General features: G+C 36.8%; 1 protein-coding gene across 6 annotated transcripts; it reads left to right on the top strand.

The window, feature by feature from the left end:
• The first annotated feature begins 34,149 nt into the window (after positions 1-34,149).
• Positions 34,150-115,435, top strand: LOC129569893 (uncharacterized). 6 transcript variants are annotated; one of them, XM_055449117.1, is made up of 6 exons: positions 34,150-34,300; positions 35,214-35,746; positions 83,651-83,842; positions 109,398-110,327; positions 110,951-112,019; positions 112,217-115,435. In XM_055449117.1, exons 4-6 carry the CDS (start codon positions 109,560-109,562, stop codon positions 112,237-112,239), a joined length of 1,860 nt encoding a protein of 619 aa, XP_055305092.1. In that variant the 5' UTR covers positions 34,150-34,300; positions 35,214-35,746; positions 83,651-83,842; positions 109,398-109,559; the 3' UTR covers positions 112,240-115,435. The 6 variants fall into 6 exon arrangements, with proteins under 6 accessions (XP_055305092.1, XP_055305087.1, XP_055305089.1 ...); XM_055449112.1 differs by lacking the exon at positions 112,217-115,435 and having other exon boundaries at positions 110,951-112,206; XM_055449114.1 differs by lacking the exon at positions 112,217-115,435 and having other exon boundaries at positions 34,150-34,335; positions 110,951-112,206.
• The last annotated feature ends 27,341 nt before the right edge of the window (positions 115,436-142,776 follow it).

Here is a 142,776-nt window from a genome sequence, read left to right as displayed (position 1 = left end):
CTCTCTCTCTCTCTCTCTCTCTCTCTCTCTCTCTCTCTCTCTCTCTCAAGAGATCAAATCAGTCAATCTAAAAAGCTACCATGCAATAGAACTCTTCTCCATATCAAATTCACATTTGAAAGCTTAAGATTATAGCGAATTTCCCATGGCAAAATAGTACAAAGTTTGGACGCATTTGGTTTTCGTACAAGGCTTTTGTTCGGAACTATGAACCACTCTTGAAACTGGTCGTTTTTCTTACTCGTTATTGTCTTGAATTCATCAATAAATTGAAATGCTCTCCATATCATTGTGGTAGAATTTGCAAGTTGTTTCAATAACCCATGTCTATTTCTCCAACCACGGGCATATGAACTTAATTAATAAACATTATATTGCTATTCTCACATATGCTGAGATTCTCACGTAAAATTGCTTTATTGAATTTTTCAAAGAAATCGAACAAACAAATGGAACAAATGTATAAATGCAAAAGTGGACAATAATAAATTATTCCCAATAACACCCGATGGGCGAATGAATTGACGAGTTCTAATTTCGTATCTATGCATCGCTTTTGACAACGATATTTGCATTTTTCATGTTCAAAATTGAGTTCAAGCCATTTTGCGCTTGTCAACTTAGATATTTTCACTTGTTTTATTGATCATAAGAAACGACTCGTAGAACTTTTCAAATTGACGAGCACTGTCATTCAATGTGCTGCAATTAAGTTCTGGTTTGCCAATATCAACATTCAATATTATCAATTTGCTCGTGAATTAACAATTGGATTGTCAGCAAATGTGAGAATTTATAACATGTGTACATGGATCAGAGAAAATTGACCAGTTTATCAAAAATGTATGCGATTGGAAATATAATTTTGTTATCATAATGGCACAACAAATGGGTGTATCGCACCTATAAATTTACAATCAATCCTCGCACAATGAAATTACCACACCATCTTGCTGATGTGCTCAAATTTCCCTTTCATCTATAATTCCGTTTGTGGTGAGCACCAGCACATTCTCAAAGTCGATATTGCCCGTGTTTGATTTCTTGAATGCAAAATCCAAGATAATTACATGGTAAAATTGAGAATTTGGCGGTTCGAACGAGTTCAATTCAGTTTTGAAATCACAGTTTCACCGCTTCATGAATATAATCATGACAACCAGGTTTGGTTTATCAGTTAATAACTTATTCATAGAGTATGATCAGGTATGTGGCTATTAAATAGCCCAAGTCACTTCAAAAGAAAATGTTAGTCGTAATTTTACTTTGAAGGCGCACTGGATGGAGAAGAAGCGAACAATATACATACGTACGGATATAATTTATTTTGAAACATATGCACCATAATCACATGCAGATTGGACAATACGTGATTAAAATCACACTCAAGCCACTATAAGTTTGTGCTAATCTTTGGCCGTTTACTGTACCGATCCAGCGAACGGACGTGGCCAATTTGAATAAAAGTGCAAAAGTCGATACAGAAACGATGCGATAATGATAATATTAATGAAGTTCTCGTCGGTTTGGGCCGGCTGATTAAGATTTATGGACTTTGGTATTATCATGCGGTATTACACATGCAACGCATTCAATATGCATGCTTTCACACATATAAACATTATTAAAAAGATTAATAAAACCATAATAATGACAAATAAACTCACTTATTGCCGTTTAAAGTCTTGCATACATTCTATTATGTTATTTTATCCAAAGCGCTTTTGTTATCCGTACCGAGGACGGAGTCGGAGCCTCTGTTATTCGGCCGTGATTTTTTTAGCCGTTGTTGTTGTCGTTGTTGATATTGGTGTAGCTGCTTTTGTTGATCTTCTTGCCAGAACGATGCGGTCTGGCTGGTAATAAATTTAAGAGCATAAATACGCGTATCGTAGTAAATTATATACATGCACTGTAAAAAGTTCATTTTAGGCCATTATTACAACATGCAAACACATAAGTCAAAAGAACGAAGAGAAAGAGAGAGCGGAAGTTTTGAATTTCTATTCGGTTCTATGTGTCGTCGTACAAGAGCATCAGAGACGACAATTTATTTTCTGTGTTTGTGCAGTAAATCTGGTTAATTAGTGAAAATTTATTGAACGAATATCTCATCATTTAGGTCATGTTCCGTATAAAATCACCAAGTATCGACAGAGAATGTAGGGAATCGAATTCGAGGAAAATCGGCATAGTTATGCAAAGTGAAGTTATAGAAGTGTACATGTACATGGTTTTAATTGACACTTCGTTCGTCTTTAAATTAATGATAATGTTGATCCAATGACAGCATCGAATTGACAAATTAATTATCATTGGATTGCAACTGAGTTTAGCGTTACCATTTCGATTATTGTCTCAAGTCGTTGTAAGTCGTTTACATTGTTTAAGTCGATTTTCTTGTATAAGTCATATGTAAGTCATTTCGGCCTTTTTCGATACCATTTCGATTGAGTCTAAGGATGTATTTTTAGTTTCTGTAAGTCTTTTGGTTTGCCTAGGTCCATTACATTGTGTAAGTCTTAATTGTATACTATTGTATACTAAGTCGATTACATTGAGTAAGTCTTAATTGTATACTATTGTATACTAGGTGCAAATTGTACCAAATTAGTGGGGAATCGGGGAAATTTGGGGTGGATCTAGACGATAGGGGCCGGCCCAGACGACTGTTCCGACTTACCCGTCGACTTCCCCATCGACTTCCCCGCCGACTTCCACCTATACCCAGCCGACTTAGCCAGGGTTGGAACCAGTTTAGGGCGATTCCCCATCAATTTGGTCAGTTTCCTCACAAATTTGGGGCGATTCCCCATGGATTTGGGTGCCCATTTTGCGACTTTCCCGGCTTCCCCGACTTATCACACTTACCCGACTTACCCAACTGGGCACCCCCAGTCCCCACCGTCTTGGCCCAGGGAGGACCTGACTTGGCCCAGGGAAGACCTAACACCCAAACCCACCCAAACTTAGCGGTAATGTACCAAGTCAAGGGGGCCCAACCTACCGAACCCAGCCCAAGGGGTCCGACTTAGAGGACCCACCTGGAACCCACCTAGGACCGACCTGGGACCGACCTAGGACCGACCTGGGACCCACCTAGGACCGACCTAGGACCGACCTGGGACCCACCTAGAATAAATTTGGGATCCAACTAAAATTCGCCTTGAATTCAACTAATTTTAATTCGTAACAAAAAAAAAGATACTGAAATGAAATTATCGTAAGCCATTTAAAAATTGATTTATTTTAATAATTTTGACTGGTACCAAGGCACGGTATGACTGCTTTTAATATCTACGTTCCTTCGAATCGATTAAACCAACTCTAACTCCAAACGATTGAAAGTAAAATATTATAAAACGTTTATTAAAATAACGAAAATTTAATTAAACACCAATATCAGTATCAACTAAAACAACAAAACGTATATTTATGTTGATGTTAATTAGTATTCGTTTAACAGTAACGTTCTTCTCATGCGACAAATTAGATCCCATCATATAATTGAGGCTGTGAGAATGAAAATGGCAATACAGGAATAAACATTATGAAACGCATCAGGAAAAAAAATCGCAAAAATGAATCATGAGTTCTGAATATGCAAAAGTGAAACATGAATTTACATGGGGAGCATAGGAGGTTCATGGTTCACTTTTGCGTATTCAGAACTCATGATTCACTTTTGCGATTTTTAGCACTACATGAAATGTAGAGCTACTAATCTACGTTTTTTTTTTCTAATACTTTTTCGAGCCATGAACAGAATTAGAGTGGTTTTCAATTTTATGCTCATACTTTGTATTCAATTCAAACTAGTGGCAGTAACGACAAACTAGTGCATAGTATCTCGAAACGCTAATCAAATTTTTATTATCAAATGTTGTTTAAAATTTACATTACTTTTTCCTTCTTTTGTATAGTATTCTCCGAGTCTTGAGCATAATGAAAGTTAATTTAGATTCTATGGTCATATTATTTATTTAATTTAAAACAGTGGCAGTATCTTTCAAAAAAGAAATCAAACCAAGATCTTGCAATTCATTTTCGAGATAACTGAGAAAATCTTTTTTCTGTATCAACTTTGTTGCAAATATATATCCTTCGTATTATGTTTTTAATCCATAATATTATTAAAAGGGACGCCTTTTAATGATATATTACTGCAAAATTACTTAGATGAAATACATTTCATGTAGTGCGCAAAAAAAGTAGTTTGTTGTGAAGCAACAAAGTAGAATAAATAACTGAAATCTCAAGAACGCAGAGCGGAGCGAAGCGAAGCTCTGCGGTCTTGTTTTTTCTTGATGCACTTCAGAATGTTTATTCCTGTGTTGCCATTTTCATTCTCACAGCCTCAATTCACATACTTTCTTCGATACACACTTTAAACCTACAAATGAAACACATTTGGCTTAAGTTTACATGTATATTTTTATTACTAAATTGAATAAAACAATGGATTGGAGAAGGAAAATTCTTAACGTCTAAATGAATTTTTTGATTATAATAAAATTCTAATCGCTTTCATAACTATTTTGAATTTCATTTTATACAACATCAATTCATTTCAAAATAGAAAGAAAAAAAGAAAAAAAAACAAAAGAAAAAACTAAAAAACTATTTATGAATTAATTTGAAAAATCAAATCAAGAAAACGCTTTCAACACTTTAGTCTTCAAAAGTTTGTTGAACCAATTCAATAAATCTGGCGGATTGCGTTTCTTATTTTTGCGATTCAACGGCTCTTTCTTCGACAAAATATCAAGGCAATAAACACTTGACCAAATTGCTGACAAATGTCTTTCGCTATCATCACTTCGTGACATTTTATGGTGGAAAACCGACCGGATTGTCGCCGGATAACGCATCTTAATGATATCCTTGAATGTGTTTAACTTTAAACCTTCCATTTGCTCTGAACTCGAATATGTGTCATACACATTAACGATATTTTTACTACATGCGTAATGCAACAAAATATATCCTCCATCCGGTACCTGGACTATTTGCATGTCATCCTCATCATGTTTGCTCAATTGTAGCCATTTATTCACCGTAACTAAACAAGCTATTGGTAGCATATTGGGTGATTTTGCAGACATACCATTGATAATTGCCACAAACATATTCACAATTTCATGTGGTAGATCCGTTTTCAAATCCAAAATCATTGGCTCGGTATAAATGAAATCTCGACTTTCTTCAAATGATGACTTCAAAATATACTCGAAATAAGGTTTCCCATCTTTTAGCTCAAGTCGCAATTCATTTCCAACATCACGATCGATCCAATCGAATAAACGTTTCACCTCGTCAAAGGTTTGTTCACGAGTACTAGCCACTTGCATAGTAACAAGTTTGAATAATATAGCTCGAAGTTCATTGCTATATTGAATGGTGTAGGCGTGAAATTTTCTCAACTTTGCCTGGTATCAAATCGCGATATGGCTGCTTTTGACATTTACGTTTCTCCGGGTCGATGGAACCAGCTCTAGCTCCAAACAACTTCAAATGGGGTATCGCAAGGCTTTCATTGAGGTAGCAAAAATTCGAACCGCCTAATTTTAAACAACGATAATTGAACGAACCACCAATATCAGTATCAACTATAGCAGCAAAACGTAGATTTTGATAAAAATTCGATATCAAACGAAGTGAAACCCGTGTATTAAAACCCGGAGAACCACCAATTTCGATGATAATAGCCTTTTCTCCTTTACCTCGTGCTTTCAACTCATCACGAATAGCTGACAGGTAATAGCTCATTATATTCTGAGCGTATATATTATATTAAGTATTTCTGGGCCACTGTGCAGGGAATGGGTGTTAGGCCATCCTTTCACAGTTACCGGATAGGGGTTCTAATCCTATCAGACCATCTTACGCGATTCTCCCGTCTTCTGGCGAAGTTGTCAATGTCCCATGGTTTTCATTGGCAGACGACTGCGTGGGAGTCTCTCCACAAAGATCCGTTCGATCTGGTCTAAGTCTTGACAGCAAGCTGTCTTAAATAATAATACAAAACAAAAGGTCTGTGTCTCAGAAGTCGCGGAGAACTTAGTTCATAAAAGATAAGAAAATTTTCATTTTGCAAAAAAAGAATTTGAGTCTCGCGACTTTAGTTCATAATGCCGAATGAATTAAGGTCGTGGAACAAAATGAAGGAAAGTCGCTAGAAATTTGTATGGGAGACTTAAATTCAAACGACCTTAGTTCGGGGCCCCTATTCTCGAATTCAACAATAACAACAATAACGACTTCATCTGCAACTTTCAAACAATCCGAATCCAATATAAAACTTTTCAACTGTTGGTTTTGGCCTTCATCATAATCCAAATATATTTGATCACAAGTACCAACTAAGACTAAGACTAAGACACGCCACATTTGATTTGATCTCCAGATGACAGTTACACACTGACATATCTCATGACATTTCAAAAGGAATATGAAAAACATTTTTTTCATGGGAAGAATTGAAAATGTATGCACAAATAGAAAACCAATCCATTTGGTTTGAAGAAATTTATTTGATTCTTGAATATAAAATAGTTTTCTAAATAAATGGGTTATAATTTGAATTTTCCGTTAATTCAGCCGTTGAAAATACACCTATTCAAAATCTTCATTGGGACCAAAATTAGAAGAAAATATAAAACATAAAACACATTAAAATCACACAAGATCAATAAAAAATGTTACACAATCAAATTATAACAGTTAATCGAAATATAGTAAATCAAGGAAGAATACAAACTTTTGTAATTCCAAACATTGAACTTGATAATGTCTGCACGTGTTTGACGTTTCTCCATTCTCCTACGTTAGCGCATAGAATGATAATCGAATCATTGGTCTGAAGTCTCTCTTTCTCTTTAACATATTCAATGTTATCATCAAAAAATTGGACTCGAATTGTTTCTCCATTTGTATCTATGAGAGATACATCCCAACGATATCCGCCATTAGTCAAAGTTGATAGTCCATGGTCTTGGTCAACAATGCCTTTGAAATCTGTAAATACAAAGAAAAACATTTATTTCGTACACTAAATCAATCCTCAGAAATGATTCCATATCCGTTCAATTTTCGACGAGCAATCAATTGAAAACGGATTATGAATTCTAAAATTATTCAAAAACCTACCGATTTTTTGTCCTCTTTTCATTCGCATTACTTCTCGAATAGTTTTCATATGAGATGATTGATTTTTCAGGAAATTATTACCAATAATTTGGAGGTCAGCACAATCCCTGTCTGCTATCGGCATTATTTCAACATCGTCTTCTTGGTTTGCTCTTAATAAATACAGATGTGAACTGGTGTTGAATTCAGTTTTTTTGACAATTCGACCCCCTTGAATGAAATACGAACGCCCAACCTCTATTTGACCAAATAAATCATCACACTTCATGTCATACGTTGTAATGCATATATCACCACTAGAGTCAGCTAATGAAAACGAAAAAACACGTCCAGTTTTCTGACCTACATGATTCCTTGTTGACATTTTGCCACTTTTTGCCAGTACAGTACCTTGAAGAAATGTGAATAAAAATCGACGAGATATTATCTCAAACAAATGACAGGAATGGGCTATAAGACAACATTATTGAGGAAAAGAAAATTTACCTCTGATTCTGAAACGTGTTCCATTATGGTGTAGATTCAAATTTTGAATTTTCACCAAACTGGATCTGTCTTCGATCTCAGCATTGGCGCTTCTAAAATCAAAGTCAAATTCAGAATCAGTCTGAAATATAAGAGCAGCTGCTGCTATATCTCTATGTAAATCATATTCAACTGCAGTAGGAGCACTTGGAGCGTTTGGAGCAGCAGGCGCAGCAGCAGGAGCCTCTTCCATATGGCTCCCCAAATCATTGTCAAAGTCAACATCAACAATATCAGTATCAGAGGAAAAGGGAGCGGCAGCAATAACAATATTTATATCGTCTATGAATTGATATGCCATTTCATGAAAGGTAAAGGGTGTCCCAATAGGGACGCAAAAAGTTTTTCAATAGGGATTTCATGATGGATGCCCCGATCTGTCAAACTGGAATGTCAGTTTGAAGCGTCCATCTATACCATTTATAACCATGTCAAGATTAAGTAAAGATCAACGCGTTCAAGTCGTTAAATCCCATTACGAAAATGGGTCTATTTTGCAAAATACGTTTCGTGCAATTCGTGAATTTTTTGGCCGAAATAAGCGACCAAATGTGTCCACCATCAGTCGCCTGGTGCAGAAATTTGAGCGTACTGGCTCTGTGTTAGACGATCAACCATCAACCCGTATGCGAACGGCCCGCTCGCACGAAAATATTGCTGCTGTGAGTGAAAGTGTGGAGGACGAGCCAAGAACCTCGGTTCGTCGACGTTCTCAACAAGTTGGCCTCTCTAGGATGACCACATGGCGTATTCTCACCAAAGACTTGGGTCTACACGCTTATAAGATTGTCCTCACTCAAGAACTTGAACCGATGGACCACGGAAAACGAAGAGATTTCGTCGAATGGGTCAAAGGAAAAGAGGCCGCGGATGCCGATTTTTTGAAGAAAGTGATCTTTTCGGATGAGGCTCATTTTCACTTGAATGGGTATGTGAATCGCCAAAATTGTCGATTCTGGGGAAGCGAAAATCCAAGAGAAACTGAAGAAGTGTCAGCTCATCCAGCTCGTTGCACTGTTTGGTGCGGTTTATGGGCCGGCGGCATCATCGGGCCGTATTTCTTCGAAAATGATGATGGTTGAGCCGTTTCCATCAATGGCGAGCGATATCGTGAGATGTTGCAGTATTTTTTTTGGTCGGAAATTGAAGGCATGGACTTATCCGACATGTGGTTTCAACAAGACGGCGCCAGACCACACACAACACCTGAAATATTAGCGGTAATCGAAGAACGTTTTCCAAATCGCATTATTTCTCAAAAGGCCGAAGTGGAATGGCCGCCTCGTTCGTGCGATTTAACGCCATTGGACTATTTTCTTTGGGGCTACGTCAAGGATAAAGTCTATGCCAACAAACTAAGCACCATTGCCGAGCTGAAAATTGAAATCAGACGTGTCATAGCCACCGTAAATGTGCCATTACTCGAATCTGTAATTGAAAATTTGGGCAAGCGGCTGAAGGTCTGTGAAAAGAGCCGTGGTGGACATTTGCACGATATTCTTTTTCATACATAAATGGTAAAGACCAAACTACAACATACAATAAAGATTTGGAAAATTGGAAACTATTTTCATTGTTTTTTTTATAAATACTTTTTTGCGTTTCTATTGGGACACCCTTTAGTGCAAGCTGCATTAGCAGGATCTAGCCGCTGCTTTTCGATAGCAAGTTTATTTTTGATATCCGTGAAAAGTAACTTTATTGACATATATTTTTCGATATTATTGCTGCAGTCCTTGCAAACATCGAACATTCGTTGGAAACGCAATACCGTAAAATTCAATTTAGCAAATATCGGCTTCTTTTTCAAACAAGCTTGGCAATTATCTCCTTCTTTTTCAGGATACTGTACGCTCAATCCTTTCGCCTGCATCATCGTTTCATAGACATTTGCTTTTGTTATTTTTTGACAGAATGAATCTTTCCACAGTTCAATCGACTCCGAAAATATTTTGCTGTCCAACAACCTTTGAGCATTTGTTAAATGTTCTTTAACGGCACGCTCTGCATACCGATGCTCTAGATCGGCAAGTTGAAATATTGGAAACCATACCCACGCTATTTGTTTGCGCCGATCATTAAGGATTGCTACAACTGTATCTCCTGTGTCGTCTGTATGGCCTGTTTCCTATCTGACCTGTGTCGCCTATGTCGTTTGGTAATACCTGTAAAAACAATAAAACATATTATAAAAACAAATTCAGGACTAATTCTAACTGGAAGGCGCTTAAGATTTTACGTGGAAATTATCCAATAACATGTGGCATTCGGTATCGTGATGAACCAATTCGCTCGTGCTGGCATCAACATTAATTTCATCGTCATCCATTCGACCGGGTTGCACGAAATTAAGTTTAATTGACATATCATTACCGCCGCCGCCGCCGCCGCCGTCGTCGTCGTCGTCGTCATCATCGTCGCTGAGAACGATCACTTCAGATTCTACTGACTCGTGACGAGCATTTGACCGAATGAAACCGAAATACTTTAGTAGATCTCCTACAATCGGATGAGCATCGGTGAAATTGTCTGGATACACTGGGATTAACGTATTTTTGGAGTTTGAGTACATGTAGAATGGTCTAACACAAGGTTTCATGAAAAGTTCAGAGTCTCTGATGGTTTTCCGTTTGGATGGGCCTTGAATGAAAACACAGTATATGTTGCAAGGCTCACACATCCAGCCGTGTTTACTTATGGTTTTAAGTAAACAATGATCATTCACGAAAAACCTTTCTTCACCATCAAAATGAATGAGAAAACCATAATTATTCGTATATGGTTTCCCAGTTTGAGCACATTTAACTAATTCGGCCAAATAACAAAGCCGCACTCGATGCATCTGATGCTGTGCACAGTTGTGCGGAGTCTTCGTTTCCACTGCGCCGAGAAATGTGAATGTCTGTTTTGTATCGATGATGGCTTAAATTTCCGCCTCAGTTTTTTGTCCAAGAATGGCGAACAACATTGCCGCATCAACATCAATGAAGCATGAGCACTCTTTCATCTTGGCTTCAGCCGTTTTTCGACTACGGCATCGAAATTCGATTCCTCGATTCCTTGATGCTTTCAAACACGTCAAAAAATTTGCAATGCTCGTTATGCGCCTACGAATGAATATAGTTTACAAAATCGATATGTTAATAATAAAAATAAATTCCTAATAACACTGAAAAATAGGAAAAAATAAGGCATGGAAACGCTACAGACGGTTCGATGGAAATACATTTTAGCGTCTCGCGAATTTGACCAACTCAACACGAAACTATACAACGCCTACCTGGACAAAATGAAAACCTCGCTCAAGCATGATGCATCGAGATTTTGGCAATATGTAAATTCGAAGAAGAGTACTGACAACAAACCAAAAGTCATGCAATTTGGTGATGTGCGCACAGCAAACGAAACTGAACAGGCCAACCTATTCGCTAATTTCTTCAGTAGCAACTACGATGACTCAACGATGCAAGACGCTCAGCGATCGTCTACCGAAGAGTCACAGCAATCTGAAAAATTTCAGCTCGACATCAATTTTGTGCTCGAAGAGCTACAAGCCGTGAACACCAAGAAAGGTACGGGTCCCGATGGTATGCACCCGTTGATACTGAAAAACTGTGCGAGTCATTTGGCGGCCGAGATTTTCAACGACGTTCAAACGCTCAAAACATTGTATTACGCATTGGTTCAGTCTCATCTTGAGTACTGCAACGTTGTATGGCTACCAACTTATGCCATACATATCGACCAAATTGAGAGAGTTTTGAGAAAGTTCACACAGTTCGCCCGGAGAGAGTATCGGTTAGTGGCCAACGGATACAACATCACCGAATACAACAAGTCTATGCCATAAATAAATAAAAAAAAGGCTTGGTGGCGGAAAAGAAACGATATTAACAAATATCTTCGAAACGTGTGTCCAAGTGCATGAAAATTGATCCCTGATTTAACCAAATCCAGTGTCCCCACGCAATGTGCAAATTTTTTTTGTCTGTAATAGTCTTTAACCAATTTGGCGATATATTTTGTAATGCTACAGCCATTTTTCAGTGCCAATTTTCTTTTTTTCGGGCATCTAGGTGTTATTCGATATTAACACCACATATATTCAAAAGTTCCTGTATAAAATCAAAAGAATCAAGAAGCATACAAATGTTAACCATTTGAGGAGAAGCAAAAATAAAATACATGCACACATATATTGCAGTGATCATCTACCTTTTATTCGTAATCACACTTTCTCTGTACGTATATAATTGAATTGAACTTTATGTTCAAGTAAAACTGATTTTTGTAACAAGAAATCAGCGTCAATTGGTTTATGTTTTTATACGTTTTTATTCGTGCTTCTGTTCTCTTTCACTGCTAACAATGGAGTGAAGTGTATCTTAGCGCTAACGTTGAATACCGGTATGACATTTCTCTGGTGTCGTTCACAAGTGTGAACGACACACTGCTATTGGGAGCATAAGGCTCGTTTCTATTCTAATACAATACGTAACCTATTACAGCTCGACCGGTTTTTTTTATTGATATTGAAGAATTTTGCATCCGCTGAAACTTCATCACATCCGACAACTGCTTTTTGGCGCTCGAAATCGGCATAAAAAATAGCTGATAATGTTTCGGCATGTTAATGTTGCATCCAATGAATTTGCAATTTTGGTCGCACACTGCACAGTTTTGAGCATTGTTGAAACGGCAATCCGTACACAATATATGGCCACAATTGGTAAAATACTGATGTGCAAGGACCTGTCCATTCGTAACATCGGCATTTGTCAACGGTTCAAATATTTCAAGTGTTTTGAAGCACACATTACATCTAAATTGCGCCAATGAAGCAGACATCGCGAAATTCCACTCATGCTCACCCGAATTTAGCGGTGATATACCAGGTCAACAAAACAAGTCACCCCACCATTTCAGAGCCCATTTTGGAGACTTACGACTTATCCGACTTACCATATTTCCCCACCAATTTACCCAATTTCTCCACTTTTCCCCCATCCAATTCATCTACCATGCTCATCGCCGATACACATCGCCGATCGCAATTATGATTCAAGAAAATTGAGGGTCCAACTTTAACCAAGTAATTGACTTGCAAAAAACCAAATTACAAATTAGTGTGTTCACTTTTATGTGATTCTATCAATGTGTCCAAAACGCATAAATACGGCATCGCATAAGGCAGTTATCGCATAAATATCGCGCGATAATTTTCTGCTTGCGTTGCCGCAGTATACGGTATTTCAATGGCCGTCATCTTGCGACGCTCGCTTGCGTTCGCTTCGTTATATGTGTAAAGCAATTCGAACGTGCGTCGTAAGACGGCTATTGAAATATCGTATACTGCGGCAACGCAAGCAGAAAATTATCGCGCGATATTTATGCGATAACTGCCTTATGCGATGCCGTATTCATGCGTTTTGGACACATTGGATTCTATAAATTTAATGATAATGATTGTCATCGATTCTCCATCAAATGTATAATGAAATTTGAAGCAATTTGTTGTGCAAGTCGAAGGAACTTCGATGCGCGCAATCGTGTCAATATTCGTTGTCCATACCGTCAAATACATTGTAAATTTCAATGGCGCTGTTATCAAACTCCATACATTGCACAATTTTCGTTACTCAATAAATCGACCGAAACTCAATTACTATGTATATTCATACCGTCGCGCAATGTAAACAAAACCGAATTTTCAAATGCGCGGAGTATTGTTTTTCTTTCATCGCGGGTAAAATCATAACTTAAGCATAAGCTTGCTATCGGTTGGATGTGATGGAGCAACGAAGCAAAATAATAAATAATTTATGATATTTTGAGCATAAACTAAATTTATCCATAACAATGGATCAATTCAGCAGCACGATAAAATCGCGAGAGTTGTTTTTTTTCTTTAGTTTTTCCTTCGCTGCGTTTTCATCGTTACCGCTTCAACGCATAATTCCATAAACATAAGCAAGGATAAAAATCGATGATGATAACAAACAACTTATTTCACATTCCAAATCAACATCCGGTTTTTACCATTATACTTAGTAGTCGAATTTATTTTGCCATTTTCCCAACAATGTTGTGACTGGAGTGAGTTCTTAATTTCAAGAAATGGTAGAAAACTGTACGAAAAAACTTTTTATGTAAAACGTACAATAAAGTATAAACAACGTGTATTTACTATGTGTTGAAATACATGTTTTTAGTACAGGAAACAGTTACAATGGAATTTAATTTATAGCAAATGGTGTATTTTTATCATTCATAACTGATGATTCATCAATCTGAGCAGAAGACAAAAATTGGGTAATTGATTCACATTCTTCCATACATTTTCCTCATAAATGGCAATAAACTATCGATGCATCTTTACAACAGCTTTTTTGCAACACAACCCAAATATGAAATGATTCAAACTTATATTACTTGAATTACTGATCTTTGCAACCAGAACGTGCAATTACCTTCAGTTTTATTTACTGATTTGAGCGCACTCTTTACGAAACTGTTACCCAAAAGTGAGCGCTAATTTGAATATATTGTCAATGCGTGCACGTATGCAATTGGGCAGCTATAACTCAGACTTATACTGCTTCGATTTGAAAGTGTTTCGAAACAATTCATTAGAAGGGATTTTGTTTATATACCATGACTAAAAACCAATTTAAAAATTTGGAATGCAGTTCACATTCAAATTGAAATTAAAATGCATTAATACCAAAGCGGCCCGTTCTCCCCACAAAATACAGTGGCAATTGGTTAGTATCCTGTGGAGCGTCATCAAGCAAATAGCGGAGGGTGTTCGAATGTTGATTTGTTTTCGTTGTGCCCATTAAGAGCAAAATGAAATTTCATTTTTAAAACAAAAAGGTAGAAAAAGTGCACATGCGTCGTCCTGCTTCCAACCGAATCAATGAACTCGAAAGAAAAAAACGGAAAAAAGTTAATTATAGAAATGCGAAGTGCAGTTGAGTTGCATTCATGACTGCACCAACAGTGAAAACAAAGAGCATTCCCTCGTATTCCAAAATGAAATTTAGTTCGCAAAAGGTGAGTGTTGGTTGAGAATCATGTCGAATGATGTGCATCAGTGGGTGGTGCTATTTCACAAAACTTGCTCAAAATTAAAAATCGAAGAAAAAAACACGGAAAAAATGTCTATTCATTCGGCGCACAATATGTAATGACAAAAACATTTCTTTCCATAAAAGGAAGCGCTTGCCAACCTTCTCTCAACCAACCAACCAACCAACAAAGAAAATAGATAACAAAAAAAATTGCATCAGCAATGAATGCATTGGACGTGTTTCGCAGTCTAATCACGAAATCGAATTACGATTTCAATTCGTAAATGCCAAAATCAAAAATGATTTTTCTCTCGTTATCGCAAAATCTAGGTGATACCGGAAAAAACGGTGCATGGGCTCATTTCTCAAGAATACATTCGATTTAGATTTGCTATTAGTTTTAGTGCAATTATATTATGGTTAAATTTTCGTTGCTCTTTCCACATTCATTCTCATATGCTATATACGTATTAACCGAGGGATAACGAAAAACTATTTTCACAACAAATGGGAAAATGGAATAAGCTGGAGATGAAAACATATAACGTTTCATTTGATGCGGTGAGTCGACTGCAATTCCTTCGCATCCACGTACAACGGTCACAAGCATGACCATGTAGCCGAACGCTTTATAGATAGCCAGAGAGACAGAGAGGTTACATTGAAAAACAGAAAATCTCCAAAGCAGCCTTTATACGAACCCCGGAAAAAATTGTAATCGCATAGTTGCACATCGACTCAGTCGGGCAGCAAAGAAAGAAAAAACAGTGCTCGGATAATCGGAAAGGGGAAGAGAGATAACCATGATATCCTTACAAATTGATGCACGTTCAGTTGCAATAATCTTGGTCAGTGGAACAAGTGAAGCAAGTCCATAGGCGAAACAACAACGAAATCCATTCTTTGTAACGTTATCAGAAAATACGATCAGAAATAAGGAATCGCTTCGCATTTGTTTCATTCACTGCACAATCCCGCAATATTTGCGCCTGGATTTGCTGTAATGACTTGCCGGTTTTTTCTCTCCCTGTAATCAGATATTTGAAAACGGTGCAATGGTAATTTGGGTCACACGGTCACCCCAGAAATCACATTCTGATAAGAAATGGTTGAATCATCAGGAAAAATTGTATGCTTAGCATATTTAATTGAGTTGTTGCATGCGATCATGGAGACGAATCCGATGTCAATGTAAACATTTAAGAAGCACTACGATGCGATTGCGATGCCAGCAAACATCCAATCGGTTGAACAAATCGCTTATCCAAACAGTTTGTGATTTCATCCAAATGAATTGATGGTACTGATAAGCAATGAGGACTCTTCAAATAGCGCCAACAAAATCGGGTTGTAAAACCAGACCAACAACAATCAAATGAATCTATACATTTTTTTTAGCATCAGCGAACTGTGCTGAATAGACAACAAGCTACTTGTTTTGAATTCAGAATTGAAACTTTAAAAAAATAATGGAATTTTGTGTAGCATTTGTTTCCAGCATTTTAATTGCACTTCGATTCAAACTCTCGAGATGGCCCATTAAGATTATGCAATTTTTCAATTTGAAACTTTCATCTTTTAATGCTTGAAAATGCTGCATTGAATTGAACGCATTGAAGTAAAATTTTCATCATTTTGTTCGCTCTAACCTATGCTTTTGGCCGGTGCAAGATAGCGGTGGCGCCTAAATAAGATGTATTAGCAATTTGCGGCATTTTTAAGAACTATCAATACTTTTTGTTGTTGTCACGAATTTCGCAACAACAAGAAGTATTGATAGTTCCTAAAGTTGCCGCAGATTCTATTTAGACGCCACCGCTATTCACTGTCACGTCAAATACATTGGTTCTTATGGCAGAGAAGCACACGTTGGTTCGCTCATGAAAACCAAACAACGTCTGAACGGGTTTGAAATTTCGTTTTCCAAATACGGTCCAGCGACTTCAAACGAGCTCATCAAATGCTCATTGCCAAGAAGAATATACTTAACGCAGAGGCTTTTGTGATGTCAACATTTCTCCGATGAGATTGTCTGTCATCGTGAAACAGTTCGTGATGACTGTATTTCTCTCTTTTTTTCGGATACTTTGTTGTGTCTGTGTATACCTACAATGGGAATAAAGTTCCGACATTATCCCAGTTAAAATGCATGCGGGCGCTCATTTCAAATGGGATTTTCATCCATAATGGATGAAGTACAATTTGACTTTGATCTTTAATCTAAAGACAGCGAGCCAATTTTCAAAGCGTCTCAAAAAATAATCAACGAATTAAAATAATGCAAGCAATCGTGAGTATCATCGCAGCACGTTTGTTTTCGGTTCATTGACTCTCACAGAGAGAAATATAGCTTTATTATTACAATCATAACAATTACTGCCAAATAGACAAGACAAACAACACAATGAATGAGTTTAAAATACATCACGACCGTCATCATGATTCTTTTCGCTTTTTATTTTCTGTTTCTGCATTTTGCATCGGCTGGTTTTACTGTCGGTCAAAAGTATTGTCGTTGTTTCAATTCCGAGTATTGTTGCTATAACAATTTCAAATTGCAGTTAATTTTGTCTATGGGGTATTGACATTACTTTCGGTTTTTGATTTCATTTTTCAAAGACACTGATCAAAATGGAAAACATTTCGAGGCCGATCCAAATGGTTTGCTACATAAAATAAACCCATTTGTTAGATGTTATTCCTTTATTCAAATCGATAGCTCATTTTTGGTCTCTCTCAATAAATACCTTTCGTTCATTCTAGCTGAGTTCACTGGAATTCTTAGTTGTAAATTGATGCAGTCGCTGCATAGAAGACTCACCGTACAAATGTATGTTTTTGATGCGATTCAAATGTTTCCAGCTTCTTTTGATGTTTGTTACTCTATAATTTACCGTTTATGTCATTTGCATTGTTGGCACTTATCATAAAATTGCAAGAGCTGAAGTCAACCTCACATTAAGTGAGGTCAAAGCGTCAACCACAGAAAAGCGAGAATATGCTGAAAATGGAAATTTGGTCGACAATTTGAATGGCATATTCGCAAAGGAAAATAGTGTACGCAAATATACAATAACTAAGTAATTACGATTGCGCACCGAAGAATTGCAAAGGTCAATTTCCTTCTTTCACATTTTATTCTTCCGCTTGCGGTTCAATTTGATACTTGACATTTCATAAAGTTTTCATTTGTTGTTGCACGTTTTTCAATTTTTTGTCTCCGTCTCTTGGAAAAAAAGTAATTTTTCACTCTATTAAAAGTTGTAGCAACTTTTGCGAGTGGTAGAGGGCAAAGTTTGGCGTTGTTTCATAAATACACAACATGAAACGACATTGAATATAAGCGAAAGAGGCGCAGATGCAGAGAGAATCACGTTGAGATGTTGCGGTATCTCTTTTTCGTACAAATGCCAATCGTTTCGCGTGTTTCGCTGTCGTGATCGACTCAAAAACTCAGATTGTATTTGAACTTTTCCCAAAAAGTGTGCAAAAATAATTCATTTTCTGTGCTCTTCCTCTCTTACTATCCATCTGTGCTATCCTTTCTCTTTGCACTTTTGCATATAAATATCCAACTCACCAAATGATGTTGGCTAAAAGCGAAATAAGCGAATAATTAAAAAAATGTTTATTAAAAACAAAAGCAGAACGTCAAAATGCTCTAAAGAGAAGGAATAAAGAAACAGGCAGAACGAAGAGAAAAAAAAGTTTGCAGAAAAAACCAAAAATAATTGAAAAATAGGGGTAATATGACGATGTTGAATTTTCCTACTTTGTGATGGGATTGTGCGAGCACGGCGCACTCGTCTCTCTTTTGTGTATTCACTGCTCGTGGTGTCTGATTTCGACGATGTGCATGCTGCACTGGCATAACGCTATGTGTGCCATTGTCATGAACATTATGGTTTATTTGCACGGTGATGTGAGCACGTTTTTCGGCATTGTTTCAACGTGCGCTATTGTTCTCTCACAGCACACACTCAACTCACTTACAATCGTTCGCACAGCTTCAGCAATTTCTATAGAGTTCAACTCAGTTACTGGTTCACATTATTATTTTTCATTATTTTCTTCACATCGGCAGCATCGGCACTCTGCATCGTGAATAGTGCTCGAAGAAGGAATAAAAATAAAACAAACACGAGAAACTTCGTCAAGCAAAACAACGTAGACTGCAATACATATATAGAGAAAAAGAAGCAATGATAAACTACTAAAACATATCAAATCAGCACAGTGCAAACAAAGGTCCCAACGAATATTTATTGTCTAATGAAAAGAGGCGGATAAACGTAACGAAAATCCAGCGAAAAAAAAACGCTGCACAAAAATGGTACCAAACAAATTTTACAGTAAAAAAATAACTAAAACGGGCACACAATTCCAAGCCAATCAATCAAGTTCATCCTTTTGGCATTGTGCAGCCAGCTCTTGGCTCATTGCTTTCCCAGCAAAAACTCAAGCGCACATACATCTATGATAACGATGGCCACTCGTTTTGTCATGCCACATGCAGATTGTAAACTTGCTTAGAGATAGACAAAAAAAGAGATTTTAAACTTTTAAAAAATGAACGTAACATACGTTTGGGCTATTGCCAACGAGCAATTTGTTTAATTCGCGTATCATTTAACTAGAACGGGATGCATTGAGAATTCATTGCCTACAATCACCATGAAATAATTGCTGGTGCACAACAAAATGCATCACATTAATTTCGCTCATCGATGAGATAATGAAAGTCGATATCAGGTCGGTCTAACTGGATACGGGGGCTATATTCAAATGAGTGTTGTTTCATCGATGTTTCTATGCAGCGACATCATCAACAGCAGCAGCAGCATTAGCGACAACGACATTGAGTATGCGATCAATTTGAATTCTAATTGATGTTTAACTGTCAGTTAAAACTGTATTTATTTACCATGGCTTTGAGCCGGCTGCTAGATCTCGTCAAGATATGGATGGTACACCAAAATAATTCACAGGAAAACTATCTACCTTCTTCTTGTTGCCATTGTTTTTTCTCGCATGATAATTGCTTAGAACATACCAAATATGTACACAACAAAATACAAAAATCGATTGTTTTGGCAAAGTGAAAAACCAATATCGATTGCCGTCGCTTCCTCGGAGCAACAAAAATGCAATCAATTGAAATTACGCTAAGACGATGATGGTGGAAAAAAGTGAATACGCTTCCAACTGAAGGAACCTCTACGTTGCACCGGATGGCATACGATAAGAGAAAAAGAAGAAAATCAGCACAAAATGTAAATACTTGTAATTGCATTATTCAATTTCAATTTATTATACACAATTGTTCTCGCGAACTTCTTCGCGGTACCCGCCGATGAAAACCGCGATTTTTCTTATATTTATCTTTGTAAGCGCTCTAGCTTGTTGACCGTTCGTTTTTCAACACTGCTCTGTTCATTCTGGAACACTTGTCGTCCTTCTCTGTCTGCCTTCAACAACGAATTACAAAATATCTGTAGCACCGGGTAGCTTATTGGCATATTGTTCCCTTTCGTTTCGATCCATAAATTTGTCGCCGAAAACAATCAAATTTCAATATGCAAAACATACTCACTCACCATCGACGGCGACGACGAAGACGACATAGCGGAATTGAGCGACGAAAAGAAACAAAACTATTCATCGAACATAAATTTGCGCAAGACGCGACTTTTTATTTTGCTTCTTGCTTCAACAGGAAGGAAAAAACTCTTGGGATATTATTTAAAATTCACGGCAGCGCAAGGTTCAAGTGAAAAGAAAAGAATGAACGTAAGACACAATGTATAAAATGCACTCAACGGAAGAAAAAATGAACGAGGCAACGAGCGTAAATACTGTAGTTTCCATAGAATGCTAAAATCGTATCCGAGCGAAATGGCTGATGTGCTCGCAAGATTTGCAAACCTCAAAGAAAACGAATGGATGATGCAGCACATAACTTTGGCCTTCACTACGGATCCCCATAATGACGAATCAACAAACGAGTGTTTGCGTGCAGCACAAATCAATCTACGGTTGGATCACTTTTTACACCGCCATTGCTCGCATTCAAAATCAAACTTCGGTTTTCCAATGCGTATTCATCCTATTTCAACTCTGCGGCTATTGTTTCTTGTCTATTTCTAACGCCAAAATAACATTTTGAACAGTTATAACTCGGAGAAAAGTGTTTAAATACTGAATTTGGATCAACATTAGATCCAACTGATCGGTACTCATGATTCGAAGAAATGAAGCACATTCACATGATGCAAGCCGATGCAGAAATCATATCACTTCAATCCACCACATAATTCTTTTTATTCTTCTTTGGTCTTCACCATTGCTGCAACCAATTTGCATACAACAGAACGTTTATAGTTACATCGATTTATATCGCCGCATTAACGGAATGCAGCATATGCGCTGAGGTCCAGAAAACATACTTTGCATAAATTCAATTCAACCGCAATTTAATAACGAACATTCTGGATTTTCGTGCCATTTAACTTTTTTTCAGTAAGAATTGATACGTTGTATTTTTGAGAGAGAGGGAGATTGTGAAGGCGAGAAAAAACGTTTAATTTTCAATCAACAAGCCGTTATGAGTAAATGATCGTAAGAGCTTGCACATTGCAAGTGAACAGACAGTCGAAAATGAGCTTACAAAAATGGAAATCGGACAGCGCCCGGTAGAAGAATTGGATGGAATCGAAAGATGTTTTAGTGTAAATTTAATTAAAAAATCACATGATGAGCATGAACATGAATATGTGCAAGTGTTATGAAGCATGCTGCATGCAATTTTTGTCGTTTGTCCGAAATTAATCTTTGCATGATGCGTGTGTTTGTGCGTGTGCGTGTGCGTGTGCGTGTGTTATTTATTTATCATTTAATGGTTCTTTTTCAATGTTCGCGCCGACCTTTTCACTCGATGTCCTTTTTTGCGTTCTGAGTGTTAATAAGATTTGCTTCTTCTTTCATCCGTTCCTTCATTCGTTCGATCGGAGAGCATTCACTTTTCGAAACGATGTTTTTTCTCTCTTCTCTTATATGTACTTGCGCAGCGAAAACCAGTCAAATGCGGAGGCTGTTGCCATTCCCACTTCATTCAGTGTTTGGCGAATATGTGCACAGAATGCCAAAGTGAAATGTGCAAGAGATTAGCATTTCTTGTTTTTATCCATCGTTTTCGTTGGCCGTTTTATCGTAATCTTTTTCATATGTTCATCATTCTTCATGCGTTAATGCGTTTCACATTTTCGGTTAGTTTGACGTGGCATTAAAGCAAACATGTTTGAAGCGTTGATGAGCCACACACACAAGAGAGAGGGAGAGAAAGAGAAAAAATGTATGCCCAGAATACAATGAACCAACCACTCAAGAATAAGACAACGACAAAAAATAACACTTAAACAGCTTATCAGTCATTTTTATAGTATTTTGCACATTTTTGCCATATTTCGTTGTGGCAGCCAAAAGAGATTTGCCATCACCAACGCCAAACGTTACTTTGTATTTGCATCGAAATGTCCATCGTATAAATTGCCGTCCATTTTTCGCTTCTCGTCATCGTCATAAACCCAATGCAATAAATAACAGCCCAGCGAAATGCAATCTTAATCAAATCGACAAGTGGAATAGTCAAATGCCAATCGCACTGAAGCTGCATTAAATATGCATATTCATCTGCTAATGGAGAAATGCAATCAAATTTTCAACTTTACTGTTTGGTGCATATATCCCATATACGTATGTACTCACTGTTCAGCACTGCGTTCATCCTTCCGCTGACACTTACTCGATTAGCTCTGGTTTCGGTTTGTGGTTGCGATGCATTTCAGTTTTGTTGGAAATTTCAATTTGAAATGAAATTCACGTATCTCTAAAACTTATCGGGACTTCAATATCAATCCCCCGAAAAATTATAATGAAACGAGGAACACGGAAAACCAACAATGTCTCCTCTCAACTGCATTTCAGCTATTGTCCACATTTTTTTTCTCGCTTCTTTCACAAATGTGAATATGCATTATGAAATCATAATTGTGATGGGATTCAAGTTTCGAACGAAAGAGCGACGATAAGAATTGAATTACATTCCTGTCATAACGCGACAGCGATCTGAAGATAACAAAATTAAAAAATTCAACTTGATTGCAGACATTAAATGAAAATGACAAGCCATAAGCTGGTTAATAAATGCATAAGTGATTCGCATGTATATTGTCGATTTAATGGGCATTTGGTTTCTGCTTATCTCAAAGCCATAAATCAAAATTCGCAGTTGAAAAAAAATGAAAACATTCAACCTTTTCCCTTAAAAAAATTATATCGCCGCTAAAATTTTTTTTCTCTCCTTCTGAAGTACGTTTGAAGTACATTTTGCATGACTACTGATTGTGTTGGCATTTGCAGGTCGAGTACCGGATTCGGTCCGCACGAAGGACGCGCGCGAGTGCGCTGCATATGTGAGAGGTCGCATTCGAATGTTTCTTTCACTATGTTCCAATGATTAATTCAATATCCATTTGGCTGGGATCAACGTTGAGTAAACTAAAGCAAATATAAAAGTAAATTCAAGTGTATTAAAGCAGTCAGCACTCAACGTTCACATGTTAATTGAAGTCAAATGGTTGAGGCTTTTAGCGTGCACCGTCAATTTCCCATTTCCAGCGTTGCTTATCATAATGATTGCCCATTAGAAAATGTGTTGAGACATTCAAATATGCAAACTGAGCATTACAAATGGCAACAAAAGAACCTCACCGAGTCACTGAGGAGTAAAAAAAAACGAAATGGAACGGAACGGAACGGAATTGTATTTGTTTATTTTTGATTTTCTCGTTAAATGTCGTTTGCCGTTCATTTCATTTCATTCCATTCCATTTGATTCATATTTATGAAACTATTTCTAATCTCATTAATGGAAAAATTATGCAAATTACTGGCGCTTTTTTTCGCTCTTTCTGATTGCCGTTTCGTTTCTCTCTCATTAATGCTAACGAACTATAAACACACACGGGATGGTTTGCCAACACGAAGTTAAAAGTGGCAGCCAAACGTGCAAATGGAACCGAGAAAGAAAAAAACAAGAAAAAAAATTCACATGTAAAAACTGACGGGTGGCACAAAGCATCGCATTCGTTTGCTCTATTAATGTCATTAGTGAAAGCCTGACATAATCGAGAATTGATAACTGAAGAATTATGTTGCATGTGTGAATCGAATTCCGTAGGCCAAATTAGTTAATTCTCTTTCGAGCGAGTGATGCAATCGGTTTTGAATAACAAAAATTATCGAATGAATTTCATCTGCCATTAAGTGAGTCACCGTCTCCCATTGAATAGCGACCCACCGGATATAAAAGAGAGCAAATCAAACGGCAAAAGTTTCCGTGCCAAAAGAACGAAAGACACTTAAAAAGTTGAATAAAACAATTAAAAATTCGAGCAAAAGTTGTTCAAGGGCTAAAAGGTGGATAAAGCTAACAAGGAACAATTCAAAATAGCGACAATTCCAATCGAGGTGTTTCATTCGGGTAATTGTTGGAATTAATTTAGAGGCGTTAGACAGTTAGCTCAATGTTATTGCTGTTATTATGTGTGTTGCTTAAACGATTTAGTTGCTTTTTAGCTTCATCCACTTTCATTATGTGGAATTGCAGCCATTAGTCCCAGGCTTCTGATGGCAATTGTGTTTTGTGTGTGCTCCGTGCTCTACGCTTTACGGCAAATTAAAGAAAGTGATTCTATTTCAACTACTTCATTCAGTAGTTCGTCTGCGCCGGCTTCAGTTTTACACAACTTTTTTTTTCCTTCTTATGCATAAATTTTATTTCAGTTGACTACTTCAATAACAATAATAATGAAAATGAAAATGAAAAAGTAAATCAGGAAAATTTAAACGTTTACAATGGAAACTCTGCCACGGGCATACACATTGTATACAATTTTTCCTCGTCGGTTTTTTTTCTCTCTATTTACTTATTTCGAGTGAGAGTTTAGTTTGGAGAGTGAGAGAAAGAGTGTGAGCGGCTCTCCGTCACTACAGTTTTCGGATGAATAAAGTGTTTTAGTTGAAATGAAATGGTTGGCGGGGTTTGCAAGCACCACATATATGAACTTTTATGATTGAACTCAATCACGCGAAAGAACTATTTTCCCCATTTACTCTCTCCAGCTCGCCCGATCGCTAGCTCATTCACACTCTCTCACTCACTCATTTGCTTACTCGAAACTCGTTCGCTGGCATAATAACGCGCTGGTGAGCAAAGCAGAAAAGTAAATACACTTTTGCTTCGCAATTGCGAAGTGGTTCATTATTTACAAACTCGAATCCATTTTTTTTTCGTTCCATTGGCAAATGAGAAATTCCATCGAAAGGTTTGATAAAATTTTAAAATACAACTTATTTTATGCTGCTCGTTTTCTCGCCGCGTCCAAATAAGAAACTCCGCTGCACAATTTTCAATGGCCAAAGTGAAATATTCAACTGGACAAAATATTTACCTCGCTGAAAGATTACACACCGGGAAGGAATATTGCCCATTACAGCACAACGATCCTAGTTACAGTATTCCATTAGCATTAACATAAATACCAGTTTTGTGCAACTTGTTTATTTTCCAGAAATTTTTGAATGAAAACACCGCGAGAAACAGCGAGCGGTGATACATTAAATGTCAAAATCATCGGAAATAGGGCACATTTTTAAATGTCTCACCGTCGACAAAAGCAAAACAAAATTTGAAAAAGAAAGAAAAAACATAGTCCGCCACTAAATTCGTGTTGAGCAGAATAATTGTATATTTTTATCAAGCCCACATATTACACGCGGGCCAAAGATTTTAAAAGGCGGTGCACGCAACGCATGTTCAACTAAATGAAAAACAACACAAAAAAACTAGAATTATGCAATCACAGTTGACCGCAATTTTCGATAAAAATCTTTAAAGCATAAATCACAATATTTTGCTCATCGCATTTTGAGCTCAAGTTCCGACCAACAAAAATTATTGTGCTAGAAAAAAATTCATAATCTCCAACTTTGTTGAATGAAAAATAAAACAGTTTCATTGCATTGTACTCCAGTGACTCAGCGACGTACAAAATGTGCTCGAAATACGCTCTCGAGAAGCGAGAACGATGGAAGGAGAGAAAGAAAAAACGCATACACACCGAATGAGAAACATGCAGAATCATTCGTTGTAAATATGCAATGGCTTGGAATATGCGTGCGTACTGCGCATTCTTTTCGTTTCGTTTCATGTGCGACCCTTTCATTCTGAAAATAAAAAAAAACACATGATTCCATAAATATTGCATAACATCGCCACTCATTGTGCTATGAACAACATCAGATCCCCGACAACAATATGCTTAATAATAAATTCAGTATCCAGTCATTCTACCGAACGGAACTGGTGCTGCTCTGAGAAATACGGGCAAATTTATATGCATTTTAATAGGAAGCAAATTAAATATAGATTATTGAGCGCCGATGAAATGGGGCGTTCGATTACAAAGTCACTTAGTCTTGGTCTTAAATATAATATCACATCGATTCATTATGATATTCATATTTAATGCCCCCCGAATGCAATGAATATACATTGAAAGCGGCATAGAAGCGATGCAAAACCACTTGGAATGCACTTGACAGCGAAACATTCGGTGGAACGAATGTAAAAGGGACGACTGAAAATGACGTGATTTTGCAAATCATTCGATATGCTGAAAATTTGGTGGAAATACAATTGCAACTGCCTCCTTTTGTCAGTTTCCCTTTTACATTTTGCATACAATTCGTTCTCACGAAGAGTATTCATTATGTCAAATTGAACGAACGGCATGAGTTCATTGAAATCGTGAAACTGCTAATTAAACTGTATTCTTCACATAGTTGTTTTCGATTCCACCGAATTCAATAACTGGCTGGTTGGTTGTCAGTCTATTATGCAACTTCATTCGCATTTTCATACCATTTTATATGTCTGGTAAATGATAGTTGTGTGTATTTTTATGATAGACAACAGAGCCGCACACTCACTACTGACACATTTTGTCTGTATTGATCCGCACCGAATCGAATGAGAATGGGAATGTGAATTTCCACGCTATTGCCTAGAGAGAGAATAGAAATACCAATAATAAAAATTGATGACTCGAACAAAAATTTGTTCCCATTTTTTGCAATCTCTTTCTCTGTCTCTCTTTCGCTCTCTGTATGTCTGTGTGTATTCATATTTTTTTTATTGATTCCCGATGTTATTGCCAGCCCACCCTCACAAGCTTTGGCATTTTACATCCGATCGAATGCGGTGCTCCAATTTTCTCTCTCTTTTCTTTCGTTTATTTGTGTACGCGGAAAATGAACAATTTTGCTGAATTATGGATAAAAAAGAATGCAAAAAATGAATATTTGGTGCATGATGATTCGGAGTTTTTGCTCCTTTCCTATCTTATCTCGCAGCAAAACATCAAATGGTGTATCGATACAATGTCATGGAAAAAATGTCAAAATAATGCTGAGTTCATATTTGTTTCATGATGATGAACGAAAACTAGACAAAGAGAGATTGGAGTGTCATGGTAAAACAGAGACGGGAACCATTTGGGATAAAAGGAATATGATTTTTTTTCCTGACGAAATCGATTGAAAAATGCGAGTATTTTCATTGCCGTATTTGTGTGAATACTTTTGAATCAATGGAGAATATCGAATAGTTGAACCGTAATAACTGTCGGCTTTAGATTCTGAACGAGAGAGACAGAGAGGAAAAAAACCGAAAACGCTCCGATCTGTGTTTATCGATCTGAATGTTTCAATGAGAACGAGACACTTTATTATTAAATGAAACACAAAAAGGAAACAGCGAGAAAATATTTATGTGGCGACAGAGGCAATGTACAACTGTGTGTAATATGCAAAATGCTCGTCTATTTTTCCATTTTATTCTTCTTTGTTTCGCATTTTTCATTCTAAACCCCATTTTCACTATGCCATTGCATTGGTTTGAATATATAAGAGCTTGACACTACCAGCGTTCATTTGTATGTCTGGCTGGCTGGCTAGCTCGCTAGCTGGCGTGTGTGTACCGTTCGTTTTTTTTTCGTTCGTTCGTTCATTTCTATTTGTCTCATTGCATATGCAATTCTAATCCTTTTAGAACAGGTTCGAATGAGTATGTTTGGCCACTTGATAATGTACACAAATAAAATGGGTTTTGTACTCCCGTAAGTCGCACTACGGCAATAGGTCATTGAATGTTATCGGCTGACATCATATTTAAATGCATGCGGAGTGTGGATGCGGACGCAGTGCAAACACTTACACTGTTTCAACGCTGTTCGAGAACGCGCCAATAGAAAAATCAATATGAAACCATTCACTCCTATCAGTTAATTTATTGAGTCAATATAAATGATTACATTTCGCCCGTTCGGTGAATAAAACTTTTAGCCAGACATGAGTGGCTCTCCACCTTACAATGATATAAAAATAAACTCATTAAATGGTTAAATGATGCAGAGACGTTTTCAATCCAACGAATGCAAATACGACTCACATCATCGACACATGCAACGAGTGGACTACTTTTATCTTCATGAAAATTGATCGATTGCCAAATTCGGAACATCGTAATTTTGTCCAGTGGAGTAGCTATTTCAACAGCATAGCCAAACACAGACAAACATGTATATTGAAATTAATCCACATTGAGATTGATTTTGGTTTTGGTTCTAATTCGAATCGACAACTTTTGCCATCCTGAAACTATTGAAATGGATGCAGATGCTTCGCAAACCTTCGACTGATATACGCGATTCGATGGTTCAATCGGTGAATTATAATTGCCGGTTCTTCTCCGATAAGCGCTAAAGGTTTTCTATTTTTTTTTCTCTATCGTTCCCCAACTTTTATTTGCGGTTGGAGTTTGACCATTTTCCACCCAGTGTAATGTCATATCACTGAAGTTCGTTAAAGCATCCAAGTAAATCTGACAATGAAAAATTGCTGCTAAAAACATAAAATGAAAATCAAATTTGTGGCTATTACTTTCATGTCACAAAATAAATATGGTTATTTTCCATTTTCGTTGCGGTTTTTTTTTATTGAACCACAGAGAGAAAAAAACCATCACATGAAACCGAACCATAATGGAAAAGTGTAAAAAATACCACTTGCTATCTATTTACCACCATTTTTGCAAACTATACGCTTGAATCTATGCATGGAAAAAAAAGTATGTGTGAGTTTTTTTGTCCCATTCGATTGCTTTTTCAACAAAAATAATTTTTATAACATTAAATTAACTCCATAATGAGTCCATTATACATTGATGATAATTTACAAGCGCGGTAGTGGCGCCCATTTGATTGAGTTTCGTATTAAAAGTTGCGCGCTCAACACTCGCCACAACGTAGAGACCTTACAGTTGTCTGCAACAAATACAACGCTTACATTTAATTATACACCATCGAACCGAGAGCAATGCAACGAAACATAGAACGGAGAATTATTAACGTGCGGAGAGAGGAAAAACATCGCGTCCAACGAATTAGCCGATGACCCAGCCAAGAGAGAAAGAGCGCGCCAACGATGGAAGCCGCAATAATTTCGTACTATAAATACCGATGATAATAGCAAAACCATAAATATTTATTTTATTTTAATTTATACTCGGCAGTCCATTTTTTCCGAGATTCTATTTGCCATACGACCATTCCGTAATGGTGCAATTAACAAATAATGATTTCGATACATATGTTTGTGTGTTTGTGAGTGTGTAACATACCATCGCCAATGGAATGATTTCCTTGCAGCAAAATACTGTAACGATTGCCAGCTTACGAGCGGAGACCATTAGGATTTGATTGTATCTTCATATCAATTACAAGCTATGAATCAGCTGCTCAGGAATGTAAAACATGGCAGGTACAGATAGAAATAATGTGATGCATTATCTTTACTAAATTGCACTCGGCCACATAAAATTTTATTGGGATTCTTTTCTATAATTTGTTTATTGTTTTCTCGGTTCCTTTGTGCGTTGCCACCGTGTTGCAGGTCATACTAAATCAATTTAAACAAAAAATATTAGATTTTCAATTGTAAATTGTAATGGCCGCAAAATTCATGCTATTACTCTTCACGTTTCTAATGGAATAAATGGCGTTGTCAAATATGGACAGTTCAAATTCGAACATCCAGTTCAGAACTACTTAACATTGTCACATTGTCAACGATTCCACACAAAACCAGTTTCGCATTTTAAATTTAACGATCCAAAAAAATAAGAAAACAAAAGAAAAACCGCCTACGGCCAATGCATCATTTAGCGCTGTTTGAATGGAAGAAAATAAGAGAACAACACACTACCAGCGCATTCGCAGATGGGAGTTGCGGAGAAAAAGAAAATAAAAATATCTTGCCCGAAGTTGCGCGCTAATACACGCAGTCAGTCACACTAAATTGAAATCAAACGATTACAATGAAATTGTAAATTAAATTAAGAAGCGGGCTGACCGGCCAATTCGTAAAAATGCATGTGAAACGAGATGAGGCGAATCAAAACGACAGTTGTGATTATTGCCGTGCATTTCTTTTGCAGTTTAAATCGCTTATATTTATCCTCGGGAGAATGACTAAACAGATTATTTAAACGCACCAATGTTGAAGAACGAGAAAAAGGAAACCGATTCAAGCGCAATTGCTATCAATTTACAAGATTCGTTAAATTAAATCAAGGGAAACAAACACAGTACAATCGCTACGGCTCACTGAGACCAACAGCAGCAGCAACACGATATGAATAATTGCATCGAGACTGCTGAATTGATGGAGCGATGGCGCTCGCTTAAATTCAATCAAGTACATGTGTTTTCTCTCTCTCTCACACACGCACTCTTTTTTCGAATTTTATGAAATATAATTATAGTTAAACTGCAACACGGCTTGATGTGCATGCAATTTGTTGGTTTGGTGTATGCTTGAAATTGAAACGGTTTGCCTGCTTCCACCCAGAATTCCACACACCATTCTTTTGTTCGTGTGTTTGTTTCGGTTTCTTTTTCTTCGTTTTCCATTGCTGTTGGTGTTGGCCTTTTGCATTGTCATTTCTGTTAATTTGTTGTGTTAACAGTATCACTTTTTAGACTATAATTATCATTTTTTATTTGTTGACTTTTATTTGTGTGCATTTTCCATTCTCGTTCCCATTCTATTCGGGATTCGATGAGTTTTTTTTTATTGTTTCCAGTTCTTCGAATGCGGTAGCAAGCTGTGAGCAAACATGGTGCGTTCGATGCGCAAATATCAGCCCATATAATTCAGTACAATGTCATTTTAAGAATGTTTTTATCATTAACAATTCGATAGCCATCAGTTGAAGTGGCGTGTGTGTGTGGTCTTCTTTCATCGAATGCGTGATATTTTCGACCATTTCAATGATGTGCGTTGCATGCGTGTACATTATGGTATTTCTGTGCAGAAATTCTGTATGAGAGCAACATGCAGCGGATAGATGAAAAGGCTGATGTTATAACGTCAAACAAAAACAAGTGGGACAACAGTAAATGTTCCGTAATAAGAATCAATTACATGGAAAATTATCTTCTCAAGGCGTCGTTGTCGTCTTGTTTGGGGTTGAAACAATGTCATCTGAAACAGAGATAGAGCATGAGACATGAGAGCTAAAGAAATTTATCGATACAATTGTCAAAAGACTCCATTCATTTTTGGTCTTTTAGCAGAGAATATAGGAATACAAACAAGACATACTTATACATGCTAATGCTAACTCTATTGTTCGGCGCTGAATGAGTCATACAGTCGAAAGCCTGTGTCACATTATGATTGTCTTTCTGCAGTGAATACTCTCTCAATCTTGGAGTAAAATTGTGCCGATTTCATTTGCTCGGCAAACGAAACTAGTATATTTATCATGTGAGGTCTTTCTATCGCCAACACTGTGTTTGCATCATGTGGTTTTTCTCTTTCATCCATTTCCTTTCGTTCCAGCCGAATTATCGACTATGCCGTGTAAAGATGTTCACCAATCAGGGTTGTCTTTTGGCAAATATTTTTAGTTGTAAAAACCTGACGTCAGTGGTGACTCGGTGAGTGTCAAAACAAAGTTTAAAAGAAAAATTAATTGACGCGAACGAAACAGCATGACGCACAGTGTCTGTGATAAAATAAAGGTAGGTCAAAATAACTTTTGGGCCAATAAATATAGATCCAGCTAAATGTAACGTAGGTGTTCTGAGAGCGCTCTTTATATTACACCGACGAAGCATTCACAACAGGTAAATTTAAACTGAATATAAAATACGTTGTTAATTGATTGGGAACTTAGACTATTGAGAATCGACCTGTGGCACATCGGTCGTTCAGACCCTTTTCCGTCAGTTTCCGAGTCTGCGTAGCCAAAAATACACTTCGTCCTTTCCCCCGTTAAAATTCCATTAGTTTTGAATGATGCTGCTTGTAGCTGTTATAGCCGTGCAAACATGATGATTTTTCGACAACAGCATCGGACGAACTGGCTGTTACGAGGAAATCTTGAATTACCTTACCTATGAAAGGAATAATTAAAGGAATCATCGACAAAAAAAACTCTATAATTACTCATCTTTTTAATAGTGCAGAAATCGAGTGAGAGCAAAAAAGTCCAGAATTAGGTTGTTGTTATTAGGAGGATCATGTATCGGCAACGTGCTTCCCATCCGCTGTCGACATAATGCAATATTGAAATAATCAAGCAGAGCAAGTGATATTATGTAAAACAATCAATTAAGGAAGCGAGCATTCAACATCTAACATTTTCCATGCAGCGTTAAGGGAAGAAAGTAATTTTTCTAACGGTGTCAATTATCAACACAAACTTTTACTGATTTAATGCCATTTGGTGCTCATCTCCGCACCTAGTATTCAATCTTAACGTTCATCACTCACCCCTTTTGCGCGCGTAGCAGAGTTTTTGTTGTTTTGCAGATATATTCTTCTCGAAATTTTATGAATCCGGCGTTATACGAAGATGAACGAAACGTGCACGCATTGGCGCTCGAGTGTTCATGAAATGGCGTGCAAACCGAGTGAGAGCGGTTACAAGTACATCATGTACGGTATCTTCATCAGTTGAATCAATTGAATCTCGACTGCCTTATGCATCAGTACGTGCTACATTTAAAAAGGATTCTCACTCACTTCCAGGCTTCAACATTAACCTGAATATTTTATCAACTTCATAATTAATTTTCTTGCTGTTCGTTCGTTCGTTCGTTCGATGGTGTTACGCTGGAAAAAGGCATGCGACGAAGACGTTTCAATGGAAATCTTAATTTTTAATCTTGAGTTAAGATTAACCAATTTTTTCTATCCTTTTCAATTTGCCACTGGTGCAGTGGAACACATGTAACGGGATCATTTTCTACGTTAACAATCTTTTGAAATCTGTTAAAATTTGGTTATTAAAAAAAACTCACCTGGGAAATCGAGATACCGACTCATTAAAAGAAGAACAAATTAAATACGGCGACACGTTACATACTGGCTTCATGTCATAGAGGTTTTTTTTTCACACAAGGAATTCTTTCATGAAAGAAAAATCCCATACAGTTGGTGTCCATTGCATTGAACAAAACAGAACTCAAATGGTCAGCGAGTTTGTCCATCGGATGAACAGAGGAGAAATGAACAAAGGAGAATAGTGAACAAAGCTTCTACTCATGTTTATAATCTAGTACGATAAAATCATCGTATCAAAAGAGAAGCAGACGATTGATTTTATCGCTACTCCGGCAACTGAAATCGCATCTACCGAATTTGGGAGAACAAATCGAGTTTTAGCTCTATCGACGACGACTGCGATGCTAGCACAAGACAATAACAATGACTTCGTTTCGTTTGCAGTGGCTATGCATGGAGGAGAAACCAAATCCATGCCATTCAAGCATGAATGGTGAGCGAGCCGCTGCAAGCCGCACGAACAAGAATCGAATACAAACACCAAATTTTGTCGCGTGACTTGCGGAACCACCGACAACACAGCTGAAACCATCCGCATTATCAATGTGTGGGTTCGCGTTGCGCGTTCACATCGACTTGTTGGTCCGCGCTCGCGTTCGCTATGGCATGACTTGTGTTCGCCTGTAAATGCCGAAAATGTATAAAACGCGCGCGGTGTATGTGGAATCGGATACGGTGGAATGAATTCCATGTGAATGCAATACAAACACATCGCTACTACACAGATATAGACGCGTATAGAGAAAATCACGCAAGCAAGCACCCAACGTGCGAAGCGTAATCGACGAAAATACAGCGTGAGGCACACAAATACAAAAGTTACTATTTTCTAAATTAGACTCAGTTTTGGCTAAACATCCGACGAAGAAGGGAACACTTTCATCGTCGTCGTCATCGTCGCTCGAACGCTGGTTTCTATTATCATTCCTCTTTATTCACGTATTACCACGTAGCGATATTCTCGTTGTTAAAGTCTGGTTTTATCTTCGGTGCTTGTTCGTAGCTGGTGCAGCTGTGTGGTGTGTAATTTCTTCGCTTCGGAACAGTTTTATTCGTGTGTTGATTTATTCTTCATTTCGTTGTGGTATTTTTTCCCGTCTCTTTAGTTCTCTTTAGTTTCATGTGTTTACATCGCGTTCGTTCGTTCGTTCGTCTTTCTTCACTCTTCTTTGCATTCGAATGGCAAAACAAAGAGAATAAAATCAGAGGGAGAAAAAAAGTGTTAAGCTACCTTTTGTGTATATGAACCTCTCGCGGTTGAATATATTCTTGGTGCATTTTTTTAATACGTATATACTTATATATTCGAAATAATCACACACGGGATTTTTGCCGATTTTTTTTTTTCATTTTTTGCATTCGGGATTCTGAAGTGCTCACTACGGTTTTATCATAAAAGAAATCATTGCACAGCGTATTGTTTTGCGTATGTGTCGAAGTTGAAGAAGCGTTGAGGCCGGTTTTTTTTTCATTCGCTTTTGGTTGTCTTTGTTATCGCGGCTCGGTCAAAATCTATCATTTGCTCTCCGTATCTTTTAAATCGAAGCAAAAAATATTCTTTCTCTTTTTTTTATAATAATCTGTGTGGCATTTTCAACGTGCATCGGCTTTTGTGCCCTACTCATTAAAATGTCGACAATGCATTCCGAAATCAAAAATGATGAAAAATGAAATTAATTAACTTAAACCTGAATTTAATTGGCATTTAAATCGAAAAATCAAATAAAATTGAAGGTTTCATTAAACATAACAAATTATTTTATTATTTGAGAAAAAAATCGCTGGCTTTGTTTCGCTTTTGTTTTTGGAATTTTGTAACACGAGTGAATTTTATTGGAATATCAATGGCGGTTCAATTTTGTGATTTTGTCGAAATTTTATGTGAGCACCAAAAAGATTGGATTTAAAAGTCTACGATTTTTTTCTCCGCAGGTTTCAATGTTATTTCAACGTTCTTGAATATCAGAAAAAAATACTATCGATAACTATAAAACGATTTGTAAAAAATGCCGATTGACGTTTTATGTGAAATCAGAGAAACAAGTGTCCCCATATAGTTGAAGGTACATTGTGTCATAGCCATCAAAGCAAAGAGAAAAAACGCGAAAAAAAATCGAAATCACTTTTTGAGTTGAAGGAAAAAAAATAGAAAAAGTACGATATAGCAGTACGCGTGCATCAGAGAAGTTGAATAAAAGTCACGTTTGCAGTCGACAGAAAAAAAAAACAGAATTTTCTATGAACATTGATCACATTCGAGCAGACACACAATAATAAATGTACTAAAGAATGCGAAGAGCGCAACAAAGGCACAACAATAACAACGTTTAATGTAAATCGTGTATGCATTTTGTGCACCAAACAAGAACTTGCAGAAACAAAGTGGTGTGTTGTGAAGAGAAAAAAAAGGACAAACACGGTTCGACAAAGCCTAAGAGTGAACGGCGCAAGAACATGGCACATGGGTAAGTGATTTGCTTTTTGAACACAAAGAAAATGTGAATAAAAATCGCAAAACGGGTCTATCGATAAAGAACAGCACATACGCATGCCATGAGGCGAATTAAAAAAAGGAAAGAAAGAAGAAGATGAAACACACACACACACACACACACATGGCTCAAAATGCGAACGAAGCAGAAGAAGAACAACAAGAAATGCATCATGCTTAAATGTTTCATCACGATATTCATATACCTGCACGGTCTAGCTGTATCAACGTGCATCTTATGCACAACGTACATTTGGATGAATGCTTTTATCATAAAATACATTTTAAAAATCAGTGTTGTTCGTCCCGTCTGTTTTTCAAACATTTCTCGTTCAGCGTCGTGCTCCAGTGTTCTTTCTATCGCGTTGTCAGTCGAGATGATGTCATGGTGCATTTAATAATGCTTTCAGCCAATATTTCCGATATGAATATTTGTTTCATAAACTATGCTATTTACATCGGCACCACATGATAATGATGACGAAAGTGTAAAGCGATGCTTGACAATTGATTCCTCTTTTTTCACATTCACATGTAATTTGATTTGGAAATTCAATATCGATGCTAAAATTGAAAGCGACCCAAACGGCAATTTTGATAGTTTTAGTCACATCGAGTGGAACAAGATTGCGGGAACGAAGTGAGTCAACCGCTCTTTTTTTGCAGAACTTCAGCCGAAACTTTTGATCATTTCGTTCAAAGTAAATGGTTATAAAATTTCATTTTTATTGCGATTTACAAATTGAAAACATTCCCAAATTCTATTCTCTTTGGGAGATTGTTTAAAACCAGAGATTAGGCTATGATTTTACTATCATTTTATTTCAACTAGAAATTGGATATTGATGTCAATGATTTGGACTGTAACTGTATCAGAACCATTAAAAACCGTTTTGAAGCTGACGCGAATTTTTGATGTTGTTGTTTTCATTACTATTTTGGTGTAGTCTATTGGATAGACGGTTTGGCGTATCAAATTACATATAATCAATATTTAATTTTATTTCCATGTCCAGACGAAAAACCAAAAAAAAAACACATTCACACACACCGATATTCCGTTGTTCATTTCATGGGCTTTTTTCTCTGTACAAAATCGTTTTTATGTTGTGGTTATTTGTTCGACGAAATGGCTGCATTGGTTAGTGAACGAAAATCGACAATGACAAAAATAAATGAAATTTAATAAAAGGCGATAGGCAGCAGCGAACGCCCCATAGCACCAGAAATCATAACATTCGAAGGGAAAATGTTGTTATTATTATTATTTTTAAGCGGAAAAAATGTGAGATACGTGAGCATGACATGCTCTTACTCAATTATGCATCCAAATGGATGTCATCGAACGCACTGTGGCGATGCTCTTGCGTTGGAACATGTTGAATAAATATTTATTTTTCAACAAACAAAACAAACGGAGCAACGCAATCGAATACACAATGCCGCGTGCATACAGAATAAGAACCAATAACCAAACTTCGTTAAAAGAAAAACAATAAATAATTCGAAATTTCCTCTCGTTCTCTCTCTCTCCCTCTCCCTTTCGCCCGCTCGCTCGCTGGTTGCGAGGCACAGCATTATCATGCGATATTTACAAATTAATAAATTGTTAATGTTTTGATTTGAGCACTTTTTCGTATTTTCCTCTTCAATTTGTCTATATACTTCTCCGGAAAGTCCGTTGTGCGGCTTGTTTACATTGTCGAATGAATTGTCTTTTTGCATTCGCGTGTGCTGCTTGGAATGGCGCTCAATATCATCATACGCTTTATAGCCACGTTTTTCATAATCACGAGCCAAATCGAAATTTATTCGTTACTTGTGTAAATTCACTCGATAAATTGCGCTTCGTTACTCGGCGGCAACATCGTCTAAATCATGTTGAGATGGAAACACAAGATACCGAATGGAAAATCAAAAAAAAAACAAGAAATATGACAGACGTTGGTGCAAATAGACGAAACATTGTTCGACAGAGGAGGAAAAAGAACAACAACAACGCAGATTGATAAAAACGTGGGTGGACATCCAAAATGACGATAATTTACGTTATTATATTCCTATAAATTTCCCCCACCATTGGATCCCATTTAAAAATCGCTCAAAATGTGTTATTTATCATGTTTTGTCTATCCATTTGGTATAATTTTGATCTCTTATGCTCTTGGCACTGGTTTAAGGCACCGATTTCTCGACACACGGGGCGTTGGATTCGATTTTTTTTTATCGATTTTTAATGTTTACACTCACAACATCGGCTATCAAAAACGAGACATACGGCCACGATGAATTGGTTTCAATTTAATCATTTTCATTTATAAATTTATAATATAATATTTTGAGCGGAGAATTCTCCAACAGCAAGCCCAACAGCAAGAAGTCATTTCAAATCAATTACATATTTTCGGAACCAGTGACTAAGCCATTCGCCTCTCGGCTTTGAAATAGAACGGTGGTTGAAATATTTAAAATTCTCAGTATTTGTATCATTTGAACGCCGAAAAATATGTTGGAAACCAATTTGGGAAGCGCCTCCAGGCCATTTCATTGATTTTCCATTGGTGTTGTTCGCACAAAGAGTCAAAAATATAACGTGTTTTTTATAGCACACTTTTTCTGGTTTCAAACAAAAAAGCCACAGCTTTCCATGGAGTGTGTGTATGTGTGTGAAGTACCCTAACATGAAATTTCGGTCGAACAGCATTTTCTTTATTCTTTTTTTATGTCAATGCTTTTGGCGAGCGCAAAAAAGCCTCGAAAATTATTATTGCGAACCATAACAGAGATAATAATATTTTATTTATTTCACTCTATTTCTGTTCTGTTATTGAACTAAAAAAGCGAAAAGTGAACGTGGCGATTTTTATTCTCGTTTGCGGCTGATGTTCATTGTTGTTGCCGTTTAAAGGCGGACAATGAGCTTCAATTACGTGCAAAAAAGACGATTTGTTTGGTGTTTAGCTGAGTAAAAAAAACGAGAGCATCATCAATGGTTTCGCTGTACAATGTTGTTATCCATATCGAAATCTATCCAGCATCATCAGCGAAATTCCGCATTATCTTTTGGCTTTATTGAAATGTAAATTTCCCCACACAATACGTCACTAAATAATAATAACAATATCAATAATGGCCCCCACAACCAAAACGACGAAAGCACGACAGAGAAATAGAGAGGAACAGAAACGCGGAGCAAAGAAAGGAGCTCATTGCTCAAATATGCATTTTGTCTTGCGAAATTTCGGGTCGGTTGTCTCAATTTTTTGGATGATGTTGTCGAATGATGATGACAAACACAATACAGCAACAAACGTCGCAATACAAGAGAAATTTTCTATGGAAAATAATAGAATCGAAAAGGACAGAATTGGGAAGTCAATGCAGCGCAAGTGTGCTCGATAACGGACGATGAAAGTCATCGACGAAGAAGGAAGAAAAAAAAATTGTACAATATTAACAAACAACAACAATCTGACGTAAGAAATTGGCAAAAGATGTTGAATTTCAATGAGAGAGTCGCATTGAAGCGAAAAACAACTTTCCAGGCGAGAAGATCCGAAAGAAGTGGAACAAACGCGCCCTATTACAATAAATATTATATGAATAATTTACCATATTTGTTTTCGTCTTGCTGCGGCAGTGGAGCGTTCGACAGTTCTTCGGCACCAGTAGCAAAGAATATTTTATAAAAAAAATGAAAGTGAGAGCTTGACACACACACATACACAAACAAGAAAAAATGTCGAAAGGAAAATTATGAATAAAAATAAAAATCCGGAAGAGGAGAAGAGAGTATTGCACTCACACATAGGCTGATGGTGCCCGGTGACGTTTTTTTCTCTTCTATGTGGTTCCCATTTTATTTTGTCATGTCTGCTATCGCTTCCCATTGTTTGCTCCTCTCATGCTGTTTTGAATCCGCTCTCCACCGTGTTTCGACTTAAGGCGAAATGAGACTAGGCAAGCAACGATAAGATGTACACCGATAAATAATAAATATACGCCTTGATGGCAAGTGTTTCTCGCCCTTTATTGAATAACAATAAAAATCTTATTTAAAATGGATTTTATTATGGATACCAATCGATGTGTTTTTTATGGGTTCATTCATTTGCATGCAGATCGAATAAGGCTTCACGAGTGTGCTACCTCGTTTTTGTCGTCGTCGGTATCATCATCATCATCTGAAAGGAAAATCAAAATGATGTGCCGTTACCGAAACGGATTCTCTCTTTCTCCCGATTCGGTATCCAATTTGATTTGGATTACATATTCGGGCTTAAAATGTATTTTTGCATAATTTCTCTCTGTCGATTGAGTTCGTATGTTGAAAACAAAAATCCAGATTTGTATCACTTTACACACAATTCGGTGTATTGCCGTCGCCGTCGCCACCGCCATCAAATAGTCGTAGTTTTCGTACGCAGATGTTGAATTCCGAATGGAAAAAACATTGAAACTTTTTGTTTCACATCACTTTTACGTCTCGGACACTTGCTCATCACATCAGTTGCGCATGAATTGGAAATTCAGAGGGGTGAAAATGATACGAGCAGCAGACAAATTTTACCACAGCGATGACATCAATTGCAATATTAAAACGAAATAAAATAAATAATCGAGATAAATACATGTGCGCGCTCGTGTTTATTTTCCTCCGAATGGAGGATGCATACGAAAACACCCTCCAATCATATTATACCGTCTATAGCAGATGAAAGACAATGGAGAGAGGATAGCGCATGAGAATGAGGTACGAAATGGCGAATCTTCCCAGAAGTTACCAAGTGCACATATACACGCACACATTTGGTATGCTAACAAATATCAAAACCATATTTCTTCGACTCGCTTTTCTGTTGGTGAAGGCAAATTTTTGGTACAATTTATCAAAATCGCCACATTCGTATAATTATTTTTAACAATTTGCGCTCGTCTTCGTTCTGGTTTGCACTGAACCGTACACAATGATTCGTTCCGAGCCAGAAAGTCGATACAGATTACTGTGTGCAGTCTATACGAAGGGCGGACCATCAATTCCAATGTGTTTGCTTAGCAAAAACAGACAACCGATGAACGCATCCATGCTCGGAATTGTATTTATTGCTTTTTATTTCATTTCGTTTTCTCCTCTTTATGCCTCGTAATTTAATAAACAAAACAAAGTGAGGCAGGAGTACTTTTGTACTGTGTCTCCAGAAACGTGCCACTCGAATTGATAAAATATGGTTTTGTTATTTTTATTTATATTGTGGGCATTTTTTTTCTCGCCGGCGTGAATATTCAAACTTAACGAAACTAGACTGGAAGATATTTCGAACGAATGGCATCCATACGTTTCACAAATCGTGCAGTTTGTGCTTTAGAATGATGTTTTTGATTGAATGACAAGTTCCTGATGGCGATGCTGCTCTGGAATAGACGCATTTGTAAACAAAAAGACAATCAGTCATTACGAGCAGCACTTTTTTGCCATTGATGAATAATGCTTCAGCGAGAAATTCTGTGCATGAATTGCATTGTAAAAAAAAGACGATGAAACAGAGATGCATTAGTTGAATGTTACAAGCGCACACAATCCTCCATATCCTAATTGATTAATGTTCTGTTGTGCGTGTTGAACATCGCAACAATTGATAGTTGCGATTCATTCGCGAATCAACATGAAATATGTTTGTTTTGGCTGTTGAAAATCGACGGGTAAAAGGCGATTTATCTGTAGTTTTTCACTCCCATAGTCAAATGAGAGAAAGAGAGAAGCTCAAGAGGGAACAATATAAATGGATTTTTGAGAAGTCATGAAAAAAAAAACGAAAACACAACTCAGCGAGCAAATGTTTGGCATATACTACAAAAGGATCGTTTTATATGCGCAGAATAAATAATAAAATGGCAAACACCTGCCTTTGTCAGTATGTGCTCAAAATGCGTCAAAGTTTGCAACTTCTTCTTGGCAAGCGATGAAGCGTCATCAAGTGCGAGGCAAAACCTATAACTAAATTTGTGATTGCTTTTTTTCTCCTGCCGTGTTTTCACTCTGGCAAGTGGAGAAGTTTTTGATGCGGTTTTGCGTTTTAGCGTGTATCTCTGTGTTTATTTATGTATTTATTTATTGCAATGTAAGCACCAATCAATTTACCAGATAACAATTTATTCTGCCACAACCAAAAGCCGGAGAAAATCGCACATCGCACATATGTAGCACACACATCTTTCTTCTTTTTTTTTAAATTCTGTGTGTGCAATGTGCCGCAGGAATCGCTCTTCTATTCCATAAATTGATGTAGCGCACAAAAGCACAGCCAAAGACACATAAAATGAACAAACAAATCACCATCGTTTTGTGTGAAACCGGATCGTTGTTTGGTGATGACACACACTTAGGCATCACCACTAGTCGGCAACAAAAATGGTTTGGTAGTTGTACCATTGGGTGTTTTAGCCGTTGTTGTTGTCGTTGTTGTTGTTGTTGCGTCTTTCGCTGGAGAAACAAATGAAAAGCTTTAAACATAATTTATAATCCTTCGATGCACACACGATTGTGTTCGGTTATACTGTGTGCAATCCACCTCGGCAACACAACCATGCTCGAGTGAGCACAGTAATTCGGTTTCACAGCTTGCGATGCTCTCGGCTCCTAGCATCATGCACACATACTTACACACTCACACACTCATTCGGCAAAATCGAATCGAGCGTACACAAATTGCAATTCATGATCAATCGAGGAAGAATCTCCTCGAATGCTATCGTCACATGAACGGGCACGAGCAACCAAGCAACCAACCAACCAACCAACGAACATACGATGAAGAGGTTTTTGAGTGTCGAAAGATAACAGAATAAAAATGAAATAAAAACAATGAAGCGACAGCAGCACATCGAAAATTGGACAGCTGAAAAGAGGGAAACATCAATATTCTGCTGCAATATGTAATCTTAAAGAGGTGCAATAAAATGCGGCACTCAGATTCTCCTCTCTTCTCTTCTCTTTTTTTTTTGCTAACTATTCAAAATGGAAAAAATCGCAAACACAATCCAATCAATATCGGTTTGTTAGGGAATCGTGCGATAGTGATTCGTTTATTTCTATGGTCGTTTTTCGGGCGCAAAAAGACCCTTCATTGTTCGTGGCATGTGTGATTGGGCGTTTTACTTGAAGAGTCATAATGTCTTTTGCTATCAATGTGTCGATTTCATGCACTTTCTTAAAATGAAAAAACCTAGTGCAATTTCGAGGCGTGTGGAAATGTGTGCGCTGGCTGCACTGGCTCCGGGAGGAAATTTGATTTGGAATATTAGCCGGTGCTTAGTCGCTGTGTTCGGGTCGGCAAATACTTGAATTTGTGTATACTCGATTTCCCCGGCATTCGATAATACTACATAGGGAAAACGTAAAATGTTAAGTACTCTCTATTTGCTCTGGGATCTTGCCTCTGACATTCGTTTCGCTGCAAACACACCCACACTCGCATATATATATACACACAAAGAGAGAGAATTCTTTTCTGTCGCGTGAAAATCATATTGTCTCTATTTGCTTATCTATTTAGTACATTTTCCGTTCTCCCCTCATTTTATCGGTTTGTTCTTTTTGCATCCTGATCAAAATATTAAATTGCCCGCATCTTGGAAACCAAACAAAAAAAATCTGCCGACGGTTTCGAAAAGTTTTGGCCGTATGAGCATTGAGCAGACGTTATCTGGCCTTTGTGTGTCGGAATATTTTGATATGGTTTAATACCCATTCTAATGCATTTTAAGACGATGGCGACAACAACAACACCAAAAACAATATTTTGTCCTATCAAGCGCCCGACTGATAAAACAGCTCGATTCTCTTACCAACATTACTTTTGCTTGAATGTCTTCGAGCCCGTAAGCCGTCTAAAGAAAGATATCACACGGAAAAGTAACAGTCATTGTGTATGTATGCCCGTCACCGCCACCGTTCTCAGGTCACGTCGATCTGTACAAGGAAAAACCATTTTCGGTGTGCCTGCACATTGCAAAATTCAAACGTTGAATCGCTTCATTACCGAATAAAATCGAAACTCTCTGATGAGGGTACATGAACGTGCCGCCGGCAAAACTAACACTTAAAACGGATTATTTGCCATGTGTTTGCGTACATGCTCCTAATTCCACCGTTTTCGTCAACGTCATCGGGAGCAGCGACACAGGAAAGAAAACCAATTTCCGTGGACTTTGTCATCACAAAACAGCGAAATAGCATCGGCATCGACAACAGCAACGCCAATAACAATAACAACAACAAGAACAGACAAAATGACACCGCCAAAGATGACGTCTTTGTTTTCGACACCAAGCGACCGACCGAACACAATGTAAATTATAATGATATTATTCCGTTGAACATAATTCTCTGGTGCATTCAACCATATTTTGTATATTTGATTTATTTTCGTCCCCTTTTTCGTGTTGAATTTTGTTGAATGTGTCACAGAGCGAACGCCTCGCACCATCCGCACCAGAATCAACACTACAACGACGAAATGACGAATTTACACACTTTAAATTGTACTTCTTTGCATTAAATTGTTTAATCTGTTTCTCGCTGTCACCAAGAGACAATGACACTGTGTTTAAATGCATTTAATGAAATGTACAAATCCCTCACATTCCGTTTTCCTCGTGTTCGATCTCTGTGGGCATGGGCATACACACAAAATGCGGAAAAAGAAACACCGTACAAGATATTATAATAAAATGAAGTGGCTTTGGCTCTGGTGTCGGGCCCACATTCATTCCGCATTTGAAAAATAAAGCGGAATAAATACTACGCTGAAATTTAAATATAATATATAATAACGATTTAATCAGATGGAATTTTAAGTTGGATTCAATTGGAAATAAATGGTTCTCCATTCGCCGCAACGAAATGTTTACTCGAATGCCGTATCAAACCTTGGGAGCAAATCGAGAAAAACGTAAATTAATAAATGGAAGAAATGACAAAGACATGTGTCAATCAGCGATGCTTAAGTCTGTAAGAGGTACACAGCCGAGGAATGTCAGTGTCTTGTTTCTTCATTGTAACGTCTTATCCTCTGTTTGTGTTTCAATCTTCCCGGTTATCCCTTGACCACTGACTATTATTTTCATGTGATTTCAAACTAAATGTTCCTCTCTCCCTTTTTCTGCCGGTCGGTCGTGTAGACCGCTGATATTGATAAACGTTGCTTCCATCAAATCAATATTTGTAAACGAATCGAACGAACATTTAATTGGAATGAATAAGAACGTTTTACAATCAAAGTTCAATGATTCCCCTAACGCACTGCGATGCATGCAGATTGTGGCAACCGCTTCGTTTATTGAACGCTTCAATGAATAATTTAAAATCATCAAAGGCTTTCAATAAAGCTAATTGCAAACTGGTGTTCTCGAGAATTGGATATGTCAAATGACATCTTCAGTTCAAGTTAAAAATAAACTAGAAAAAAAACTTGAGTTTGCCTGGCTGCATCTTCGTCATTTTCATTTTTTATTCGAATGTCTCGTTGCAATTCCGTTGCATGGGTTAAATGAAATAAACATGCCGAAAGCGAATAAAATATGGAATAAATTAAAGTGGTGATTGTTTTGAATTCATTTGTTTTCGCTTTGCATACAATTGATTGTTTCATTTTAATCAATAATAATTGCATGAAATGACACACTTGGTATGTGTCACAGCTTCATATTTTAGTATTTTGTCTGTTCTGTTTCCAATGCTGAATTCAATTAGTGCAGTTGCTTATAACAAATCTTACCAAGCATCGCATCCAACGTGAAAGTGTGCACAACATAACGAAAATACATTTGAATTAGGGTGGGTATGTTGCGTAAAGAAATCGTGGTTATTTGTTAAAATCAATGCAAATGTTATGTATCCAGAACTTGACTGTGGTCTCCCAAATGGAAAATATTCAATTGCGAATATTGGACGCACCATTCATGCTAAAGTTTAGCAGCTAAATCGATCCATCCTAATGTTCATCTTGGCCGCTTTCGCATTTATTCAAATATTTAATTTTGTATGTATTTATTTATTGAAAATAACCATATTTATCACAAATTGATTGCGATTGCATGCATAAGCAACATTCTTTAATGGGACAATGAATGCAACATGTACACGATGTATATAAACGTGGCAACATGTATAAAATGAAATAACGTGCGCCACGGAGATGAAAACCATTTTATAAATTTGTTTCGTTCCATTGGCTCTTTTTTCTCTTATTCTTGTCACTTTTTTTTACATTCAATTGACAACCAAATCGTTGACAATTGTCATATTCAAGAGAGTTTTGTAATGAATCACAACCAAGATAGGTTTTCATGCAGGTTTCGCTCGTGCTATTCGCTTTATCGTTAAAACAGAATGCTCATCCGTCAACAGATTGTGTCGCAACATATCTACAGAACATTTTTTTCCCATCTGATTGATGTGTTACTTATTACTGAATAATACATGCTTTACGTACAGGTTGTACTGTTGGGCAATTTTAGCTTCATGTTCATTTCTGTTTGATTTTATTTTTAAATTTAGATAGATCGGCATTCGAACAATTCGATGTTCGTACATACTTCATTTTAAATGATTGAACTTACAATTGATTATTCAGACAACAATTTGTCATCGAATACGAGCATTAATTGTTAATTAAATCAGTCTTTGATTTTTTTGAAATTCGTGTCTACTAATCATAATTCCCCAAAATTTTCCAAATGACGACTTTCAATTCCAATAAATGAATAAATCAATATGAAATTCCAGCGCATAGTGAACCATTTGAAAATATACAATATAATTCAGGGGCCTGTTGCACAGTACTGTTACAATTTTCGTAAATTGTAATTGTAATTGTAAATACAATTCGTTGTAAAATTGTTTTTCAATAATGAATGTGACAGTCAAAAAGAAAAAGCGATTGATATCAAAATTATATTCACAATTTATATGTTTTGTATTTATTTTTTACTAAAAAATATTTTATTTCTAACCGCTTCTAAACTTCCATATCATCGACAAACTCAGATTGTGGATTTACAACTAACGATTTGTCACAAACACAGAAATCAATCGAACCATTTAATTTTTTCAAATATGAATTATAATGCTGAAAAGTCTTTTAGACTGAAACTCGTCGATTGAAATTGTTAATCTCAATGAATGGATGAAAATATTTGGAAAAATTAAATGGTTCGATTGATGAGATTGATTTTACTTTTCCGCAAACTTTGTTTGTTAAGGAAAAGTATTGGTTTTACTAGCTCCTCTTTCGGACCACTATAACGTCGCGCCAAACTTTAAAAGCACATATCTGTACACTAGGCAATGTAGATGGGATCAAATCCTATCGATCAAGACCTATCTGCTTCCAAAAATACTTTGTTCACTATGAAAAATGTGTGAAATTGCGATGTGCGTATGACGTCGTCCGCGTTCGCGTTTTTTGTCCGCCGGATATCTCAAAAAGTTGACAAGATAATTGAGATCTGTAAAAACCAGAGGTTTTGGCGTGTCAAGACAAAGCTTCGGATTGATTTTGAGCCCATTCTGATTTACCAATTTCGTACCATAAGCCTCCGACTGAGGACCTGAAAATCCTTGTAAAATGATACTTTTGTATGGAAAGTACTCGAAAAAAGCATTATGCAGGGTTTTGGTCAAAGTAAACTTATGTTTTTTTGAAAAAATAATGGGAGTCTCTGAACAACCGAACACCTGATCCCTCATCAATTTGGTCTGAATTCGACATTTTTTTGAAATTTTTGAAATTTTGTTAATTATCGACACTTTTTTATGAGAAATCACCCAAAAAGCCATTTTTATGGTTTCGGTCAAGGCAAACTGATATTATTTTGCAAAAATATTGGTTTGCAAACAATTTAACACCCACTTGCCCATAAATTTGGTCCAAAATTGATTATTTCTTGAAATTTTTGAAATTCTGTTCGAAAATGACACTTTTATATGGAAAATGGTCGAAATAGTTATTATTTAAGGTTAAAAGTGTATGAAAAAAGTTTTCATTGAAATTTTGGGTTTAACATTAAAAGAAGGTAAACTCAATTGCTGCGGAGCGGAAAAGTTTGGATTACGTATGTTATTCGTTTTATTTGTGTTTGTGACAAATCGTTAGTTGTAAATCCTTAATCTGAGTTTGCCGATGGCATAGAAGTTTAGAAGCGGTTAGAAATAAAATAGTTTTCAGTAAAAATAAATACAAAACATATAAATTGTGAATATAATTTTGATATCAATCGCTTTTTCTTTTTGACTGTCACATTCATTATTGAAAAACTATTTTACAACGAATTGTATTTACAATTACAATTACAATTACAATTTTCAAAAATTGTAACAGCACTGTGCAACAGGCCCCAGGAAAGTATACACAAAATGATTTCAGACGAACAAGGAGGAAAAGAGAGAACACTTTATTATTATTATTGATAAATCAATTTCAATTCGAATTATGTTCATGTTTTATTCCATTTTTTTTCATTGAGTTTGAAGCACTCCAATTGTGTTTCTCATTATGTAATGCAATCGAAATGGAGGGAATGTATTCGACACAACATTAACAACAACTAAAAACAACAAATCCAGCTTTGTTCTAGACGCTCGTATTATTTTAATGTGTCGCGAGCTCCACAATAATCCATTTTCGAGTTGAATAAACTTGGATTTAGCTCATTCGATTAAGCCCATTCGATTCGACATTCTCAGTGACAATTAATGAAGTATTGAAATGGTGCTCAACACGGGGAGCGTAATTTGGTTATTTGTCTACTCAAACACTCCGCATAGAGAGGCATATATTTTTTTATTGCTCTGTTCGTGGCTAGCTGAAATTTCATTTATGATTTCGTTCATTTTTGTTATGAAACTATGAACAAACCAGGCAAACATGCAGAAAAACCAAAGTGGGATAAACAAACAAAACCCAGTAAATTCGATTGGGACGGGTGCGTGTTTGGGCCTTATTGTACGCACAACTGCACAAAAATTACCTGAACGCTGTTTCATTTCAATTAGGCACGCTCATACGCTTCGACTCGCACCTTTTGGTTTCCTTGTTCTCGTCGCCATTCAGCGAAAACACTGGAAAACTTTGTTTCGCTCCGAAAGTGTTAATTATGTAAATGTCCTAATTTGTAATTATGTTTAGGTTTCGAACGTTTATTATATTATTATTCTATTGTGTCAACCAGACGACATTTTTATATATTTTCGTTCCTTTTTTTGCTGTTACTTACGAACGCTTCGGTCGCTGTGCGACTTTATTAATGATATTGTGAATTGGTGCTACATTTTCGCCCCGAAAGGTGTTTTTTCTCACGTTCGAATCGTCTATCTAAATCAAAATCATTTCGTGCATGTCAAGTCAAGTTTGCCCGTTTGGTTGACAATAGAGCCGAAGAGTGCGCTTATTAAATGAGGCACGCAAAATTAAATTGCCTCAAACGGTATATACGCGACGCGGTATCGAGCCAATTCAAAAATGATGCGTTATTAAATCAGACCGAACACCGAATTAATAACCGTTTGTTTTTGCCACATCAATTCAACTATGTATTATATATGTGAGTATAATGTGTGAGTCCTATCCGCATTTAAAATTCATCTCGTCCCTGAAAGGACCAACCAATAACAATTTTTTGTTGCCTCTCACGACTTCACGAAAAAAATTCGCCACGAGGCGCAAAATCGTGATCTATCTACAACAATGGCGATGGGAACAATGGTCGCGCGCGCCAGTATCAGTTGACGGCATCGGCAACAATGACTGATGAATAAATAAATAAACACACATGCCAAAACACCTTTCATTCCCTCTTCGCTATATGGTGTACAGTGTACGGTGTACGGTATGGGTCGGGCTCTGGCAGAGACATAATCTACGCTCACGAACGCATTTTTTTCTCTTTCGGCTTCTATCCAAGTCCATGCGTTTCTTCCACCTCTTCACCATTTAGAACGAAAGCACACTCATTTACACATCGATTTTGTTAATGCTTTATTTATTTATTTCCTCTAGTTGTGTTGGCGTTGGCTGTCGTTATCATTCATTCAAGCGCACATAACGCGGATTCTAAATCGATTTTTTTTCCTTATTTCGTTCCTTCCCATTCATGCGATCCAATCGACGATAAGACTCGTACTATTATCATTGTATTTGCGACGAAAGGAAATTGTATCACGTTCACGTTGATTGCCAATTATCTATTTTGGTGGAGTGTATTGGTTTGTTTTTGTTTTCCGATACGAATCATTTATAATTCGATTGTCGACACATCGAAGAAAAAATGCCAACTATTTCCTTTTCACTTGCTCCCGGTCCGACAAGTACACAACTAGACATTTCCATCAGTTTCCATTCAATTATGGGATTTCCATGGCAAACCGTCTGTTGAAAATCATATTTTCGGATTTATTCTATTCAGCTCAAAATGCGATATTTATATTCGTTTCGTTGGAAATGTGCATGGGGAACGTGTGCCACTTTTTTGGTCTGTGTTTTATTCTTTTCGCTTAAATGCATTTTAATTTAGCTCGCATTTGCATTTCACCCGTTTCATTTTCACCGTCTGTTCACACAATTTTAATATATTCTAAATCGCTGTGATCATCATTGCCACATCATAATCATTTTGAATGTCCCTTGCTCCAACTCTCTGCCGTCGAACGACTTTTTTTTAATTAAATATGATGTGCGGTGTGTGAGTGTGAGAGAAAGATAGAGTTAGCGGAGCGCGTACAAGTGAATATAAATTTGAATGGAACATCAACGCTGCGAGCGTATATGTTCGAAGTGGGCTTTTGCATTTGTTCAAAATGAACGAAACAATGCCAGAGATGTGATAATGTGATGGCAACGCCGATGGCATTGGTACTTCAACGCGCGTCGAAACGCGCTCGCACGATGTGACCGAATTGAACAAAGCCTCGTGAGCGAGCATTTTCGTAAGTGAAATATGAATTCAGTGCAACAGCAATGGAATATTAATCGCAATAATGCCGCTTCACCGAGTGAAGACGAATTTTCGCCTAGTGAAGGCGAGTAGTAAATATTGTGTTCAAACACACATACACACAGATATATATATATATCTTTGGCGGGTGGATGAATTTCAGGCGAAATGTGTTTGTTTTGGGATGTGCTTGTTTGCATCGTAATGCAAAAAGCTGACGTTTTCGCCAGCAAAAGCTGACTTGCACGGAATATAAAGTGGAATTTTCGCTGAATGAAAATATAAATTAAATAGATGGAAAAATGGTGGAAAAGCTGTGTGTGTGCAGAGTGAACCAACTTGAAAAGTGCATTGACACACACATACACCCACACAGCAGGGATGAGAACATCGCAAATGGGTTATTGTTATTGAAAAATGTGTGTCCAATAAGTTCACACGTCAGCACGCAATCTGCTCTCTTTTTTTGCAATGAAACCGCCTTTTACGCTCCTGCACTATCAATTCTTACCAATATGAATGAGCGAATTCAACCAATAAAATAGAATAGAGAAGAAGTGAAATTCAGTTTGGCTTTTGGCTTTGTAACAGCACAGTCGCCGATCTTGGTGACGATAACGGTTTGGTTTCACCATAACAACCAAGAGCAAGCTAACCCGATTCGTATGCTTGCATCCACATAATCACGGATCAAACAACAAATCTATTTGCTAAGTATAAATTTTTCATTTTCGCATTTCACTTCAAATTATAATCTTCATTTGTTATGGTAACGCAATTCATTCTGCCCGTTGATCCCATTTAAATCATGCCCCTGTCTGAAACAAAACTGGTCATTATCGTTGCTACAGATTTACCGGCATTAAAAATGTAGTAGGTAGTAGCATTACGTTAACAAAAATTTCCTGTAATGTTATTACAATTGTAATAGCTATTACCGGTTATGCCAAATGACTGGCATTACAATTGTAACACATTATCGGTAATGCAAATTTTGGCATGACAATTTTAATAGCTATTACTTGACCCGTCCGTTACAATATTAACATGTTACCTAACATTAACGGTAATAAAATTCTGGAAGTGGGTTTTGGTGGATCCTCAGGATTGTTCAAAACCGCTCCTGGTTCTGGAATTGGATCCTCAGGATGGACCAGGGCATTGTCAAACCCAGTCTGATGATTTATTCTTGGTCCTAAAAATGTACATATATGGACTGGTTAATTATTTATATACCATAACATGTAATGATGAAAGAAAGAAATCTTTATATTGTTCCGTGTATAGTGTGGTCATAAATTGTAAAGTCATTTAAATTAGTAAATCTCAATCATTGTACAACTAGATGTAAGCATGAAGAAACCAAATAAATAATAATAATAATAATTCATCCTGAAGATCCACCAAAACCCACTTCCAGAATTTTATTACCGTTAATACAGGACGGGTCAAGTAATAGCTATTACGATTGTAACACATTACCGGTAATGCTAAATTTTGGCATTACAATTGTAATAGCATTACTTTGGCTCTTCGTTACAATATTAATGTGTTACGGCAAAATGTACAACTGCTATGGAGGTATTCCGAAACTTTCATTGAGATAAAATGAACATAGAAAAAACACGCACAGCCTCTCTCTCTCTCTCTCTATATCTCCAAAAAGGCTTCATGGTTCGAAATGGGAAATAATTGCGATGGAGTTTTGGATTATGTAGGCGAAAATCAAAAGCGGATCCATCTCTTGTTCTTTTCACAAATGAAAATTCGTATCTCGCATTTCTAGCAACTAATCCCATTGAATTTATTACTCTTGTCGTGCTAAACAATGGGAATTTCAAATCGATTTGCTAAATCAAATCGATAAAGTCACTAAAATTTCAACTGACGAATGCCACATACCATATTCGGCTTTTATCCGTGAATAGAATCAATGAATCAGTGAGTCGCCATAAAATCCGTTGCATCAAATGCGAGCGAATAGCGAACAACGACATGCCGAAACAATGAAAACATGTGGAATTTTTTTTCTTGATAAACGAAAACTGCCTGTGTATAGGTTGAACAAGGAACATTCTAAAAAGGGATTAGTACAGATTAATGCCGCTGATTCATGTGCCTTCGTTCATAAAATGATGTCACAGAACATGACTTAGCATCAAGAGCATCTCCGGTTTGCAAATTGGAACGGAATTGCGTGTGAGTCGTCCGGATTAAACGGGAATAATTTGGGATTTCATTGATAAAATACGAAATTCACAATTGAAAAACGCACAGAAAGCGGAACACGACTTCTGATCAAGATTCCCCATTCTACACAATTTACAATACAGTTTTGAGTTCTTTTGTTTCCGACAAGATATGCGAAAGGTTTTGTGTGTGTGTTTGCGTATTAGTTTTTGAGGCGGATAAAGAATTTTCACTTGGAAAATCGTCAACATTCCATGTATATTCGTTGGCAAGGCAATGCTACAAGAAAGGACAACCAAAATAAGATTGAGTTTCGCTCTTCAGCATACTCTCCATTCCCTTTGTTAAAAGTTTTCAACGGAACTTTAATACGACACAAGATATGTTCAAGTCTATATTTAAAGTGGGATACCATGCACGTTCTGGTGACGACGGCGGCGGTGGTCATCACGAATTAGAATATTTTTGGTTATTAAAAATGACCCCATACTCGACACAAATCGTCGTTAAAGTCTATAACGACCACGATGAAAGCGACAAAGAGACGACACTAGACTAGTGTCACCGATGATAATATTCGAGAGAAGAATTTTCAAATAGGAACAACGGAAAGAGAGAAGAGCTGAAATTATTATAGCGATAAGTTAAGAACGATGGAATTAGAGGTCCCATTCTGAATAGCATCATATGGTCACGTCGTACTGGAATACATGAATAAATCAAAATGAATGCATAATTGTCGTGTCAGCGTTTTTTTTCTCCTTCTTCAGTTGGGCACGCATTTGTGTGAGCCTACGTGTGGCTTCGTGCACGCAGTGGAATCGATTTCTATCGATTAACTTGGACATTTCCCTGCGATAGATGCCCATTTATCGATAAAACACCACATGAACTCACTCAAATGACAGAATCTAGCGCCAGAAATTCGAATATCGAATGAAAATATGAGCGTGCATCGCTTATCTTAAATATTATCTATTCTTTTTCCCTTGAAAATTCCACATTTATTCTTTTTTCATGAACTCTAATCTGATTTAACACACAGAGAGAGAGAGAGATGCACAAACTTACACACCATTCGGGTATTATATGCAAAGAAAGTGAGCCTTCGATGTTGACCACATTCATTTCCGAAGCCATCTCTTCCGAGACAAAAATGACACAGGCGATATGTTCATCTCAAATCAATGTTGCATTGGGAATGTCTGCCACAAACACACCGTTTTACGATGCATGGAAATGCGTGCAACGAACTTTTCCATTGTGTCCGAGCACAGAGTAGAAAACCAAAAAATCATTCAACGTGAACTGGAGAGAACACACGGATTGTGAACCAAATGAATTTGAATTTTTATGGCTCTTTAATTTGTTGAATACGTCTATAGATATGTGTTGTACAATTAATTTTCGTTTAAGCGAAAAAGAAAAGCGTTTTATTTCGTTTCAAATCGTTCGCTTATTAAATACGAATATTTCCAGTTTGATTATTATTACTTTTCTTCTGCATTAGATTTTTTTTCGGTTTTCTGTTCAATTTGAGATTCGGTTTTCTCTCTTGCCTTCCCATGTTCGTCTCCTATTCTGCTTTCGTTCCTCGGAAGTTGTCGTCGAGACGAATGAAACAATATGCTTGGTTTGAATTTGTTCTAGGCTGCCGTACCTCTTGATTGAAATTTTATTCAAATGAATCGATACGCATTTATAACGTTTCAACTTTTAAATGAATCGTTAACGATCCATGTAGATCTCGGTCCGTCGACCACATCAGTGGATTGAAAAAAAAAACACATTTCGAAAGGAGTAACTCGTCCGGTTCATTTGAATCTTTTGGTTCCGCAAATGAGGCAAAAATTAGCTCGCAACGAACATAATCAATCAAATGCTGTAATTTCCTGTCGTCAATGGAAAGCCATCAAAAGTTGACAGTTTGAAGAAGAAAAAAAGGTTGACCTCTTAGAAATGAGGGTACAAAACAACTTCAATCCAATTCACTGGCTAATTGCTTTAAATAGCAATAACGATTTCGTTTTCACGCCAGCAGTTCTAATTCATAAAACATTTTTGAATTAAACACACTTTTCGATGTGTTGCGGTTTGAATGAAATTGGATCAAATGTTCATTTTTTCCATCCTCTTCAAGTAAATTTAAGTGTTTTTCTAATTTCATTTGTTGATGATCAAATACCATTTTAATGGGATTAAAACGCTGGCACGGATTTTTCGTCATTTTCTTAATTCAATTTAATCCACTTTCCATCACTTATTTTCAAATGGCGAGCATTATTTGGATAATGACTAAGGCAACACTTGTGCAGTGAGCTTCGCTTCGGGAGGCAAAAGCAGCAGCAACGGCTACCGTTATATGATAATGGATTTGGCTGATTAATTCAATATCATTAGGCAATGAATGTGTAACCCTTGCATCGAAACCATTTAAAGCGACCATCATCCATTTAACAAACATCCAACCATCTGCTGAGACACCGACTGAATTACAGCACCGGCAACAACAACAATATAGGTTAAAATGAACCAAAAACAAAAAAAGTCTACTTCTGATGAGTTTTTTGAATGAGGAGAAAAAAAAACAGGAAAAAAAGATGGGAAAGTAAAATAAAAAGTCGCGACTGAATATAGATGCGACGATGACAAAAAGTGAACACTTTCTCCTAGCACTCGGTTCGGCCCCGGTGTAACGCAGTAGATTAATGTGGCTGCTGTTTCCTTTCATTTCATTTCATAATTTAATTTTCTAATCTTCCCGTCGACTTTGAGCCGTACGCTCCACGACCATTCTATGGCTATGACTTGACAAAAATGTTGAAAAACCGGGTTTGTGTACCTCATCCGTGTCTTGTCTTGTCTGCTCGACGGGTTTTGTTTTCATACAAATCACCGGCAGAAAGCACCGATAAACATGATAGATGCGATTGGATTTCCTTGTAATTCCATTCGCTTTTGTCTCTAAATCTTTAAAAATGGCTATGTGCAGATTAGCTCTGTTAGCAAAATTACCCATTTTAAGGAGACATGAAGGGAAAAAACACACACTTTCACCTTCGAACCGAAGCGCATTGCAACGAACAAAAGCCAGAGATTGATTGTGATTTCAAAGGGGTAATTTTGTACTTATGTCATGTGCTTTTTGTTTAATGTGCGAATGAATCATTATTCTTTTCCGACGCTCGAGTTCTTTGAACGTGTGTGCAAAGGTTTTTGAGGCAAAAAAAATGGTTTCGCTTGCTGTCAAAATGTTTGAAGCGAAAATCTATGTCGTTTGCAATCAAGCAGCAAAGGCGGCTAATGGATGTACTTGAACTTCTGCACACATATTCCTGACGTTGACAACACTTTTGCATGCATTATTCTCATTTCAACGCGAGACGGGTTTTCACTCCTTTCTCTCGCACTCGCCGTTGTTTGAACAGTTGAAAAGGTCTGAAAAACACAAAACACTCAATGGTGATCAAAGTGGCGCGCATGCATACAGCTCTCTTGCTCGCTCAATGCGTTTCCGTTTTTTGAATTGAAATCGAAGAGCCCGTAGCACAAAACAACAGCTCGGTGGTCTGAGTAAACTACATTGTGAGACGAAATATGGGAAACACGCTCACAACAAGATCAATCAGAAATGCCGCACTGTGTGTGTCTATTCCGTAGAGCTCATTCATTAACCGTATCATTCTCATTAGGTATCGATAGAGTTTTCGTGCCCATGTTGTTCAGTGCCTGTATTTATGGACGTTACTTATGTGTTTTTATTCCATCCATCCACAATTTCAAACATGACTGCATTGTTTCCGATCTCTCAAGCTATGAATTTTTTTTCCTTTGAAATTTACCACAAGAAAGTGAAATATGAAAAAAACGTCATCAAAAAGTAGCTGTAATGGCAATGGCCATTTGACTTCGGTTTCGGGTGTAAGATGAACAAGAACAAGGGGAGCTAATAATCCATGGCAAAATGCAGAGATAATCGAGCGCTACATGTGTTTCGATCAATAGATTACCATTGTTTTAACGCGTCCGCGCTTCTTTCGGTGCTCCGAAATTGATTTTCAATGAGCTGCGCGCCGCCACACAGTAAAAGGAAACAAATTAACTGAAAAGCAATTGTAAGTCTAAGCGTCATTCGAGTATTACGTTATATGGAAAAAAAGGTGCTAAAGATTTATCACTCCACCGCCGCGGCAAGCAAGTACAAATCGAACTGAAGTTTCCATTACGCGACGCACATCCATTAAGAGATTAATTGCACCCAAGTGAGTATTCGCAGCCTAGCAAATCATTCGAAAGATAAAAAAATGCGAGGAAAATAAAATACTTGATCTTTTTTCCCCGTTTTTTTCCTTCTCTTTTGTTCGAACCGTAATTTCCACACTTTATTGGCAAAACGCTCTAATTGATGGTAATGATATTCCGAATAGCTTCTCAATATTCATAATCGATATGCAAATTCATCTCCGAAAAAAAGAAGCTAATCACAAGATATGAGGAAGTCGAAGACGAATATTTACACTCCGTGTTTCGCTCGAACTGCTTTTTGGTTCAAGTCACCAAATATTACACCGGTTATAATTTTCGTTGCGTTTTAATTAACTTCATTTCTGTGTGTTGATGTGTGTGTGTTGATGTGTGTGTGTTGACTGCATGCCTAATGCTCACTCAGTCGCGCGCAATCGTGAGAACGGCTCACAGTGGTCGATCATTTCCCAACAATAACATTTAATACTTTATTCATTGCGGCCGTTTGTTTGGAGTATAAAGATTATAAATTATGACGAATAAGCGCTTCAGTTCACTTATTATCTGCTTAAATTCAATTAATTAAAAATATTCACGGAGAATCACCAAATGAAATTGAAACTACTAACCGAAATAGATGTGCGATGAAATGAACAAAGCATTTCTCGGCGGCATTCTTTCATCTATTCTATTTTTCACACAATGCGTAAAATGTGCATTCGGCCCCGTTGTTTGCTGTAAAGCGGCTTTTGTTTCTGTTTTGGTTTTTCATCATCAGAAGAATGGATCCTAGTTTATTTTATTATTGTTATTAAAACCGATTCAAGTTTATTAAAATTACAGTAAACACGCATTGAAAATATTGACTAATGACAAGGTGTGGATGTGGAGTACTTCAAATGAATGCACAATCAAAGCTGAAATTTACTATCACAGATGGATTATCAAACATAAGCGATGAAAATGCTCGATGACCGTATAAATAATAGATGATTTTCGTTGGCGCAAAGTGAATTTGATTGAAGACACCAATACACACAAAAAGTGAATAAAATCAATTTCAACACGCCACCACAAACAGTCTGTCGGGGGATAAAGAGAAAATGAAAAGATTACACGAAAAATGGTGTATTTCTACAGCACTAAATTGAATAAAAAAAGAAATGTCAAGAGAATCATCATTATTCCTGCCATAGCCGAACAATGATTCCGATAATTGTCGACCGTCGTTCGGCTCAAACGACTTTTGGATGGATTGGATGTATGAGTGCGTTAAACTTTATTTATAATTTATTGTTTATTATTACGTTGGTTGAGGCTATTATTTATTGGTTGTTGTTGTTATGTCTGTTTTTCCTTTTGTTCGGCGTTTCGCTTAAATCATCATCCTTCAAGTATTATGTGATATTTAGTTCTAAACCTTGTTCGGGTTTCACATAATTTTGGTGTTTAGGGTTATTTCTTATTTCTAATTTCAATTTTCGTTTGCGATTTGACACAATAAAAGGGACGAAAGGAAAGACATAAAGAAATGGAAAGACAAAATACGACGTTCGTTCACACAAACAAACACCTGTTATTAATTATAGAAAGAAAGAAAAACTGGCAGCACTTCAACAAGCTGACTCGATCTCACTAACGAATATAAACTCGGGCACCAACACAACAATAATAACAGTCATAATGAATAGGAATAAAATTCCGAACGAAACGGAACGGAGAAAAAGGAAACAATGTGATGTTCGAGACAGAGAGGGAGAGAAAAAAGACGGCTATAAGCATTTATGTACTTCGAGCGCATGGCTATGTGAATTAAATTGACTATTTGTACAATATTCAATTTACTATTGGTTTTAGTAACGTCTCATCATAAAAACACCAAAAGTGTGTAGTCATACTGTTCTTATGCTATGCAGATAAAGAGCGAAACTACGCGATGCAGATGAAGATCAACTGTGTAGAATGAGTTAATTGTAGGCGTTACAAATCGGATCCCATCGATCATATAATTAAAAATACCATCTGCACAGCTCAGGGCGCTTCTTCTTCTTCTTCTTCGATCTTCTCTATCTTTCTCACATCTTTCCATTGTATTGTATTGCGCTGAGTGTGTACTTCCAGTGCGTTTTCCGTACACTACATGAAATGCTCCAACAGCTATTTTTTCTGCTTCTAAACTTCAAATCTTCAACACTTCAGTGTATTCCCTTGCTCTTTCCCTTTCTTTGCAGTTCACTTTATTTCAAATCATTTGAACTGATGAATTTAACATGAATGACTGATGCACTTAACAGTTTTTAAATATGTTTTTAATGCAAACTTACATTTCAGCCAACAATCATAACCCATTCCGTAATGTTTAAGTTGTATTAAATTAATGACGAAACGATGTTTTTACGATGCATTCCAAGAGTGATGAATGCGCTGGGTTAAGCAGTGTTACGTATGTTAAAATTTATTTTTAAAATAGACACAAGACCTTTATTTTATTAAACTGAAACGTTCTGACGAAAATTTTCCAAAACAATAAGAAAACCAAGCTGTTCGACTGTCATTTGACTGAACACTGCGAGAGAATGTTAAATTGGACAATTTTTTCTTGGAATCAATGTAGACATTTTTAGGCAATGCATTAAAATGAAATATATCAAAATGTAATAATGCCCATACACACGGCGACGTTGAATTTTTTTCCATGAATCCGGTTGCGATTTTTGTGCTACATGCTGGTTTTTGTGGGGGGCGCGCGCATCCGAGTTCATTTGGGAATTTGAATATGATTTATAACAGCAAATTCATTTATCACCGTTGCCAAAATATATTGCCCCGATTGACCACAATCGGAACAAGGGGATCAGTCAAAAATATCAAAAATCATTAATTAATCACTTGACTTTTTTTCTCTGCTAACCAAAGGAAAAATATATACTTTCGAAAATCAAAACGAAATAAATTAAGCAAATAAATGATTATAATGAATGTTTTCCAACAATATTACAACTGGTAAAGGAGAGTGCCAAAACATTTTGACATATTCCAAGGTGTTGTACGGCTGCATTTTATTACGTTGATTTCTGGTTTGGTATTTGTATTGTCATTGTTCCAAATCGTCCAACCGTCTGCGTTTACATACATTTTTTGGCTACGTTCCGATCGAACACACACACACAAATTACCGTTAAAGAAGGGAACTCAGACACGCCGTTATTGATATTATAGTGCATTCATCAGATCCACCCATTACAAATGATACCTTAGTTGTGCGGAGAAAAGAAACCACAATCAAGAAAGAAAGAAATCATTTATTATTATTTTTTGGATCGATGCAGGCATTTTCCAGTATTTTAACATTCACAAATCAGAAAACAACAAAAATAACCGAAAACGTGAGGCATGCACCAAAATCAAGCTGCCTGCCTCATTGAGGGCTCCTCGACTCATTAAATATTGAGAGTACTATGTTTTTTTTGTTCCTTTTGATTTGCTGCCAAAAATCCTGTTTATGGTTTGGAAATATGGTTTGAGGGTCAAGCATATGCATTGAGACGGCATATTTCTCTTTAGTCCAATTTCACAAATGAAAAAATATGAATATATTGAACATTAATTTACGTGCACATATCATGATTAACAAAAAAATGACCGACAGTGTATGCATGGCATATGTTTGCCTTTGGGTTTAGTCGAAGCACAGCAAATACACTGCTGTGCGCAAAGAACCACACACAGAAAAACGCCACGTCCATCGCACGAAAATGAAAATTGATTTAAATTACAGTGATTTTCGAGGTGAATTTCATCGGAAACGATAAAAATCGCTTGGTTGGAACTGACGCCATCACACTGATGATGTGGTTTTTCTTCACACGCAGCAAATGGGCAACACTAGTCTAAACGTAAAAATATATATAAAGTGAGCCACTGAATGGCGCAGACCAGACAGGCAAAATATTGATTTTTTTCGGTGTTGCTATTCCTTTTGTAGAGTGTTATCTTTTCTTTGCTCTTGCCCTTGCAACAGCTGTGCTTCAATTTCGGGAAATTCTGATGTAATGATCGTGTTTTGCTCCTTTTTTCATTCGTCGGTATTTGCTCGTTATTAACCATTCTTTCGGTCATTGCCGATGCCGATTAAACGTTTCGTGTTTGAGATGCAATGAAAATCACATGAGCAAAAATGCAAAATCGTTTTCTATCGCTCCTAGCTGTTCATGAATCATGCCATAAACGTACAAGTGCCAAACAACAAACAACAACACTGGGCAGAACGTGTACTGAAAGACTTTTTTATACCACTTTGGCCATCTCTGTCGCACTCGTTCTCCCCGCTCGATGGTTGAATAAATTTAATGAGCATATCGAGTCAATGAAATTGCGGTGCGTTCTGTACGGTTGCTGGTGCGCGAGGCATTTTGTACGCGTAAATTGTGCTGTCATACACTGTGCATTTCGGTTGACGCTCAAACAAGCAAGCAGTGTCCCAGGAGTGTTGTAAAACATTTAATAAGTATCTCCGGCATGTTGAACTGCACTAACACCATACAACACAAAGTCGACCCACAAATTCATTGCAATCTTCACGCTTTCGAATCCGGCATGAATATTGCGGCTCAGCCGTTTTTATGAGAAAGAGAGAGAAAAAAATCTCTGACATTTTTTTCCGTTGTAGTTATATGACATGAGGCTGATCTTTGCATTAAGCCATGTCGTAAGGCAATTAGCTGCATCGGATACACACGATGGTCGAACCAAATTGAAAATGCCACATTCATTTTCACACTCGTTCGGTTGTGCACACACACACATACACACACCAGGCGAACGTGTAAGCAGAACAAAAAATAACCGTATAACATGTGATAAGTATTTTATGAAAATGTTATGTCGTCGATAACTTTTAATGTGGCGAAACCAGATGAAAAAATTTCGACGTGAAAACGAAAAGAACAACAAAAAATATGTGCAATTTTGAGATTTGGCTTAATGCATAATATCATTATAGCGGACGCTTTTTTTGCGTCGTTGCTGATTTCCCTTGAATATTTCCCATATATCTTTCGACATTTGGTCACAGTACATGGATGAAGAAAAATAAAAATATTGTCGATTATATGGTATGGACATGAGTAAGGATCGTTTGTTGTAAAATAGACATATGTTTGCAATAAAATTTTAAGTAGCTGTGATGAGGCTGTAGAAGCACGTTTTCAACTGATGTAATAACGACCGAAACGCAATGATGTTGATGTTGATGATGATGATAACAATCGATGAAAACGTGTGTGCATGGCCCATCCCGCATCTTGATGAACTACATCAGCTATAAATAATGAAACATCGGCAGTTTCATATGAATTTTTGGAGATGAATACCGATATTGAAATAACTTCACGCAACTTATTTTTCCACAAAATGGACGCTCTTGTTGGGATTTTCTATGGCTGGTTATTCAATGAAACTTATTTAATTTAATTCGTGAGCCGTTAAATTGCATTCAATCTCTGTGTGTCCCGCGCGCGCTTGTGTGTGTTCGACTTCACCCAAGCAAACAACCCAAACAAAAGATGAATCGATGATCAAGCGAACCGTTGCGAATCGAACAAATGTCATGTACATGAATGCTCATTCAAAGGAATGGAAGACAAATGTTTTTAACATTTGGCCAAATTGGTTATTTTTTCGAATGGTTTCGACAATGTGAAAATTCAATTTTATCGACTTTATTTATCTTCGGCCCATTCTCTTTCGCTCTGTTTCGGCACGAAACATACGAAAAGACAATTGATAAGGAACCAATTACAAGCGGCCAATAATATGGTGTGTTTTTTTTTGCTGCTTTGCTCTTGTTAAAAATGAGTGTATCGCTTCCTTGCGCTTGTTTTGTTACAAATAATCCCCGACCGAGATAATAAGTAGTTAAATCGAGTAAAATATATTTCCAATCATTAGCGTTGGCCTTTTAAACTCCTCCAATATAATTTTCAATGAACGATGTGAAAAAAAAACGAGAATAAAGAGTGTTTTTCATTATTTGTGGGCACGGATGGAACAGTTGGTCGACTGCTACAACGGATGGTTTGGTGCGAGTAATCTGTATAAGGGCCGTCCAACAAAATATATTGTAAATTGACCAATAAGCCATTCTGTGACTCTGTGGTCATTCAATTCATGTTATGTAGGGCAACGCGTATGTTCTTGTCGGCAGATACGGTGTAAGTGGACAGGTGCTTTTGGGATTCTCATTGTAGCGTATGCGTTTGGTTGCTTGCTTGCTTGTTTTTTTCTCATTTAACAGGTCTAAGTTATGACTTCAGCACCCATCATCGTTACCGCTCACCAAATTTTAATACACAAAATTCGGTATGCGTAACACATCATTCTCAACAGCTCAACGAAGAGGTCATCGACAGATGACCAAAAGTCAGATAAACCAAAATTGCAGGAAGCAAATGTGTCTACTTCAATAAACTTTATCAAATGGCACGCACTTGTGTGCACCTCCCGTTCCTTCAACAAATCTCACTTGAAACGGGAGCGGCTTTATCAACTAAATAGGACCGTTTTTATGGAACAGTCTGTATTCTTACAATTAGAAGAGTAGCGTAGCGAATGGCGGCGATCAAAAACCAAATAAACATGGAATTTAATGCTATCGAAAAGGAAACAGTTTATCGGAGTGTATGTAATGTGGTAATGGCACTCCGAGGAAATAACTCGCCGAAAAAGAGAAATTTTTGACAATCTACTGTAGTTTTGTACTATTACGCAAAGTGTGTTTTCGAGCCTAAGGACACGTCACGTCACATATGTGATGCCGATTTAATATTTCATAAATATATGTTTTCTATTTGGTGATCCCTTTGGCATTCGGTTTTTCCGCTGACGAAAAGCAGCAAAAAAATGGAACAGACTGAAAGCCCCCCAAACCACAGTGCCAGTGGAACGAAGATAAAGTTTGACAGAGATGAAGCGACCAGCAACATTGACAGCCTACATAAAAGTGGAAGCGATAAGGAGCGCGTGCAAGCCCGAATGAAACGCTTTCGGGCATTTCAATGAATTACATTTTGATATGCGGTCAATGTCATTTTAATTCATTTTTATTTTTTCTCCTTTTTTTGCTGTTGTTGTTGTTGTTGTTGTTGGCGGCAGTGGCAGTGGTGGTGGTGGTGGTGGCGTGTTTGTGATGCTGATGTGTGAGCTGTTTGGCTGCCGTTGGGTTTTTCTTTCTCTTGTTGGTCATTTTGATGATTTATTGAATGTGTTGGCACCCTCTATTAATAAAAATAATCATCCATCTTCTTAATACCCTCAGAGCAGCTTACGGTTGAATGCATACATATCTCGCTCACTCGTCTGTCCATCCGTCCGTTCGCTCATTCGTACATCCACCCATGCGTTTTTTTTGGGTTTCCAGAATCGTACGCACAATTTTGATGGTTTCTATGTTTACATTTTGTTTGTTTCACTGTGAAAACTTCATTCCGTTTGTTGTTTTATAGCAGCAGGTTCGGCTATCATCGCTCTCCGGCCATATTTTCATTTGGACGAAGTAAGAGAGAAAAAGAAATGCCCGGAGTTTTCCTTTTTCATTCAATGGTCGTTGAGTGAACATTGACTTGTCTTCTTTAGAAGGTTCAAGTACCAAAATGTGATGAAGTTGCGGTTGAGTGAAAAAAAATCTCAAAAAGATAAAGAGAAGTAATACTTCACCACAAATGAGAGACTAAGCTCAAAATAAGCAAAAATATGGTTCGTCAAGAAGAACTTACTGCGAATTACATCAACCGAATTAATCGGTTCAATGGTTGATATTTTTTGATTCAGTTCAAGCTAAACCTGCTTCGCTTCGTTCGACATGCATTCCTTTCCATACACTCGTGGTCTCTGTGTCGAATTTTTTTCCCTGGTCATTTCGATCCAGTTTAACAGTGGATATTTGAAGATTATGCTGCCAGACTGAATTTCAATGGGCGTTTTGTTTTCATTTTTGATCCATCGTTCATTCCGGCGAAGCTGCTCATCGAGTGACAGATCTTCTGATATCGGATACAAATGTTCAATGATGCGCAACTTGGACAACGAGCGTAAGCGAAAATCGATCGGCAATGTTTGCATAACTAAGCGACTATTCCAAACAGTGTACAAACACAATCGCATAAAACATAAAATATTACGATAATATTTATTGGAATTCGTTATGCATTTGCGCATTTCAACTGCCATTTATTTTGCAAAACGGATTCCGATATACGGCGATAAATAGGCGAACATTTGTTCTTTGATATGTGCCTTTTTTATGCCTTTATGTCGTACCATCGGCGGTGAATTAAAATTCGAGGCGAATGCGATGGTGCATTGGAGCCAGGCGGCTGGCTCGTGTGAGTGTGCTTGTATGTGTATGTGTGTGATCACACATTACATGAATTTTCAATGTCCATTGTCCAGTGACATCGTATGGCCATAAAAAATGACGGTAAAATTCGATCAAACCTCTGATATGCATGTTCTATGTGGTCTTTGTGCCAATGGACGAAAAAAAAACTCCAATCCATCATTTGCCTGTATTATCGGCCATAAATTTTTTTCTATTCTTTTTTTTCGGAACGAAATCATTGGAATGTGTCGCTACAGCTCTTCGAAGCAGATCTAATGACTCATTATATCAAACTTGGTATAAATTGGGTATTTTCTTTGATTTTTTTTCCATTCGCTTTTACTCGTATAGAAATGGATTGGAGCTCTGATGCGAGAGGGAAAAAAATCTGATACTCAAACATTTTTCATCCTTTCTGGGTGGTTCGAGCTTGTGTGAATAAAAACGATTCCATTCGATTCTTCTGCCAAACGACATTTCAATGGCACATGGAAAATCGAATAAAGGAACAACACATATGAGTGCAGGAAAATTACAAAGATTGATGGAATGTTCGGCCGCAATCACATTTACTTTTTTCCAGGTCTTTGCATTGTAAAACGCGCATATTGTTAGACAAAAGCAAGTGACATTCATTGTTCTAGGCACAAGAAGCACCCTCTCTACATCGATTTCAATCATTTGTGTCCGGCTTTTTCCAGCTCATAGCTGTGTAAGCTTTATACAATATTTAACGATAAGTCCACTGAGTGGTCGGTAGTTTTAATTTTTTTTTTCTCTTTCTCTCTCTCTCTCTCTCTGTGTGTGTGTGTCGCTCTGGTTTTCGCTTTTTTTGCCAAACCATTCCGGAATGTTGTTATCGGCACACAGAAAATTTTCATTTGTCGTTGTTCCATTCCTCACATTTGTGAGCTGCTTCAATGGTTTTTGGTTAAATCAAATTCGCTTTAATTTATTCAATGTCGCATGTGCGCGTCGCCATTCGAAATGTGAAAAGGTTGAATGGACTGAAAATAGGGAAATGTTCGGGGGAAAAAATAGCATTTAAACGGTAGACAATTAACAAAATAATAAAGAAGGATCTACGGAAGGCACACAACAAACAACAATCCGGCATACCTTTTGCCAATACAAACCGCTTCGGCACCACACACATAAACACATACACACACTCATTTTATTTGTATAGTATGGTGCACGAGTCCGAATAACAATGAGGTAACATTGTAAACACAAAATGGAAAATGACGGTTTTAACGTTTCACTTGTCAAGGTAGATTATTGTGCTGTGGAATTTTAATTTGTTTTGGATTTAAAAATGGTCGTTTTGCGCCACCATCCACTTGGCTACGGCCTGAGCACAGCATATTGGGCAACATTAGTCACACTAAATTCACTCACAATGGCTACACGGCTACCGTTTGAAACGGCGACACAAATAGCATTAGGAAGCAAATATTATGGCTTTTTAGCTGAGCCACATCGCATCCACCAAATGAATTCTAATTTCCTTTCGAGGATTTGTTTTAACACATTTTTATGTTAGTTGGGTTCCGAAAAGCCTACACAAACCGCTTGAAAATAGTATAATATATAATGCATTTTCTAGGAAATGGTCGAAAATAGTCTAATTTTGAATAATTCATTTTGAATCCATCTGAGGCAGCGTGGAAACCTTTTAATCTACTCGCCCAAATCCCGCAAAAACAAGCTATTTTTATTTTGTGGGTTGTTTACAGAAGCCTCAATATGCCGTAGTGAATGACCGAATGAAGTTGTTGAGCGATGCTTTGTGCAGCGATAAAAAACACACACACAGCCATGTAATCAAGTATTTGAATTTTTAATAGCGGATTTGCACTTAGATTAAGTTGCCATGTTTGTTCACATTCAAACGGTGTAGGAAAACAAATGAAAACGTTAAGTTTTTTTACACATGTGCTTAATAAAGTATATATCTATGCTTTTAGTCCAACCGAGAATACAGTAAAGCGTCAACCGCAAGAATTTACAACAACAACAAAAATGAATCATAAAACAAAGGTTCATAAACAATGCAGAGTCATACATTTTCATTATTAAGAGCTATCCAGAGAATACTAGTGATTTTGCGAAGAATAGCGCATGATGAGAGAAAGCAAACATTGTATGGTCACAGCACTGATAACGATTTTGCCATAGAAAAATGAAAATTTTCCCTTTATTGGCGTTAAGCTTGTTTTCTTTATGTGTTTCTTAATTTAGCTATTTTTCTGGATTTAATTTTTTTTTCTCCATTCGCCATTCGTGGTCGCCACCGCTGCTCATGTTCTCCGTTTGGTCACATTTTTATGAAATTGAAATTTATGAAAGAACAATGCGAAGCTAATGCTCTTTTATGGATAGCGAAGACAACGAACGGCGCATAAGGAGCAAACGAAGTATAACAATTGCCACCGCAACCAGCAAATAATGCGATTGAACAATAATGATTATGATGATGACGATGGTGATGCGCACAGAACAATAACGAACAACACCAAAATGAAACGCAGCAACAATGATCACAAAACATGCTTCCAGATTGTGTTATCCGCTTCGGACGGCATTAGATGTTCGTGTAATCATCAGTGTCTTGGTCTCTTATCTCGTTGAGCCAATCTCTCTTTGGGTGCATCTCGATTTTGTACAAGCTAGCGCACATGAAATGCGATTATTACTCGACACACTAAATCACTGCTTGTGTACCGTTGTTCCTGCACTTTGTGCACTGTGCACTGTGCATTGCATTCCGTTTACGTATGCGTTCACTTTACGGTGTTTGTGATATTGTGTTGACCTGTTTGTGTCTATCGAATTCTGTTGCCTTCTGAACACTGGATTGTGCATTTACAGGACTTATAAGTTCATCCATAAATCTAAATAAACATGTACTTGCATGAGAGCGTCAAGCCCAAAATTTATTCGCCAAACAATAGGAAAAAGGAATTAAAATTTGTCTACTGTTCTACTCGAACGTTGAAAGTCTCATTCCTTTCTGGCACGATCAATAGCAGTGCACTACACACTGTCTACTATCTCAACATTCGAAGCCTAACGTGAAAATAGCTCGTAGATTGTTTATTAGAATGAGTAGTTTATCGTGTAAACGTTGTCTACAAAATATAATATCTTCATGCAAGTGATTTACACGGATAGAGATAGAGTGATTGTGTGCCATTGCAGAAACGAGTCAAAATAAAGGAAAACACGTTCATTGGAAAATCACCATCAATGCTGACCGCCTGCAAAGTACTTTGAATGCTGCTGTGATTCATTTTACCATATTACTTCGTAAATTGAATTTTTCATACTGGAATATCTTCTTCTTTCTGTCCTCAGCTTAGTTGCATTTCCATCAGACAATGGACGCTGTTCGTTGCGCGTATCTTCTTGTTACATTCTGTGCAGACGTTGTCCATCCATTCCAGAAAGATGGATATTTTAATTACATGATTTTTCGAAAATTCCGGAAATGTCCAGACGAATTGCGATTAATGAGTAAATTAGAAGCAGTTTTCCCATCGGCACTTGCCGTTTCAATCAAGAACCGTATTCCATGACACGGGCTTATTTATTTGTGATTGTCACAAATTCGCTTTTCACAACGCACTCCGCATATGATCCGTTTGTCATGGTTTTTTATTGGTCCTGAAGCGAATGTTTCCTTAATGAATTTTTTTGCCCAGCGGTAAGCTTTCAGCTCTGGTGAATCATTGCCGTCTGTTTATACAATGATTCAATTTCATTGTATAATTAATATTTATTCTTTTCTTCGGTTCATTTTGGTGGTACATATTCAAATAAAGGTAAAATAACAAAGTCACCAACCAACAAAAAAAAAGAATGAAAAGGAAGTCAACAAATGAAAAATGAGGACCACAAAAAAGCAAACGTAATACCGCAAAATCGAAGCATAATAAAAAAAAGTGGAATGAAGCAAAAAAAGTAAATAAATAAGTAAAAAAACGGTTTGTAATGATGATCAAATGACTTCGTTTTTCGTTGAATTCGTAAGTGTGTCGCCGTTCGTCCTGTGCACGTGGCTTATCGCTTTTCATTTTTCGAATTCGTATGAATTCATCAAATAATGGAATATTCAAAAAAAGACCCTCCGAGAATTACGAGAAATGGTTAGGCAGTAGTAACAGTGACAGCATAAAAAAAATTCATAGAATATTAAAAGGCATTTCATTTTTGCCCTCAACGGCAAGAAAAGTGTGTGTGCGTGCGTCCGTCCAACCCAAAGGTATTCGTCCTTCGAAAAGAGCCCAATTTAATACAAAATATTTGCATTGTTGCTTTTCACCTTCGTTTGGTTGCTTTGTTTACGCCGCTCGAAAAGCTGAGAATTTTCTTTTAATGTTGAATATCCTCTATAGGCGATTCTCGAGATTGGCGCTCCGATAAAACGTATACAAAAAGCACGCCAAAGTGCCTGCTCCCCATCCCTCGGAGCGGCAAAAACGGAAGAAATATATATTATAAATATTAGTTTCCATTCTGATGAAAAGGAGAGCGAGCAAGACACACACACACACACACACACGGGGAGAGAGAGAGAGAGAGGAAGCGAGTGGTCATAAGGAAAAAATGAAAAATTAATATGGCCCATTTGGCCATGGGTCGGAGTTGATGGATTTACAATAATTGCATGTATTTTTGCTTCATCATAATGATATTAATTAGGTTCCGGGTGCTGTTTTTAGCTAGAATCGCACCCCTGTATTTTGCACTAGTACATTTGGATGGGAACTATGCGTTCAGGTTTGGTGCCTGCAGCGACGAAACACCGGAAGAATCCCGAGGAAAATGTCCATAGAAATGGTATGAAGGAAACGCATTTGAAGTAAATACAGACAACAGAATAATGGCCACTTTATTATTTAAAACGCACATTTAATGCAAATGTCTGACGACGATGATGACGACAACAACAACATGATTTTCATGAACACATAAAAATTCATGCAGTTTCGACGACATCTCTTCAAAGCCATGCAAAATAGCTGCTCTTTTCCGCAACTATAGAACAGTGAAAAAGTTGTCATTTCATTAAAAATACATGTGTTCATTTGACCGAATCAATGTGCCGCGTGCAACATCGACTGACAAAAATATGTCTAATTCCCATGTTCCACGGATTGCGATTTATGTGATGGTATCGCACACATAGAATAATGTACTATTCGCTTCGCATTTACGATAACAACGCACACACACACACAAACACACAAATGGGAAAGAAAAAAAACGATTGTATACAATGCAACACTACGGCGCGATACTAAATATGGAATTAGTAGTCGTCAGTGTCATTAGCGTGTGCAAAATCAAACAGCAACAGCAGCAACAACAACAGACCAAATGAACACGAGTATATTACGGTGTGTTGCAATTGTATGTTAATGGCGATCGTGTTACGATCCATCGGCGAAGAGCAGAAGAGAGAAAAAAAATGCCCATTCGAAATGTACACGAACAACAATGTGTCGTCGCATTATGTAAACGACCACCCTTATTGTGAACTGTCTATTATTTCATAACATTCCTCTATGACTGGCGACAATATGTTTTGTGCCATTGGTCGGTGGTATGCGCGATTCCAACTGAATTTACTAGCTCATTTCCACACTAGTTTATACTCAATACTCTATACACTTTGACTATATTTGGGTAGTTAATTGTAATTGTAAATGCAATTATGTGAGTTATTGTAATTTCTATGGTGTAGATCGATCTCTTTCTCTCCCTCTCCCGCCATCAGTATTCGTTCGTACGTTCGGTCTGTATATAAATACCACACAATTAAGCGTCCGAAGCGCACGGCAAAAACCAAATGCATTTCATTTCGAATGTGGTACCATTTTGACTAAAACCAATTTCGTTGTGTCTATTTATGTGTTAACATTGTTAGAGTCGTGTGAGTGAGTGGGCAAAAAGAAATCAAATCGTAATTATAACTAATAAACAATTTTGAGGTGCGGTTTTTTGGTTGAATTAGTAGATTTTACCCAACAGATACATTGTATATACGGCAGTCGGGTTTTGTTTCGTTTGCTTTTGCTCTTTGGCGTTGCCGTTTTGGTTTGCAAAATGGAAAATGGGGAATGTGATGACGGTTCTATGAATAGAAGCACTAGTCTGAGTATGAATTCATTGCGAATGCAGATAGAAGAGAAGAACTGCACCGTTGCTTCCTGCAAATGAACCATCAATTATAATTATTGTAAATAATTTATGTGAAATTGCCAGATATATGCTTTATAAATGCGTCCCTTTGCCCGTGGACGTCTGACTGCTGCACCGAAAATTTATTCATGTCGCAAACACCGGCACGATTCATTTAAAATGAATCCCACTTTCGGAATCACATTCACAGCACGGCTTTAATGTGTGACAAGAATACAAGCGTGCAAATAAATCGCATATGCGGGTCCTCTCTTCTTAATAATCACCTCCACCACCGCCGCTCAAAAACCAAAAAGTGTTAAAGTTCACAGTTACATGTGTATTTTATGCGAAAATTAGTCTTGTGAAAGTTTGACAATAATACGAGTGCATCGATCAAGCGCACTCTTCAAAAGCATATGTCATTCCAAAATATGAGGGATGAACGAAACCTGAAGGGGAAAACAGTACACGTGTGCGATGGAAAAAAAATGATAAAACCACATTGCAACCGCTAGCATCTAGTTGGTTTTACTACAGTAGAGAACTAGTCATGTCATCGAGAACACTTCCAAATAAATATCGAAGGTGATTGATGGTATATTTTTGTTAAGCTGGCACAAAGTTGCAAGCAATCAACATTTAATTTCCTTTTTATAACCAGAACATTCCAATCAAGATTTTACTACTCATCGAATTTTGTGTTGCGGATAGCGGGCGAGCGAGCGAGCATATGAAATAAAATGAGCATCAATGAATTATCCATGAGTCTGCTGTGGCATGCTAGAGCGACAGCGAACGAGAGAGAAAGAATGAAAAAAGAAATGAAATTGATAACGTGTATGTGATAGATATGACAGGTTATGAGCGTATTAAAATTTTATTTCAACGCATAAATTACGGAGACTTTTCGTAGTCATTTGCTTTTCGAGCATTTTGTGCTGAATTTTCAATTTTTCCTCTCGTGTCTCTCATTCCTTTCCACTTCTCGGGACGTTGTAATTCGAAACCTGTTACCATTTGCCGATATACTATATATGTGTTTTGATGGATGTAACGGTGAAGCATAACTTTGCCATTTCGGATGCGAAATTCATAGAAAATGCTCGTTTGCGACTCATCAATATGAATATGATGAAAGCGGATCCCCAATTTTGGTACATATAATTCTCTGTCTTTCTCTCTCTCTCTCTCGTCTGGACTGCTGAGCCAATATAACCGAGTCACCGTTTGCGTAACGTGCTCGAGAGTAACATTCTGGTACCGGGAACAATAATGCGTAATCGCAAAAACGTACGTGCATTAAGCGTACTGCCGACCTTAACAAAATAGAAAGAAAAGGCGAAATAAAATAAATAATGCAAAAGTCAAATGATAAATAATAAAAGATGTCGCACATGTAATAATAATACGGAGATGATGTGCGCTTTTGTTAGCTACTTGTGTCCGGGTGCCAGCGTCTTTGTGTGTAGTATCAAAACGGTATGCACGCAGCACATTTCATAAACGACAAGTGGTGACGAGTGTATGTTATTGCATTAGCCAAACTAAAACTTCATAAAAACGAACGCATGAACATTGAACAACACACACAGAGACACAACAGCAAATTTTCAAACGGAATTCTTATTCCCGTTTGAAAAGAATGTTATAAACGGTGGGAGGAGGTGGAAAAACCGTTCAGTCAGCGCGCCGCATATGATGAACGAGAAAATGTATCAAAAGATGTGTCGAAAAAACGGAAATTCGTGTACAGTAGCAGGATAATGAAGGATTAAATGAAAACGGCATTATTCACGGCATTGAATTTTCGCTCTTTTATTCACTCTGATCCGAATCAGCACAAAAACACACGCACTCACACTCGTTGGTCGTGCTACAAAGTAACTTTTCCTATTGACTGCTCGTTCGTCTTTTGTAAACTTCGCTACTACTTACTCTCCACTCGGTTTTCACACCGAATAATTTATAATTCCATTTTTGTTCGTTTTCGGCATGTCTAACGTTTCTCCGGAAATAATTGAATGTGTGGATGATGAATGATACATTAGATTTGCCGCACCATTCGCCATTTCCAATTTTCATTCATATTTTTAATAGATGAGTTCATTGTTACTTCCATGCAATTGCCTTAGCACAAAATACAAAAGAATCTCCATGAAGCAGTCTATTCTGTAGTGACAGAGCGGGAGGGTGGGGGTGAGAGGAAAAATCAAGAAAATCTCATCATGTCCCGTTTGGCAGGTCTGTTGTAAAGAAGTTTAATCAAAGATCAAAGGATATTCGATTGTAGGCTGAAGTAACAAAAAAACTCCCTCATGAATTACCGAAACAAAGTTCATATCAAACATGAATCATCCGAAATTCGGTGTCCTTGATTGATATTTGTTTCATCCATCCACACTCGATTCTTCGAATCGCTTCATTTATTAGTTTTTAAGTTTTTATCAAAGGAAATGGCAACGAGAAAAGTTCATGGTCTGTTCATGTGCGGCCAAAAATCATGAATCAATCGGTCTGAGCGAGAAAACTTTGCTTGTGCCCAGACAAACGAAGAAATATGGAAAAGTATGGATTCATAAAACCCAAGCATGAAACACAATAGACACGAAATTAGGTAATATAACAACCAGCACGCAAGAGTACCGTTCACCGACTGTGAATGAAATAGGAAATACCACTGGGGATTTAATGGAAATACTCGAAATTGAAGTCCATGCCTTTATCACTCCTGTATGTGGTACGAATACGGTTTCCATTCTATTTCTATCGCATGGTCATTCCATTCTAACCACAGAATTCTCTCATCGCCACTTCATCATTCACATTTAACACACTGTTCGTGTATAAATTGATTAAACTTGTGAAAAAGTGGTATCTTACTTCCACTCTCCTCGGAACTCGAATATAAAAAAAATCTGGCAGCACGTCTAACGAAGCAATATTGTACGCTGCATCGAATAGGTGGAATATGAAGTTCGGGTAATGAATTTGTTTGTTGACTACGATTACATCTATTAACATATAAATCGACGATTGATTTTCCCTGGAAATTTGAGGAGAGGAGAAGAGAAAAAAAAACTTTCACCTTTTGCAATTTAAAATGGAATCTGTGTAAAAGTTCACCGTTCATTTGGTCGGTCACAACGAAAGTCAGTTCCATCAAAAATGTTTTTTTTAACTGTCAAAACTTTAATATTGACGACATTTATTGGTGTTCTGCTTTTTGAAACGCGCTCATTTTTAGATAAATTCCTCCATTTTATTGCACATTGGGCAATCGCCAATAAATTTAGATGGGTTTCAAATAGCTACGTTTTGTATGGCATCGCCGCTGCTAATAGAAGTACGACTTATAAAACTAGTTTGAAAACTGGTTGAGAAAGATGGTAATTTCAGAAACATGCATTTAAATATCTTCTTAATCGATTGAACAGGTCCATGATCGCCTTAAATTGCATGTTCATAGGGTATTTCGTTTCAATTAGAGGTTCTTCTCTGTTATCTTTCAATCGTTTCGGTCATTTCTTCGAAGCTATAATCATAAATTAATAAGCGTTCGATCGTATCGTATGGTATCGTTGATGAATTATGCCATTCAATGAGTCAGAGATGCGTGTTGTCACAAAAAGGCATACGTGCGAACGATTTTTTTTACAGTTGACCTTCAGTGCAAACCGTTACGAAAAATAAATTATTCGTTTTTTCTTACTTTCGTAAACATCAGCCACGGCGCCTTATAAGTAATAGCCAATTTACTTGCATTTCGGATGCTTGAATATCACCATTTCCATGTTCTGTTAAGAATGCAATAGCATTCTGAGAATTAATTAGTCTTTGTTCGGGCAACAGCCAAATGGAATCACAGCACTAAATCTGTCATCTCGTGAATAAATCATACTTCGCTGCCGATAGTTGCAGCTAAACCAGCACATGTGCTTAAATGATGACCGGAGATGCTAAAAGATCTTTTATATGCACTTCATAAACAATTAGGCCAATAAATTGAAATAAATAAACAAGAAACCAGACATACCATGTAAAACCAAAAGATTTATGTAATTATTCAGCAGTGAGGTTGACCGTTGAAAGCACAACAAAGACGGTTTCTCATTCAAAACTGAATTAATTTTCGATAAAATGAAAAGTGTAATCAGCAAACGTTCGCGCTTCAATAAAAAATAACATAACGCCGTGAATTTAGAACCCAAGTCGCACATTCTCGCTCTTGTGAATAGCGGAAGAAAGTTACATCAATGCTAATTTAAATTTTAAACGGCTATATTGGGAAATTATTGTGATTTCATTGTTAAAATCAACGACCTTTTACAATTTGCATTGTATTTTCGGGTATTAAAACTTCTGAGTATGTTCGTATTTTCATTTCACAAAGTCTCGAAAAATACGTCCCTAATATACATAATTTATACATAATTTGTCTGACAAACAAAAAGAGAGAAAAAAGAACTTGGCATGTTTTTCGTCTTCTGGTGCCGTCGTTGAAATTTGAGCATTTCTTCAAAATCTGCGTTCGGCAGCTACAGAACTCTTGTTATGCGAACTACAAGTGCCACACTATTATTACATATTTTGATTGTTTGTGCCGCTGAGGAAGAGAAAAAAGAACCAGCATACGTACACTCAAAGTAATATTACATTAAATTATTCAAAAATCATAAATATTAAAAATGTGTATATGTTAAAGTGCTTATTTATTTATGAGTAAAATATCCATCATGGGTTCAAGGATGGCAGAGAGTCAGAGCGTTCGGGAAATTGAATAATATTGCCCATAACATGCATATTTTGTGTGACGGGTTCATATCGCAGTTTATTACCTCGTTCGGCTGATGTTGAAAATTGCATGCGAAAACCTCATGGGGACGAAGAATGCCTTGTATGCCGTCATCAATTTTAAACGAATTGCATTCGCCGTTGCCGCTTTGCAACCTCTTTACAAGAACATGTAAAGCCAACCACTCAAAAAAGCCAAACGAATATTTCTAGAGAGAGAGAGAGAGAGAGAGAGAGAGAAAAACGTGCACTCACAATATTTTTGCCGTTTCTATTGAAAAATTTATTGAGACATCAGAATTAGTTGAAACTGTTTCAAAGAACCGAACGGGGCATAATTAGTTTATCGTTGGTTCATTGTTCTTTTCATCTCTTGTTATTTAATAAACATTTCGCGTGCTCATAAATTGTTTGACTCGCACCACCAGATCGGTGTGCATAAAATGCGTTTTCCGAAACGAGGTAAAAATCATAAAACCCACGCAACAACTTTTAAAATATTGCTCCGAAATGCAGATAATAAATGAATGGCCCAGGCGAAACACCATGCATTTGAATTGTAATCGTAGCGTACATAGCGATTCGCTATCGCTCGGATTTTTCTTTTTTGAGTTATTTGTGAGTGATATTCATTTTACGATTATGATTATATGACAGTGCTGCTCAGAGCCGGCTCTATGGTACCGGTTTTTGTTTATCAACAACAGTCACATGATGTGTGTACCATTGGACAAGCAAATGTGGGCACCAAATGCGGATATCATTTATTGATTTGGTCTTCATTTAAAGAGAATAATTTCAAATAAATATATTTTTAATGATCTAAGAAATGTCTGTTGCTTTGCTATTATTTGGAAAGACGCTATGGTATTTTTTGCACATTTGTGTCACATTGTCAACGATAAATGTGATTAATGCACTTAATATCTGTCCGTTTTTGGGTGGAGAGCAAGAGCAAGAGCAAGATATTTTGTTTCAGCATGTGCTTCAAATGCGAAAGGAAATCATTAAATAATGCAAAGCTTTTCAGCACACACACACACACAATTCCAGTTGGTGGAACGTTTCGGTAGTTCAGAAATAGGGAAACGACGATTTATGCACAACCGCAACAACGGAAATCATATGCGCGACATTCTAATGATTCCACCAGCAGAATTGTGCTCTCTGCTTGAAATTATTATCTCTCACATACTCATTTGGCGAATGAAATGGAAAACAATCTTTTTTATTGCAAAGAATGCTGAAAACAACCCACGACAAACGACACTCGTTTCAATAACTTCCATCATTCCTGAATATGAATCGTGTGCGAATCGTGCTGTACTTTTTTATGCTTTTTCCATTTTTAATGAAATTTATCATCAGCAAGCAGAAAGCAACTCGCTTGTGTGTGTGCGTGCGCTTTCGCTTGTTTCTGCTCCACATCCTGAATGCTTTCCACTTTTCTATGTGCTTCTTTAGAGAGAGCTCTTTTTGCGTCGGATGGTTGTTTTATTGTTATTGTCATTTGCTCTTCGCGCTTCACTTCATGCTCTCGCTGTGTTATTTGTTCATTCAACTCTCTTAATTTCTGAGTACAATGACTGATTTTAACACGCATCCAATAGTAGTTGGTGCTACACACACAAACAGTCATAAACATTTGTTCGTTCACGCGCGCATTCGCTTCGCATTTATTATTTATTTTATTCGTGTTGTGAATATTTGCATCGTTTTGATTTAATTTATGTAAACGCCAAGTGATATATTGAAAATTATTAATTTGTATCGTTGTTAATGCGCCATTGTTTGACTGTTTTCGATGCAAAAAGTTACTCGTGGACGGTATTCCATACATAAATGCGTGGCTCTTGTGACTGAAGACGTACAAACACGCATCTTGTACTTTTTTTTGTTCGGCATTTCACTAAGCATGCATTCTTTTTTTTACGCATGTTTATCTATATTTCGATATTTTTTTTCGGGATTTTTGAATTTCCGTGCTGATACGTTTCTCTTTCTTGTTCATTTCGTTTCGTTCATTTTGGCTGTGCGCCCCAGATTTCTGATTCGATCGAATACCACGTACCATTGTGTGTCATGCCAAAATCGAAAAACCATTTTCTTTTTCCAAAGTACAGAACATTTTTTGAACAAACGAGAGTGGATCACGACATTGTGATGTTCTGATGATGAAGGCCTTCGCCGTTCGGATTTTCGAGTGCCTCGCCTCTTTCTTGTGCTGCGATATCACAGTTTTATCGACATCAAATAAATATCATTCTTGCTTGCGCTCGAAAAAAAAAAATCTTTAGTCAGTGAGATCGTATTTTAATATGCTAGCACATTAATAAAATCGGTGCCAATGTTCGTTTGGTGTCATGCAATGTGTCTCTCATGCGAAATATTCGTTTGGCACGAAAAACCATTGTACCGAAAGATGCAAAACGATAAATAATCTTCACCGTTTTTCTCTCCGTCTCCGTCTATTTCTTCTTCGTTTTTTTTTGTTTTGTTTTCATTCAATGTTTTTCTTGGACAAATATTGCAAGTGCACCTGCTAAACGGTATTATTTTGTTCCGTATGTCAGCAGCAAAATAACAACAAAACATCCAAAATAGCACGATTACGACGACAGGGACCGTGACAAACTATTGAAAACACAAATATTATATGGTTTGTTCTGGTTCATGTTCGTGGCCGTGCCGATTTTCAATTAAAGAGCATTTTTACAAAAAAAAATTTCTTTTTTGCAATGTCATCAGAACGGGTTGCGAAACAAATTAACAAGCGCACGAGTTGATTTAAGTCAAGCAAAGTAATCCTATTTTGATACAAACGGATACAAACATAGCAATCAGAAAATAATGATATAGCAACTGTTTACATTGTACATACGTTGTGCAATTTTACACGGTAAAAATCATCCGTGTATTGGATTTTTGAATCAATTCATTGAAAATCAGATCGATGTTGCAAAGTCGCTGCAAATAGAGCCATGTAAATAGCTTGGTCACCGTTCAATCTTTTATTAGTTTTCAAATTTGATTTACTGCAGTTTCTAAATCTACTCTTGACATACGACCAATTCGACTGTGAATCACAGTTTATAACATGTTTCGTATACTTTTTGAATATATTGTTTGTGTATGATTACGTAATTGACTAAAATCCAAATGTCTTTATTTAGGACTCTTCATGACCGTTGCCTAATTGACTTCCATTGAAAGAAAGTGCATTGTACCATTGGTGCAATCGAATAATAAAATTGTATTCAATTGAAATACAATCTTTCCTATATTCCATTTTTGGTTTATAATAGTTATTACACATTGTTTCGTTGTCAAACAAAACTTAACACAATAAGTGATGAAATATCAATCATTTTGCTTTTTTCTCGTTGAATTCATTGTTATTCACCTAATAAAGTTCTTGAGCAGACTGTTTTCTTAATGATTTTGGAAAATTAACATTGCCGATTGTAAATTGTCGATAGGTGTTCTTTATGTTGTTGAAAAAAAAACTCATCAACTAATTTTGCTCAATTATTCCGAAGATGGAATGAAACAATAACAGTTACTGCCAAGGAATGATGATATTCAAGCGAAATTACCGAAGTTTCAATTGAAAAACTACAACACGAAAAATATTCATTGTTGTTCTTATGCACACACATAGACTGTATGCATTGCGAATCGTTTCGTTATTGCCACTAAACAATCTACATGTCTGAACATTGTTTTCTTTATTTCACTCAATATATATTAAACTAGCGCACCACAAGCTGTGACAGTCAATACTTGTGTCGTGTATATATTCGTAATATTGCCTCGCTGCAAATACTGGGATTAACCAAACCCAATGTCTAAGCATATTCGACTGTATTCTATTTTTATCGAAATTCCCTATGAATAGAATTACACAACTGTGGATCATGTACTTGGAAAACACACTCTGCCATTTCGTGAAGTGGCGGAGCCAACAAAAGAAGAATGATATTTAGAAAGAGCGAACGAAGAATCATCAGCAGGGTTCTAATCTCATCTCGAAATTGTCACGCTTATGTTGTCACCGTAGAAATGAACTCAAAAATCTATTGAAATGTCAGCATGCAATATTCTAAAGTCTGTTGTAATTTCATTTTATATTCTTCAGCGTTTATATTTTTTTTTGCTGCATCCATCGGCTGTAGCGCAGTTCTATCTTTGTTCGTTCGATTTCTCACATTTCATATATTTTTATTGGCAAACGTTGAGCAGAGACCGAAGTGGTAGAAAAACTAGCGTTCGTTTTATTTAAGAGTTTATGGCAACCGAGATAAGCAAATATGGCAACATGAAGAGAGAAGGAAAAAAATTGCATGAAGAATGAGAGGAAAATAGCCACAAACCGCTTGAAATCGATACCGACATTTCACGAATGACGGCAAACATGAGAGAGCCGAAAAAAAGTTACTTAAGAGTTGTAACATGAGCGAAAATTCACTGAACTGAAAAATGAAATAAATTCGAAGCGAAAGAGCATTTTCAGTGGTTCGCTCGCGCATACCCATTCGCTTTGATGGTCAATCGATTCGCGATCCAAATCAACTTTTCTACCGATAAACTACGTTGATGCTCGCGAAAAAGAAACACACAAACACATACACACTCATAAAAACCGAAGGAAATAACACACGTGTACGTTTATGGCGGAGGAAAAATGCGAATAAAGTAGCATTAGATTCACATGCATGATATTAGACTTCGATTTTGAACTTGACCGAAAAAGAAGCAGATAAAAGCCGAAAAACTCGTACGGCTTATGATTCAAAACAGCATGGAATGCGTTTTTTGTTGGTTTTATTCAAAATGAAAAACGACAACAAAGTATAATTTCGCACTTAATCTGCTCGAATGTGTCGTTGCCTCATTTTCTTCACATTCATTCCAGTTTAATGTTAGAAAAACGAAATCTGTGTGAGAGAGAGAGAGAGAAAAAAAACCAGATAAACGAATCAAAAGAGCATTCGATTTGCTCCGTAATGATTAACTTCAGCTGCGAAAAGTGAAATGCAACGCATGAAAAGGAACGACCAAAACAAAATTGAAAACATTTCACATCTTCTCAGACTCTCCTCAGAGTCCTTTGATTGTTTTGCATATGAAATGAACTTATTTAACCGATTATCAGATTTTCTCTTTCTCCCCGATACCTTCAGTGTTTGGCTTGTCGCTTTTGGTCATTGTCAATATTTATACTCGCATTTTGTGTCACGAAAACAGAAAAGAAAGAACGAACGAACGAACGAAAGACAGACAGACTGTTGGAAACGAATACAATGGGATCGTGAATGTGTTTGCTATATAATACCAAATTATGCGATAAAAATAACAGTTCGGTCTTATTCAGATTCACCAAAATGGCTTAAATATATTACGAAAGTTTATTGGGAAAAACACAGGAGGCGTGCATAGAGAAAAAAAAGCAGATCAACTTCAGAAAATAATGGCCATTCAGACGAAGCAACACATGGTTGCGTGCGTTCGGTATTATTACATTCTTTAAATATTAAATGAGCAATGGTTGCAATGTGACAATACTGTCAACAAAGTCCTATTGAGACGTTCTTATTATTGTCGCTTCCTTTTAATCCCGTCCGATGCGAACGATTTTCAAGCAAACCGAGACCTGTTTACTATTATTATCATCGTTATTATTATTGTTGCACACCTTCCCATTGATGGCTTACATTCTCATCGTCAACTACAAAATCTATAACAATTTAACTATCCATGATTGGATTTCGAACATTGAAATTGTGTTGAAATATGATTGCATTGTTGTGAACAAAGTGTTTGATATGCATTTTTCAAAATGAAATTTCTTTTCGAAATTCAAATCGTTAAACCAAATGACACATTGAAATAAATCCTCGTTGTTTCGACAGTAATTTCATCGCACGCTGTAACCATGCTGTTATTCATTTCATCGCATTTTTATTTGGGATTGAAGCACCGCCGATTTTATTGGATTTTTACAAGCTGCAAAGTGTCCGTCAGAGCGTAAATAGAAACGAACGCAACACTTAAAGGACTTGATTAAACAGTATGTAGCTGTGAAACTGGCGTTTCTGTTTTTGTCATTTTATCGACAAAATGAATAATAAAAGAAATGAGATGGTAAAAAATGTCAATTGCTACCGGCTTTTTTGTACCATCGGAACGTTTTTTTTTATTATTATTTTGCTTTGCCCAACTCAAAAGTGTACGGTCTCTTTGTCGGCCGAATGTTTTGTTATATTTCGTTTTTATTCACAAAACTCTCTCTCTCTCTCTCAAAATAGAGCAAAATATGCGTGAAATAGAATCAGATGCTGTTTTTGTCATCAGGTTAGGTAAAATGATGAAGATCATTTCAATATACATTCGGATGCTCTCATTTCAAATGTTTACTTATTCAAATTAAGAAGTCTTTCATTTATTGTGCACATCGCTCGTCTTTCGTTTTTTTTTCTTTTCCCATCATTCAGGCCGCTTTCATTCTTCTCTCAAGATTTTTTTTGCCCTTCCCTTTCATTCAAATCGATTGATTCTATCGGTTGCGTCCTTTCAACTCCAGTTACTACTATATATTCTACCGCTCCTTTACATTCCGTTCTTCGTTTATTCATTCCATTTTATTATCTTTACAATTCGTAAAATGAAAAAAAAAAATGTTGTGTGAGTTTCGTGTAACAACCGAGTTCGCTCAAGATAAAACAGGTCGGCATGTTTGTCATTGGCATACAGTTTCAGTCGGCAAGGAAACGACTGATTCTGCCAATATCATTGAAAAATGCACTCGTTTTTTTTTACCTTAACATTTACCAATGTTATATTTATGTTTTATGATATCTATGGTTTTGTGATCGCTTCCTGATGAACGGAAATACAATTTCTACAGCATTGATAGCGTAATTGAAATGGATAGGTGTCGATCACACAAAACGTCTAATCGAATATCATGTTTTGAATACATGGAATACAATCGTGTGTGCTGTTTGAATCGAAAAATCATATTTAGAATTTAGACAAATGTTTTCTGGATCCTTCAGTTTCTAATAAATGTTTTTCCTTATTTCTTCTCAGGTGTTTTTCCTCTACAAACGGAACTCATTCCAGTGGATTATTTTTGAATGAATGAATCGATTTTCGGACATTATTTGACCAAAACAGATCAAATCAAGACTACTGAAACCTCTTTTCAAAATAAAAATAAACAATAATTATCAACAAAAACATCTTGTGTGAATCAAATCTTGGATTTTGAAGCAAAAAGAGGTAAATATTGTTCATGAATAAAAACACAGAATGAAATAGAAAAAAAAGAACATTCTTGATGATATCAAAGTCGAAATTTCTACGATGAATGTGTCAAAAGTGTTGTCTGACAAATACACAAATTCCGCTCATTTTGCTGCATCATTCCGTAACTACTGCTTAAACGAAACATATGTTGAATTGAATGTTGTGAACCTGCTAAAATCCTCTGATTTTTTCTTCAATGTGTTCGGCGAGAATTGATCCAAATGTAATAAATCCAAATGTGCTTTAATATACTCCATACACGCCTTAACAATGGTAGCCTGTATTATTGATTTTATATTGTACACCTGTGTGTATTTTAGCTGCTAAACGGCGTTCAAGCTTAACAACTCCGCTTATGTCGAGTGTGGAGTAGTCAATCAGTTTCGATTTTGAATAGGTATTTTATTGGCATTTCGGTTAATATGAAAATTGATTTTGCCTTTCGCAACAACTCACACACGTCGATTTTATTGAACTTCAAACGATATTCGATCGAAAGGCGTACATTACACACTTACAATGTGATAAAATTCAGAGCCGATTATGGCTGGCATGAAGAATGGATCCATTGCATCAATATTGAAAATCGCTACCGAATCCAATTCAAACGTGTGCAACTAAATTCAGTTGAGATTTTCCCATATTCACGGGCCAATGAATTTCAAACCGTTCGCGATTTTTTTTTTGTTCGTCGGCAAATCTTGAGCATTCAATGCCTAACGTGAGCCAGCCTAATTCCATCAAGGAGCTGAAGAATTTTCTGCTTCAAACACACATCAAATGGATTTTCAGCTTTTCCATCATTTTCAAGGTGCTTTCACATCGGATTTTCGAAGCACTTGACTAAAAGCATTCCAAATAGATTCTTCCGAATTTAATGTAGCTTCGAATTTCATATGGAGATAATATATTTCGATAACAACATGATGTAAGCAAATAGCGACTGTGCCATTGTTGAAAATTGTGCTATGTACGCCGTTACAAAATCGTACAACATTAATTGAATCTGTTTAATTGCAAAAGACAGACTCGTCTCTGTATTCGAAAGTCAAAAGAGTCGTCTTTCGTGTAGGAATAAATCATTTGATGGAACAACAATCTCATGAGTATTCATCGGGATGGTATGGCGAGCATACAAGGTCGTTCTAAATAATAGAACAAAAATAAAATAGCAAGGTCCTGCTGGTCAACCATTTTTTTTTTATTATATTCCGTATTTTCATTTTGTTTACAAATAACAAAACGTTTTTAAAAAAGAAGTACAAAAACATTGAACAAAATGTGCAGGATAATTGTAAAAGTTCCTCTTGGCATGCTGGAATATTCTTTGTTAATTTTTGCCCGATGCTTCATTCGTGATAAGTTTGCGCCAAATTAATTTTTCTGCTAACGCATTTTATGACTCAAAATTGAGTAGAGCTCACTGTTACTCTGGTTTCAGTTCGACATTAATTCAAATAATTGTTAGAATCTTCTCCCCGGCGAATTTCCCAAGCGAACTCGTAAAGAACTTCGTGTACACAGCACAATGAAAAAAAGGCAATGGAACCAAAGTCAATGTAATATATGGCAAGGATATAAGAATATATCCTTTGGAAAAAAGAATTCTGTTTGAAACAAGAAAAAACAGAAACTATTTGCACATTGATAAAAAGTTTTCCATTTGCATATCCGCTTCAGTTTTCATTTTTCTGCGGATAACGTTGAAACTTCGGAAAATAAAACAAAGAAACAACGGGAAAGAATGGGGAAAAATAAAAATCAAAAGAAAAATTCTGTGAAATGAAGAACCGTTATCGCGCGCGCGAATGTAAATTATCTTCTGAAATGTGAATGAAAGAAAAGAAAAAGACGAATGAACAGATAGCCAACCCATACCATCGAATCGGGCGAATGCGGTCCGCTATCGAACAAAAGAGCGAGCGTCTTGATAACAAACAAAGTTATTTATTTTTAATGTTCGAGTGCACGACGTTACATTGTCATATTGAGTTGGAACGGTGCTCAAGCAATTACGAGGCTTGGCATTGCAATCAATTTCAAAAACAGGAAGTTCAGTGGTTTTTATCGGTTTGCAAGTCATAGTGGCAACGGAACTTGACAATTTGTATGCGAGAATGCCGCTGTCGCCGCCACCGGGCGGCGAAAGAGAGAGAGAGAGAGAGAGAGAGAGAGGAAGAAATGTGATAGAAACACGTAACGCGCAAAAACAATATGTTAATCATTTTATTGCTATTTCCAATTTGAAAAGTTTTGCATTTTAATCGTGAATGGTGGTGAGACAGGGACAGCGGCACAAACACACACACACACACACTTTTGTGCCAAACGCCTCAGCTCGACGCTTTAAAGAATTACATTCAAGCCCGTTCGATTCGCCGTGTCGTCCCGCCGTTAATGGTTTGGTTCGACTTTAATTTAGTTGAAATTTATTTGTCTGGAAATTGAATGGCTGCCACTGTTGAATGGAATGGTGGTGCGGATTCCTGGCTTCCAAGCTGTTGACAGACACAAAAACTTCAAGTTGTGCTCACGCTCTTCGTTTTTCATTCGTTTTGCCTACTGCAAATTTGTATGTTTACTTTATTGTCTACCACACTCGTTCGATGCGCGAAGCACTGTAGCAGAAACGATGTAGCAGCCATATCCGTCTAATTTACCTGTAAACAAAACACACGGTCTCAATAATGCGGCGCTTGTGTTTCATTTCCATTTCCATGTGTTAGTCGTGCATTGGCAAATGTGTTGCGATGGAAGTTGAAAGACATCGACTGAATCTAGCTAAAACCAAACAGAACGAGAAAAAAAAATTCGAACAAATTTAACCGGAAAACATGAAATATCGGAAACAGACGCACACGTTCATTTCACTGTTGTTCAAAGACGATAGACGAAAAATTGTAACAACGCGTCAACACAACATTGGAGGAAAAAAAAAGTAAGCGAAGGCAATAACGAGCAACGACACCCAAACAAATGAATCTCTAATGGATTTATTAATGTAGATCCGGTTCAAATTTGCCAAAGCCGGAGCGACGGGCACAAAGAAAAAAAACCGATACACGAAATTGAAAACGATTTTCAGCTGTCAAATTGTTTGTAGAAAAACGCGTTGTTCATGACAGTATTTTTGTATTTCCTACCCGCGTTAGCGCAAACATGTTACAAGTTTGCCAAAAACACAGCAGCATTTCGCAATAGACAGCAATAGAATGCGAATAAAACAACACACACACACATACAATGGATTAATTTCTGGCAAGCATTTCTGCAGGATATTCGATGCTTTCGTTTGTTTTTCTGACATCGTTTGACATGCTCATAAAAATGCACATAAAATACTTATCATCGGTAGACTTTTTTGCTCGTTCATTTTCTGTCTGACATAGCGTACATCATCGTTATGTTACATCGAATGCTGTTTTTCGTGTTTCTTTCGATCCACTCTTCGACGAAGTACCGGAAATTTTATTTTCAGACACGAAAAAAACACCCCCAAACCATCAGTCAGCATCAGGAGGCAATATAGCATCGCGACGTGCTATCATAAATTGCGCTTCAAAGTATTTTCACGAATTAAATGTGATATCGATGCCAAAACACACAAAGAAAATAAAGCAGAAAAGAAGAGAACGAGATAATGCTAACGATGTGGGAGAGGCCCCGAGAGTTGTTCACTGTGTAATACGGCTTTTTATTTAGATTGCGGCAAACGAGAGAACATGCATAATTTTTCAATATTTTTTAATTTTCCATAATGTAATATCACCCTTTCTTGTCTCAGCGCGTTCACTCTATAATCTCTGGATCGGTTTGCCATGCCTTTTTCATTCATGCATAACAATCGCTATCACAGTTTTCCCCGATATCAGAAAAATGATTCTGATACTTCTTACTTCCAAACTCTATCTATACTTAATCATTTCTCTCTGGTGCTCGCTATTGGGAACTGTGTGCGGAAAATTCGGCAAGACGATGCCAGTTTTTGCATAGTTGAACACGCAGAAATTTGGAGCCAGAATCCATAATGCGGCGAATTCAACGATAAAAATCCACTCGAATATCAATAGCAAAGCAAACACTTGGACGGAAAAGTGCAGCAAAATGGAGAAACTGAATAAACATTGGGGGTAGTCTGATCCAAACGAAACAGCACACACACACACGCACACAACAGCAAACAAAAAATGGGAAGAAATGTTATTAGAGATATGAAATGAACTAAAGTTATCAATAAATAAATTGATCCGGAATTCACTTAAGCGTGAATTTGAGCAGATAGGTTCGGGCATGGTAAATATTCGGCATTTGGTTTATTGTGTGTGCGCGTGTGTTTTGCCATTCCGGCTTCACTTTCATCCGAACCCATTACTGGCTCCGGCCTTGAATATATATGATTGCAAAATTCGCATGTTTTTCCCCATGTTTCCATTTCTCAAATAAAACATAGACATTGACATGGCTTAGTATTTAATAAGCCAAAAAATGTTCCTGTGAGCCAAATTGTGCATCCGCCCGAATGGGGTTACATGGTTTACGTTTGTGAACCATGTGAACGGTCTCAATATGAATTCAGAGGCGAGTTTCTTTCTCAACATAATCCAAAACGATCAATTAGTTTTGATTATGCGAATTTGTCGTTGAGCATAGAAGTCGATTTTAAACAGTTTCTGTTGTGTATTTTTTTTTATGGTACGGTCGGAGTTTATAATGTCGCTGTTGGAGCGCCTCGGGCCATTTGGTAGTTGGGTTTCCTGTTTGCATATACTTCATATAACAATGTTCATGTTTTGTAATGGTTTCGCCATTTCTCCCATGCATACACGTTCTCCGTTTTCAATTCAAATTATTAATCCACCAAATGCTAAGTAACAAGCGGCGCTGCAGTCCAGACTCATGTACTCTCGATTCGCTAGCGTTGTTCGTATGCTTGTGCGCGCCCCGAACAGAGGGTGGATTTATTGTATACATCTATTAAATGATTTAATAGAATGAGTTGGTTGAATGCAGATGCATGTGCGGTTTTTGCCAGAGAGCGAAATAATGTTTTGATATGAAATTGATAAACATAAGTAGCGAATCCACAAAAACCCATAAACTTAGATCATTATCTGGAAACGTTTTCTGTTTTTGTATCGAGTTGAATAGACATGAAACCAAACCAAAAACAAAACAACAGCAACAGCAGGAAAACCCTATGAAAACATAGCCCTCTATGTATTGTATGCGTATATCTTCCGAACAAACGAGAAAAAAAAACGAATTTATTGGATGAAGCTCCCCTTTTGGAATTGGAGGAGCAACCGAGTTTCTCTTTTCTGGCTGGAGTCATATTCTTTCGACAGCATAATTCAGATGCGAAAGAGAAGCACACTGAATGTTGTCTCATTATTGTTCACGTTTGGAAAAAATCGCCCTTCCATTCGTTGCATTGAACGCATTGCACATTGATGTAAATTCATTAACTACATGGAAGCGATTTCATATCATGTTTTTAAAATAAACTCCACGCATTATTTCGTATCGTTGGGATTTTTTTTAATGGATTGTTCCTTCCCTTCCCTTCCATTAATGGAATACAGAAAAAAAAACTGACTGCTGAGCTCATAGTTTTCGGTGGTTTCGTATCGAGAGTGGGAGAGAGAGAATCCCATGTATTTTTTCCATAAAATTTGATTCGGCGCGTATAAGCCAAACACAAACAATATGTACTGCATAAAAGTGTCGGTCTCTCGTGGCCTCGCCGATCACCGATGTTGTAGTAAACGTATAGTGCTCAGTTGTGTAAGCGGGAGCGGTGTGGAAGCCACGGTGCGCCCTCGCTTCAGAAGCCGATTTTAACCACTGTTTCACATTTTAATGGTATTTTATCTGAATTGCATTAGTCATCATCAGTTTTGGCTTCATCGAAATAGCCTTTGGCGGTTGCACTCATGAGAATGAACACATACTGTCGTAATAAACGTACTCGGCTCTCCATCCGCACACAGATTCCAATCGAACGCACAGAAGCGTAATAACAATGAAAAAAAGCAACAATTTATTTAAATTAAAATGCAATGCTTAACCAAAACTCCGCTTTTTTTTCCACTCGACGCCCACTATTTTCCAATGTGTTCGAACGGAAAAAAAGAGACAGGAATGTAATTTGCATCAGTAGAACGGAATTTATGATTATCAGTTGCGGATTACGACGAAAATTTATGGTCGAAAATCGTTGTGAATGTACCCATCCGATGAATGCATTCATGTATGCATATACACTATTCGTTTGGCTGCCACTTGCGCGCCCGTGTTTTTTCCCTACAGTTTTTTTTTCTCAATTGGTTTTTATTGACATGATGTAAAGAAAATAATCAATGGTTTATTTGTGCGAGCACCGCGTGAGGAAGTACGACCTATGCCAAATGTTCGGTTCAATGAAAAATAGATTTTTGTCGGCTTGTCTAATGCGCTTGGATTGTTGGTCTTGGAAAAATAAAAGCGATGAATAAATGGGCTTATATGCGTGGTCGTATGCAAACTGTGTTCCAGCGCTAAAATAGTTTATTCTGTTTTTTTTATCTCTTTCTCTAGATTAGTTGATTCTTTTGATGTACTACGTTCTCTGTTGTGTGCAGCACGCCGCAGGCTAATTTCGTCTTTGTACACCCATTTCCTTTTCGAAGATGCGTTGCGTTGTGCATAGTCGAATAGTTTCTAAATTGGCACATTGCAATGATTGCATAAAGAAAGGAATTACTCGGCATTTATGCGCTTCAATTCTTCGTTTCGATTCTCGCAGTGTCCCGAATGACTTCAATCAGTGAAATGAACAAATTCAATAGAGGTCGAATGATGATCTGCTTTGTCCTCGTTTTTTATTCTCTTCCTCTATCTTTTGATAATGCTCATTCAGAACATATGATGAGACGATTACGTACGATTTTCAACTTCATTTCAATTACGTCATTTTGGGTGATTTTCCGTTTGCGATAGCATTTTGTTGCTGTGCAATGGGCGGCAACGACCCTAATTTCATTGCGACTTTCACTCACTTTAATCATATGTAATGCATTATGTGCTGACGGTAATGCCTGTCTTTCACTCAAGCAAATGGTCCCAATGTTTGTTTAGCGACGTATTCGAGTACCTCTGTGCTCACTCAGTAACATTTTCCGACGCGTCTAACTTATTGAAATGTGCGTCCGAAATTATCGAATTTTTTTTTTCTTTATTCGAGATGGCATTACACACAAAAGCCAAAATAACCGACGTCATTTCGGGGCTTAAGTGTATTTAGTGAATTGAACTGTATATAAAGCGGCCAAATCACAAGAAAACCATGAGCACTTAATCAATAGCGGTAAAAAGGGGCAAAAATTGAATGAATGCAAAAAGTAGCGGCATTACTCAGTTTGATTATTTTGACGTTCCGGGTGTAATGTTTGATCATCTCCGCATTTAATACTGTCGTCATTCTGCCTAATTAATTTAAAGGCCTATTTATCGAATTGAGCACGTAATTAATATGGCCCAATTTTAATTTCACAATTTGGTGTGGCATAATGAACTTCGCTCCCCAAAAGAGGAATCGAACTACAAACATGCTTGCTGAACAATTTCCAGCCTGAAAATATTTAAACAAGTAAAACTCTTCTTTGAGGCGCTTTTTCGCAAATCAATTTAAATAACGACATCACTCCATTGTTGCAAAGCCTTATTTATTACTTACATTTTCCAATGATTTTTGAATCTCGCTCTTTCTTCGTCAGCTAGCTAATGTAGGCTTTGCGCATATGACTCTTAACTCTTGCACTTCACGACTTTTAAAGTCACACAAAGGTATAACGAGCTAATCTTCACCACAACGAGTTATGCATCATAGACTTATCGATGCAAGTCCGCATTATTTTATGTCAGCTTATCGTGACACACATTGTACTTAATTGCGTCCTGTGGTTTAGCTCAAAGTAAAATACATTACACTTTTTTTCTTTACTTGCCGGTCGGTACTGCCGTTGGTTTGCCTTGCATTGCGTTTGTTCTAGTCATATATTCATTATTTAATAGAACTTACCGTCAATCTTCGCGTTATGTGATTCGCGATTAAAATCGCTGTTTTTCCTCGCTCCATTCGTGGTGCTGGATGAAGCTTCCTGCGCTTGCGTTTTATTTCATTTTTTGCCAGCAGTTTTCATTGTTGTTCATTCATGTTCACATTTCAACCAACAATCCTGTCGCTCTCACCCGTACAATTTTCCTTTACATGCATTCATCGTCACACGTATTGTTCGCATTTTCGAGAAAAAAAAATCGACTACATTCAAGCGTCGCGAAAAAAAATATGCAGAACAATTTCATGGTGTGTTCACAGTGTGAATATATGTATAAATGCGACGCACAGAGTTGACAACGACCACTGAGTTGAAAGAACTCTGTATATTTTGACGCTAAAATATATACCCAAACGGCTGCATAATGAGTGACTGAAAGAAAAGAAACACAAAACCCCCAAAGAAAGAAGAGAGAAAAAACTTATAGAACGAACTACGCACACATTTACACACATACATATACTATAAATGAGTCGGGAAGTGCAATGTGCAATATTCATATTAATATACTTGTTTGTCGAGTACAGAGTTGCATTAGCTAATTAAAAGGATTTGCATTTAACGACGATGGCATAATGGCAATTCACCATACAGTTTTGAATACAAACGTCAATAGAAGAAACGCGAAAAACCATTAAAAAAATAGCGCAAACACAATAATGTGGGGGCAAAGAAAAACAGAGAAATTTTTTGTGTATGTGAAATATATGGAGAAACTGCAAAGAATGTTAATAGTTAATGCATTGAGAGGAGAGTAAAAAAAAGTCGACAATTAGAAAGAAAACAAGAATGAACGCACAGTGAGTCAGTGAAAGAGAAAGAGTAAAATGGTGGAAATTACGTAGTCGATACGGAACACAAACAGTCTCATAAATGTGGGAGAAATATTGATCGCATACAACTCGACATTCAACTCAATTCTCATACCGTACGCGGTTGTGCGGTTGAACACGACACGATTGACTTTGTAAAAGCGATAAAGTTGGAGAGAGCAAAAAAAAGTGTACTAATAATCGCAGACAACGAACGACTTTCTTGGTAATTATATTACGATTATTGATCAGCTCAAGTGTAAGTTGGTAAATAAGTATCTTTGTGTGTTCGGTTTTTATTAAGTTGACACCAATTGTTTAAATTGCATTAGACTGATGTCACTATTGAATTAAAATCAGAACGTTTCCCCTGTTGTAAATTGCGAGCATTCGAGTGGCAGTGCGCTATAATCAATTCATACTCTCGTTTCGGGCACCGTTGCCATGGATAATGATAAATTGAAATCGCAATGTAATGCCAATGAGCAAACGTTTGATCTCACCAGGGATTCCATTCACATTTGAAATATCAATTTCACATTCGTTTGTCGAACAGACAGTTGGAGCACATCGTTCACTACAAATACATACCTCAACATGTCCATACGTAAATGCCTCAAACTGATTTCCAAGCTAAAAATCAATTGCAATGATTGAAAATTCATATTTTATGAATTATGAGTTATGCAGAAATTCCGATACTAGGGGTCAGCGAGAATTTGTTTTTACTGGTTTTAAAAACGGCCCTAGTGGTTATTGTAGAGCTCGTCGAGGTAAAAAAAAATTGTGCCGGGACTTTGGCCATAGCACACCCTCTGTGACGCCGAACTCGATTTGAAGCTAAAAATGAACCAATAGAAAAAAATACATTTTTTAGGCAAATCACGACTTTAATGTGTTGAGACAATATGTGCGCGGCGTTGAACTGAACAATTTTGTCCAAGGTACCAACCATAAGTTTTCATTCTCATGGGTCGAAATAACTGTTTGATTGAAAATGAGTTCATTTTAAAAACGTAGTATGTGAAAATCTTTTATATTGGGTTAATATCGGATATTTGGTGTGTGGCAGAGACTGAAATAACCGGATCTTCTGCCGGTTTTCGGATCTTCTGAACGGAAAAATGCTGCTCTAGTTTTAAATTACGGATCCTAAGAAATTTCAAATGAAACAAAATTTATGCCCAAAGCACGCATACAAAATACTCTTTGATAGAAAATATTACAATAAATTAGGGAAAAATTGAATTTCATTGCACATCATATGGAAATATTAGGCTCGCTTCGCTCGTCATACAAACATTAAAATTGTTGGTCAAGATATGGGAAGTATCAAATTCGTTATCGCAAAAACTGTTCACTTTTTCGAATTTTTTGTGTATACCTGCATTCTGAAGTTCGTCAGCTTTTCAATAAATTTGAAAAAATTTAATCGTTACTTGAAACAGTTCTGCGTTCACATAATAAATTCTCATTTGGAAGACTTCGGTTGGAAATCGAAGTTGAATGATTGAATATCCTAAAACACCGATTGTGAAGAAATCGTGGCGCTAGCATGCACTAATGTGCTGAGACGGCATTCATATTGAAAAAATAATTCCCAAGATCGGCAATAAAATTGTGGATGAATCAATGGGGAATATCAAACATTTCATTTTGTTTTTTTTTCGTAAAACAAATTGAATCTTTCAAATACAATGAAACTCATCTATAATTCAGAGTTTCGTTTTGTTTTTTAGATTGTAATCGGAATTTCGGATCTTCTGAAAAAAATTTATTTCAGTCTCTGGTGTGTGGCTAAAGTTAAAGGTGTCAAACGGACGGACTGTCCGTCTTTTTTCCCCGTCCGTCCGTAAAAAAGTAATTTTAAAATTACCTTGAACCTAAAATTTTATGCGTTCACATATTGGGGCGTAACTTTTTTGAATTCTGTTGGATTGACTTGCACAAGCCTTTAAATTTTTTGTAAGGAACACAGCTATCGACTTACCACCAGAATAAATCGAAAACAGTCGTCCTACACGTCAATATATGCCCAAACGACGTGAAAATGTGCAGTCTGAGCGATATGTCTTGACCACATTGACAGTTGTTGGCAATCCTGCGCCTTGTAACATATAGTCATGCTACTCACTCTACAATGCTGTAAAGAGACATGCAATGACATTTCGAACGAATGACAAGCAACCGACTTGCGATTGCAAGGAGCGAGCTGTGCGTTTGTATGTATTGGTTGGCATTTGAATCTGAAAGATGTTGTGTGTTCGTCTCACTTTCTCATTTATAATCATTTGGATGGCGCATTGAAATGGAATATAAACATAAACACACCAACTGCGTTCATTCTCGTCACTCATTTCATTGCATCACTGAATTTATAAAATGAACAGCGCCATAAATTTAAATATTGGTGAATATGCTGAAAAAAAATTCGCACTCATTTAATGAGTGTATTGCATGTGGATGAGATGAAGCAAAGCGAAAGAGAAGCGCGCGACGACTTTATGCGCAAATAGGTTTATCTCACTCCCGTTACATAAAATCGTTGTGTTTTTGTTGCGTACATTGTTTGGTTGGCACAACCGTTCTTGTTTTTCAGCATTATTTCTAAATGTCAATGCGGTCAAGACATATCGCGCAGACTGTGCATTTTTCGAGTAAATTTTTGAGATTTTTTCAATTTTTGAAAGCCAACAAGAGGAAATATCGGAATTTTGACTTCAGCAAAGTTGTTTGGCTCGAAGAGTGCTACGCTTTAGCCACACACCAAATATCCGATATTAACCCAATATACATAAAAGATTTTCACTTACTACGTTTTTAAAATGAACTCATTTTCAATGAAACCGTTATTTCGACCCATGGGAATGAAAACTTATGGTTGGTACCTTGAGCAAAGTTGTTCAGTTCAACGCCGCGCACATATTGTCACAACACACTAAAGTCGTGATTTGCCTAAAAAATGTATTTTTTTCTATTGGTTCATTTTTAGCTTCAAATCGAGTTCGGCGTCACAGAGGGTGTGCTATGGCCAATGTCCCGGCACAATTTTTTTTATCTTGATGAGCTCCACAATAAAAACCAGTAAAAACAAATTCTCGCTGACCCCTAATATACATATATACATTGGACAACAGTTTCATACACTCTTTAATCGAATCCAATTTTCAATTCATTCAAAATTGCTATGCAAACTACATGCGCTCGAAGACAATCACTTGTGTCGATGAAAATTTCAAGCATTTGACATACTTCAAAATGTCCACATAACATCATAAATGGTTTTAAGTGAAGCATATTTCTCTATTAAAACTATCAGTTTTAAACTATCAATTCATATTTTTGACGTATCGCCAATTTGAGGTGAGATTAAATTTTAATCATTCGTTTTTTTGCATATCAATCCTGCAAAACCGTAACAGTTGGGAAAGAAAACACAGATTCCGGTGTTTTAGATGCGACAGAAAACGGTGTAGTTGCAATAATTGACCTTATGAAATGTTGATGCATAAATTGTTGTTCGTATCATTTGAATATCCCGCAATTGGGCTTCTGGCTTCAATGCTAGTTTGTCGTTATAATTTGATGGAGATGGAGCATTCAGCGAATGAAACAGGGATGAATGGCCTAATATACATGTATTCATTTTAATCGTACAACATTTGAACTAAATAGATTGTGTGGCATTTGAATGTACATCATAATTTGTGTCGACAGAATAGTTTGCAATATGACTAATTAATCTGGTGCGTTGCAGCGATTGGATGTTGTCGCTTTGACGTTGTAGAAGAAAACTTTTTGTTCGGGTGCAACAGTGTTTTTATTCTTTTTACTAGTTTTTCAGACATCGGTCCAATATAACGACCACCTCAAGATATTCGAACCACAGATAGCTGAGTAATGTGTCCCCTGGCGATGTGTTTCTTGACCTGAGCACTGAAACAAAGTCTGCAAAGTTTTGAATATTATTAATAGTCTAGAAAGTCGTAAAGCATAGTTTGTGATGACTCTTTTTTTACCGTTATTTACTCATTTCACGATGTAAGCAAAATAAGCTGAGCATTTAGGGCACACATGCTCAGATTCCTGCTTGAGCAGAAGTTAATCAAATAATTTCTATCGCAAGCAATGAAAAACCATTTAACATGAATTTTTTATCCATTATTTTCAAACGTATGCATACGTGTGTAGTAGTAGATATAGCCAGTCAGCTGGTTGAAACGACAAAATATCGACAAAATATTACCCATTTACATTGTTCCGTTGGAATTTTAGTCTTGTGCCATTTATATGGTGCCATTTTCCTTGCCAAATCCATTGATGATAACACATGACAAAACACAACAAAGAGATAAAATTGCAGTAAAAATTAATGATCTAAAACAAAGAGCATGCACAACCGAACGACATAAGGGAGCATACAAACAAACAACCGAAAAAAATGCGAACCGAACGATGTGGATATGCTTTGAAGTGCAGAGAAAGAGCAGCCAGCACACATATCGCGACACAAACACGCATGGAATTCGCAGCACATATCGCTCAATCCACATAAAAATTTAAGAGTATTGATGTTTTATGGCGTTTTATTGTTTCAGTGTTGACAACCAACGACAACACCCATGATTACAATGGCGGCAATACCAATAAACTGAAGAATTTTCAGAACAGTGAAAACCTATCGAACGGATGTTGGTATGTCGATTTAATGGCACTACATTTCGATCGAGTCGTATGCGATGCATTCAAAGAACAAAATTTCAATCGTTATTACCAGTCTAAACTTGGATAAGAGCTTCATGTATTTGCCATTCATTTTGTTAGTTACAACACACTAAACACCTCAAAATGGCCACACATGCAATTAAATTAATGTATGGTGTGTTTTGAGGTATCCGGAAAGATGGAAGCAGGGAAAAGCACAAACAAATTTTTATTGCGTCTATGGCCTTAGTTTGCATGTATCATGCAGACAAATCAATGATTTCTCTTTCCTCAGCCAATTGTAAATTCAAGTTATTGACCAAAGAAGAAGTCTTCTTCACTTGCGAGTCTGGTGAGTTTTCAGAGTTGATAAAATTCGCAAAATTCATAGATTCAGCCCTTGGATTTTGGACTTTCAATAGAACGGCCCCATTCATATTTATAAATTCATATTAGTTAGTACTAAATGAATGTTGCTTGGTCATTTCAAGAGGTTATTTGTAAATAGAAATATAAGGTCTAAACAAGATACAAAAGTAAAACAGAAATGAACTCGATAAAATATTGAAATAAAAGGTGGTTATGCGCACACATGCATATGTATATTCTAAAAATACTCCCATTATAACATTCATTTGTCAAACTCTGCTGTTCCGAAAATCTAGACAATGTTTAGCAAATGAATCTTCCATTTTCCATTTATTACAGAACTTTTCCTTGGACAAATTGCACTTGAGTCTATTTGAATCGGACGAAGCAAAGATTCCCTATTGTTTGTTTCGGAAGTTTTGCGGTACCCATGGTCTTCTAATCAAAGTTGTTGTATCTGAAATACACGTGTTTCTGAGCAAATCTATGCAACAATAGTGATGGAACAAGATTCATACTAGATGTACACAAAGATATATATAGTATGCATGAGAGTAAAATAATAGATGATTTCCTTCATAAATAAAATTCCATATTACATCCTCGCATCATTGCAATTCCGTTTCATTAAACTTGATTTGAAAATGTTTTGGATTAGAATATTGCGCATGAGTTTGTCTACTTTATCAGAAATTGTTCATGTGTTACGTGTGCCATGTGCACAAATTCATCGAGTATAAACTTGTTTGATAAGTTCTTTTGGAAGATTGCATGAAGAGGGATCGACTTTAATCCTACGTACCGATTATGAAAAAGGATAAAACTTAATATCTTATGGATTTTTTTTTTACCAATTTATTTCTGGCATAATCACTTTAGATTGAATTCCTGTGCTTTGCTTTGTTTGCGTTGCCATTTTATAAGTTATGTGCGGAGTTTTACTTAGCCAACTGCCAATATTGTTTTCAACTTCAGTTTAAGTTAATTTCACTTTTATTATTTCGTTCTAAGCACTTCATCTTTAGAGTGGAAATTTAATCTATGAAAAAGGGGAAGAACGTGAAATTTTGCTTGCCAAAAAATAAGCAGATTGAAACTACCCTAAAGAAAAAAGGGACCAAATAACCAGTCACGTTTAAAAACATATGGGAGATAAGATGCTGAAAAAGAATAAGAAATTATGTATAATTGATTTTCAAACGATTTTTTACATTTATTATTTATCTTCTGCCCTCATACCATGAAAATCTCGAAAGTTTATTTCATCCCCTCCAAAACAAAATATTCTTTGGAACAGTTCACATCTGGGTATGGTTCTCTTTGTGAACTGATTTTATTATTCAAATCGTAATAAAATTTGGAAATCCGAATGCGAATGCTTGCAATAATTGGTCAGACATTTTGTGAATTCGTGCAATAACATTATATTGCAGTTCATGTGTTTTTTTATTCTCTGATTTGGTTTCCTCTCGCAAATACCATCGAAATCGTTATCTGATTGAACATTGTGTTTTCCGTTCGTTTGCAAAAACTGTTTGCAATCCAATCGAAAAAGTTTTGTATGTGCATTTAATTAAGTTGAAACGGAAGAATTCTGTGTGCATCGTTAAATGGCCAGAGTAACAAAAATGTGCCGAATAAGGAGATGAGATCCAATAAAAACTGTATACCAAAAGCAGATAGACCATGTTTCGAATGAAAGAGAATACAAGTCCGGTTCAGTCGGTGGGACATCTTCTTTCGACTCATACACCTTTTTTTTCAGTCAAATGTATAATTTATTTAGAGAATCAAAGCAAATGTGTTTTGGTTTTTTTTCCTGCAACATTTTCACCGACATCGTGAGTGTTAATTTGGGATAGGTTCATATGTCGTGAAAATAAATTTTAATGCGATATCGATTTACACAGATGCTTATATTTTGTGTTGTTGCCAGTACAGTTTACGCGCGAATTAACTGTGTCGTCATTCGCCGACTCAAATAACAAACATAGCACAAGCACAGCCACAGCACTCGAGTGCTTCGCACTTAATTTAAATATGCGACAACATGGTTGAGTTAAGAAAAGGCGTTGAATACATTTCCTTATGGAAGATATTGGTGAAATTATGTTATCAGTTTTTGAAATCTACATGAGTCGTTTCTCTTAATTTCACACCAAACCGCTTAGTCTGTACTACGTTTTCTTTTCTTTCTTTCTATCTCTCTCTCTCCCTCTCACTCGTTCTTTCTCCTTTTTTCATTGACTTTTGCCATTTTAATTCAAAATCTCTGGCTGCTACGCGCAGATAACCGTTTTGAACAAACAACGACCGTTGTGGAATGCTCTTTCAAATCGGGAAATCGAATAAATTATTCCACATACGGCATCATGTAGACTTTGTTCCAGTGATTTTAGCCATTTCCATCCCGTTAATACGTCGCTGTTCTTCTGCAGATGATTCAGGCCTATCAACACACTGTACGTGTGTGTGTTTGTGTGTACAATGATTTACTTTGCAAGTGACGAATTTACACAATGTTAGAAGAGCGACCTCCTGTGATTTTTCAAATGCAAACCGAAACGACAAATATGGAATTCTCCGGCCAAAAAACTCCCGAATAAAAACCATGTAGTCAATGGAGACACACTCAGACGCACGTGCTTAGCTTCGGTGTAACGATTTTTTTCTCTCTCTCACATTTCGTCCCCGTTTGACGATGACAATTACACAATGGCGTCGTCTCCAATTAAATAGAGAAATTGCGTCAATTTTGTGCACGTATTTGTGGAGCGCACGCAAATTGTTGTTTCAATCTCTAGTGGATGGAAGCAGGGAGCCGAGCACATTCACACAGTATGCAATCATTTATCATTTTTGAGATAATTATCGTTTCGTGCCAAAAGTGGATTTCATTCAAGCATTCTCTCCCTGTCTCTGTTCCGCTCCCCCGTTCACCTTCTATATATTTTAGATTGGCGTTGCTAATTCAATCCCTTTGTTTGAATCTAGGCGATTCGATTCAGTGTGTCAGCTCCGCCTCCCAACGACGAAAATCATTGTTCTCTGCGCTTTGCAATGACTAAGCATCGATCATTAATTATGTTGTGGGTCTGTGTGATAAACAAAACACTAGAAAAACATTCACAAAACATAACCAAATACATGAGTCCGTACACGGGAAAATGAGCCGAAGCCAAGCGATGGAAATTGTAGATCGCACGCACGTGTCACTCAAATTCACAATCGCATCATAATCAACCATTTGTATAAATTGCGTTGCCTATGTACGGGTTGTTTTTTCTGCCATTTGTTTGCATTCCGCGTGCTTTCTTTGTCATTTCTGAAGTTTCAGCCCGAAATCAGAAAATTACCTCAAACTTTTTATAGGTAATGTTTTAATCAGCAAGCGATTGCAACAGAACGGCTTCTTTTCGATTTCGCTGTTGGTACTGTGGATGCTGTTGTTGTTGTTGTTTGCACTCTCTTTGCCGCATGACTCATCGTCTCGACAATTAATTAGCTCGATAGAAAATTCGTGCGCCAAAATGGATTTATTTTTAGAATTTGTCAACATTTTAATTTATTCGAAATCCTGTTCAAAGTTCGGTTGATGAAATGGGAATGATAAATCCGCGGAGCAGAAATTCCGTTTAAGTGCCATTATGTGATTGTCTGAGCGAAAGAATGATATATGCATGCGAAGGCGACAGAACTTTTTCCGAGCAATTGTCTCAATAACATCGAATAAATTCTCGCTCAAACGAGACGCCGTCGCCGCGACAAAGAAGAAAAGTCCGGCACACTGATTTGGTACTTAATGCTCATACTGCAAAATCGCACAGGAAATGAAAATGAGGAGAGAGAGGAAGAGAGCGAGAGAATGAAAAGAGACAAAGAAAAATAACAAACAACTAGCTGAGACAGCGCCAACGCACTAGAAGAAGTTGAGCGGAAATGGCTTTTTAAAAGAAATTAATCTCTTTATAAGCATGAGTTTATTGCGTTTCTTTAATTATGTTTGTGTGTGAGCATGAGGTTTTGCCGTCACCAAGCGAAGTTTTGTGTTCCTCGGCAGCGCATGAAAAATGTTCCGGGTTTTATTTTGTTTTTGTCCCGTTTATCGTCCAAAACGATGGGAATCGAACGAGATTGCAGAAAGTGGTAGACTCCATCACATTTATATATATAGAATGGCCCTTCGTCTCGTCGCTATCATCATAAAACATCACATTTTATACGTGTTTTTTATTTTTTTTTCTTCTATTCTTTATAAAAACAAAAAGACAAAACTTTGACAATAAATAATGTTATCACTTATCAGTTTGACTACAAAAATGGTTTTGTTCGCCTCTTTTGACCAACACGCGCGCACCATCGCAACCAAAACGTACAAAAGTAATCTATTTTATTTTTATATTTTGGCTTTTGCCATTTTCCTCATCCGCGTGCACCAAATGCACACACACTCTTACTCATACACATTGGAATTTTTCCGTGGATAAAAATCTTAGGAGTGTTTTAAGTGAAAGTTGCGGTACATAGAGCACAGTACAAGGATATTTGATATTAGATGATACATTTCCATTATCTTCGGCCAATTCTATGCGCAAAATGAAAGAAAATGAAGAACAACAAAGTTCCACAATGAAATCATAGAAAATAATGGTGTCGCGGCATCACGTCACCATTTTATTGCGTTCATTCCGCTCATTTTACACGCTTATCGAAAAATGCTTCAGACCGGTGACGCAAGTCTTTGACCGTTTTATTATATCTAACGATTGTTCTTATCACGTTCGGTCATTGAATTGTGTTTATTGTCGCTCTCTTTTCTTTTTCCATGTGATGTCACAAAAATTACGCCAACTTTATGATAAATGCACTTGAAATGCTCTCGGGCTTGGAAAAGGTCTCTTTTATTCCAATATGTCGTGGAGGTTTTCTACCGAACACAAAGATACCTGATTGTGTAGTAATAAATTTCAACTGAAAATGTATAATTTTCGTGGTATTCATTAAAATAATTGAATGATTTCAGAACAGACATCGAAATGGATTAAAACTAATTCTTGCTTTAAAAATGCAAATGAGTAACTTCTCATCATTCCCATCGATTTCGTTCCCAATTAGAGCGAATGTTTAAGTTAACTTTGTTTTCTTCTGAAAACAGAAGGACTGAACAACATATTGTTAATGACTGTTGTCTCTCAAAGCAGAGCATTTATCTCTAATCACCATTCACCAATAGCGTTTCCCAACTTACAAAATGCTTTCACAGATTGCACAACAAAACTGGGACGCAAGAGAGAGAGAGATCTGATGAAGATTTTTCTATTTTGGTTGTGTTATTTTTGTTGTTGGTCAATATGAAAATTGAAAAGATTTCTTCTTGGGTTGAATCGGAGCATTTTGTGTAAGTTTCGTGAAACCACAATCTTGTTGTGACCCAATTTATGTGGTGGCTAACCGCATGTTCAACGATTACACCTTCGGTTGCTTGGGAATGAATGCAAGAACCGAAACTAGCCTTCAATATTCTAATTCAGTGAAACAACAACGATTAGATCAAATGCCGTTACTTCGTTTCTTTTCTATTACTCTTTCAACACGTTCAAATGGTGGCACTGCACACGACTACGACAGATACCATTTCTGTATATGCTCTGTGACCCATGGCCTATGTTTACTTAGCGCAGCCGGCGTGGTATATGATCGATCCTATTTTTGTATAGGTAGATTCTAGTAATTGTTGATTGTGGTAATTTGTTCATTGATTCTATCTCAATGAAAAACCACAACCGTCGAACTAAAGTGGTCCGTAGAACGACGTCCATGTGGTAGCAACCTAGAAACTATCATAAAAATGCAGTTTCCCGCTTTAAATGCCACTGCAACTGGCGATAACAAAAAAAAAAACGGTATATTTTCATGGATCTTTTGTTATTCAATTTAGCTGCGGTTCGCATTTTTGTGTGCCACCGTTTGGTTTGTTGTGTGCTGTCGTCGTCGTCGTGGTTTGGTCGTACTTGCACTCGATCGATACACTGGGTGAAAGAGAGAACCATTAGAACAAAGCCAACATGGTTTTTTTTCGCCTTTTATCTGAATATTTTCGGTTTATTTTGGAACAAAGGTGTTCTAAGTGTATTCAATGGCGCTTTGTACTCTAGTTCGCTATGGAAATGAATGGGTGCATAGTCAATATTTACACACACTTTCCATTTGGTTACTATGACATTAACTGTTGTTGTCCTGGTTTTTTATGATGATCATTTGTTTAATTGCTGCATATGTTTTGTCGGTTGATAGACCATTTTCTATTCCATTTATTCTCTCGCCTCTGTTTTGTGGCTGATTTCAAGCATGAGAAATAGATACGTGTTACGGGGACAAAGTCAATATGGTGTCGCTTGTTTTCTTGTTCTGCCTCACAGCTCAAACGGACGAATTAGTCTTTTTTCGAGTAGATTCTTTGAAATTCGTCTCGGGAAATAATTCTTGCATCAATTTGGTAGTGCAGCACTCGGCTTGATTACTTTTTTCCTTCTCTCTTTTCGAGCAAATCATTTGAATAATCGAGTTAAGCAACCGCGTCTTTGTATCAATCGATGTGAATAAAAGGGACTTGCAACGAGAAAAAAAAACCTACACACATATACTATTGTTACCTTTGTTCATTATACCGTGGATGCACTGTGTGCACGAATCAAATAAAGTACACATTTTGAATTCGGCTTTTTGAGCGCAACAAATTTGAATATATGTAAAATTTGTTACGATTTTCATACCGTTAGCGCTATGTGCATTTCACTTGAATTCAAGGCAACTCACCGCATTTATCGCGGTATACTGTGTCTTTCAGCGAAATTGCAAGCGACGGATGTTTTCAACAAGCCCATATGCGCTTTCTCACATTTTCGATTGAGAAAAAATGGGAGTAAGACAGAGAGAAAAGGAGCGAGAAAAAGAAATCGTGAACAGCTCCATTCGGTGTTTATGCATTTCCCATGAAACTGCTTTCAAAGAAATATTTAGTAGCTGGATGTTTTTTTTTCTCGTTGCCACGTGGCAATTCAGCGGTTGTACAATAAATTTTATACGTACGTTGTTTACCGTTAGAGTTTATTTCTACAGCGAGGAAAAGTGAGCGAGCAAGAGAGAGAGACGTGGAAGAACGTGTGATTTTTCTCTGCATCGTGAAAATCGGCTTGTGGCCAAAATAACAAGTTACTGCATCTATTTGGAAAAATGGTAAAAGAAGCAGCAGCATCTCTATATATGCAGCTTAGTTGTGGAAAGTGGATAAACCACGACAAAAAGAGACGCAAAACGACATTGGAGAGGAATAAATAGAGACAGAGCGAAAGCGAAAAAGCGTCGAGTCCCAAAAATACGGTAGTTAAATGAAAGCGCTGTATTTACGGTTCGTTAGATGTATCCACAATTTACTCAAAATTGCACACACCCGCCCAACAAAAGTGTGTGTGTGCGCGCGAGCGGCAAATGTGGGGGACCTTTCGGAAGCGGGAGTCATTCTTGTGACTATGGATTTCCTTCGCGTATGAATTCGAATAGAGAATTTTCCGACGACATGTGCATTTTGGCCCAGAAATTATGGTTGCAGTTCACGTTCTGCTTTTTGCTGCTTGAGAAAACTTTCTTCGTTGTGAATTCGTTTTTTTTCTTCTGTCACTTTGTGCCTGCCTGTAACCGCATCAGTCCTTCAACGGAAAAAGAATCTATTTGATGCAAACACACGAATTGGAGAATTGTTTCCGCATGTTTAACTTCTAAATTATAGCTAGTGCAGAGTTCGCATATTAGTCGTGTCATTGATGAAGAGCAAACACAGAAATTGAAACGCGAACTGCACTCAAACCAAAGTGACACAAATACAAATTACGCAGTACGAGTGTGTGCCAAGCAAAAATAAGAAACACGATGAAACGCTACTGTTTGCACTATGATTTTCGCATGATTTCTTATTTCGATTGTCATTTTTTTTTGCAAAATAGCAAAATGTCATGGTCGCCCAACAATTTGCCAGCCTAGTATCGTGAATTGATTACAGAGCCGTATTGTTTGCGGTGTCTGTCTGTTTCTTAAAATCCGAATTTTGTTGTGATGACTAAGCATTGGCCATAAATGATGCCGTCAGACGAAAGAAAAAAAGTGCAGTAAATACGATAATGCAGTGTAATAAAACCAACCGCAGTAATGCCTTATTTGTGAAATGAATGAAAAACGAATGCCAGACACTGATGATTAACGCTAAATACGAAATAAGTATGAAATATTTAAGAACTTCAGCTTAAGAATTGGATACAAATGCTTATCGCTGCCGTAATTTGACGTTGATTTGTGTTTTTCGGATCAGTTTCTTATTTGAATGCATTTGCATATCATTGAGGCACTTATTGCACAATAAATATTTTAATTGCCGTCATATTTTTAATGCACTCATTTCCATTCCATCTGATCTTCGTCAATTAATCACATATCGCAAGCAAAATCGGTTCTTCGTCGAGATCTTCGGCCATTCGCATCGCTTCTCTTCCTTCCCATCTTTTTCATTCGTAAATGCGTTCACATTGCGGTTGGTTTCAAGTCCCGAATTCATGTCTAACATCATGCAACGATAGTGCAGTGTCATCGTGCATTGACAGATTTTTATGTGCAGTTTTATTTTTATTCCAAGTTTTATTATTCATTCTCTCAAATCGTTTGCCGGTTGTATCCATTCTCACACACAACTCCTTCACTCAGTCAGTCACTCAGTCACATGCGCTTCTTTTATTCGTTCTTTTTTTTCACATAAAATGGGCCTAATGTAATTCTTATATATAAAATATCCATTTAACTTTCCATTAAGGTGAATATTTTTATTATTTGGATGTTCGTTTTATTCCTTTCATCACTTTAATCCATTTCCATTTGAATCATCAGAAACGAAGTCTTTCAACTTTGTCAGTGTGTTTGAAATGCCGTCGCTTTCGTTTGCTTCGGTTAGCTTCGGTTTGTTTTGCTTTTGTGAAATTGATTTGACTTTTTTTCAACTTCGTATTTCGCATTCTGAATGTGAATTTGAATTATGATTCTCCAACATCAGAGGCCATTAGTTCACACTTTGTGATGTTATTAAAAAACACAACGAGAAATACCGAAACTGTGATTTGATGCTGCAATCTATTTTTATTTTCACTCATGAATTCACTACTCTTCCGCAACGAAGGAATGCTGTTGGAAATACGTCTCCTATCAGGCACATTCACACATTCTGAATCAAACCCAAACATTCACAATCCAGCCAAATGAATGAAAAAATGTCAAAAATTCACGTCGCAAATGGTTTCATTAAAGTCGAGAATCATTTTTATGTTTCAGTCGTGTTTGAAATACGCGTGGAATGCGAACGCCATAACGCTAAACGTAGGTGATTAATGTCAATTTACAGATCGTTTTAATTTTAATGTTCGTTCTTTTTTTGTTCCGATGCGCATCGATTTTCCAAACTCATGAGAATGATGACAATGACTACTCTTCGCGATCACCCTTTATTTCTTCAGCGCCAAAATTTACGAGCATGAAACATTCTAAATCGAGACTCGTCCATCGCACAAAGTGTTTTTCTCATAACAGTTCTTCGTGATAATATTGAGGAAAAAATGCTCTAAACATACGAGAGCATTAAATTGACCGAGAAAAAAACATATTTAGATAAAATTTCGATTTTTCTTACATGTTACGTGTTTGGAGCTCTATACACACATGAGTTCACTGAATCAAACGATAAATCGAAATCATTGACGGCAACAACAACAACAACCTCGATAAATGCCCGAAGAAAATACTAATGGAGCGATTGTAATGAAAAATTCAATAAAACTTATAGCAACAAAATTATGTCTCACATTCAAATCAACTTGAGTCAGTCGACGATTCAGGTCTAATTTGAGTTGATTCTACCGTGAATTCAGATTGATGACGACAGTTCTTCATGCATGCACATTCATATTTTTTCCGCTTATTTTCTCATTTGTCTATTATATTTATATCTCGTGTATGAGCTCACGCAATCGGAAAACGACGTCGAAGTTGAACACATGAAAATTAAGATAAAATTTCTAAAAATATTTAGTCTGAGCATAAATCTTCACGCATTGCAAATGCATCGGGCTCCATGTAGCTTGCTGTGCGAGTATATCGTATGCGCATTGCATCGCATCGCATCGCATCGTCATTCGTTTAGTGTCAGTAAAACTGAATTTACAGTTTGTCATAAATAGTAAATTGGTTGAAAAGATGCAACCGTTTGCAATCAACAAGAAAGAGAGAGAAATGTGCATTTGAAAATGTCACATTTGCGCCACTGTTTTCATCTACTTGAAATTCAATTTGAGTTTATTTTTCCTCTATTCCATCTGTTGTCATTTCCAATTCTCAGTCTCGCCCTTCGTTCGATCGTACATTCACCAGTTCTGCTATTTTCCATTCATTTAGTTTTATTCAATTTAATTTAATGCCATAGCACGTTATAGTGTTGCAGTTTTCCATCGCTCTTTGTGCTGCTTGTCTCGCTCGTTTTTTCGGAATTAATGGCAATTTCGACCGGCATTTATGCACAATACAAATTCAAGTGCCATGGTAGGAATAAAGGTTTTTTTTTCAATCTCTCGCATCGAAATCGGATTACCCATACTAATCAGTAGAACTTTTTTTCTAGTTTTTTTGTCGATTCGCCGACAGATTTTCAAGTGGCGCACAATTAGACAGAAATTATTTGCAAAGAGCATGAAAACGGCCGAATCATATAAAACCCATTCAGGTTGTGAATGGAATAAATCTTCCAGATTTGCTGGAAGAGAAGTAAAAATGATAGCAGTCAATGATAAATCCATCGATTTCGTTGTAATTGTTTAGCTTCATACAGTTGCTGCGTTCAGCAAAGACAACATCAACTGGGAACCATTAAAATTTGATTTCATTTATAAAATATATCGTAGTTGAAGTAAAATTGAATGCTTCAGTCTCATTTCTTCAGTTTACCACTTTTTTCTGCAACGGTTGACTAACGGATTTATCTGTTATCGTGCGCATCATTTTGTTGGCTTGAATGTTTTCTTCATCGATGGGTATCTGACTTGGTTCACTTTAGAAAAGCAGGAGAATAAGAATTTACGGCAAAAACATCCTCAATTTATTATGCATGCTTCAAATAATTTCATAAGAAATGAAAGAAAATTCAATAAAAATAAAAAAAAGCTGTGGCATCGCGGCAAATTCTTTGTCAATAGCTCGCAAAAGAGATGGTTCAAATGGACCTCAATATTCATTGTATCGGCATTCATTGAAATCATTTCTCATTTAAATTAAATGGATTCAATGTTTGATCGATTTGCGGAGATAAAATTCATTTCTATTTTCTCTCCCCTTTTTCTCTCGTTCTCTCTCTTTCTCTCTCTCTCTCTCGTTTCACATAATAAATAAATGGAACGCAATTTTCTTTTAATCGATGAACATTTTTTCTAACATTTTTCTTCTTTCCTTTTCTTTTCCTTTCAGAATCAGTTTATGTTGATGTTTTGAGACAAGAAAAAAAAGAAACTACATTAAAAGCCATTAAATGAAGAAAACCGAAGAATTTTGCTCGGGTAGCGAGAATTAAACGACGAGGTGTGAATGGGACTTAATTGAATTGAAATTGCCGCTCTCGAATGTTTTAATATGTTGCGAAAAATTCCCAATTATGAGTACCGCGATAATAACAAAAATACCAGTGACAGTAGCAGCGGCTGCGAGGACGATTTCGACGCCGACGACAGTTATGTAAATGATGGTGATGAGCATTCGAATGAAATGGAGCCAACAGCAGCCACCGCATTGAATCTTTCGCCGATGCCACATTTTCCTCCGCCACCCGACTATCCACCGCCAGCCGCACGAACAACACAAACCCCACAGCGAAGTCGTTATTACTATTACGAAAACGGTAAAACCGATATGAATGGCAGTCGGCGCCGCGTTGGAAGTTTAGATAGAGATTGCGGTTACACAACTGATGGAAATGAAATTTGTAGCCAATACCTACACAACGGCTCGAACCCGACGAGCAGCAGTCACAGTGCGAATAATAGCTTCAGCAGCACGAGTAGTTCTAGTAATAGCTCTGTAGTCATGCATAAAATGAAAATGCCACCGTCTCAAATGCGATATCCGCCGCCAACAAATACAAATACAAACACAAACGATTTTGATAGCATTGAAATCTTTTCGACGGAACAGGAGAAACGTTTCCCAAATAAAACGCTCTCGTCATTATCGAAAAGTAGCAAAAATAAAATACACCAGGACGGCATTCGTGCGACGGGTACGAACAGCAACCAAAATATTAACGTTGTCGAGCTGTTCGAACAGAATCTGATTCCGTTCGGTGGTAGTGCAGCCAGTTTTGCACGTGAGTCTAAAATCCATACCAACAACGCTGAACCACAGGTGAGTTTTATGAAGTTTTTGAGTGCATGCATAATGATTTCGGAGAACATAAATCTTTCCACAGTTTGAAATTAGAATCGGGTTTTTTTTCCCGATTTATTTTTGTCTTTGGGACTTTGGCGCGTTTTTACACGAAAAAGATCATCTGAAGTTCGTTCGCATTGCGTTTGCATTTCATTTGCACAATTTTCATAGAACAAAAAACCCATCTCTCAGCGGATGAATTGCACATTTTCATTAATCTTTCAGTTTGCTCTAATTTGAATCAGTTGCTCTTGCATAAAATCTTCTGCACATTTTCGAATGAGAGACAGATTTCATTGAAATGTTTTTCTTGTTGTTAAAACGATTATGAACTCAATGCTAGATCCGCATTCGTACGATGGATACCAAATGATAAGCTCTGTAAATGAAACAATGATTAACGATCTGGTAAAGTTTTTTTTTTGTTTTTTTTCCTGCTATTAACACCGAACTGAAACTTTCTACTCAATTCGTAGAATTTTCGGTGTGTTTGAACAAGAAGTAATTTTTCGCTAGAAAAACTATCGTTTTTCCGCCATTGTTAGACGGAGGATTCATTAAACGTAATTAATTTGGATTGTAAATTTTGTTTCCATTAGGTGAAATGGGTTCGAACGAATATTTCAGCAACAATGGAGCGATTCCATCCGAGTCCATCGACATCAAAACACACCAACACAGCTGCCGAACATCTGTACCAGCAGATCGATGAGTCACCCCGATCTCTGCGATCTCGGTACGATTTTGAAAGAAATCTATCATTGGTATCGGCCGGACCATCGAAACCACCACCGCCGAATTCAATGCGCGCATTGATGATGACCGCGAATCGAAATGCTCACAAAATGTCACCAACAATGCGTCACATGTACACGACACGTTATGGAACACAAGAGAATATTTACGAGGAAATCACAAGTGAAGAACGGTTGCGACTATTGTCCGGTGGTCATTCAATGATGTCGCTGCACCAAACCAGTTCAGTCGAAGAGGAGTTTCGACGCGTACAGAATCGACATCGTCGAATTTTAGGTGAATTAAATTTATCGGTGGAGGCAATGCTGATGCCTTCGACACCGCCAAGTGAAAGTCCCATCGCGCAGACTGAAGCACAGGAAACAGAAACGACGACGGCCTCGACAACACGTCTCAATGAATTACTGAATGTAGTTGGTCCGACCGATGAACTTTTGTCGCCGGTCAGCATCAATGCGGCCAACAATAATAACACGGGTGATATCGATAGTGGCTTTAGCGGTAGCTCCAGCAGCGGAGGTGCAAGTTATTTGGGTAGTTTACGTTATAAAAATGGTTTGCCAATACGATCGTCAACGCCAAACGGACATAGCAGTGCAAGCAGTTGTCGTTCGTCGCAAAGATCAAACGAAGACCCAGGCATTTTAATGATTTCGACACGTTCGTCGCCACTTTATGGAAACGGCATTATGAATGGCAGTACACACGGTACACACACACTAGCGAAGGCCAATCGATTTCGGTCGGCCGAGGATCCTGGACCGAATGCCACATACAAAGATGGAAAAGTGGTTGTGAATGGCGTGACTTCGACAAATCGAAGCGGCAGCGGATTTTGGAGTAGAAAGAGCTGGCGAAAGTTGCCGGGTTTTTCAAGCAACACTAGCGTTAATAAAGCCGGATTGAACAACGGTAAGTGTAATCAGTTGTTCTTATTTGAGGAAACATAAACTAAACTAGGCTACACAACAATAACAACAAAAACTTAGGTCGTTCGCTGTTTCGCATTTGCATTTCCTACACGCAAAAACACGAAAAATGTATTAAACTAAAACTTTTTCATTTTCCCCCGTTTCTTTCATTTCAATCCCCCCCTTTATCCAATTTAGATCGGAAAAATAATTATAGCTGAACATGCGAAAGTTCTAATGAATAAAATGTCGGTTGGCAGAGAACGAGCAAAAATGGCAACATGTCATTTATTTATTGGCGCTGAGTAATTATGATACATACGCATTATGAGTGTGATTAACGTGATGATAGATTTTAAAATCTATGGCCTATTCGTATATTTCGTATAAATAAGTTATCGAAGTTCGCTAGCCGAAGCACTCGCCCTGGCGAATTGATGTATGTACGTGCGTGCATGTGTCTAAAATGCATATTTTAGCAGCCTAAAGGCGCAAAAATTCGACAAATTAAATGAAAAAAGAATTCAAATTAAACATTAACATTAGATTTAAGTAGATACTGATATTCAAATATAAAATTTACAGAAAAACGAATGAAAATCAAACTAATGCCAGTGTGCAAATGCAGTTCTTCATTTTTAATCGATCTGAATGTAAATAAAAAAAAAGAATGCATACAATTGTAACATTTTAACGATTCAAATGACAAACTCTGAAGTTCAATACACTGAATGTGAAATGAGGTGATGGATGGGAAGCGAGAGAAAATACTTCCCCGTCATCGTTGCAGAGGTAACACTCTGCCGAAGCATTTTTCCATCATTTTATTTCATACTAAAATAGTTTACAATAACAAAAGTTTATAGATGAATATTCAAATCTTGGCAAATTTGCCGAAATGTCTTCGGGTAGGGCGATTTCAATTGTAGATTTTATGTAGTTTAATGTAGTGTATTTACTTTTTTTATGTAGGAACAATTTTTTTGAGTAATCGGCTATCGAAAAACCGCTCCAAAATGGCGATACTCAAATCTTGGTCAAAAAACGAATTTTCCATGAATCAAATGTTTTACTTTTCCGCAAACTTTGTTTGTATGGAAAAGAATTGGTTTTACTAGCGAAAATTTCATGACATCTCCTCTTTCGGACCACTATAACGTCACGCTAAACTTCAAAAAGCACATATTTGTACACTAGGCAATGTAGATGGGATGAAATCCTATCGATCAAGACCTATCTGCCTCCAAAAACATGTTGTTTACTATGAAAAATGTGCAAAATTGCGATGTTCGCCGTAACTACAATTAAATTCCGACCACTACAATAACCGTAGGTGGTTCCACAATTATTTTTAGGTCACTACAATTAATTCTGGGTTACTACAATTAATAAAACAGTTTGGACCATTTTTGGAGCATTTTTTCTCCCTACAAAAACAAAACACTGCTGTTGTCAAATAAGTTGTTGAAAATATCAAGAATCGGACGACTGATTTGAATTCTACATTTTTTCTACAATTTTATGGACCCTAGAAACAATAGAAAAAAGATTTAGCTTGTGGAAAGTTCGATTTGGGGCCAAGATTTGAGTATTACCGATTTTGGACCAATTTTCATGACTCGTCCCGATATCGAACGAACGGGCAGACATATTTGAAAACAGACAATTGATTTGAATTCTACAATTTATCTGCATTTTTTTGAAACCATGGTTCCAACCAATGTATTCTCCATTCGAAAAAACATTTGATTCATGGAAAATTCGTTTTTTGACCAAGATTTGAGTATCGCCATTTTGGAGCGGTTTTTCGATAGCCGATTACTCAAAAAAATTGTTCCTACATAAAAAAAGTAAATACACTAGATTAAACTACATAAAATCTACATTTGAAATCGCCCTACCCGAAGACATTTCGGCAAATTTGCCAAGATTTGAATATTCATCTAAGTTTATGCATAAGAATAAATTGTGACTGATTTCAAATTTTATGATGCCACTAGTTCAGCTGTTAAAAATGATAATTCGAAGATGGTCCGATGAAAAAAAAACACAAATTTTTGAAACTCATGTATAAAGGGACAATATTTTGTTTTAGTTTTTTTTTTTCTGGTTCGCGTTTCAATTCTCGAATGTTGAACGGAATACTTCTCGAAATTTTCGATAATCTAACAAATAAAATAGCATACATAGTGATTCTTTCTTAAAGGAGTCTATATATGTGTATATGCACAATCTGTGTCTAGACATAAATGTTGTTTTTCGATGGGATCAGCTTACCGATAATCTATAAACAGTTTTCAGTTGAGTTCAACATGGTGCTTTTATTGAAAACTCTCGTTGTAAATATGAAAAATCAATCCGTCGGCTTTCGCACACACACACACACACACACACACACACACACATGATATCAAATATTTTATCATTTTCCATCCGATCACGCCGTTACATTTGCACACTCTTTTTTCTTTGACATAGACAACTTCTTCCAATTCGAAATTTAAAATGTTGCAACACGAATAAAATGTGGCAAATCACAACCAATTTCTGGCTATTCGAATAAAGACTCGACGTTGTATTGAAAACAGTCCCTAATTGTGCCATGTTATTACTAAATGTTTACAATAAACATGAAAATGAAAATGTTTTTAAAACTCAAATTGCCGAGCCGTTCAAAAGTGGACATTCATTTTTGTTAGAATAGCTTGTTGCCGCGGAAATATAGCTTTCAGGTCAATTTACATATACAATATTCACAATAGTCCCGTTCATTAAAAATAACAACTCACACAAACGCAAACATACACACAGACATAGAGCACGGCTGCTTAGCTAAACGCTTTTATATATTCCAATTGTACGCGCGCGATTCAATATTAAAATGAATTCCACACCAATGCAATTTAATATTCACAGCAGCAAGCACACTCTTTGCGAGGTTATTCGCAGTGTGCCGCGCAATAAAATGCATTATTCAAATTGGTATATCAATGAAAACGCGACTATTTTCACAACCGACAAGCACTCAGAGTGGAAATTCCTGTGCATAGAATGGGATGTTCCATCACTCCCTCCGATTACAAAACATACACACTCAATTTCATTTTTGTACTCTCCATTTATTTTCATAGTTTACAATCTGAACAGTTATATAAGGAAACTAATGAAATGAGACGCATTATTTTTAGCAAATTCCAACCACAAACAAAAATTGTAAACAATAATATTGAAATCTAAATGTTTATAACAAACAGAAAAAAAAACACAGAATAAAAAATAGAATTATTTGAATACTATATGAATATGGATTAAATCATTATATTTGGTCAATCAAATAAGGAGTAAATGCTAGAATATGCGAAATGGAAAGCAGAATTTTAAATTATAAACAAAAATAAATGAATTGATTTAAAGGAACATTAAGATTGCGCATTTTTCCCTTTGAATACACCATGAAATGGAAATCTTCTGGAATGGTAATGAGGTGAGTTGAGTCTTTCTTTGATCGCAGTCTGAAATTAAAAGCATACTCTTCAGTGTAGAGAGAGCGGAAAGCCGTTGAAATCATCTAAATTAATCGTAATGTTTAATTTTACTCTTCATCTTTCTTGGTGGTGGCTGGAGCTGTTACCATTCACTTATAAAATTCGCGTCGTTGCACTTTCTTGGTAAGTCATCAGTGCCGAATGAATTTTGATGATAAACTTTCATTCTGGGTTAAAAGCGCGGATCTAAGTTATCTATCCACTTTTGGGTTGTGAATACTTTAAGTGAAAACTTCTGGTGTTTGAGTTCATTTACACAATGCTTTTCAATTACATCACTCTTATGCTCACAAAAACCCCGGCACACACTCTCTCTCTCGCACACACATTCAGTACGTTGGCGTCGTATTTTATACACGTACCGAAGTAGTGCAGCGATAATGCACCACGCGTACGCGTGGAAAAACCTCATTAAAGATACAGCTGTTAATGAAAGTTTTCTTAGTTTCTTGACACAAGAACACACATTTACTATGTTTCAACATTTCGTTGACTTTGGTTTTGGTTTTAAGCACATTTTGCGTTCACAATTTCACTGTTTAAAAGTTTGCTTTTCGGTGGAATGTACGATGAAAGTCATTTGAGGAGGAAAACTGCACCAAATTCTGAGAGAGCATGCGTGTGTTGTGTGCGAGCGGTGAGTGGAGCACAAGAAGAGTAAAAAAACACTTAGAACAGCCCTGACTGTGTTTGTAGTTTCAAGATTTACGATTTTATAGGTCTGAACAGGCACATTTCATTCACGCCGACTTTTTCAGTTCACATTTCCATAGAGACTTTCATCTTCAAATGAATTTTGCTGCCACATTTAAAATGTAAGTATTAAAATGTTCAAACTTTGTCTCAACATCAATGGCGTGATGAACACAGTGATGCTACTTTTAAAACTACAAATCGATTTAGAAGTGTTGCGCCTTGAAACTATTTTCAAACTTTGTTTTAACGAACGCAATTCCATGAGAAATTCATTTCAAATTCAAACAAAAAATCTATGTAAAAATGTGAAATTGAGAAAATCTCGCCTAAAAATGGCAGCAACTATTTGCTGTGACGACACATCTGTTCAGTAAGAAAATCAAAATTCGGTGAAGAAAAAAGGGGAAAAAAATGGTTTCCTTCTGAAGCTTTGATCCAAAAATCAGGCAATGTGCACTTGAATTGATGAAAATACAAAAATTGATTGAGTTGCGGGAGTATTCCAGTGGGAGAGCGAGAGAAAGAGAAAAATCAATATAATCTGCAATCGTATTAGCATAGTTGGTCATTGAAGATAATTTGTATTTCAATGATGTTCTCGTTATCGTTTTTTGCAATTTGCAATGCAATAAATCAGCATCATTTTTTTCCCTGTAAAATGTAGCAAAATGGAAAATGTTCATGGACGATTGGTATTTGCGTGGATGAAATACAGTTCCAAGAATTTACATGGTGGTGGATTCGATGTGATTGCCTGCATGTATGCATCGATTATCATGTATAAATAAATTGACTGGACTGTGCAATTTGTTGTGCATTCAATCGGATATAATCTTTTTAGCCTTTCTTATTCAGCAATCGCAATGGTGAGTAGGGTGAGCGGCTTCATACTTGTATATATTGTACAATCTGTAGCAGTCTGGCTAAATGTCACAACGTGTCCCCAATATTCTAGCCTGAAACTGGACTATTCAACGCAAATGCTCGTAGTGTCGTCCAATGAACGCTTAAATTGTGTGCAACAGATTTTGCTAGTTGCATGGAGTGGCTTATGTGTAAAGATTGCATACACAAATATTTTGATATGAAATTTTGTGCAGGAGCACAATAATCACAGATTTGCTTTTAATATATATAGAAAGCTTGATGTACGCTGTACTGGACGATGGACGTGAGAAGAGGCAGGAGGAAACTACATCAGCATCAGCATCAGCATCACCATCGTAATATTCAATATCGTCAGGGTGTTGGTCATTTTTATGGAATGGCCATGGTTATTTACTCAATTCGTATGCGAAGAGACGATTTTATTTGCGATAGCTGATGTTCATTCCTCTTTTCTGCAACGCTGCCAACATCAAAAAGTTCCATATCGTTCGGGCATTTTGCTTCACGTTTCGATTTCAGTTCCAAAGACTGAGCTCGGAATGCGATTTATACGGATTTACGTGTATCCACTTTTTTTCTGCTGATGTGCGATTCATGCAATATTTTGCGAGCGTAATTTTCTTGACCACTGACCCTGCAACGATTTGCGTTTCTCTATTTGCCGTTGGTTGCGCTGTGAAATATTATTATTATTAATGCCGTTCAAACCGTTGACAAAATATCGAAAAAATTCATAAGTCAGTAGATACTCTCGCTCGTTAACTTATTCCCACATATATGGTAACAGATGCAAGTATACGCACGAACCAAACGGTGCACGTAAATTGAATAAATGCAATAGTTTTTATGAATATTCTTCTTATTTTCAGTCGAATGTACAATATTAAAATTCGTTGAGTGAACACATAATAATTCGACCAATTGATTTTGCATTTGTATACACTCATACTCATATATGTAATATGTTTTGTCTTTTTTAAGAATCTGAGCTTCCGTTTCTTTCTTCAGGTTGTTGATGCAGCATTTTCAATTGATTTCGATTCCGCGTCAACCTCTGCGCCTTCTGTGTTTGGTTTCGATTCTGATTTCGTTTCCACTTCATCATCTTCTGCATTTGGTTGCAAAGAATGTTTGTCAATTTCAGCGCTTCCGTCAACCACTTCCGAGTTCATTACGCTCGTTCCTGATTCATCTCCAACAATTTCGCCATCTAACTCGAGGGCTTCCGCTTGTTCCTCAATTAATCTAATACTTTTTGCTCTACATTCTGCTACTAAGTCTGTCAACTGTGCCAATTCCTCCTCGGCAGACTGTATTTCCTTTTTCAATTTGGCAAAAGTTAAATTAACATTTGGATCCAAATTTTCACGTATGAACTCAACGGCATTGTCTGGTTTTTCTTTCAACAGAAATAAATTCAATAATGCATTTGACACTGCTTCGGCAGATCCGGTCATATTTAGATACAGCCCAAACGCAATGCACGCATCTTCCATAGGTTTACTCTCTATTACCTCCATATTTGTCACTACACAGATTTTACTGAAAAATTCTAAGTCTAATCGAGTGCAAGACAGAATAAAACAAAATTTCACCCTTTGATCTATTTACACGATTGCTTTGATCGGAAAATAATTTTAGTCTACACTGAATCATAGTTACAAGTTACAAACACTCAAAGAGAAAAACTAATTCCAAATTTAGTATCAACAACATTTCCACCATTTATTCTCGTTTTCATTCGTTTCCGAAACATTTGTTTTTTCTTCAAATTGTCCCTTTTCGTCCACAATTTCTTCGGCCGGTTGAATTTCGTATGATTGTTCTTCTGCAAAGTTGTCTCCAGTAACGAGTGGCGGTGACTTATTCACTTTTCCATCCTGAACTATCGATTTGGAAGGTATTTCTTCATCTACTATGAGTTGAGAAGTCACGTCTCCATGAACCTCTTGCACACTTGATATAGTTTGTTCAGGCAGGGCTTCTTCTAATAGCACTTCAATAAGTGATTCTTCAGGAGGCATTGTCGTTAGACTTTCCTCTTGTATAGTCGGCGTGGCAGAAAATTTTCCATGTGATAAAGTCTTCGGGAGTCTGGAAGTTTTGGAAATTTTAGAAGTTTTAGAAGTTTTAGAGATGAGCGATGGTCTGGACGGTTTTTTCCCCTTGTGCGACTTGGTTGATTTCTCTTCATCTGGCTGTCCAGCTGTTTTTTTGTTTGTTAGCTTGATTTCAACAACTGCCTCCTTTTTGGCACTATTTTTTCCCGCCGTCTTCTTTACGCCTTTGGCCAGCTTTCTAGCCCTTTTTTGTTTCCATTTGAGAAATTTTTGATACTGAATCGGATACTCGTGGGCCAGTTGTAAAAATTCTTCTTCGGCTGAATTTATATCCAGTTTTAAACTCGCAATTTGCTTCGTCAATTCCGGATCCAAATTCTCTCGAATAAATTCGACTGGATCATCTGGTTTCATTTTCAGTTTATCTAATTCGATCAGGATGTTCCATAGGGCCTTTTCTGCACCAGTTGAATCTAAATATTCGCGGAAATCTATAGGCTCTTCCATCCTAGAAATGTTTTTACTTATAAATTTGACGAAAAATAGCTTGGTTTTGACTTTAAATTCAATTATATTTCGATTTAAAATGATTGCTTTGATTGAACATTAATTGTTGTTATTGATACATGTTTGTTTTCCTCATTTCTATACTCTAAAATGTCCAATACAACGGTCATAACTCGTAATACCATCAAGAAGAAAGTGAACACTTTCCTGTGCTCTTGCACTAACCCAGTTGATCAGGATTATTTCTTCTTTTTACCCTTTTTGGCGGACAGCTTTCTCTTCTTTGTAGTATACCTTTCATAGATTTTCGGATATTGGTTTGCAATTGTTGATAGTTCTTCTTGGGACTTTCTGATATCTTCCTTCAGGGTTTTGTATAATTCAGTCATTTCTGGAGAAATATTCTGGCGTATAAATTCCACCGGATCTGCTGGCTTGTTCTTCATGCTATCCAATTTTATGAGTACTTTCCACATTGCCTCTTCACCGCCTGAGGATTTTAAGTATTCACGAAATGCACCGGATTGCGCCATTGTTAATGAGGTAACAAATTGTACGTTAACTCTACGTAAGATTTTGACTCTTCAATTTTACTGCTTTTCATTCATGGATTTAGGTTGCTTTGTTCATAAATTGATTACCCATAGCAATGTTTATGTCAGAAAAAGAAGTTTTTTCATTTGACAATATATGTTTGTTTCATTTAAAAAAAGACTGAAACTCCCATTCGCTCGTCAAAAAAAAAATGAAAAAAGAACAAATATAAATTGAAATGGTGCAAAAGTTCAATTCCACTAAAGTATTTTCCATTTCAATTGGATAAAATTACGATGGTTTATTAAGTTTTATTATTGATTTTTTGGGTACTTTAAGCCTATGAATATCAAAGTGTGTTCTAAATTGTCTTGATTTATGTGCACACAACAAACGGAAACGTCTCACTTGCCATTTGTGCTAGGTCGTCGTTTTCACATGCTCCAACAAACGCCGTTCCATGAGGAAGGAACGGACCTTTGCATTAGTGACCCATAACCATAAAACCAAAATAAATGCGATCGAACTGAAATATTTTCCATAAACACAGCTGATCTCGTTGATACTTAACGGCGATTGGGTTGTCGTTAATCTACTGCTTCATGTTTTATACATTCCATTGAAGATTGCAAAGCATTCTATCCGTTCGCATTTCCAATGATGCTCGCTCGCATGCTCGCTCCGTTTCTTTCTCGCCGGGTGTAGGCAAAAAAACAACCATTCCGAATCGTGCTGAATTCTTTCGGTTATCCTTTCTTTTGATAAAATGTACAGTTTATGGGAGCACGGTTTTATCTGAAAGCAATGAAAACAAATGGATTTTGTCATAATTCCGGAGCAATATGTTTGTTTGTTTGTGTTCTGGTATTAGAATTTACAATCACTTAAGCCATTTGGCAGAGAATATTGGGCCAACTAAAACTCTAATATGCAGTAGACTAGAAAAAGGAGCAATCAAACCGATAATGAAATGTTCATCTTACAAATGAACAACGATGTAATTTACTTTTTAATGGTTTTCTCTGATCGAAAACCGGAAATTCATTAGGCTCTTAGACGTTTTCGATGTTCCAAAGATGCCATGGATATATATGTGTGTGCAATTAAGAGAAAAAGTTATATAAGTTTGCTTATCGCACGATCAAATCCCGTAATCGGACTCAAAGCCGGAGAGCGAACATCGGAACGAAACGACAACTCTGAGAACTTGACCAAGATAAGAAGAATGGATGCAATGCAATGGAGACACAATGGCTTAAACGAGCAAATATGATATGTTAATTTATGGCACATTTATCCCATGGAATGTGAAGACGAAGAAAAGTCATACACCGAACGTATCTGCACCACATCCAAATCTCGGTGTGTATTTGTTTCTCTTTTTCTGGGTTTGTGTATGTTTGAGTGAGCGGAGCGCGCTTTCGTTGTAAGCAAGATGTTTAAATTGTCTTTTATCGAAAAGAATTTAGTAGCGTACGTATATAGTACGTTTTCATCCTTTTTCTATGTCGGTCCAGCTCTCTGCTGAATTATATAGATAGAAAATTATTGCACAATAAATCTTATGGATTTTTATTCTGTTTTTGGTTTTGCCTTGATGTGCGGATTCTTGGGAAAAGTGATGCGAGCGCTGCATGGACTCTCAAATAGTGAATGTATCTTTTTTTCGCTCTCTCACTCTCTCTCTCTCTCTCTTTCTCTCTCTCCCTCTTTAGCCATTGTTGTCTTTATTTTTCAATAAATTTTTCCACGAGCTCGCTGTGTATCGTATTGCGTGTACACATATGGAACATTCAGTCGTTTTTTGCTAGCCTTTATGTACCGGAATCTGTGTTCTTTCTAATCTCGATGTAGTTTATATTGTTTATATCGGTTCGGTCGGTCGGTTGAAGCATTCATTGTGTTTGTAAAGAGCAAATTCATAGCGTCACCCGGCGCAAAATGTAATGAAATAACGAATGAATCGTAGATTCAATGATACTTGAAGAAAGCATAGCGAAAACATAAATAAAAATTTGGAGAGGGAAAAAACGGCTTTGGATGACAGGAGAGCGAACAAGCGACATGTACTTTGCGGTATTGTTGTCATTTTGTTGCTGTCATTGTTGTTGTTTTAGTGCCATAAAATGCCATTTTTTTGCCATCTTGAAAATGGCTTATTAAACGATCTCGTGGAAACAATCGATGTAAGAACCATAAATCCAACAGCAAAAAGGGAAACATGGCAAACATTTTGTGACAACTTCCTCGCGCCATGCAATCCAATGAAATCCATGACACAATCAAGTGTAACCCGAATCGTTGGCTTTTTTTGCGACATGTAGTGAAACGTAACGATTCGATTCAATATGTTGAATATGCAGCAATATAGCAAAGTTCTAGTAATAGGTGACATGATTTGTCGTATCTTATTTGAAATATCAGTTTCCTGTTAGTGAAATGTTCTCTAAATATCAAGAATACAAATTTGAACATCATAACTAATATTATAGTAAATTGATGGGAATGCAAAATTCTCATGCATGAACACAAATCCATCAGATATATATATTGAATATCAACTGCCATTCCGATTCCAGGCTCCAAACGAAATCCGATAAACGACATCTAATTATTTAATTATCCGGGTATTCATTTCGAATAAAGCGTAGACGCAACAACTTTTCAACTATTTATAACGAGAAATTAATAACATTTTAAAATGAATGGCAAAATGTAAATAAACCACGAATTTCATTAAAGACACAACCACGACAAAATGCTGTAAATCCCGAATCAGCATGTGATATCAATGAATACCGTCAGCAAAAATCAATTGATAAATATTTCCCTGGATACGTTTTTATGATAACCACTCGGAGCGCTATTGATTCTGTTACTGCTGTCGCTGCTGCCGCTGCTGCTGCGACACGAAAACAACATGACAATGAAAAATCGAACATATAAGTTAATGCGGTTTCGATTGTATTATATCACGTATAATTTTGTTACGTAACAACGCCGAAATCCATTATTTTCCATATGTTACGGGGAAATATTGATTCATCTGTCGGAAAAACATGATAGCAATATGCTCACATTGCACCTGAATGCGTAATATTCCGTTTTATTGGATTGAACTCTGGTTTTCCATTGTGATGCCGCACATTTGGAATTATTATTTTTACCGACATTCCGAATATTTTTCATTTCGCGCATTGGTTTCCATTGCATTCACAAGTAATTTATTCATTCAACTCGAAAAATCTATATTTTGAGGTCTGGAATGGAAACAAACAAACACAGAAAAAAAATAAACACTACCGACGGCTTATCAGTGCGCATCGAATCACTACTACAGTAACCGCATAATTATTCATGTGCTTGTGCATTCAACCGATTGACGGGTCAAACCGAAACTTATTACCAGCAAATAGTTCGATAGTTTGCAATTAAATTGAAAGTGTATCGATTTAAAAGCGAATATTCCACGGCGCTCAGACAAGTATTTCAACTTATTGCACATTTATAACATGTCATGATCAGCTCTCGGCTTTAATGAAAACTGTTGAGCTGAATTGCATATCAGTTTTGGATGCATACATATATATTCCGCGATTAACACTTTCAAATCATATCGATAATTATTACCTCATTTAATTTGCAATAAGCACAATCAATACTGATGATCCAAATTATATTGGTTTTATGTAAAAAAAAGAACCGAAATTCTCATGGTTAATGTGGGTACATACTATGTACTACATAGTCGTTAACCATTACCAAAAAAAATGAATGTTCAATCATATTCGATAATGAATTTATCACATTTCGTTCTATAAATTTGAATAAACTTCCAAAACAATTGAACCGATACATTACAAAAAGTTCAAATAGACGCGTTTTCATTAAATTTTTTGTGATGCGTTATATTCAAATCATGTTTGATTGGTTGCATTAAATTGATCGGTAGCTAATACGAAAAAAACGGAAAATCAATAATCACTATTTCGATTGAACTGAATTTTTTGTGCTTTATTTTTAGCTACAGAATGATGAATCAATATTTGTCGAGGCACAAAATTAATTGGGTTTGCTTTGAATTGACAAATAATCTAACGAATTAATTATGAACATGAAAGCATACACGAAGCGAAATTCCATCAAAGAGAGAAACAAATTGGAAATGAAGCAGCGTCGACAGGCGCGTGAAATAAATTGTACTAAAGGTGATAATAAATTACCTATCAAAGCAAAGGTCAATGGTGTTTTATGTAGCGGCAATGTGTATGCGTGCGCGTGTGTGTGAGGAAGTGTGGATCCTTTAGGGAAAAAAATTAATCAAATCTTTGCATGTTGTGATTTGTATCAATCATGTCATCGGTATTTTTTCACCTTGAATCCAATTAAAATTAATTTTCTGTTATGAATCCATGGACTGTGTCTATAGAGAAGGAGAAGAAAAAGTCACTCAATTAATTACAACTCTGACTCAAGTGATATTCCACCTCCGCAGTGCTACTCCAAAACCTTATCACGGAAAATTCATTCATCATAAGAGGTTGGGTCGACCAAAAAAAAGAGGGGGATAAAATAAAGATAATAGATCCAAACGACATTAGTAGTGAACGAAGAACCAAAGTGAAGAATGTTGCTCGCAATCAATATTCAATCACCAACTAAACGAAAGTAACATTTGTCACACAATTCGTTTCGCAGTCATGAAGCGTGAACCAATTTAAGGTAAACTGGAAATCTATGAAATAAAGATTCAAAGAAAAGTGTTTGGCTTCACGCTTTGATACTTTGTCTCTACAAAATCATAAACCGTAGTCAGTCGCACTGTTTCATTAATTCGTAGAGAAAGCGATGGGCGAGAAGAGAATGCCTACGACAATGCCTTCGTAACTCGTGAAATAAACATCTTGAATAAAAAAAAATCTAAATATTGCTTTGTTTTACATTTGTTTGTTCGTTGAAATTTCCAATAGAAATTCGTCAATTCGGAGATACGCAATTGGCTAATTCAACTCATATTTTTTCTATTGTGTAATTTATTCTAACTCTCTATCGGTATAATTGTCTGTTAATTTTGAGTTTCTTTCGATTGTAATCTATTCATCGTTTTTTTTTTGGATTACAGACGAGTCGGATACCCGTAGCTTGAGCACTATCTCTTGATCTTTTTTATGGAGCCTCGCTTCTTCGACACAATTTAAAAATGCTAATTATTATCTGGGAACGCGGAGAAAATGTGTTAAGACAATAACAAATGAAAATATATTCACAGTGTGACGAATGACGAAAAGCGTGAGTTGGCGACTCTCCAAATGTATATAAACACGAGCCAGAGCTAGCATATTTGGATTCGTTTTCGGGTCATTTTCGCCAACGAAAAAAAAACCTCACATTTTGTTTTAAACAATAGAAATGAACCTGTGCATGGAAAATTATTATGAATTCCGGACCAAAATATCCCAGGTCATGAAACAGATACACATATTTATGTTGAAATATTCTCCACTGAAGCCAAAAAAGAACTAAAACAATTATTTTGCTTATTCATTTCAGAAGATATGACACGAACATCGTCCATTTATTCAGGCATTATATGATCTTGAATACATTTTTTTCGTCCAAAACCGTTTTAATTGCTCAGTTGGTGTCGCCCAACACCTTGAATACACATATCGCTTTCAAAGTGTGATTATTTCTACTGCATGAATATGTTCATTTATTATTTCCTTTTGATCTATCGGATTCCATTCTCTTCACACATGCAGTGAAGATGTTCATCTGACATACACACCAGCACACACTCTATAATGCTACATCAAACGTTACTAATGGCAATTAGCATTTATTTTTCATCGCTTAGCACGAAACCGAAGATATCATCTTGGGTCCCGTTGGTTTTATGGCTCTGAATTTTTTTTAGCGTAATACGACCTCAATTAAATGAAAATGAGACAGTTGCCCATTGAAGCCATGCGTTCTGTAGTGTTTATGCCTGTCATTTGACGCTTTTTGTTGGCACTCATTTGCATAATTTGAAGTTTGAGAGAAGTGGGCATTCATCAATGGCAGCCAATGGAAGTTCTGTAATTAACATTTGCAATGGATTTCTGGAATAGTGTGTTTGATTGCGTTTGAAGTTGATTTTTCAAATCTCGTTGAATTTCTGCGAAATCAAAAGGGTGAATTGTGTATCGTATGAATTATGAGGGTCGTACGAGTGCGTTACATTAGTTTTGTGGTTTCAGCTGGTGTGTCTGTAGCTATGTCTGTGTCTAAAATAGTCAGGTGTTCAAATATAATGGTAGAATAAATGGGGACTCATTCAAAGCTGTCAAAATTGAGCTAAGAAAAAGAAAGGGTGTTTGATTTACTCTCAAATCTTCATGCATTGCAAATCTGGAATTCAAATAGAACAAAGTTCGTTCCTCTCGTGTTGGATGAAGCGAATTTCGGGACACGACAATAAAGAAACAGTTCTCATTTCGAATAGAAGACAAATATCCAACACATTTTGTCCGCTTGGTATTTAAACGCAACGCATTCCAAGCAGAAGAAAAGGGATAGCTTAATACTATATTCACGGAACACTGCAAAAAGGAATGCCAATTTCATTTATCATACCTTAAGTTTGGTGGTGAGTTCGTCGGACACAATGTATATTCGCTATGCGAAGAACAAAACTTTGCATTCAGCTCACTGAGCAAACAATACACACATACATTTACAATGTCGAGGAAGTGAGAAAAAAATGTTGGACCGTCACAGAAGAGGATGGCATTGAAACGGCTATTGCATCTCTTCTACGGGCGAATTTGAATGTGTCAAAAATGTGTACATTAATATCGTTAGAATTTCTTCCGGTTCTCTCTCTCGAATGCTGAAAAACTCCTTTGTTTTAATGCAAAAACATGCGCACACCAACGCAAAGGTAAATGAGTCTTTGTGTGACAACACATCAGACCAAAGTTCAAGCGCAAACACATTAACATTTCCAAAAGCAGAAACAATTTGAATTTTCGCTCGAAAATTACCAAACATTTGTCTAGTTTCGTAAAAGTCTCGTAAACTAACAAAGAGTTGTGACCAAAAGCACCCAATATGATGTTGTGGGCTGATGTGAACAATGACAAATCCACATCACTTACCCGCTAAAACATGAATACGGAATACAAAAGGTGTGCCTCACATACAGAATGAATTCGTTGAAATGTAATAGATTACCATTGTGGCTGTCAGGACCGTTAGAGCGTTTACTCATTTTTCAATTATATTCAAATGCTTTACACATTTTGTTATAAAGAACTCACGATTTTTCATACAGTACAATTTACAGTGTATCTATTCTCTGCTCTTTTGACGCCTTTTATTCCGTAAAATGGTGCGGGCCCTTGTCATCATCATTCAGTGCAATTTAAAATGCGAAACAACTTCCATAGGCAAGCTCAAAGGCTTTGTGAATGCGGAAAATCTATGCTAAACTTCGTTATTTGGATAATAATTGCAGTTGGAATCGTTGAATATTCCTAATTGTACCAATACATTTAAAATATGTTTCTGGCTATGGCTATGGCTATGTGTATATCTGAATTTCATGACCAGAAATTTCAAATCCAATATTTTCACTTCGATTTTTGCATTCACTGTCACAATGTCTGGGCTTGAGTGGCGATCATTTCAGTTGTAATTAAATTTACGTCACGTTCAGCAACATCACTTTAGACATTTGATAGAAATCCTGTTGATTTTTCAGCATTTCAGAACAAAATGTTGGCATTTTGCACTGGGAAATTCAACGAAACGTTCGCATTAATGCGAGTCCCCGACGTACCGTTCGGCCATAGAGAGATTGTGCATAACAATAACGCTGTGTGCACTGTGCAGTACAACAATTGCATCATCCCGATGGAAAAGGATTAAAATTCACTCGTATCGACTAATTTTGTTGCTTGGGTGCGTGTTGTTGCGCCACCAAATAAGTGATGAACGGAAATCTGTATCGTTGTCTTGTACCATGTCCATTCTGTTCAGCTGTGCGTTGTGCATTTAATTCGCATGAAATTAGTATCGTTATATTACCAAAGCCTTCGTTGCGGGCACAAATTTCAGCCGAAATCAATTCGATTTTTCTCGCTGATGGTGCCGCAGAGACGAAGCAATCGGCCGTTCAGCAGCCCAATAAAATATGTTGATACAGAGAAGAGCATTATTTCCACATACGCTATTGCCATCCAGCCTATGTTACTGAACCGATTCTGACCATTTTATTGACCATTATCGGCATCGATGCAATTATAGTTGTCTGTAGAAAATGATGTTCGTATACGAGCAGTGCAGTGTACACTTCATGCCACTTACCATATCTCTCTCTCACACTCTCACTCTAGCTGTGTACTTGTGCATGTGAGAGAGTAACACGTGACCGTAATGACTAATTTCTCGATAATTTCCTCTTGTGTGTATTTATTCCACACCGACCAATGTCCGAATGTTAACTGCAGTGCGTGCCGTGCCGTGCCGTGCCGTGATATTTATGTGTTATAAATTATAATGAATACGAAGGGCATATCTAAGGCACTTTTAACGCCATATATGCGAAATAACAATTAACAAGACTTGAAAAATCGACAATTTGTAAATGTGCCAGAAAATGGGACCATCTGCACAGGATTACCCTGTATGAAATTTAATTTGGATTTTATTAAATTTAACCCTTTTTTGCGACTGACAGTGAACAAAAAAAAAAATAATTCGAAAAATGGATTTAAAGCCACCAGGCGTTATGCCCAGTAGATTTTGTCAAAATGAGTTCGTACGTGCTGCGGAAATTCGGTGTGATGACTAAAAACTGATTTGTGTGATAATTGAATTTAAGATTGTGTCATCACATCAAGAGCGTGCCTATTAAATTGTCGCCACTCGATGCTTGATGTGGCATAATGATGTGCATTCATTCGACTGCCAGTCAATGCATTATGACGACGTGTTTTTTGCTTCATTCAGTGTTTGCCAACATTTCCATTTCGCACTGTCTACGATACTGTGATTTTTCGCTGCTGTTGTTGCACATGCTTAAGTTACAAGTTGAATCGAATTTTTAACCATTACGTGAGAATTCCTCAGAAATCAGCAACACGTCTAACCGTATTCGGAAGTAGAATAAATGCTCTGAAATAATTCTTTCTCTGCTTCATCATATCCACGCTGCCGTAGTATTAAAACAAATGTACAATGTCTCGTTGCAAATCCATTTCATTTAAACCATTTTAATGATATACAATGAACACTTGAAATGTGACAAATTGTTTATGATTCTCCATCAGCAGCAAACGCAAACACTTTTTCATACTTACGATTCCATTCAGCAATTATCCCGTTCTTCTGTCTCTCGATTCTCTGTTGTGCTGCCATCGTTTGAAATGTCTCATTCAGCTGGCTGCTTGGGTGCCAACACACCAACATATAGATTGGGTTTGTGCAAAGTGGGAAGTGCGTGGTGCGCGAGTCTCTCTCTCTCTCTCTATCTCTCTGTCTCTGCATGCCTGACTTATTGCGACCGCAAAAAGAACGATTATTGTCATAAATTTTCAAGCTTTACGCTGAAACAAAGTAACATTTCTCATAAATACAATAATTTTGAACGCACAAAAGGAAATTGTATCATTTCATATCGCTGCAAATAATGTGTTCGAATGGATTTTCTTGTGCGAATGAAATAAATTTCGAATTAGATTCTTGTTTATGGAACAAGAATTTCTTTGATATTTCTAAAGTTACATATATCAAGTTAAATTATATGACTGAAGGCAAAGGAATGTTGAAATGGCCGGATAGCATACGGGTGGATTGAGTCAAAAGGAAGATTCAAAGATTGTCGTCAAGCTGGAATGCATGCACAATCCAATTAAACGTTTGCCTCAATGAAGGAGATAATTTTGAAATTTATTGGACGAAAATGTCGTAGATTGATGCCGTGAGGATTAAATGGCTATGGTATCCCCCGAAATAAAATATACTTCATTGGATTTCGTGATCTAAGCATGGATGGCCAATTTTACCGATAATATCGACCAACCCAAACAGCTTATTTTACTCTATTTAGTAAATTGTGATGCGCTTTTTCTTCAACATAATTCTTGTCAACTTATCGATGTGCGCACTGAGGCACATAATCTCAAGCTAATCGTATGCAAAACTGGAATGTTGTGAAAATGAAATGCAAAAAAAGACTGGAATCATCCATGGTGAACCTTAAAAGAGAGGAGGAAAAAAAATCAAACTTGGTTTTGCTCTGAGCGACAACACATAGAAAGCTCTTTTCTGTTTGATTAACCTCAAAAGGGATATTGGTTGCTCGAATGAGTGAAGAAAACCGAAACTTTCTCTCTCCCTCTCTCTCTCTCTGTGTGTGTGTGTATGTGTGTCTCCATCTCATCAGTCGTGCAAACTTACGTTCCATTTTCAGTCTTTTGTCCTGGGTATTTCGCGTTTATATTCATTGTCTTGAGAAGAAATTCTCCCTGCAGTCATTTATACACATAGTCATCAACTGTTGACCTTCCCTCCATTCTCTTCTATTAAAATTGTCCTTTTTTATTTTGTAGGGTATCCGCTCTGTGTGTTGTCTTTAGATTCCACAGCTTAGTTGTTTTACATGAAGATTTAATTTGATCCATTCTTAGTCGAACTCCATATCGTTAACACCGTTTCACATAAATAACCAAGCCACTTGTGAGCAGCAAGCACCCTTTGACGGAATGGCTACGAAACAATGGTTAAATTGTTTCACAAGCATCTCAACCGAAATTTCTCTTGCAACAACTTTCGGCATCAGAACGTAATTAATTTCGTAAATTTCCAGTTTAATGTCTGATTAACAATCGTCCATTGCTTGCGATAGTGGTATACAATTTTACTTTCGAAAAAATGCACAACGAGTCTCTTTCTACGGACATCCACGATTCATGCTCCATTCAATGGAAATATCTTGAGTTAATTTGCTCATGTGATTATATGACTGCATTGCATTGGAAAGCAAATTGGATTAAATTTTCGTTTCGAACATTTTCCATGGTTGCAAACTTTGAAATTAGAAAATTGCACGGAAATACCATCCATGTCACCCCACCCGCACTGCATGCGATCGATGGTGGTCGCGTTTGCATAATATGCATGTCTCCCAATGAGAATGAGTGTTTAATTTTTAAGCGAAAACTTTTAATTAATTAAGATAAAATATATATCGTCCATTGTACCCGATGTGCAATGTGCAGTATGCACACATGTCGATCTCAACGACATAAATCCCAGCCAAGTGAAGTTCAACGCTCAGAATATGAAATAGTTTACTGTGGTGATAGAGAAAGTTTCGTTGTGTACGTAATCTGTTGTAAGCAATGCGTTCAATGTGTAGATTGCTAAACTCATTAGTCATCAATTACCAAAACACACAATGTCATTCTTCTCATCCAACGGACAATGCGTGTCTCGATTTTGTTGTTTTTTTTCTGCAAACGAATATTTAATCGATTAATACAAACTGAAATCTCTTATCATCATTCACATGCATGATTTTCGATATAATTACATTTATTTGTTTTCTTTTTTCGCTCACTGTGCAGAGAAGTTATTAATGACGCTGGGATTGTGATAAGTGCAATAGTTCTAAATCAAACACGCGCTCATGAATTAATGTAATTAATTACTTTTCGAACGGAATAAGGGAAAAAGCATGATTTTATAAGGATGGATTCGAATCTCACCGAATAGCAATTCATCATTTTGACGAAGAAATCGTCATCAGAAACGCGTGCACGTCAACGCATTTTTATCTGCGAATAAATCGGTGTCTAACAAATGATTTTAGACTTCTTTTTGCTCATTGATGTCCTACTGAAGTAGTTTGGTTTCATAGTTATTCTTAATGCAGTTTTCATAATTTTTGCTCTTGCCATGCAACATAAATGAAAGGAACATTTCGATTGAGAGAATCACATAAATCCAATTATCTTAATGCATGCAAATGCAATGAAATTTTTGCTTATGTTAGGAAGAAACTTTTTTCGAAAATGAAAAATTCTTCTTTCAACTTTAATTTTGTAAGAGTTTTTGGCAAGTGTTATTTATTTTAGTGAGTGTGCCTTGTGGATCATACTACATGTAACACATTTTTGTGGCGGAAAAACCCGACGATTTCACTTGATGGCACACACAAGATAGATGAAAAGGAATGTCAAGAAATGGCATAACATTTTCCAAAGTTGGAGAGCGTATGAATTTGTTTCAGGAATTTATTTTTATTATTTTCATGATTTTCCATGTTAAATGACGACGGGATGAAACTTTGCAAGGAACAAGTCATTTCAACGGATTCGCCAAGTGTGTGCGATGTGCAGTTGCAACTACTACATTTTATTAAAATGAAATTCAAAAGTCGCACACATTGCACATTGTGTGTGTGTATACTATATTTTATGGCATTGTTTGCCTTCTTGTATTCTACATGCCTTCCCGTTCAGCCGACAAAAAGAAATGTGGAAAAACCACAGAAATATCAAATTCGACGGGATTTGTTGTTGCATAGTTGAGGTAGAAATGATGTCTGTTGTGCGAGCGAAAATGCACACAAGTTGCATCCGTCTGAAATCATGCGGCCGAAAGTGAAGTGCATAAATCCCTTTGAAAGAAATAAAAGTAATCCCCCATAAAATAATAATAATAGCATAAGACACTCATTTGTGTGCAAACGACGACAAGCAGCCCGCCGACCATTCAACTTGAACACAAACGAGGAGAGCGGAAAAAAAATACAAATCAACCGAACGAATGAAGGAACGAACGAGCAAGCGAGCGAATGAAAAACAATGCAAACCCAACAAACTGTGGGTTCACAACCCAACAAAATGGAAAATGAGCGCCAACAATAAATATTTCATACTTAATTCAAATTAAGTCCACGCCTTTACCATGAACTTTATTTCAAGCAACGAAACGACGAACGGCTTAAGAAGGAAAACAACTACAGAAAAAATATATGTGAAACACAAACATATGCAAAAATGCTGTATGCATTGTAACGAAAAGTTACATCTTGAGCACTTTGAAAACGACAACCAGAGAGCCATGCTGAACGTGCATTTATCGTAAAACTTTTCGAAACAAACAGCGAACTGGAGGCATTTATAGGTCTGCTTATTTGTTTTATTGTCGTTTTTGTTGGAACCGAAAGAGCCACAGCAAAACTTGCCCGTTGTTGGATGCCTTTTTCAACGATGATTTCTTATCAGTCGTATTATTATTGTCAATTTACATATAATTTACAAATTGCAATAAAGTTAATTGCAAGTATAAAAGCATTTGGAATCATTGTAATACAACGTTTTTATACCTCATTGACGTGAAAATCCCAAAAACAGGGCTCTGTTTCACTCTTTTAACAGTTGATCCCATTTAAACGATATACTTTAAATGGGAGCTGTGGCGGAATTTGAAATATAAATATGAAAAAATTGTTTTAAAAAGTTCTTTCCATTCAGAACATCTCAAAATTGTTGTGACGATTAAGTCACGATTTTGTTAAACTTTATAATTATTTAGTCGCAAAATGCTAAATTTCACTACTTCTACACCGAGTCGCTTGAGTTTGGCATATAAAACTACAAAAGAATGATCTCATTGACGCAAAATCGTGATTATTGTGTTGATAATGATCATCGTTCGGCATATGCATTTACCACTAAATCTAGCGATGATTTGGTTCATGAAATCTACATGTTGCCAATGATGCCATTTTTGCTAAACGTAAACCATCAGTAAAGAACGTATTGCAAAACGGATTGTAAACACATTTTTAGCCCAGGAATCATACGACGCATTAAATGTATCGCCGTCTTTCATTACGTGCATACGATTTCCGGTGATAAAATATTATGTTTATTATGGGCAATTTAGAGGTTTCATGTTTTATCCGATTGTTTTCCACTTTCCATTGAGATGCGTTGCCATTTGAAAGCCTTCAATTATATTTAAATACTTTTTGCTGGAGTGGAGTATGTAGTGACGGTTCCAAACATAACATGGTTTAATGTACAGTCATGGACAAAATTGAGCGTACGCCTATAAATTTTGTGTTTTATTTTTTCCAGTAACTTTTCATCTCAAATGTAATATATCAATGGAAAGTACATAAAAAATCAATAATATTGGCAATTTTGAACATCTAAATTGGCCGGCCAATAGGCGGCTTATGGCTTTCGGTAAAAATGGCCAAAAATTCAACTTTTTCTCCAGCCGTTCGATTTGAAAAGTTCAAATGCAGTTTTGAAAGCCTTCAGGAGCAGATACTTTTAAACGCTGAAAACTTTCGGATCGGCTTCAATTTGGGCAAGTTATGGCCGTTGGAAAACCCAAAAAAATTTTGACGAAAATTTTCGTACGCCTATAACTTGGTTAAATTGTAACCGATTTCTATGTTTTATACTATTAAAATTATCTTCATTAAATGGGCTTTCCAACGACATATGACATTTCGCAATCAAACGCTTGGTTTAATTTTTCGAAAAAAATCGGCCATTTTTCCAACGGCCATAACTTGGCCAAATTGAAACCAATCAGAAAGTTTTCAGCGTTTAAAAGTATCTGCTCCTGAAGGCCTTCGAAACTGCATTTAAACTTTTTAAATCGAACGGCTGGGGAAAAAGTTGAATTTTTGGCCGTTTTTACCGAGGGCCATAAGCCGCCTATTGGCCGGCCAATTTTGATGTTAAAAATTGCCAATGTTATTCATTTTTCATGTACTTCCCATTGATATATTACATTTGAGATGAAAAGTTACTGGAAAAAATAAAACACAAATTTATGGGCGTACGCTCAATTTTGTCCATGACTGTATATATTTTGCAATTATGAATATTGCTCTGTTTTCAATTTCAAAATTTGGTGCGTCAACGATGGGTGGTGTATGTGAACGTGTACTTGTGCATGGTGTGTATGTGTAGCTGTTGGCCAACATTGGAGCGTGCATGCAATCTACATTTAATGTATTGTAAATGGTGAGGTGTTTTCCAAAGATTGATGCGCGCTGATTACACAAATTCTTCTTTCCATGGCCTATTATTATGAATCTGAGTACACTACACATTGTACTAATCGAGCAGCAACAACTACTTAGATTGGTAATCCTTTGTGTTCAAGTGTATCTTGGAGCGCACGGTTATTGTTGGTGGCTCTTTATAATTTTGCCTCGGTAAAGAGCCCATAATCAATGCACTATATATATGTAGATTGTATGCATTTAAGTACGTTCAATCGAATGGATTTCAGTCCAATACATTTAGGTTAAACAAGAATGCCTAGACTCATACGAGAAACCGTGAAATCCTAGCCCTCAAACAATAACCCACTTGGGTTAGACTACGTGCATTATATAAACTGGCTTAAATGATATGTTCAAGATCGAAATTCCAACGGCACGAATTTTATGTGCCAGAATAGATAACATCATCATTTTATGGGACAACATCAGAAAACAGAGTAAATTTCTTCCTGAAATACACAGCCAAGCAAAATTCTTGCGACTTGATTGGGCATTTCTTGATACAGCGCTGTGTTTCCAACACGTGTGAAACATTTAATTAGATTTTTCAAACAATTCCACACAGTCGAATTGAAATTTATCAAAAGTGCGAAAAGCAAACACGTCAATGAAACCACTTCAAGCACACTGGTGCACGCAACCAAAATCTTTGAGTTGGTATATCGTAAAATCATAGAATCAACGCGAATAAAGGTGAAACAGTGGTAAAATATGCGCCAAGTATCTGATTTCAAATCCAAGAATTCGTTGTGTAATACCTACCATAATAAAGTGTAGAAGAAGAAAAAAAACAACAAGCAACAAAAGCGGTATCGGTAAAAAGGCGCGTTTTTCGTTCCAGACCTCAGAGACAGCAAATAAATCAACGGTTTGTTTTTTAATGAAATGCACACATATATCCCGAGCTCTATTCACGATATATGTGCGATCGCCAAATGGAAAAATGCGTTGCATTGCTGGCTGCCTGCCCGTAAAACGTGTATGCCTAATGATAATTTCAGCACTCGTTCAAATCAAATGAAAGAAATCACACGCGCAAACAACATTCTGCGCATACAATTTTTTTTCTGTGTATGACCACAATTTTCGGTATGGTATCAATTTCAAATATTTCTCATCATGATTTCCAATTCCAGCTGGCCCTCGTCGTCGACGACGACGTTTCTTCTCTTCGCGTACATTCTCTGCTCGTTTGTGCACCCGTAATCTATCGACGGGATCAAATGAATGCAAGTCACTACTACGAAGTAGCAACGGTAGTAAACACTTCACTCTGCACAAGCCACGTGAGTATAAAAGCACACACAGCACAGCATAGCACAGAGTATACACTACACACACTCTTCGCCAGGCAATTATCAAAATAATTTGTAAATTTCACCAGAAAAGGTTGAACCAAACTACTTGTCGTGCGATGGCTGAAGCTGGAGCTGCTAATACCGTCGCTACTTTTTCTGTGTTCCATCGAAAACACAATTTTCATTTGCGAAATCGAAAACGTCACACGAAATGCAAAGTCGCACTTCTAAGGTATTTACCTTGCAAAATGGATGTGAGTGCAATGGAGCGAAATCTTCAGAGACGATTACATTTTAAAAAATTGTGTTGTAATTGTATGCCCGTTTCACTATCACAGACCAAACCAAACTGTACTCAAATATGACCGTAAATGGAGTGCGGTGCTCTATTGCATCTCCGTGCATCCGATGCACGACGACGAAAAAAAAGAAGAAATTGTAATGCGGTGGCAAACTACATGGATCTCAGCACCTTTTGGTGCTCGAAAATTAATTGTGGCAGCGCAACATGTTTGTTTGTACAAGCGTACGACGATCAATATCAGACAAAACACACATTCAGCTACTGTATTTCAATCAATGCACATAGATTTCTGCGCTAGCACTCCTCGCATTCGTTTTACTTTTGGCGTCATTCGGTTGCCTGTCGATTCGCGCGCGCTCTCCCTCCCTCTCCCCTTCTCTCTCCTTCAACTGTCGTTGGACGGCAGGAGGAGCACATCTGGATATTTGTTCATTAAATCGGCTACTTCAAAATGTACTATTTAATGATCTGTTGAGTACGAGTATGAGAACTTGAGTGAGTGTTTGTATGCGGCGAGAAGGAACCGCTTCTAAACCTAGCTATTTTATGTGTAAAAATATGCACACGACCGAATCAACAAGCACTGTGTGATTTATTATTCTCTGCACAAATAGACGCGCCGATTCAATTGCACTAGTAATGAAATGGAATCTAGCTCGGTATGTGCCGTCTACACGCACACACAAACATACATACAATTCCTTTTATTGAATTTCAGTTTCGACGACGACGACGATGACGATGACGACGACGGGACCATTAATGCATCGATCGATCTTCTCTCAATTTGAACATTTTTACGTTTTCACTGATTCCTGTAGTATCCATTCATCAGTGGATTGTGTGCATGTGAGAGAAAGAGAGAGAGTTGGCAGCATGAGTGCTGGCCACTTGTTGTAGTTGTTGTATTTCGATATTATTTGATTAGTGCACATAATAGAGATTTGGATGAGCTGTATTTTGTAGCGACTACATTCAGGGGGCTATTATACAAATGGCTATTCAATTCAATGAAACGACGAGGGAAACAGTGCACCAGCGCACACATATTGACTTACTTACTTGATTTCTTCTCCTTCCGGGAATGTTAAGCTGTCGAAGCAACAAATGCACACTCGAACATCACAAGAAAATGGAAATTTCACTTTAATGGGTCCGAAATGGAGACATTAAAACCAAATGAATTAGCCATTAAATGTTTGTTTGTGTGCTTGCGTGCGTTGAAGCGGCCATTCAAGGCAAAAGCCTTTCATTTGCACACTTATGGACGTGATCTCCAAGTGGACTCGATAAATCGATTGGATTGGATTGGATCAGATTGAATTGGATTCGATTGGATTTGATTGGATTGGTTTTGGAATGACACAGTATGCACTTTTCCTCCAGGTTCAATGAGAGATTTCTGTGGCAAACTTTTCGAATATTTGGTTGGAATGTATCATGAAAATGAAAAAGGAAAAAATATTACAAAAAACTCATTTGAAAACTAATTACGCGTTGCAGATAAAGGTTATCTGAGTCATAGAAGTGATTCAACTGAAACTGTTTTCGATTCTAACAGAAATTCAGTCACAATTTCAAAATAAATCGGCTGAATTGCAATTAAATTATGAACTTTGTACACGGTTGTGTTCGGGCGCACGATTAGTATTTTAACAGTGGCACTAAAATCACTCGAAATGCTACACGTTGTATAAACAGTTTGGTTCAATTATATAGTTAAGCAAAACTCTTAGAAAATGCGCACTTATTGGAACTCGCCCGATGTATTGAAAAACAATAAGAACGCTCTCAGTAACATTTGCAATGAATTTTGCATAAATTAAAATGTGAAAAGTGATACTCACACAAAATATCAATTTCGAACGCTTGTGAAGCTGTGCAAGTGTTCAGCTGTGCTTCTGTTGCCATTGCACATGGTGCACAGCTCAAGCATTGAGAATGTAAATAGAGAAAGCGAAAATAAAACGTAATGCAGTGATTGTTTTCTACATAAACATCTGGAATATTGATCATTAATTCATTTTCAAGATAATCAAACTGAACGAACTAAACTGAACTGAACTGAACTGAACTGAACTGAGCGAATAAAAGCCAAAGAAGAAAAAACCATCCGACCAGACAAACGAACAAAAATAAAAATTTATTATAGTGCTGTTGCAGAACTTGCATAATATTCGTGCATGCAATGTTCGAACATTTTTGGAACGTGGTGAATATTTTGAATGAAATTCAATTTTCGAAAATAGCTGATAATTGATAATTTATGTTTAAGTAGCATTACTTTTTCCTATTTTGGTTTTGTCTTCCGTTTTTGCTTACTCACCAATTTTGGTGTCTTTTTTCATTTGACAATGCTTCGTCTATCTACAAAATGTCTCTCTCTATCTCACTCTCTCGAGCGTGCTCGTTTACTCTATGAAATCGGAAACTTTGCAGCAGCTCTCAGGACAATTTCTTGGTACTCGATATCAGATTAAATGAAAGTCTTGAAAAAAAACAAACGGAAAAAATATTTTCATCTTATCGATGGGTGAAACTGCAATTTTAACACTCGAAACTCGCTTCGCATGAAACTATAAAATGTTCAAGTAATGTAATTGTATGCAAATAGTTTCTTTATGTGCAGACAACGCTAGTTGCTGCATCATCGTTACTTCCTTTCAAGTTTGTGCCACTGTTTAATGATTTCACCATGGTTTTGGTGTGTACGGCTATCAGCCAGCAGAAACTTTGAGAATAAAGAGAAAAAAACACAACAACAAATCTGAAATCAATCGATCAGATCTCCTTTACTCAGCTGAACTGGCGGCAGTCGTTATCCAACATAAGTGGTTCTTTTCTGTATTACTCGGAGACTCATCTTCGCGCTATGAACGAATTGAAAAAGGATTTTTACTCCAATTCCAAGTTTGTTCTTTGTATTCTTTGATTTTTTTATAAAATATTTTTTTTTCATTTGCTCCGTCGAATAGACAAGCCAAATCGAAATGAAGCCACAAGATAAGGGAATTCGCATTATATATTTAATTATCGAACGATTCGATGTTATGGAATTTTCTTCTTTTTCTTCAACGATGAGAATCGAAAGTAGAAAAATTAAATGGAAAGGACTACTTGATTTGGACTTTTATTCTCCGGCGGAATTCGATATGGATGGTTTTTTTCGTTCTTCATTGATATCGGAGTTGAAAAGCATTTGAAAGTTAACCACGGTTGAATCATTTCAACTTGTCTCAGCTGGTCAATTGATTGAGGTATTTGCTTTTGCATACAAATTAATTGAATATTCAATTGCATAGTAATTTTCGCGCTTCCTATTTTTAACTGAAAATCGATCCAAACTGACTACAGTTTTTGTTCGAATTGAATTTCACAACGATGGCATAGTGGATTTGCATGAAAGAAATCAGCCGACCCGAATTGATAATCATTAGATTTTCTTGCGTTATCGACTCTCCGATATGTTTCGGACGTTTTTCAAAATACCTTCGGATGGCGAATGTCACTCTTCATTTGTCCAACGAGGAAAAAATCAATTCAATCATATTTAGACCCGATGATTGGCCTTTGATGTCGGGATAGGAATAGCATTTCGGAAAATTAGCTCAATGAAATGAGACACTTTTATTGAGTCACTAGACTCGAAACATTCTACCTTCAACCGATCTAATGTAAAACAGTTGATTTCAATACTGAATGAAAGTGGAATGCATTCCTGGAAGCCGTTCGTAGGCACACACAGTTATTTGTAAAGTGCATTCAATTTATTACATACTTTGGAAAGTAAATATTTCGTGTCGGCATTAAGCTGTTTTTATCAGGTTGTTGCAAAAATTATGTGCTTTGTCATACAAAATTCTTATTAATCTGTGGTGAGTGGAAAGAATAAAAAAACGTCTCCAGTCTATTGATGTAGTGCGTTCGCAGTTTGGTTACTGTAGTGGTTTTGCTTGTTCACTTAAAAGTATGTGCTCGTATCGTGTTGAGCGATTACAATGCGGCAAGAACGACATTTTGTATGCAGCTCATGCATCTGCACACTGAAAAAAAAAATCGAGAAAAATAAATTGTTGCGCGACCAGAGCTCTGTTCCACTCTGTTCTGTTGAGCATTTAATGTTTTTCTAGACGTTATCAGCTACAACGAAAAACACAAAAAAATAAAGAGAAGAAGACGGTTTAGTCATTTTCCTCTCTATTTTATGCCTATTGCATTTTATGGTTACGACCGGCATTTTTTTGGTTTTTACTTTTAACATTTGATCTCGGTTCAATTCACTACTTGATCTGAATTCTTTGACATTGGCCTTTTTTTCGTTCCCGCATTCTACAGCCGCACTCTTGCTAACAGAACGCAACCAACAGATGCAATCCGGATCAGAAAGAAAGAGAGAAAGAGAAAAAAAACAACTCTACTCAAAATAACAAAATGCAGCAAAATTAAAGCAAAGCAAAGCAGAGTAAGTCAAACAATTCGCCATTCGCTGTACAACATGAATGAACAAAAGCAAGAGCACAAAAATGAAGATTATTGATAATTTGTGTTTTATTTTAGTGCAAACTTTTTCTCTCTTCCTCCTTCTCTTTCTCGATCTTTTAAAGTTGCTGCACTTTTCTTTCATTCAATCGCTATTCTTTATCTTGCATTGGTTTGGCTTGACTTGGCTTTTTAAAGCTCAAACATATTTTATACATTTAATGCGCACACTAAACAAGAAGTGATGTGTGATGTAAGGCTGCAGTCATACAAAAACATCAAAATATGCGCTTTGACTTGAAATCGATGGATAGGGAAAGAAGAGAGCCGAGAAAATAGAACCCAAAGGAATCGTGCTCTCTTGCACTCCAAGCGTACATATATTTTTTCTAAAACTAAATGTTTTTCTTTGATTCTATTCCATTTATTTCTATTTTCGCACGCGCATATAAATTAATGCTGGCCGATGAGAACAGATGATGTTACTCCGAGATGATGGTGTGATGAACAATAATGCCAAAGTGGTTCTAGTCATTCAGTCCGATCGACGCGCGATGCAACAGAGATAAGCATTCTTCATAAATGCAATGGAAAAAAAGAAGTGAGATCCACTACGAAAGGCCCTTTAAAATCGTCTTCTTCGTCTGCGTTTTGTTATTACTTGTTCATCCGTTTCCTTGTTGCATGGAATTCGCAACGCGAGCATTGCATTCTTTTTACTTCTTTTTCTTAGGTTAATTTTTTTTCTCTCGTACGTATAAAAGGAAATTTGTGATCATTCACGCGCACATTTATCACGATAGTTAATTGTTTGGCTTTTTTCTTTGCCGCTTTTTATGCAATTTTTACATGTTTTTCTTTGTGTGCAATTCATTCGTCGGCCGCAGAACAATTGCATTCATGTTTTCGATTTTGAAATACCAGCTCAACATTTTGGTCGAAAATCTTACAAAATGTTTTCTTCCGCGGATTAAAATGCACATAAATGGACAGCCTTGCATAGCAAACGTGCTGCTAATGGATAAATATAATGGACATTGCAATATTGCAAACAAATGTTCATCGATACTATCACCTCGGCTCAAATGTATCTTTCCACTGCGCCGCCGCATAAATAACAAACTAATCGATCATGGAATAAATGAGAAATAGTCTCAACTGGATGTGTTTTGTTCGGCAAGTAAACGCTGTTTCCCATACATGAATAAAATTAAAGAAAAGTATGAAAAATTACAATGCTCCCGAAACATGTTTCGAAAATATATCGAAATATTTTTTCTGCTCTATCGTTTTGCTGTTGATACCGAAATTACAATTTCGCACGATGACTCCAGTCCTTCCTCCGTCAGTACATCTACT

The sequence above is a fragment of the Sitodiplosis mosellana genome, unplaced genomic scaffold (assembly GCF_009176505.1).
Source record: "Sitodiplosis mosellana isolate CC-2019 unplaced genomic scaffold, AAFC_SMos_1.0 Smas_scaffold_47, whole genome shotgun sequence".
Taxonomy (NCBI): Eukaryota; Metazoa; Arthropoda; class Insecta; order Diptera; family Cecidomyiidae; genus Sitodiplosis; species Sitodiplosis mosellana.
The sequence above is the reverse complement of the archived record's forward strand: the minus strand, read 5'-3'. Positions and strand labels throughout refer to the sequence as shown.

Coding starts and splice junctions, on each gene's coding strand:
- LOC129569893 (XM_055449112.1), top strand. CDS start 109,560: ATGTTGCGAAAAATTCCCAATTATGAGTACCGCGATAATAACAAAAAT. Junction 110,328..110,950: donor CCAACAACGCTGAACCACAG/GTGAGTTTTATG, acceptor TGTTTCCATTAG/GTGAAATGGGTTCGAACGAA.